Here is a 144,179-nt window from a genome sequence, read left to right on the forward strand (position 1 = left end):
CTGCAAACAAAGCAGCCTGGAGTGGAGATGGTTAACAAAAGAAAAGGTGCCTTGTCAACCCTGAGGTTATTTCCCCCTATCTGTCTCATCCCCAAGGCTGGCAAAGATAAACAGAGATGCTGCCTCATGTCCGCTGTAAACAACCTTCCTCCCAACTGCCCAGCGCCTGGATTTTCTTTTGTATTAACCCAAACCCCTAACCCCAAGTATCCTCGAGACCCCCTTTCCCTCACGTCCACAAGCTAATGTTCGCAGATTCACTGTCCTTATGTGCATGTCGATCGTTATGTTTGTAAGCCTTCTGATCCTAATAAAAATGGGGCAAGGCCCCTTATTCGGGGCTCTTGTCTTTTCCCGGACATTAGCCATCTCTCGCTTTCAATCCTGCATCCGCCCTTTTGCTGGCCAAAAGAGAACTTCAGACTTAAGAGTCTATGACCACAGCAGGTTAGGGAAAAGGAAATACAATACAATGAAATGGCCTAGAGGTAAGACAGTTCGGTATGTCAGACTCAAGTGCAAAAGCTCAGTGCCACTCAGCATTTTGCCTTGAAGCAGAAGAATAAACTGAACCAGAATGCTTAAGGAAGAAATGGTTGAGGATTAGTGAAGTAAGGAAAGGTGAAAGAAGAGGTCAAAAGGGATCACGGATGGGGGCCAGAGGCTGAAATGTCATTCTGCTGGAGTGGTATATGATATGTCAGTGACTCATTGCATGGTCTCAGCAGAAATGACAAGAGTAATCACATCAGAAAGTAGCAGCCCAGGGTCTGATTAGATCAGTTGTTGCCAATGCAGGAGCTTGGCTTCTAGTGTCTACAGACTGAAATGTCATTAAGATCCCCTCTCCAGGAGAATTTCCTGATGAATCTTGCTCAGCACTTAAAAAACAAACTAACAGGAAACAAACAACCACAAACCCAGCACCACATTGCACCTGGTGTGTACACAGTTCCTTAGATTCCAGAACATTCTAGACAATTTTCTTTGGATCACAAGGTTTAATCGATTGTTGAAATGAGAACATGTCCTTCTTAGTTTGGAGCCAGGGCTAAGATGGGAGTAAAGTGATCCTGACAGATTGTCCAGGAGACAAAATCCTAAAGGGTGTGTAGTGACAGAGGACTAGGTAATTGGGGACAAGCAGAATTGAAGTTTGAAAGAAAGCAGATGGGAGGGAGGAATGTTGGCAGAGGTATACTCGGTTTCCATAGAAAAACTAGAAGTGAAGTAGGGGACATCAGCCCACTGTAGTTCAGTGAAGTCTCATGACGTCCCTGACATCTTACGACATCGCATGATGTCACATCCAATGACATTGGTCACTGCTGTTGAGATGCCTCAGTAGGCCAAGTGACTTCAGGGCTGTGCGTGGAAAGGGACGAGGGAAGGAGGCTCAGTGAACATTCCTACTTGAGTAGTCCTCTTGGACGATGGTTTTATATTCTCTGGACATGAATGTCATGAAGACTGACTCTTATGGGGACACTTGTGGGGTTTTATTCAGAGACTTTCATACTGACCCTTTCTGACGTTGACTACCCCAACACAGGCAGTGCCTTCCTTGTGGATGCTCAATTTTTTAAAAACGATCTACTTATTTTTGAGAGGGGGGTGAGGGACAGAGAGAGAATCTGAAGTGGGCTTCCGCTGACAGCAGAGAGCCCGACGCAGGGCTCAAACTCATCAACTGCGAGATCACGACCTGAGCCGAAGTTGGACGCTTAGCCAAATGAGCCACCCAGGCGCCCCTGCGGATGGCCAATTTTGATACCTATTCAGCTTCTCATTTTTTGGCAGTCTCTGTGAGAGTCCCTTGCTCTCTGGTCAGAAGCACCTTGAGCAGAGCCCAGGGCTTTAGATTCCTCAGGGGTGTGTCAATCGCTCAGAGGAAACAAACCCCTCTCACTAGGCTTGGGATGAGAAGGTAGCACCCCTCTCCTTCCTCCTTGGGGTGCATTGGACTCACAGCATGGCAGCTCTCTGGAGAGATCTCTTCATTAATCTACCCCATTCACAAAAGGCCTCCCCACTCTTTTTATACCCTCAAAACTGATGAGTTTTAACGGAGAAGAAACTGTTTTTTACGGCTTTCACATTTCCCATTTTTGTCGATCTCAGGATTTACCTCGGTAACTGATAATTGACATGACTGGGCAATTGCAATATCGTGCGGTAAGTGTAGGACACAAGGTCTATGCATGTGGCATTGGGAGAACAAAGAAAAGGACTATCTGGCCCAAATGGAGGATCAATGGTCCAGAAGATTCCTGGAAAAGGTAACTCCTGATGTGATTCTTCCTGTGTTTTTTTTATTTTAATTTTTTACCATTTGTTTATTTGTTTATTTATTTACTTATTGAGAGCGTGCATGAGTGGGGGGAGAGGCAGAGAGAGGGAGAGAGAGGATCCCAAGTGGGCTCTGCGTTGACAGCAAGGAGCCCGATGCGAGGCTCGAACTCACAAACCGTGAGATCATGACCTGAGCTGAAGTCGGACGTTTAACCGACCGAGCCACCCAGGCACCCGTTCCGTTTTTTTTTTTTTTAAACAATTTATTTTTAAAAATTGATTTATTTCAGAAAAAGAGAGTGCACGTGCCCGAGTGGGAGAGGGGCAGAGGGGGGGAGAGAATCCCAAGCAGGCTTCGCGCTGTCAGCACAGAGCAGAACTCGGGGCTTGATCTCATGACTCTGGGATCATGAACTGAACCCAAATCAAGAGTCGGATGCTCAATCAGCTGAGCCACCCAGACGCCCCTGGTTCTTCTTTTTTAAAAATTCGGTAAACCTTTGTGCCCCGGTTACATTGAGATCTAACTGATATGCAGCACAGTGTAAGTTTAAAATGTACATCACAATGATGTGACATATATACTGTGAAATGATTACTACAATAAGGTTCATCGACATCATCATCTCATATAGATACCATTTTCTAAAGAAGGGAATGACAATGGTCATGTATGGATTTAAAATATACTGTGACAAGAACTGACCTTGGGAGTTGAGACGCATGAATATTTTGAAATGATGATATCCTATTCAAAAAGTAGTTTGAATAGGATTTAATGGACTCTGAAACTGTACTTTTAAATTAGTGAGTGTGCCTAGTAAAAAGCTTTGCACTGATAAGGAATATGAAACAGTCAACTGAAATATTATAATTATCTTAATAGTTAAAGCATCTTATTAATATGCCAATTACTTTGACAGGTTTTGGGGGGGGGTATGAAAGGAAGGAGTTCTCTTAGCATCCTTATCATATCATTATGGATCATTTACCAAGCGCTCACCTACACATCGCCCATGATGGGTCACGCAATCAAAATGCATGCATCATCTAGGCCTCAAGGAAATTTTGACCAAATACATTAAACCCACAGTTATGTGCCTAATACTGGGTCTTGATTTGATCGGTCAAAACCTTTAAAGTCACCACCCCCCAAAAGAAGACAACAGACATCTGGTCAATCAACTTTATTTTAGATTGCCTAAATGTGTGCTGACCTCTGTATCCAGACACGATGGAGGGTACAAAGGGAAGAAAAGGCAAGATTCTTATCCTCCAAGAAATTAACGTCAGCCGAAGACGCATTGCACGAGACAGTAAGACTTAAGGATACATGACGAGTAGCACTGCGTAGCACGTAACAACTCAGTACAGAGCAAACCCACACAAAGGAACGCCATCAGTGACCATGGCAGGGAGTGGAAGAGGGTGTCGGGGCACACATACTGAGGGGTGGGAAAGGCAACGGACCTGTGTTCTAGCCCCCCAGGTATCAGTGGCTTATTGTAGACCTGGGGCAATTCATTCAGCTCCGCCCCTCCTGGCCTTGGTTTGATCACCACTATAATAGAAGGTGAAGCCTGGGTGGTCTCTAAGGCCCAGCGATAACATTATGGGATTCTAAGGACAAAGGCAGAGAACTTGGACAAAGAGGACGTTATAAGTAAGAGAAGAGATGAGCACAAAGCCACAGAGGTGGGGAAAAAACTAGCTTTCTTGTGCATGGGCAAGGTGCATTGTGGGACAGCGAGGACCTCAAAGAGCCTGTTTAACTACTGTAAAGATTCTGGGGGAGGTAAAGTGGGACATGGGCAAGACAGAGCGCGAAGCCAGGTACGGGGGACCACATGTAGGGGCCAAACGGAAGAAGACATACTGTGTGTGTTGCGGTCGGAAGTCTGACTTGTCTTCGTGCTCCCCACCTCATTCTACAGTCTACACGTCTTCTTGGAACTTTATTGCAACCCCTTCCCCAAACCCACACACCCGGCAGAGTAAGGGGAAGGTGTAGTTACAGACGCCCCCTCCTTAGAACCGCACAAGTAGACCCCTCTTGTGGGCCAGGAAGCCGAGAGCGGTTGCCGAAAGGATGGTGGTCAATCCAAGCAGCCTCAGCAGGCCTGGCACAGAGGGCAAATGTCTCTCCAAGAAGGTCGCGGTAGTGGGCTGCGCGGGGACATCCTGGATTCGGAGAACATACACTGTCAGTTCGGGGCTTACGCGCTTTGCTCCAGAAATATTTCCTCCAGCTCTCTGAACATGACCCACTCTTGCCAACGGCTGGGCCGTTAAATGTAAAGTGCCCGCTGCTCATGACACGCATCCCCCAATCTCCGCTAGGCCCTTTACTTGGCTAATGCGGAGTCATGCTTCCAGTCTTAGTTCACAGGCTCCTGGGGGAGCCTTTCCTGTGTCCCCAGGCCAAGATGGCCCCTTCTTTTCACACTCCTGGCGTGTCTGGTTCATGAGCCTTGTGCCTTCTGGTTATCACCTGTTCTCCCCACATGTTGTCGCCCCGTGGAAGCAGTGGTAGGCCCTTAACATGGTGGCCGCGGCAGAGTAGCTACAAAGTCACTATTTGTTGAGGGGAATGAATTCGCGGTCCATTCAGCCCCCAGTCCCATCTCTGACAGAGGCCCTAAGACAGTGACGGGCACTGGCAGAGCTTTACTTTTCACCTTGATCAAGGAGTAACTCTGACCCTTTTGACCCTTGTCCTCTGCAATGCATTTCGCTCTATAGGAAAAGTTCCTGAGGTTTTATTAGAAAAGTAATAGGGCGTATACTGCAAATGCTGTTTTTAATCTAAATCTGCTCCATTTCATTCCGCTGCATCCCTTGGACCGTAGACAGGGGATGCTGACATATCTTCCTTTCGTTTCCTACCCCTTGTTGGGAATCACCAGGTTAGAGATATATTCAGCAGGCAATCATTGAGTTCTTAATATGTCCTAGAACTCTCTGGCCCCCCCAAAAAAAAAAAATCGTGGTTTTTTTCCCCCTGATAATCTGCAATGGATGTGGCAGCTACAAATTTATCAATTTCTTTTACATCTCTCTCACCTCTGCCCTCACTCATGGTTATCTATCTATCTATTTATTTTTCCTGAAAAACAGTGATTTTATTTTATTTACCTATTTATTTGTATTTATTTTTTATTTTTTTATTATTTATGTATTTTTTAAATACATAATTCATTGTCAAATTGGTTTCCATTTTTTTCTGAAAAACCGGGGATTTTATTTTATTTTGATTTTTTTTAATTTTAAAATTTTTTTTAATATGAAATTTATTGTCCAACTGGTCCCCATCATGGTTATCTTTTTAAGCATGCATGGGTTGAATCGCTTAGGGAAAGGCGTGGGACTATATACAAGCGGTTCTTTCTGCAAATAATTGTTTTTAGAGAAAGGAGATTTAAATTCATGAAACAAAATGCAACCTACCACTGACTCTGGTTCTGCCTGCCAGATTTCATCCTCTGGGATCTTCCCCATGGCATGCAGGATCTGAAAAGAAAGAGTATTTTCGCGAATAGTAAAAGTGACACCATCTTCCTGCGAATCTGCTCTTGGAAGGACTAACTGGGGGCGCCTGGGTGGCTCAGTCGGCTAATCGTCCAACTTTGGCTCAGGTCATGATTCTACGGTTTGTGAGTTCAAGCGCCCATGTCTGGCTCTGCGCTGATAGTGTGGAGCCTGCTTCGGATTCTGTGTCTCCCTCTCTCTCTACCCCTCCCCCCACTCGTGCTCTCTCTCTCTCTCTCTCTCTCTCTCAAAAATAAATAAACAGAAAAAAAATTTTTAAATAAAAAATAAAGGACTAACTGAACGTCTCTTGGGATATCCATCAAAACACCAGGGTAAAAGCCAATGTGGTCCATTCAACCTTTAAAAGGCTCTAAAATGTCTTTCATCTAGAACACAAGAGGCTCCAACTGTTAGGCTCACCAGAAATTTTAGTAGTTTTGAACATGAGATCATAGGGGTTGTCAGGAAATATATAAACGAATTCTGAGTCATAATAAAAATGTGTTTGGTTTTATATTAGACCTAGGTTATCTTTTAAGTATATCCATAGTGATCTTTTGCCCCATAGGGTCTTTTTACTTTGGGTTCCATGACAGATATTTTCATTATTGCTTCCGGATTCAGGTGTTCATTGTTCCTGAGAATACTGTTAAAATGGTGTTTCATGGGGCGCCTGGGTGGCTCAGTCGGTTAAGTGCCGGACTTCCGCTCAGGTCACGATCTCACGGTTCGTGGGTTCGAGCCCCGCGTCGGGCTCTGTGCTGGCAGCTCGGAGCCTGGAGCCTGCTTCAGTTTCGGTGTCTCCCTCTCTCTCTGCCCCTCCCCCGCTCGCCCTCTGTCGCTCTGTCTCTCAAAAGTAAATAAACATTAAAAAAATGTTTAAAAACGGTGTTTCATGGATCTTCAGGTGGAGGTTACTGGGGAGTTGGCCTCCAGGATCTCAGACATCTTCGACCTGTTTGTCAGACTCCTGCATTGCCTCCTTCCCCACAGCCCGTGACCCCGAGGCCTTACCTCTCTGGCTGCTCTCTCCCCGGCCTCCACAGCCCCCTCCATGTAGCCACTCCAGTGGGTGGCCGTCTCGGTGCCTGCAAAATAAATCCTGCCCACGGGCTGTCGTAGAACCCTGGAAACAAAAGCAAAGAGGTAAAAGTGGTCAGTCTCAGAGAGTCAGAGAAGAGCCTGCCCGCAAAGACCGAGTGTGGTCGGTTTCCTCCGATACTAAGCATCAGGAGCACACTGGAAATTCTGGAATAAGGTTCACAGCTTCCTCGAGCTATTGCATGGTCCTTGTTACAGACAAGCAACGCAAGCTGAAGTCCCCTCCTGCACCAAGAGCTCACAGGTAAAGGGACTGACATCAGGGGAGTATGTATTTACTGCATCTACGTGGAACTTGGGACTGTTTGAGCCAAGTCATGTATAGCTCCGTTTATGGCTCACCAGCTGTAAGCAAGGTGATACATGTCCCGGTTCCCTACCTGGCGATTCCAGCAATGAACTTGGCAAATCACTTCCTCTCGCCGAGCTCTTGGATTCCCCGTCTCTTAGTGAGCACGGTCCAATGAGTTCTAAGAAGTTTTCTACTGGTGACCGGTAACAAATCTGTGGGTCTGACGACGGCTACAAGACTACCACTCACTGAGCGCCTCCCTCTACCAGTGTTAAGAGTTTTACTGCATTCGGTAACAGTTAACATTTCTTGGGTGCCATTTCTTGGGTGATGCAATTTCTTAATTGCATCAATCCTCACCACAGCCCTGTGAGGTCGGTGCTGTTATCATCCCCATTTTGCAGATGAGACTATGGAGGTACAGAGACACATGTGTGTCATTGGGAAACACTGTCAAGACCCCCCGCCTCCCCTGGCAAGAATGAAGGATTTATTCCCAGCTACTGGCTGGGGGGTGGGGGGGGGTGCTTCCAGAATATGCCTTCTGATGTCAATCCTCTTTGGAGACTGCTGAAGAAAACTGTCTCATCTCAAGGTCATGCCTTCTCCCAGAAGTAGAAGCACTCAATGATCAATCATCATGGGGTGGTAAAGACCTAACCCCCTTGCTCCAACTTGGAACAACTCTCACGGGCCATCCTACCTCCAGAGCTCCCTAGGGGATCAGCTGGGGCCTTCACGAGACTACATCACGGTCCAATTTCTCCCTCTTCCTACTCTTGGTTCTTTCCTCTCACTTCCACAAGCATCGACACCAAGGGCTCTCTCTAATACATAGCTCATGTGCTACCTGTGCTTCAGAGTCTGCTTCCGGGGGAGTCTAACCAGCCACAAAGTCCTTCGCTCTAGGTAATGGCTAATAAGTGGCAGAGCTGGTATTTGAACCCAGGCCATTTGACTCCAGCACCCACAGTCTTAGCCACCTGGTTATATTTCTTCCCTCTACTGAATTACTTGATCCTTTTCAAGAACTCCACGGCATAGCTACTGTTATCATTCTCCCCTTTTTCACATGAAGAAACAGGCCTGAAGAAAGGTGCCAAGAGCCACACTGCTAGAAAATAGCAGAGCCAGGATTTGAACTAGGTCTCCCAGAGGTCCAGGTCTCTGTTTTTTATCCTCTATGCTTGGTCTCGTGTATCATCGTCACTAGTTAGGAAGGAGTGCCCATACGCTATACAACGGGACAAAATTGCGTTAGAACTTGGCTTCTAAGAGGGATGGTTTGTTGCTACCCTGACAAAAACACCATAAGGGGAGCACTGTTATGATGTCATTATTCATCCTATCTTAGGTTTCTTCTTCTTCTTTTTTTTTTTTTTTTTTTTTACAATTTTTTAATGTTTATTTATTTTTGAGAGAGAGAGAGAAAGAGCGAGCCCAAGTCGGGGAGGGGCAAAGAGAGAGGCAGACACAAAATTTGAAGCAGGTTCCAGGCTCTGAGCTGTCGGCCCAGGGCCGGACATGGGGCTCAAACCCACGAACCGTGAGATCACGACCTGAGCCAAAACCAAGAGTCGGATGCTTAACCAACTGAGTCACCCAGGCTCCCCATCAGGTTTCCATTATATCAAGTAAAGGATGTGGATGTCCAGAGCAAACAACCAAACTCTTATCTTGGTCAACCCTGTATACCACCAAGACTTTTATCAGCAAAAAAATGGGCATGCTTCAATTAGTGGGGTTTTCTTTCATTGGCCCTTACTGTTGCCAAGTAGGAAGTAGAAGACAAGATATTGTAGAATATTAAATACTGACTATAGTGCATGGAATAATCTGGAATGATCCATAGCCAGCATGGTCTGGAGAGCCTAAGGGTATTCAGGAAGGGCTCCCTGCCAGAGAAGGTAAATTTGCTTTCTCCAAGTTCATTAAACAATGTTGCTTTCACCACATGTTGGCTTTTTTCAGCTTGAGGGAACTAACCCCCAAATTGGAAACCCCAGGATGGAAGGCCTGGCCAAATCCTAGAGTGAAATATTAGAGGAGAGAAGAAAGGCTTAGAGAACTAGTCAGGCTAATACGTTGCCACATAAAAATGTAAAAACCAAGAATTAATGTCAAACAGAGAGATAGTTTTCCTCTACTTGCCATGTGCAAATCTTCGCTTGTGGGGGGAAAAAAAGTCCAACAGCTGGAGAAGAAATGTCTCTGCCTTTTTTACCGCAAGTGAGTGAGCAGATGGTATCTATTCACAAAAAAGGATATTTCCACGTATATTCCTCACGGCTTGCTGGAGTAAAATATTTCTTTATGTGTTTCACTGCTTCATCACTACCATTAGTTTTTCTGTCTACCCGGAAGTAAAACTCCTTAAGAACTACGTGTTCTTGGGGCACCTGGGTGGCTCAGTCGGTTATGCGTCCGACTTCGGCTCAGGTCGCGATCTCACGGCTCGTGAGTTCGAGCCCCACGTCAGGCTATGTGCTGACAGCTCGGAGCCTGGAGCCTGCTTGGGATTCTGTGCCTCCCTCTCTCTCTGCTCTTGCCCTGCTCACACTCTGTCTCTCAAAAAGTGAATCAACATTAAAAAATATTTAATTAAAATATTTGTTAAAAAACACATAAGTAAAACATGTGTTCTTTACTAAAGCACTGTCAATACTGCCCCCTGTCTTCATCTGGAAGCAGGATCTTTTCCGTGTACTTCCAGAGTCATGAAGATAACCCTCTCTGCAGTATCTCAAATGTCATAAACCTGAAGGGTCAAAGGAAGATATACTGAGCCTTAGTTTCTACCTTACGAATTGCAGCTAGCGATACGAAGGCTGACACACATCCTTGGGAAGAAATAAAGATGAAAAAAGGGCATTATCATGTCACCACCAATGCCCGACACGATGGGGTCTACATTGCTTCTGTCACGTGGCCAGGGTCACGCCAGTGTGGGTGAATCTCCTTTTCACTCCCCACCATCCCAATGCCAGAGAGACATTTTCTTGCAACACCTTATGGGATTGAGCATAAAACTTGCCAGTCCGTGGTCAGAGATCTAATCGAATCACGAAACCAAAACCAAAAGTGATGCTCTGATCGGCCGTTCTTTGTTGAAAGGGTAAGCTTTGTATTCTTGAATGTGTTCTATGAGGCAAAGGATCCTATTTGCTTTTCTGATTCTCTATTCCCTTTCCAATGTCACCCAGAGCCCAGTCATGCAGAACTCTCCCCAGACAACCCATGAACTTGAAGGACTCCAAGTGTTTGCTCATAATGGTCCATCTGCCCAGGATGCGTTCTCCAATATCTTTCCCCGCCTTCTATACTCCTCAGGTGGTATGTGTATTATGAAGGTTTCTTAGATTGCTCTCGGTCAGGCAAGCCGATCCCTCCCTGGGTCCCCCATGGTATCTGTACGCCCATCTGTTAGAGGACCTACCACAATGTCTGCTGTCCTCTCTTCTCTCAATCCCCACCGCAGCCCCCAACACTGTCAGCTCCTTCACGGCAGGGAGGAATTTTCTCAGTATCGAAGTTTCTAGCACGGTGTTTGGCAAATGGTTGGCACTTAGCCAATAAATCCCGAATGAAGCGATTACTATGGACGTATTCTATACTTAGCATATCCAAAAATGAACTTAATAACTTAATGATCCGGTAGCTAATCAGGTGGTGCTCGTTGGCCCCAGAATGTTCTCATACATGGTATTTTGCCATCTTCAGGAAGATAAGGAAAGTGTTCACCAAAGTCATTGTGTATCTTCTTACAAGTAGGTTTTAATCCTTTGATTGATTTTTATGGACAGACTGATAATCCATTTATATTTCCTCATACTTTCTTTTTTATTAACAATTTTTCTTAACGTTTTTATTTATTTTTGAGAGAAAGAGAGAGGGAGTGTGAGCGGGAGAGGGGCAGAGAGAGAGGGAGACACAGAATCCGAAGCAGGCTCCAGGCTCTGAACTGTCAGCACAGAGCCCGACGCGGGGCTCAAACTCATGAACTGAGAGATTATGACCTGAGCCAAAGTCGGACGCTTAACTGACTGAGCCACCCAGGCACCCTACCTCATACCTTCTTTTTATTGCATACTCCCAACAGGCTTTCCCTCACTACCTTACATTCCCTATTTTGTTTAGATTGAGCTCTTGGCATTAAATTATTGTTTGCTTTGGTATCCTATAATGGTCATAACCAACTGCTAGATCATTAATTCATACCTTGTTGCTGTCATAAAACACAATGATCTAAACACCAATGGGTCCTACTTGGACGCACAACACGTCAATGATAAAAGCTGTTGAATTGTGCACTTTGAGTGAACTGTATGTGGTGTGTGAATCATATCTCAGTAAAGACGTTTTTAAAAAAAACCCTCGGGTTGTCATTGACATACGGATTCTCATCCCTCGTACGCCATTTTCTGCTTTCTCATATACCTGCTAAGGAAAGCGAGGTGCAGAGAGAAGCGACCTGTCCAAGATGACAAAGTTGGTTACTGGGAGAATCAGGACTGTACCCAAGTCCCCACACTCCCAGTCTAGAATTCATATTGAAGAACCAATGTATGTCTGAAATGGAGCCTCATTATCCTGACGTTTCCAGAGATATGTCTTTGGGCAGGTCGGCGTCCTTGATGATAAACTTCGAAGCAATTCTGACTTGAGGATTGCTTTTATTCATGCTGTACCCATGCGGGCAGGTCTACGGTTCCACTTAAGGAGATCTTACTGAGCTCTAAACTCAGTATAAAGATAATTCTTCTGACAAGTGAGCCCTCTGACCATCTGAATTCCTGTTCTTATGCGGCAACCTTTGTTGGTTACATTGATTGGGCCCGCTCCTTCAGAGGGACTCAGAGGGCAAGGCACCAGCATGATGGAGAATTAGAATGACTTCACTCATGAGATTCACAAGATGCAAAGGAAACTGGGGATTTCTTGCTCCTTCTTGTCTTTTGTAAGAATTTACCAAAAAAGAAAAAAAAAGGGGGGGGGGAAGCCATCGGAACCCATTTAGAGTCTGGATTCAGACGCACGGAATTTCAGTGACAGCTTAGCGCGCTTTTGCTCTACCTTCCATATTGAGTCATGATCCCAGGGGGGAAGTAGGTGGTGTAACAGCCCCCGGAGTATTGCTCCTCGCACCAGTTCTTCTCTTCGTAGTGCACGGGCTGCAAGACAGAAGGACAAAAGCTCAGAGGAGACCCAGAGGAAGCCAGCTAGGCTGGAATAAATCAAACACAGTCTGGTAGGCTTCCTACTGAAGAACCAATATCTATCTGAAATAGAGCCTTCTTAGCCCGATATCGTTAGAGACATGTCTTCGGGAAGCTAAGTGCCCTTGCTAATAAACTCTGAAGAAATTCTGACCCGAGAAAAGTTCTCTCACTTGGTGGATGCATGTGTCAGGAACCGTTCGTCAACTGCAATTGTCTTGTTCCATTTTTAAATTGGTCTTACCTTTTATTTTGTTTTATGTATGTATTTACGTATATATTTTTTTATTTTTACTTTTTTTAAATATGTATTTTTGATAGAGAGAGAGACAGCGCGAGAGGAGGAGGGGCAGAGAGAGAGGGAGACACAGAATCCGAAGCAGGCTCTGGGCTCCGAGCTGTCAGCATAGAGCCCAATGCGGGGCTCGAACTCATGAACCGTGAGATCATGACCTAAGCTGAAGTCGGAGGCTTAACCAACTGAGCCACCCAGGTGCCCCTATTTTTCTTTTAGAGAGAGAGAGAGAGAGCAGGTGTGAGTGGGGTAGACAGGCAGAGAGAGGAGGAGAGAGAGAGAGAGAGAGGGAAGGAGAAAGAGAGAAAATCCCAAGCAGGCTCCGCACTGTCAACGCAGAGCCCGATGTAGAACTCGAACCCACAAAAGTGTGAGATCACGACCTGAGCCAAAATCGAGTCAGATGCTTAACTGACTGAGCCACCCAGGCACCCCATGACTGGTGTCTTCTGTTTAAAAATGCTGTTCAAGATGGGAATGTAAGCTGGTGCAGCCACTCTGGAAAACAGTATGGAGGTTCCTTAAAAAATTAAAAATAGAACTGCCCTGTGACCCAGCAATTGCACTACTAGGCATTTATCCAAGGGATACAAGTGTGCTGTTTTGAAGGGACACATGCACCCTAATGTTTATAACAGCGCTGTCGACAATAGCCAAAGTGTGGAAAGAGCCCAAATGTCCATCGATGGATGAATGGATAAAGAAGATGTGGTATAGGGGCGCCTGGGTGGCGCAGTCGGTTAAGCGTCCGACTTCAGCCAGGTCACGATCTCGCGGTCCGTGAGTTCGAGCCCCGCGTCGGGCTCTGGGCTGATGGCTCAGAGCCTGGAGCCTGTTTCCAATTCTGTGTCTCCCTCTCCCTCTGCCCCTCCCCCGTTCATGCTCTGTCTCTCTCTGTCGCAAAAATAAATAAATGTTGAAAAAAAAAATTAAAAAAAAAAAAAAAAATGTTTAAAAAAAAAAAGATGTGGTATAAATATACAATGGAGTATTACTCGGCAATGAAAAAGAATGAAATCTTGCCATTTGCAACTACATGGATGGAACTGGAGGGTATTATGCTGAGTGAAATTAGTCAGAGAAAGACAAAAATCATATGACTTTACTCATATGAGGACTTTAAAAGACAAAACAGATGAACATAATGGAAGGGAAATAAAAATAATATAAAAACAGGGAGGGGGACAAAGCATAAGAGACTCATAAATATGGAGAACAGACAGAGGGTTACTGGAGGGGTTGTGGGAGGGGGATGGGCTAAATGGGTAAGGGACACTAAGAAATCTACTCCTGAAATCATTGTTGCACTATATGTTAACTAATTTGGATGTAAATTAAAAAAGATAAAATTAAAAAAAAATAAATTAATTAAAATGCTGTTCAAGAGGGGCGCCCAGGTGGTTCAGTGAGTTAAAAAAATTCTTCTTAATCTTTATTTATTTTTGAGAGAGAGACAGAGTGTGAGCAGGGGAGGAGCTGAGGGGAGGGAGAATCCGAAGCAGGCTCCAGGCCCTGAGCTGTCAGCACAGAGCCCGATGCGGGGCCCGAACTCATGAACCGTGAGATCATGACCTGAACCGAAGTCGGATGCTTAAACGATTGAGCCACGCAGGCACCCCATACCAGCGAGTTAAGCATCTGACTTTTGATTTTGACTCCGGTCATGAGCTCCCGGTCGGTGAGTTCGAGCCCCACGTTGGGCTCTGTGCTGACAGCTTAGAGCCTGAAGCCTGCTTCGGATTCTGTCTCCCTCCCCCCGCTTGTGCTCTGTCTCTCTCTCTCAAGGATAAATAAACATTAAAAAAAAAAAAAAGAATGAACAAAAATGATAAACTGAAAAGCCAGAGCAGCCTGACTAGGAGGAAGCGAGCCACGGTGAAGTTGAGCAAGATAAGTGTGAAAGTAATAAGATTAAGCCATGTAGCTGCTCAACTAGGTCACGGTGTGCATTGGGGAGATTTGGATTTAAGAGGCTTAGCACGTTAAACATTCTTAGCCCCCTCATTAGATTTTTCTCATGCTCTAACTGCTCATATGTACATGGGTCCCCATTGTCTTCAAATGCTTCATGGATAACTGGATTTAATAATCGCTTTCAAAAGGTGATTTTAACCCATGTTCGAACGTTAAAGAGCCAGCAGTCCGGTGAATGTAACAAGAACATCAATTCATTGCTTTAAAGACGGAGCAGGGAGGTGGTTACGGCTACTGGTTATGGGCACACTGGGTCCTCTGACTGTCACCAAATGCCCTTACCACACTGCCTCTCTGTCCCGCCCCATCCTGCCTTTATCCACCTGGGTCGGTGGGGGGTTACTACTGGTTTATCTTGAAGAAAATCAAGAGCCAGGAAGAGCTCTGAACTCAGGGTCAAGTGTAGCATCGCCGGATACGCAACAGCGCTGAAGGGTTCTTGAGCTGCCAAGGGCACAGCAGAGATCCATCCTCTCTGGGACAACTTGCAAGCTGACCGGCCCCGTGCAGACCTTCCGAGAAGATTTCCGAGAAAACACGGGCTCTAGAACCCTACTTGCGTGAGCCCCTCCCCAGTAGTCCCTTGAGGACGCAGCCAGATCTCTCTCTCTCTCTCTCTCTCTCTCTGTCTCTCTCTCCCTCGGGAAAGAGATGAAACACAGCCTTACTTGCAAAGCTTCTTGGGAGCCCAGAACTTTTGCATAAAGTTCACAGAGTTTCTTCATCCTATGGAAGGGGGAGGGGGGGAGAAAAAGACAAAAGTGAAAACGAAGAACAAAAGAAAGTAAAAGACCCTGTGAGCTGTTGCTTCCACTAATCATTTCATTTTAATTTTTCCAAATAAGGCACTTTGTTCTTTTTTAAAAAAAATTTTTTTTTGATGTTTATTTTATTTTTGAGAGAGAGAGAGACAGAGTGGGAACGGGGAGGGGCAGAGGGAGAGGGAGACACAGAATCCGAAGCAGGCTCCAGGCTCCAAACTGTCAGCATAGAGCCCGATGCGGGTCTTGAACCCACGAACCGTGAGATCATGACCTGAGCCGAAGTCGGACGCTTTAACTGACTGAGCGACCCAGATGCCCCAACAAGGCACTTTGTATCTATTCCAAATGTCTTAAATCTATGAGGTCATAAACAGTATTAAGGGAGACAAAGTGATACGTGGCCTGCATTGCAGGGGGCATCCGGCAATTTGTTTATTCATTCAAGAAAACATTGTGTACTGGGGCGCCTGGGGGGCTCAGTCGGTTGAGCGTCAGATGTCAGCTGAGGTCACGAACTCACTGTTCGTGAGTTCAAGCCCTGCGTCAGGCTCTGCGCCGACAGGGTACAACCTGCTTTGGATCCTCTGTCTCCTTGTCTCTCTGGCCCTCCCCCACTGTCTCTCTCAAAAATAAATAAACATTTAAAAAAAAAGGAGAAAACAGTGTGTACCTCTGAAGTCGGTCAGTCTGCTAAGCGCTAAAGATTCTGGAGGGATCTGGACATGATCCTTACATCCCCCTTCCTGTCAGCCTCCGCCCCCCAACCAGGAAGTGGCCAGAGCGGAAAGAGGAAACAGCCAGAAAAGCTTTGCATGCTGCTTCTGCAGAACACTTAAATACTAGGAGATTTTGAGCAGGTTCCTTAAACTCTCTGAGCTTTAGTTTTATCAACAAACTGGCATGATTGTTTCCATTCCTGGTGTAAAACCGTGTGGCCCTCAGACCACCACCATCAGCAGGAGCATCACCCTGGGAACTTGTTAGAAATGCGAATTCTGAGGCCCCACCCCAGACCTGCTGGTTCAGGAACAACAGTGGCAGAGCTGGGTTTTCCCAAGCCTTTCAGGCGATTCTCAAGTTTGAGGACCACCGATGTGAAGCACATAAAGGTCCCGGCCCAGTAACTGGGACATAACAGGTGTTCAATAAATGGTGGCTCTTAAGGTTGATTTTATTTTTGAGAGAGAGACAGAGACACAGCCCGCGTGTGGGAGGGGCAGAGAGGCAGGGAGACACAGAAAAGAAGGCGGCTCCAGGTCTGAGCTGTCAGCACGGAGCCCGACGTGGGGCTCAAGCTCACGAACCGTGAGCTCGTGACCAGAGCCAAAGTCAGACGCTTAACCGACCTGAGCCACCCAGGCGCCCCAATAAATGGTAGCTCTTAAGAAATTTAGTTTCATGGGGGAATTGGACATTAGCCAACAGTTAGCATTAGTCAGTTAAGGAATGACATTATAGTTATTTCAAGTCTGATTTTTATAGAACGCTGAAGGGAATCTTACAAATGATTTAGAGTCAGGCAATGACTTTCAAACGTAGCATGACAACCTACGAGAAAGACAGATTATTCAATAAGATGGTACTGGGACAAAGAGCTACCCATGAATGAAACCAAGTTCAAGTCCCCTGCGACTTCTTACACCAAAATATATTTAGGAGGACGAAAGAGCTTCAACATAATAGATGAAAATGAAAAAGTAATTGGAAAACGAGCGATTTTTACTATAATCTTGGAATAGAAAAATCTTTTCTGGGGCACCTAGGTGGCTCAGTTGGTTAAGTGCCTGACTCTTGATTTTGGCTCAGGTCATGATCTCATGGTTTGTGAGTTCGAGCCCCACATCGGGCTTTATGCTGTCAATCCGTGCTTCGGATTCTCTCACTGCCCCTCCCCCAGGCGCCCTCTCTCCCTCTCTCAAAATAAATAAACATTTTTAAAAGAAGTTTTTTCTAGGGGCACCTGGGTGGCTCAGTTGGTTGAGCACCTGACTTTGGCTCAGGTCATGATCTCACGGTTCAGGAGTTCAAGCCCCAGGTCGGGCTCTGTGCTGACAGCTCAGAGCCAGGAGCCTGCTTTGGATTCTGTCTCCGTCTCTGTGCCCCTCCCCCGTTCACGCTCTGTCTCTCTCTCTATCTCTCTCAAAAGCAAACATTAAAAAATTTTAAAAAATCTTTTCAATGTATACAAGACCATTCAGAAGCAATGATTTTAAACATTGATAAATTGAACTTCATAGGAAGTTAAAATTTTATTATAGCATCAAACAAATAAACCATAAACATGGTCAAAAGATAAACTGGGAGGGGCGCCTGGGTGGCTCAGTCGGTTAAGCGTCCGACTTCGGCTCAGGTCACGATCTCGCAGTCCGTGAGTTCGAGCCCCGCGTCGGGCTCTGGGCTGATGGCTCAGAGCCTGGAGCCTGCTTCCGATTCTGGGTCTCCCTCTCTCTCTGCCTCTCCCCCGTTCATGCTGTGTCTCTCTCTGTCTCAAAAATAAATAAATGTTTAAGAAAAAAAAAAAAAGATAAACTGGGAAAAGAGTTGTTGGAGGCACTGTTCCAGGCACTGGAGATCCCGCAGTGAACGGGCCAGACAAAACCTCCTACCTTCTTGGATCTTAATATTCCAGTGGCAATTTTTTTTTAGGTGCGTGGCCCCATCAGACCTCCATACCCCCGGCCAAGCACAGTGGTGGCCATAGTCCCAGAGGATGGTGATAACAGGCGGGGAAGGAATGCAATTCAGAGGCTCTTAGTTGGGAAATCCGCATCAGTGGTGGTGTGGGAATAAATAATTGGCGGGGGTGAACACTAACCGCTGGAAGAAACTGCGGCCTCCAGAAAAACTCGTCCCTCTGTATCTCTCATCTGTAACTGTCACACATCACTCATGCAACGACACAGCAGACTGCCCTGCCATGCAGTCATTTAGTCTACCTGGTTGTCTCCTTCCCAAGTACATTTCCTGCCCCTGGGCTATGTCCATTTCTGTATTCAAGATAGCTCCTTGCATGGTATCTTATGTACAATAAACTCACCAAGTGATCATCTGACTACTTGGTTCTCAAAGACCCTCATATTTAACATAGCGCCCCCGTCGCATTGGCGGCACACATATTAATAGGTGGTCTTTAAGTTACAAAGTGTAGTAAAATGGAAAGGCAGGCGAGTAGGCGGAAAAGAAGGAAAGAAGAAAGGAAAGGAGGGAGGGAGGAGGAAGGGGGGGAGGGAAGAAAGAAAGAAGAGTGATTTTTTTTCTTACCTTTCATCTTTGGTAAGACGTGCCAGTTTCCTGGCTTTGTGGGCAAGGATAAATCTAAAACACACAAATAAGGGGGGAAATTAATGGCTGCTTTCATCCTGGCCTCATTTCTACAGCCACACACGTGCCTCGAGTACAATCGAAAAGTTGACCAGAAGAAACACATTCTATACTAATTTATCTTGTTCAATGTTTTACTATTTACGTGCTGCGTCCTTGACATTGACAAGCACCTTCTAGCGTCTGGGATGTGAGGGACTAAACACAGATGATGGCCATAATTTCTGCCTAAGAAAATGACTATGATTGACCCACCTCCCCCACGTGGCTGATGGCCAACAAGAATGAGCCCTTGGGTCTCAAATGCTCATCTAAGGTTGGAGCCTTTTCAACTTCATCCAGCCCTTGCTCTTTGATTCTGTCCCCATGATGGTGTCTCCCCAGTGCCCAGACTTGGAAAATCTGCCTCCATTTGTAGCTCTATAATCGCCTTCAACTTAACAACTGGCTTTGATTTCCCTGTTGTCGCTCGTGCTTCTCTTGGAAATAAATTTGTATATATCTTAGGGCCCATGTCAGTTTCGGCTGCTTCAGGTAATCACCAATCTGGACTGGTTCTGACCACTAAGACATCCCCAATCTGTGCCGCTTTTCCCTGCCAAGCAGAGGGCTGAGCCGGCCTTAGATCCTCTCTAGCAGGACTTGGAAAATCTCAGCATCCCACCTAAGTACCATGGATGCCCATACGGCATCCACAAGAAGCCCTTTTAGTAAAACACTCCACATCATCTTTATATTATGCTTTCATAAAAGATAGGCCACCAAAATATAGCTACTCCCCAGCACTAAATACGAAGCAGAAAATGGATACAACAAACTTTAAAATATTTTTAGTATTCTACTTCTTTTCTAAATATCTATCCATTGGAACGCATTATTATTTTTTTCTAAAGGCATTAAGAATTTTTCTACTGCCGGATTTGGAGAATAGTGCCATTGGGTAAAAAATTATTTAACAATGTTTGGGGCACATTTATGAAGAGCCTGGGAATGTTTTGGCAACACCGAATGGCATCCACACCACCATAAGCATGCCTTACCCCATTATGGCGGCATAGTTGCCATCAGGTTTGGTATCATCCAACGTGTAGGCAATTGGAGCTTCCTCTCCTTCAATAATCATGGTTCCACAGTAATCTTGGAGAAGCGCAAAATGGAAAAAGGTATTCATCACTCTATCAAACTACCCAGAACAGTTACTGCGAAGCATACATTTTCAACTTAAGAAGCCCAAAGAAGCCCAACTTAAGAAGCTCCGTTGGTTAAGCACCCGACCTGTTGGGTTTTGGCGAAGGTCATGATCTCACGGTTCGTGAGTTCGAGCCCTGCGTCCATTCTCTTTCCTTCTCTCTCTGCCCCATCCCCGCTTGCGCGCGCTCTCTCTCTCTCTCTCTCTCTCAAAATAAATGAATAAACTTAAAAACATTTTTGTAAATAAAAATAAAAAAATAAAAAAAGAAGCCCAAAGGCCAAATATGTTACACTCTCAATAACGAAGGCAGACCAAACTGATGTCAAAAGGAGGGGTAAGTAGCCAACATTTTGTGAAAAATCAAACTGTAGACACCTCTCTGCACAGAATAAAGCAATGTGATGCTATGAATGACTCCAGGCCACAATTCAGTAAAATCTTATTTTCATGCTAAGATTGGGTCCTGTCCCATTTCCTCTTTCATAAGAAATCAGATAAACCCAAAGATGTGTAAAAAAACCAAAACAAAACACTAGTCAATTGTTGTAAAATAGAAGGGACTGAATGTTCACATTTTAGGGGAAGCCACTTAGACTAAGCCAACTGTTCTTGATTTTCTGGAGACAGGGCACAGAGTCCCAAACCCTCATTTCCTACACGATCTGCAGAACAACTCGCGAAACGTCTGCTCATTCCGGGCAAAAGTGCTTCTCTCAGTCCCCTCCATCATTTCCTAGCAAATCGGAGGTTGTTTGAATGAACTTAAGGTGGATCTGAAACAAATGTTGTGCAGAAAATGCAATGAGAGGGTTTGAAAAGGAGAAAGAAAAAACAGAGAACGGACCTGAAGGCTTTTTTGTACCTACACCTGCTTCTCTCTCTCTCTCCTTCCACATTCCCCCAGCTGTGCACCCGTGAGAATCAATGTCTCAGTCAGCCACTGCACGGAGGAGTGCTTGCCTACCGCTCCAGGGTGCAGGGACAGGAAAAATGTTGAGAAAAGCTGAAGTATGGGAAGAAGAAATGTCTTAAGTCCATCCAAGAACTCCAGAAGATTTAAGGATCCAAGAGAAATAGCCAACGAATCCTCCATTATAAGACGACAAGAAAGAAAAGACAAACAGGACAGGATGTGATAAGAGAAAAGAAAGAGGGGCGCCCGGGTGGCTCAGTCAGTTAAGCGTCCAACTCTTGATTTCGACTCAGGTCAGGATCTCGCGGTTCGTGGGTTCCAGCCCTGAATCAGGCTCTGTGCTGACAGTGCAGAGCCTGCTCGGAATTCTCGCTCTCTCCCTCTCTCTCAAAATTAAAAAAAAAAAGAGAGAGCCAGAGAAAAGAAAGAGTGCACACTGATGGTGTGTGGGTCAGCTGGATTGGACAGAGAGCTTGTGAAGGACACCGGCTGTCCCGAATGGAGGCCCTGCTTTTTGGATGGAGTGGTTCCTTAGACACCTCTTCCCAGAGCAATGCTGGCCTCTGAGAGAGCCATGCAGGCACACTGGGCAGAAGCGAAGGAACAAGGGGCAGAGAGAAGAGTCCTGTATATGCCAGGACAAAGAAGGAACTCTTGGGGAAGAGAAGACAATGATTCAGCGAGTAGAAGACATCTCTCTGAAAGAGGTGTAACATTCTCAGGGAGAAAGGAGAAGATATTACAGTCATCGGAGGTGAAAAAGAGGAATATGCATGCGAAAATAATTTAATGGGATTTTTTGAGTGTGGGGGTGTGGAGGGACAAGTTTAGAGAAAACGATCACCTTCCTCTGAAAGAATAACTGAAGTTCACCAAAGACACAACTGAAGGAAAAATAAGGAAGAATGTCCTATCAGATGCCAAACATATTATAAAGCCACAGTCATTAAAACAGTACAGCACTGGGGTGCCTGGGTGGCTCAGTTGGTGAAGCCTCTGACTCTTGATTCTGGCTCAGGTCGTGATGCCACAGTGTGTGGGATCGCGGCCCGCGTTGGGCTCTGCAGCGATATCGCGGAGCCTGCTTGGGATTCTCTCTCTCCTTCTCTTTCTGCCCCACTGGATAATATAAATATGTGCTCTCCAAACTGGGATGTGCACACATAGATTGCGCGCCTAGATAGCGGAGGAAGTTGTTCGAAATTCTGGCTTTTTAATCCACCTTTCCAAAAAAGTCTACTTTTGTATATTTTATAATTATAACAATGCATTTTCCAGAGGTCCATGTCCATAACTTAGGAATAAACATATACACTGGTCATCAATGTTTACGTTTTTTTTATGCATTGGGCTACAAACAAAATCTGGAGCCCAGCAACAAAGACAGGGGAAAGGGTTAATCCAGAAAAGCCCCACGTATATATGGGAGTTCAGTAGGCTGAAACCATCATAAACAAATTTTATTTTTTAAAATTTTTTTTTTTCAACGTTTATTTATTTTTGGGACAGAGAGAGACAGAGCATGAACGGGGGAGGGGCAGAGAGAGAGGGAGACACAGTATCGGAAACAGGCTCCAGGCTCTGAGCCATCAGCCCAGAGCCCGACGCGGGGCTCGAACTCACGGACCGCGAGATCGTGACCTGGCTGAAGTCGGATGCTTAACCGACTGCGCCACCCAGGCGCCCCCATCATAAACAAATTTTAAAGACAATCTGCAACATATACAGAAAACAGCTGAATAGGGGCGCCTGGGTGGCTCAGTCGGCTAAGCATCCGACTTCGGCTCAGGTCATGATCTCGCGGTCTGGGAGTTCGAGCCCCGCATCAGGCTCTGTGCTGACAGCTCAGAGCCCAGAGCCTGTTTCAGATTCTGTGTCTCCCTCTATCTCTCTGACCCTCCCCCGTTCATGCTGTCTCTCCCTGTCTCAAAAATAAATAAACGTTAAAAAAAAATTTTTTTTAAAAAGAAAACAGCTGAACAGGCAAAGGATACATAGGTAATTTACAAAATAATTTAATATAGCCTCAACCTTCTTTACAATTTTTTTTAACATTTATTTATTTTTGAGAGACAGAGACAGAGCACGAGTGGGGGAGGGGCAGAGAGAGAGGGGGACACAGAATACGAAGCAGGTTCCAGGCTCCGAGCTGGCAGCATAGAGCCTGACACGGAGCTCGAAACCACAAGCCATGAGATCATGACCTGAGCCGAAGTCGGATGCTTAACCAACTGAGCCATCCAGGTAGTTACCCTAGCCTCAAGACCTTCTTAATGACTAAAACTTACAAATTCTAGGCTCTCTTTATGCCCATGGGTCCTGTCCCTGTGCTTTACTAAAATCACCTTTTTTTGCACCAAATAAATAAATAAATAAAACTTACAAATTCTAGATAAATGGGATATTTTCCTCTATTGATCACCAAAATGTTGAAAATGTGATTAGTGGGCAAGGACAGGAACCCTAACAAAATTTTCAAACATCTACCCATGTCAATCGACTTCAAAATGCCATTTTGACAAATTTATCAAAAGGAAGTGGTCCTATACAGATTTGCGGAGCTATCTGAAGAATGCATTTTACTGCAGCATAGTTGGGTAATAGCAAAAACTTGGAAACACTTGACATGCTTATCAAGAGCAGACCTATGCGGTAAATTCTGATGGAGCTGTACAATGAAACACTGTTTATTCAGTTGTTGAAATGAGGTAGATTGATTGCCTGATTTTTATTTTATTTTTTAATTTTAAATAGAATTTATTGTCAAGTTGCCTAACATACAGTGTAGACAGTGTGCTCTTGGCTTCGGGGGTAGAGTCCTGTGATTCATCACTTACATACAACACCCAGTGCTCATCCCAACAAGTGCCCTCCTCAATGCCCATCATCCATATTTCCCTCCCCCCCAACCCTGATCAACCCTCAGATTGTTCTCAAAATGAGGTAGATTTAAATGCACTGATGCGGAGAAATGTCTGTGCTGTATTGTTAACTGAAAAAAAGCAAATATCTTGCTTAGTATATATCCCGTTTTTAAAAGAAATGTTTTTGGGGGCACTTGGGTGGCTCAGTCAGTTAAGCGTCCAACTTCGGCTCAGGTCATGATCTCGTGGTCTGTGAGTTCGAGCCCTGCATCAGGCTCTGTGCTGACAGCTCAGAGCCTGGAACCTGCTTCGGATTCTGTGTCTCCCTCTCCCTCTGCCCCTCCCCTGCTCACGTTCTGACTCTCTCTGTCTTCAATAATAAATAAATGTTAAAAAAAAATTAAAAAAAATAAAAGAAATGTTTTTGGAAAAATATAGAACATGTTTATTTAAAATTATATTTCCATGTAAATGTTACATATTATTTAATATATATTTAAAGTATATATATACTTATTTATTTATGAAGTGTATATATATATATATTTTAATACATATATGTACACATACATTTAAAGTATTATCGGGGCGCCTGGGTGGCTCAGTCAGTTAAGCAGCCGACTTCGGCTCAGGTCATGATCCTGCCGTTCGAGAGTTCGAGCCCCACATCGGCCTCTGTGCTGACAGCTCAGAGCCTGGAGCCTGCTTCGGATTCTGTGTCTCCCTCTCTCTCTACCCCTCCGCTGCTCACACTCTGTGTCCTCTCTCTCAAAAATAAACATTAAAAAAAATTAAAGTATTACCTGTGCATATGCTACATTTCTAAAGATAAACAACTTAAAGTTTTAGTAGTTGTTCCTTACGGGAGGATATGCCAGGACACATACCATAGGAGAGGGACATTTTTATTGTTTTTGTAAATTTTACTTTTAAGTTTTACAGATTCACTTCTGTAATTTTTTATTTTTAAAAAATGCTTATTTATTTTGAGACAGAGGAGGGGAGAACGTGAATGAAGGAGGGGCAGAGAGAGAGGCAGACAGAATCTCAAGCAGGCTCCCTACTGTCAGGGCAGAGCCCGATGTGGGGCTCGATCTCACGAAGCACGAGATCATGGCCTGAGCCAAGTCAGACGCTCAAATTGCCTTAATTTAATATAGTAGAATCTCAACACAAGTGAGAGGCTGCCTGGAAATTTTCAGAATCTTATTTTGGTGAATGACTCTATACACTCATACTTTAAAAAACTGTATTAGAAAGTAATAACTACTTCTTTTCTTTTCTTTTTTATTTTAGAGAGACAGAGGGCATGGGGGAGAGGTGGCAGAGGGAGAGTGAGAATCCCAAGCAGGCTCCACGATCAGTATGGAGCCTGATGTGGGGCTCGATCCCATGACCCTGGGATCATGACTTGAGCTGAAATCGAAAGTCAGACGCTCAACTGACTGAGCCACCCAGGTGCCCCAGTAATAACTATTTTCACAAGATTCTGTGGCAGGATAAAGCAAAACTTTACATATTAAATTATAAGAAGAGTCATATTCCAAGGGACGTGAATTCCGTGAGTTTGCGCCAATATGTTTTATTTGATAGAATTGTACTCAGAACCTGGACTAATGTTTTATACCCAGCATTCTAATAAAACCAGTTACATGCAAATACATGTCTTTGCACCAGGTTTCCCGGACCTTCTCCTGATAATACTCACCCTTTTTCCTCCAGAAGGGCTCTTTATAATAAACTATGCATTTGATGACTGATCCCAAAGGCACGCGAGTGATCAGCTGGTTTCTCATCATGGGCAGAGGGGGATTGAAATGGATCTTCATGCCCAGAATAGGAGGAATAGCACTAATCACATACTTAGCCTGAAAGAAAAACGTGGTTAAACAGAGTTCGTGGGTTTTTTTTTTTCCTAATGTTTCTCCTTTATTTTACCCTTGGCCCCCTTTGAGTATCTTCTCTTTTTTTTCTCCCCAAAGGATTTAAGTAATCTCTACACCTGACATGGGGCTCGAACCCACAGCCCCGAGATCAAGAGTCGCACGCTCCACTGACTGAGCCAGTCAGGTGTCCCTCAAGTGTCTGCTTAACAGAAAAACTGGAAGAATCATGTTAAAACCAAAATTAGCCCTTATTGTTCTCTAGTTTGAACCTTCCAATGACTCTCCATCACACCTGGAGTCAAAGCCAAGTCCCCCACACTCACCTCCAAGGCCATGCATGAAATGAACTCCTGTTACAGCTCTGATCTCCTATTAATCTTCCCCTCACTCCTTTGATCCTGCCACTTGACCACTTGCTGTTCCTTCATCATGCCAGGCTCACTTCTACCTCAGGGCCTTTGCACTGGCTGTTCCGTCTACTTGGAACACTCTTTCCTCAGAGAGCCACATGGCTCAACCTCTCATTTTATATCACCTTATGACCTTATTTAAAATTGCATGACCAATCCCCTCACCCTACCTTCTGACACACCTTCTTCTCCTTGCTGATTGATTTTTTTGCCATAGTACTTACCACTATGTGCCATACTTTGTATCTTTTTTTTTTTAATTTTTTTAAACTTTTTAAATTTATTTTTGAGACAGAGAGAGACAGAGTATGAACGGGGGAGGGGCAGAGAGAGAGGGAGACACAGAATCGGAAGCAGGTTCCAGGCTCTGAGCCATCAGCCCAGAGCCCGACGCGGGGCTCGAACTCACCGACCGCGAGATCGTGACCTGAGCTGAAGTTTGACACTCAACCGACTGAGCCACCCAGGCGCCCCCATACTTTGTATCTTAACCACATATTTGATTATGCCCTTTCTTCTTCACTAGAATGTAAGCCACATGAGGGCAGAGAATTTTATTTTTGTTCCCTGTTCTGTTCCCAGTTCCTAGAAGAATGCCAGACACATAGAAGGCACTTGATATTTATTAAATAAATATTTTCTTTGGTATCTACTTACATAGGAGCCCAATACAGAGGGTTGAATATGATTTTGTAACTCTGCCCTCTCCTCCAATATTCTGGTTCTCTTTTCCCTTCTTTCACACCCTTTTGGCAAAGGGAATGTCTGTAAAGTCTGGAATATTCTTGGCTTTATTTAAGCTTTGGTTATCAATGGGACTCTGGCCACTTCCCATAGTTAAGGGCTCTTGGTTACCTCATACACCTCCTGGTTTAGGGTCTCCACGAGGACATTTTCTCCTGTCTGGTCAATGTGGGTCACAGGCCTCTCCAGCTTCACTTGGTCCCCAAGGAGGTCCATTATCCGCTCACTCACTTGACCAGATCCGCCCACAAATTTCCTCTCCTGCAGAGAAAAGGGGACTCAAGAGATGGGTAGGAAATATAGGAATGGGTTTCAATTATTAAGTTGCTAGATTTTCTCATACATCTCTATGCGACACACGAAAGGTTGCATTTTGCTGTTGCCAATAGTGTCTTCTTTAAACAATTTTTTTAAATGTTTATTTATTCTTGAGAGAGAGACAGAGAGAGAGGGAGAGAGAGCACACGCACGAGCAGGGGAGGGGCAGAGAGAGAGGGAGACACAGAATCAGAAGCAGGCTCCAACTCATGAACGTGGGGCTCCAACTCATGAACCGCGACATCATGACCTGAGCTGAAGTCTCATGAACCGCGACATCATGACCTGACACTCAACTGACTGAGCCACCCAGGCGCCCCCCGCCAACAGCGTCTTTGGTCATTGTTTTCTAACTAGTGATTGCTGGCTTTGGACAAAATTACAGGCCTTCTAACAAGGTGACTGTTTTTTGTGGATTCCCAGGCTTCACCCTCTGCTGAACATCCTCAGCCTGGCCCCCATGTACCCACCTGCCCGGCCGCTGCCCCTGCCTCATGTCCCACCTGCATCCTTCGGTTGGGTGGCCAGGTCTGGTGAAGTTCCAGTCGCAGCTGGGCCACTGCTTGCCTGAGCGCACCTAAGCCTGTTTTTCCCTTCCTTGCTTCTCAGGCTGAGAACCTCCCTGGCCCAGCTACCCCCAGGCCACCCGACTCTCTGTTGCAGGCTACCGATCTCATCCTGGGTCAGGTGCCTGTTGCTTCTGAATGTTCTGCGTGGCTGTGCGCACGGTTGAGCTGACTGCTTTCTCCTAAATTTTCAGTTCAGTCATTTGTTTAAAATTTTATCTAAATCCAAGTTAGTTAACATAGAGTGTAATAATGATCTCAGTCGGGAGTAGCATTGAGTGACTCATCACTGACATACAACACCCAGTGCTCATCCCAACAAGTGCCCTCCTCAATACCCCTCACCCATTTAGCCCATCCCCCCACCCACAGCCCCTCCAGCAACCCTCAGTTTGTTCTCTGCGTCTAAGAGTGTCTTATGGTTTGCGGTTCAGTTGAGTTTTTAAGAGATTATTTCAAATAGGTCTGAGACGAAGGAAAAGGAGAGGAACAAAGCGATAGAGGAAATGGACTCAGAGAAGAAAGAGGGGGAGGAGGGGAAGCGGCGGGGGGTGGGGGGAGAATGAGGAAGGGGAAAGAAGGAAATTGACCACCAAGCAGATTATGTAAGATCTCTAATTCACTTCCTACTGGGCCTAGCACAGGGCTTCACACAATGCTGGGGCTCAGGAAGCAAGGAATGAATGAATGAATGAATGAGTGAATGAATGAATTTTGTGTGGTATGTGTGTTTGAGATTGAAAGTGCATTTCTGACTGCAAAAACATGTAGAGAGGTAAGCCTAAACTTAAAACCACATTGGCTGCTGGGCTCTCACGCTGTATACTGAACAGGCTGTCCCTTAACCGAAGCCACTCGGAGCTGCCATCGTGAAGTTCCAACGTCCGCGAGCCTGCCTCCTGCTTCATCCATCGTGAATACCATCCATTCATGATACCAATCTTTTATTTAGGCGTGGTGGTTTTCTGCTGGAATGGTGGGGGAGTGGATGGGTACCTGCCCTCCATTGGTTGTTGAGATGATCCTGGTCGTGCCCCCACACTGCTTCACATACCACAGGAACCAGAGAGCAGAGACCTCGTGGGTCTCCGCAGTGACACACAGGTTCACAAAGAGAGTGGCAAGCTGCTTGGCAGATCTGCTCAGGAAGAAACAAGAGCACAATGAGCAAACGTGGGAGGGCATCTTCTTCATACTCTGGAAATTATTCAGGCAATAAACTTACTTGGCTAACTGTAGCACAGTTTGGCTGTATTGTCACTAGAAATCGTCACTAGAGTCCAGTATTATAAAACATGACATCAGAGAGCTTGGGGGAAGGAGGTTTATTTTCCCCTTACCCCAAACGGCTTACTGAGACTCAGCTTGTATTCCATTTGGGGTGCTATCATGATTTCTCTCCGTATACCAGCTCCTCTTCCTGTGGTCCCCATCTCAGGTGAAAGGCAACATCATTCACCCAACTGCTAAGGCCAACGCTCTAGAAATCAACCCTGATTTCTCTCTTTCCGTCACTCGCCCCCCAAGCCACTCAATCAGGAAGTCACGTTGTCTCTCGCTACACCACTCCACCTTCACCACTACCAATTTAGCATCCTCTCTTGCCAGGAGTACTGCAATTATTTCTTCTAGACTGGTCTCTCCGCCTCCACTCATCATTTCCTGGTGTCCATTCATGACACTCAAAGCCAGAAGCTTTTTACCCACTCCCCACTGTGGTGTTCCTTCTGTAGTGTAAATCAAGTCATGTCCTTCTCCTGTTTTAAACCCTTCAATGGCATCCTATCAAAACCAGGATAGAATGTGGATTTTTCCCCTTTGCCTGCAAAGCCCTAAGTGACCTAGCCCGGGCCTCCTTTTTCTACCTTGTTCTGTACCCTCTCTACTTCTTTTTTATTTTAACATTTGTTGAGAGACAGAGAGAGAGAGAGAGAATGAGAATCTTAAGCAGGTTCCACACTCAGTGAAGAGCTTGACTCGGGGGTTCAATCCCATGACCCTGGGATCACGACTTGGGCTGAAATCAAGAGTTGGATGCTCAACTGACTGAACCACTCATGTGTCCCCCCTCTCCACTTCTTCTAATGTCTCCTCAGAAAGATGAACTCTTCTGGGTCCATGAAGATGAACACCAGCTCCCACATACCCAGAACCCTGGCATTCTCTATCACTTTACCATTGTGTGGCGTCTTTAGAACCCTTTTTGCTGTCTTAAATCAAATTTCACTGTGTTCTATTGACATTATAATGTGTCCCCCATTATAATATCAATCGATGGGAAGAGGAATCTTAATAAAATAGTGTCTGGCGCATAGTAAGCACTCAACAATTACTTGTTGGATGACTGAATGCATGAACAGTTATCAGTTAAACATTATTTTAAAATTACCAAGAATGTGCAAAGGATATGCTAGGGTGCTGTCCCAACCACAGAAACAGTCGCGAATATTTATTCAGTTATTTTAGTGTCTCATGGAAGATAAGCTCAAAGGATGGATAAGGGGAAAAAAGCAATTAACAGAGCATAGAGAGGTGAACTTTTGCTTGGGGCTGGCAGTTCAATAGTGGAAGGTTATATCGTATCTGGAGGCATACCAGAAAGTGAAGGATCTCATGTAACTCCAACGACTCAGTTATGGCTAACACTTTCTTCTTTAAAAATTTTTTAAGTGTGTATTTATTTTTGAGAGAGAGAGAGAGACAGAGCATAAGCGAGGCGGGGGTGGGGAGGGGTGGAGGTGCAGAGAGAGAGGGAGACACAGAATCCGAAGCAAGGCTCCAGACTCTGAGCTGTGTCAGCACAGAGCCCGATGCGCGGCTCGAACTCGTGAACGGCGAGATCGTGACCTGAACTGAAGTCGGACTCTCAACCGACTGAGCCACTCAGGCGCCCCTATCTAACACTTCCTAAAATTCACTAGTACAGATGTGTACTCTGAGACATCTTTAATAAGAATCAATCCCCCTTTTGGCTTTGACAGAAAGCGTGCATGATGTTACTCTGCTTATATCTGAGGCAGAGCTTGGCACCTGGTAGCGTTGACAGTGGGTGGGACAGAGGGAGACAATCCCAAGAACCGATGTGAGGTTCAAACCCACGAACTGTGAGATCGTGACTTGAGCCGAATGCTCAACCGACCGAAGCCACCCAGGCACCCCCCTACTCCCTGGTTTTCAAACCTGTTGCACTGAAATGTCATAACAACTCTATAAGACAGCAATTTGCTCCCAGGTTACAAGCCTGAAAACCGCGTCTCAGAGAGGCTAGTAAATATGTCTTACAAGGTGCACCAAACGGTATGACTTCACACCAGATCGTACCTGCTTCAAACCTCATGCTTTTAAGGCCTCGAAATGCTTTATGATGAGCTGACAGTCCCATTAGCCTGAAACTAGTACAATAATCTATGTTGAAGCGGCTTAAAGTTAGTTTCCTAAGATTCCTCACGATAACCGAAGGGATGGCGATTGTTGACCCAGGCTTTCTTTGCAAAGGCAATTTGTGGCATGTGTGTAAAGCAAACACCCCGACATTAGTTTGAAATATTACTTGAGGAGCGCCTGAGTGGCTCAGTCGGTTGAGGGTCTGACTGTTGATTTCGGCTCAGGTCATGATCTCGCGGTTGGTGAGTTTGAGCCCCGCGTGGGGTTCTGCACTGGCAGGGCGGGGACTGCTTGGGATTTTCTCTCTCTCTGCCCCTCCCCAGCTCGTGCTCTCTGTCTCTGTCTCTCTCGAAATAAACAAATAAACTTAAAAAAAATATATTACTTCAAAGTGAAAACATTCTTTGCTGTCTCCCCATGTCCTATTTATTTTGTTCCTTGACTTGTAAGTGAACTTGGGGGGCATGAGGTAAGGGGAGTAATAAATAACTAAAATTTAGCAGTGGCCCAGCTAGACGGCCAAGATTAAACACAAAAACACTGCTGCGATTCTAGTTATTATTGTTGCCAACTGGGTGGGAGACAAATAATCCTGGTTTGAAATGGAGGGAGATCTAAAAGTAATTCTCTTTGGAGGGCCAGGCCATTCCTAATCCTTTATTTGATTTGCTCTGGGAGCTTTAGTGAGAAAAGAAATGAGAAGAACAGGTCAAGGAAGCTTGTGCAATAATATTTTCATGTTCTTTGCCCTGTTGACTTTTTAGAAGATAAATGTTATTATATTTTTCTACATGAAAAATACATACACATTATATAAAATTTGGAAAATTCATAAAATAAGAAGGTGAGGGAATGAGTATCTTCCATATTTCTGCCCCCCGAAAGGTAATCACTGGTTTCATTTTGGGGCTTTTTTTTAGTTTACAGGCTTTGGAAAGTGTATTTACATAACCTTGACCACATTGTAAATTTAACTTGTTTCTGAAAAGTACTTTTTTTTTTTTTGAAAAACACTTTTTAAATGGTAATAACTGGAAGACTGATCAACATTATTCTTGGAACATATAACTGTGCTTTAGTTTGAGTAACAATAGGTTGGATATTTTGGGGATTATCTCCTTTAAAACAAGAAAATGATACTACGTAGATCTTGCCTAGGAAAATTTAAAAATTACCTTGTGTTCATGTAATCTTAGTATCTCAGAGTGTTTTATTTTGTCAACCAACAACCTAGAATATTCACGAATGGGGGGTTTAGGCCAAGGCCTATGGTAGAAAAAGTCAGATCTCTATAATCCCAAAGAAATACAATGCGTGCCTTCTTCAAGGAGCTTCAAAGCTCTCTTGGAAAAGAAAAAACCTTACTGACTTTATGAAAAGCGTTTTGTAATGGAAGTTATAAAATAAATGCAGATAATTAAATCCTCACTATATTTTGAAAATCTAATGTATAGAATTTAAAATATTGAAATTGCACTACAATAAAAATAAGTTGTATTGCAAACTGCATTCTCAAAAAAACCTGGTAAATAGCTTAAGCGTTTAAAAAGATATCATTGGGGCACCTGAGTGGCTCAGTCAGTTGAGCGTCCGACTTCAGGTCAGGTCACGATCTCACGGTTTGTGAGTTCGAGCCCCACGTTGGGCTCTGTGCTGACAGCTCGGAGCCTGGAGCCTGCTTCGGATTCTGTGTCTCCCTCTCTCTCTGCCCCACCCCCACGTGTGCTCTGTCTCTGTCTCTCAAAAATAAATAAATGTAAAAAAAAATTTTTTTTAAAGATATCATTAATAATAGGCATTGATTTCATGATAATGAAAGGATTTTACTATTCCAGAATTGGTTGTTTTCAAAGGTTGAAAATATCGGAGAAGCACAAAGATGTTTCCAACAGAATATTATATAATAATAAAAATTATGAAAAACTGGAGGTGACCAAAATGTCCATCAGGAAGATAACGGATACATGCACGATAGCACCTGCTTTCCATGGAATATTCTGCAATCATAATATATGATAGTTAATGAGGCATTTTTAATGACATGGATCAATGTTTGCACTGTAGTATTAAGTATTAAAAACATTTTGATGGATGTCCATTGCTTTTGCATTACATATATAGTTTCCTCTTTAAAAATGAGATCATATACGTGTTTAATATTATAAAGTTTTTCCAAGCCGTTAAATATTTTTCCACGACATGATTAAAAAAAAATTTTTGTGTGCGTGCATGCGCGCAAGGGGGAGGGACAGAGGAGAGAGAGAATCCCAAGTGGACTCCACACCATCGGTGCAGAAGTGGACACAGGACACAAACCCACAGACTCCGAGATCATAACCTGAACTGAAATCAAGAGCTGGGACACTTAACCCACTGAGCCACCCAGGAGCCCCTACAACATGATTTTAAAAGACCAGAGTATTCTAGTTTTTGGGTGCCCCATTATTGATTTAACCAATCTTTTGTTTTGGGACACATACATTTTCCCTTTTAAAATTAAAGCTTTGAATCTCCTTCTTTTTCCCCTTCTCCCTGTATGCCTTTCTCCTGCTCTTCTTTTCTCTGTCCTTCTTTTTTTTTTTATTTTTTTTTAATGTTTTTATTTATTTTTGAGACAGAGAGAGACAGAGCATGAGTGGGGGTGGGGCAGAGAGAGAGGGAGACACAGAATCCGAAGCAGGCTCCAGGCTCTGAGCTGTCAGCACAGAGCCCGACTCGGGGCTTGAACTCACGGACTGTGATATCACGACCCGAGCTGAAGTCGGACGCTTAACCGACTGAGCCACCCAGGCGCCCCTCTCTGTCTTTTAAGCGAAACTCTACAAAGCTGAATTTCTCTATCAAGAAGCATATAAACGTTATGTCTCTTGCTTCCATATCTTAGATTCAGATATTCCTACAAACTTGTTCTTATTTTCAGTTATCAGTGTCCAGCTCCCCTCCCCAATGCCTACAAAGTGAAGACATCAGGGGTGCCTGGGTGGCTCATTCTTGAGCGTCTGACTTTTGGTTTCAGCAAGTTTGTGAGTTCAAGCCCCGCGTTGGGCTCTCTGCTGTCAGCACGGAGCCTGCTCGGGATCCTCTGTCTCGCTCTCTCTCTCCCCTTGCCCTGCTCACTCTCTCTCTCAAAAACAAATAAACATTAAAAAAAAAAAAAATGAAGACATCAACCCCAGAACCAAACATATTCTCAACTGATGCTGTTTAGCATGGGAGGACAGTCTCCCTGAACATGGCTTCTGTATCTCTTACTTTGTTTTTCACAAATTCACCATGTGCTTGGATCCTTAGAACCCCTTCCTTTTTTCCTGGGGTCGGAGAGCAGGGAGGCCTCTCCATGTTGCCTGTCTATATCGCCTCCACAATTTGTATCCAGTTCCCAGCTCTGCCAACCAGAATGGAAATGTCTGAGTCCTGAATACTTGCTTTCAATGCTACATGTTTTTCAATAAAGGGGGCTGGCGGCGGGGGGGGGGAGGGTTAGTCCAGGCCTGCATTGTTTTAAGTTTTTTAATTTTTTGGTGTTTATTTATTTTTGAGAGAAAGAACGGCAGAGCGTGAGTGGGGGAGGGGCAGAGAGAGGGAGACACAGAATCCGAAGCAGGCTCCAGGCTCTGAGCTGTCAGCACAGAGCCCGGTGCGGGGCTCGAACTCCTGAATGGTGAGATCTTGACATGAGCTGAAGTCGGGTGCTTAACCGACTAGAGCCACCCAGGCAAGGCACCCCTGTTCTTTTTTTTTTTTAAGTTTATTATTTATTTTGAGAGAGACAGGGATAGTGTGAGTAGGGGAAGGGCAGAGAGAGAGAGGGAGAGAGAGAATCCCAAGCAGGCACCGCACTGTCAGCACAGAGCCCGACGTGGGGCTCGAACCCACAAAACCGCCAGATCACGACCCGAGCCGAAACCAAGAGTCGGGCGCTCAACCGACTGAGCCACCCAGGCGCCCCATAAGTTGTTCTACATAAAGATGGTGGCACATTCTGGTCTGTTCTGAGGACTTTGGGGGGGTAATACCCCCTCTGTGATGCATAGCTATTCTAAAGATGTCTAGACATCTTTAGGACCGAAGCCACTTCCAAGATTTCTCAGCATTCCATGGGGCCGAATGGTGTGGTTTTAGACACAAAGCAGTTCCAGAGCCATTGAATGGTGCCGCTAAATAAACCTGAAAGATGATCGGAGTAAATGCCTGCGTGGGGAGTCTTACTCTGTCCAGCAGATCTTGTCTAGCAGCTCCTTCATGGTCATGTGGTCCCACTCCTCTGCAAGGGGTGCCTTCCACGGGGCATCACTGGGGATCTACACTCAGGTAAGGGTTCGGGGAGGGGGGAAGGAAACACAAACGTAACTTTCCATTTTAAATAGCTCTCTCAATAGTATTAAAAACTCTACCTTGAAGAAGGAAAACGTAAGCTTTCCAAATTCTCCCAGTAAGGATTTTTACTGCCCAACCGAAGCGGTTTGTGTAGCGTTCCTATTATCGGTCTACACCACCGGATCCATATTTAATTTCCTGTAACACTCCCCGCACAATCAGCGGAGGCTACGTTGAAATCGGGCCACTTGCAAAAGTCGATGACCAAGTTACTCCTTTAGAGGTGGCATTCATAAATTTAGCTCTTTAACCAGGACCAGACAGCCGTACTAAGTCACACCTAAATTGGAGTTGCAGGTCAAGCAAGCTCCGTGTGTGTCAAAAGACCTTAGGAGTCTTATTCTGCTATGTCCTGAGGACTTTCTAAATTAGAAACGTCCTGCCAGGAAGGCTGAGTGCTATATCGTCTTCTCCCCCCCTTACCGGTGATACACAGACAGCACTCTGGTGGACGTCTTACTCGTTTAGAGGGTAGAAACAGGTTCATTCGCCCATTTCGTAAATCTGCACGGAGATACCTTCTGTACGAAGCCATACGCTAGGCATTGCTGATACATAATCCCTTCCTTCTCTTAAGGACTAAGCTTATGAAAAATACAAATGCAGTCAAAGAAGCTTTAGTGAGCTTTACCTCTCGTCCCATGTCATCCATCGTCCTCCAAAGGTTGTTATGATCTAGGTACACAATTGGGTTCCACACAGGTGGGAAGGGGCCCCTGAAGGGGTATGATTTGCCCTGTGAGATATAAGGTATTTTTAAAAGGAAACATTCACTATAATGTAAAAATACTCAAATTCCTTGTCAATTTGTGACATACACTTAAGCGTTTTAATTCCTTGTGTCCTTAGAACCCTACTTAGCTTTTCAGCATAGAAATTTCCAGCTCAATTCTCTGTTACCTAAATAAATTTGGTGCCAACCCCTCCAAAAAAACAATAAAAGGGTTTCTCTCTGAAATTAGAACCCCTACCACGAAACATTTAAATGCCGGTACATTAGTGGGGTTACCAAAAGTTATCTCATTTGCCAGTGATACTTGCAAATACCTCAGAGTGATGGGACCCTATGGGTCTGGAGGATCAGAAAATCACAACTATAAATGTTACACAAGGTAGAAGAAGATGAAAAACCGATTGTAGGGATGTAAGCATATGTAGGAAGAGCCATAAGACACAGCCCAGCAAGCTTTTCCAAGCAATCATAGGTGCTAGGTCAACAAGGAGTTCCCGGAGGAATTTCAAGGTCAAAGCAGAAAGAAGAGACAATTCAGAGGCACCTGGGTGGTTGACTTGGTTAATCGTCCAATTCGTGATTTCGGCTCAGGTCATGATCTCGGGGTCATGGGATTGAGCCCCTTGTCAGGCTCCATGCTAAGTGTGGAGCCTGCTTAAGATTCTCTCTCTCTCTCTCTCTCTCTCTCTCTCTCTCTCTCTCCCCCTCCCTCCACCTGCTCCCCACCCCCTCTAAAATTAAAAAAAAAATAAAGAAGAGACAATTTCTTTTTTCTTTTAATGTTTATTTTTGAGACAGAGCATGAGTGGGGGAGGGGCAGAGAGAGAGGGAAACACAGAATCCGAAGCAGGCTCCAGGCTCTGAGCTGTCAGCGCAGAGCCTGATGCGGGCCTCGAACCCATGAACCGTGAGATCATGACCTGAGCCGAAGTTGGACGCTCAACCAACTGAGCCACCCAGGCGCCCCAAGAAGAGACAATTTCAAGCCTCTCTTGGGAACATATTTGTACTCCCTGGTTCTCCCAGCAGGGTAGGGACACCTCAACACAGAGTTAAAGGACACACATTTCTCCAAAGATTAGTGATAAGACAGCCTGTAAATCATCTCTGGGAAGTTTAACCCAATGGCAGTTGGGGACACGCACAAAAAGCACCTTGGGTTAACCTGAAAGCCTGAGTCAGAAGTCAGGCTGTGCTTCTGACATCATCTTTCACCCAACGTGGGATAACACAAGGTCCATGGTCAGCCAAAATGTCACCGTAACTCTGAGTCGGTCAGGAAAGACTCATCTCACACTGATTTTGTAGGCAGAGAAATGAGTTGAGAAATGAGTTGGGAAATGAGAAGACATTTCGTGCTCATTCTTGTATTCATTCTGTGGTCATGCTGGTCTTCTCTTTCGAACGAGGCTGTAAAGTTCTCAGGGAAGATTTATGATGCAGGCTTACTTTTCTTCTTGTGTTATGTAGAGTTCTCCAGAGAAACAGAACCAAGACCACTGTGTGTGTGTGTGTGTGTGTGTGTGTGTGTGTGTGTGGCAGGGTGTGGAGAAGGAGATTTATTTTAAAAAATTGGCTCACACAATTGTGGAGGCTTGTCAAGCCCAAAATCTGCAGGGGAGGCCAGCAGGTTGGAGAGCCAGAGAACTGCACTTCATGCCCAAAGGCTGTCTGCTGGCAGAATTTCCTCTTCCTTTCAGGACCGTGGTCTTTTTCTATTAAGGCCTTCGACTGATTAGACGAGGCCCACTCTCATTATGGAGGCTCATCTACTTTACTCAAAGTCTACTGATTTCTTTTTTTTTTAATTTTTTAATGTTTATGTGTGTGTGTGTGTGTGTGTGTGTATGAAAGAGAGAGAGAGAAAGAGAGAGAGAGAGAGCAGGGGAAGGGCAGAGACAGAGGGAGGCACAGAATCCCAAGCAGGCTCCAGGCTCTGAGCTGTCAGCACAGAGCCTGACGCGGGGATTGAACCCATAAACCATGAGATCATGACCTGAGCTGAAGAAGGACGCTTAACTGACTGGGACAGCCAGGCACAGCCCCCCCCCGCAAAGTCTACCGATTTCAATGTTAATCTCACCTAAAAATACCTCCATGGAAACATCTAGGATAGTGTTTGATCAAATATTGGTATTGTGGCCCAGCCAAGTTAACACATTAACCATCACACTTTTTAATTCACTTTATTAAGGTATAATTTACATACAATGCAACCATTTTAAATGTACAATTTGGGGAGTTTTGACACATGTATGCACCCGTGTCACTACCACCACGATCAAGATAGAAAACATTCCCATCACCCCATAGAAAGTTCTCCTTTGTCCCTTGCCAGTCAATTCCTGCCCCTCGCTTTCTTTATTGTCACACAAAACAAAATAGTAACTTTTTTTTTTTTAATTTTTAAAAAAAAATTTTTTTTCAACGTTTATTTGTTTTTGGGACAGAGAGAGCCAGAGCATGAACGGGCGAGGGGCAGAGAGAGAGGGAGACACAGAATCGGAAACAGGCTCCAGGCTCTGAGCCATCAGCCCAGAGCCTGACGCGGGGCTCGAACTCACGGACCGCGAGATCGTGACCTGGCTGAAGTCGGACGCTTAACCGACTGCGCCACCCAGGCGCCCCATAACTTTATTTTTTTTAATGCTTTGTTTATTTTTGAGGGAGAGAGAGAGAGAGAGAGAGAGATCACGAGTAGGGGAGGGGCAGGGAGAGAGGGAGACACAGAATCTGAGGCAGACTTCAACCTCTAATCTGTCAGCACAGAGCCTGACGCGGGGCTTGAACCCATGAACTGCGAGATCATGACCTGAGCCAAGTCGGAAGCTTAGCTGCCTGGGCCTCTGGAGGCGCCCCCAAAATAGTAACTTTAATTTGTGGTCACACAACCGTCACTTCTGGTTTGTTAAGTTTACATCTCTTCTTTCAGTTTTTAAATAATACTTATTTTTGAGAGAGAAAGAAAGAGAGAGGGGGGAGAGAGGCAGAGAGAGAGGATCTGAAGCGGGCTCTGAGTGGTCAGCCCAGAGCCCGACACGGGGCTCGAACTCCCAAACTGCAAGATCGTGACCCGAGCCGAAGTTGGATGCTTAACTGACTGAGCCACGCAGGTGCTCCTTCTTTCAGTTCTACTGAGATATAATTGACATATAACTCTGTGGAAGTTTAAAATGTACAGCCTTGGGGCGCCTGGGTGGCGCAGTCGGTTAAGCGTCCGACTTCAGCCAGGTCACGATCTCGCGGTCCGTGAGTTCGAGCCCCGCGTCAGGCTCTGGGCTGATGGCTCAGAGCCTGGAGCCTGTTTCCGAGATTCTGTGTCTCCCTCTCTCTCTGCCCCTCCCCCGTTCATGCTCTCTCTCTGTCCCAAAAATAAATAAACGTTGAAAAAAAAATTAAAAAAAAATGTACAGCCTCATGACTTGATTTACATATGCTATGAAGTGATTACATAGTTTACTTAACACCTATCGCCTTATATAAACACCAAAAAAAGACAAAACTGGGTTTTTCCTTGTGATGAGAACTACTCTCTTGCAAAGCGCCCTTCTCATCACCTCATTCAGAAGCACACGACTTACCACTGATGATACTAATCTTGATCCCTTGGTTAAGGGTGGCTCCTGTCCGCTTTCTCCACTGTAAACTTACCATTTTCCCCTTTCCGTGCTCTGTCCTTTGGAAGAGAGTCGCTAATTTCAGTCCAACCTCAAGAGGAGATGGGGGGGGGGGCGCGCCCGGGTGGCTCAGTCAGTTAAACGTCTGACATGGCTCAGGTCATGATCTCACGGCTCTTGAGTTCAAGCCCTGCGTCGGGCTCTGTGCTGACGGCTCGGAGCCTGGAGCCTGTTTCGGATTCTGTGTCTCCTTCTCTCTCTGCCTTTCCCCTGTTCATGCTCTGTCTCCCTCTGTCTCAAAAATAAGTAAACGCTAAAAAAAATTAAAATTCTTCTCTAAGGAAGATTTGCCTCTTTCCCCCTTGTTATTTATTTGTTCAATCACCTATTTGCATCACTATGGACTCATATATTTACTTCATACTCTGGATTGTAATCTAATACTGTATTATTTATTTTGTTGTTCAAATTGTTCCACTCGTGTCCACAGGGAGCTCATTCAGGCTGGCTCTTGTGTCCTTTGCAATGACCCCATCTTTTTGTTTCTTGAGCACTTCCTTGACTTCTGGCACTGGAAGATTCTCCGGCCTCTTCTATTAACTCTGCCTCAGCCCTACGATCTGCTGTTTTTTTCAAGCAGACTTCATTCCTTTTAGCAAAAGAATGATATTTAGAAGCAACTCCTGGGGGGTGCCTGAGTGGCTCAGTTGGGTGAGTGTCCAACTCTTGATTTTGGCTCAGGTCATCATTCCTGGGTCATGGGCTTGAGCCCTTCATAGGACTCATGCTGTGCGTGGAGCCTGCCTGGGTTTCTCTCTCTCTCTCTCTCTCTCTCTCTCTCTCTCTCTCCCTCTCCTTCTGCTCTCTCCCCTGCTCGTGCTCTCTCTCTCTCTAAAATAAAGTTAAAAATTAAAAAAAAAAAGTAGTGGGGTGCCCAGATGGCTCGGTCAGTTAAGTGTCCAACTTTGGCTCGGGTTACGATCTCGCGGTTTGTGAGTTCGAGCCCCACGTCAGGCTCTGTGCGGACGGTTCAGAGCCGGGAGCCTGCTTCAGATTCTGTGTCTCCCTCTTCTCCCTGTCCCTTCCCCGCTCATGCTCTGTCTCTCTCTCGCTCTCTCTAAAAAATAAGTAAACATTAAGAAAAATTAAAAAACAGGGGCGCCTGGGTGGCGCAGTCGGTTGAGCGTCCGACTTCAGCCAGGTCACGATCTCGCGGTCCGTGAGTTCGAGCCCCGAGTCGGGCTCTGGGCTGATGGCTCGGAGCCTGGAGCCTGTTTCCGATTCTGTGTCTCCCTCTCTCTCTGCCCCTCCCCCGTTCATGCTCTGGCTCTCTCTGTCCCAAAAATAAATAAACGTTGAAAAAAAAATTAAAAAACAAAAAGGAAGCAGCTTCTGGCTGCTCCAGGTATGCTGACTTAAAAAAAAAAAAAAAACAGCTTTATTGGGATATAATTCTTCTACCATATCATACAATTTACATGCTGACTTTTTAAAACCTCTCCTTATGCCTGTATCAGTGTTCAGCACACAGAACATAGTGGAGATCTGTGACCGACCCACGGGATCACGCTCCACAAAGGACGCCTGAGTCCCCATTCCGGCTTTGCCTTTTCCTGAGTTGATTGACACAGAGCAAGTGAGTTGCTTAATCTCCTTGGGCCCCAGATGGCAACCTTTCCAACTCAACATCTGTTGGCCGCATCACCTTCCTCCAGGAAGTATGCCCAGATTACCTTAAACGGCTGGGTTAGAGAGCCTTCTCAGTGTCCCAGAGCTCTCCGTTTACCATTCATCTGCCACTGTCTCCACTGCACCAGCTTCGTGTATTTCTCATTCTGTGTCACCCCCTGGGATCTCAGCTGTAAGAGCATGGGCTCTGCAGTTGGCCTACCTCGGTCAAGTGATGGGTCTGTCTGCCAGTCACCAGCTGTGTTAAGTTGCTTAGCCTCTCTGGGCCTCAGTCTAGCCGTGTGTAAAACGGAACGACAGCAGCTTCCTCACGGATGTGCTGGGACAATGAAGTGAGTTGAGCCACGTAAGTCACTTTGGACGGTGGCCGGCACGCGGGAGGTTCTCGATAAATGTTGTGTTGCTATTGCTGCAGCTGCTACTGTCGTGATCCTAACCTTCGCATGCCTGGGGACTGCTGCGATGGACAGGTGAGTTCATCTCAGCAGTATGACCTTGAACTGGTTATTTGCTCGACACCCAACGTCCTCAACTCCCACAATGATCATTTGTACTTAGGTTTTTTTTCTTAGTCCTTTTGAGCTGCCATAACAAAGTACCATAGATATTTCTCTCCCATGGTTCTGGAGGCTGGGAAGTCCAAGATCAAGGTGCTGGCAGCTTTAGTGTCTGGTGGGGGCCGCTTCACGGTTTATAGATGGCGGTCTTCTTGCTGTGTCCTCCCATGGCAGAAGAGACAAGGGATCTATCTCCTTGGGGTCTCATAATTTTATAAGGGCACTGAGCTCATTTGGGAGGGCTCCAGCCCAGGACCCAGCCACTCCCAAAGGCCCCATCTCTTCATGCTTTCGCATTGTGGGTCAGGATTTCAACATGTGAATTTGGGGGAGCCACATTCAGTGTAGAGCAGATTTCTTAACACTGTTATTAACTTCCTACTTTTTCTTTTAATTTTTTTTAGTGTTTGTTTTATTTTTGAGAGAGAGAGAGAGAGAGAGCAGAGGAGGGGCAGAGAGAGAAGGAGACACAGAATCTGAAGCAGGTTCCAGGCTCTGAATTGTCAGCACAGAGTCCGACGTGGGGCTCAAACCCACGAACCATGAGATCGTGACCTGAGCTGAAGTCGGACACTTAACCAACTGAGCCACCCAGGCGCCCCAACCTTCTTCTTTTCAAGTCTGCCACTGAGCCCAGACCTACTCTGGCCGTTGCCAATTCCTGCCAGGAGAGGGGTGCCAGCCTCTGACCCCCTTCCCACCATGCGCACAAGGTACTTAAAGAAAGAGGGTGAGGGACGGAACTTCAGTATTCAAGGAGCAAGTCAGGCTACCTACCAGGGGCAGAGTGCATCCAAGACTGGGAAACAAAGACATCTCCCTAGACTTCTCAGTGTGGCTGAAGGGGATCGGAAACTCTACCCTCACCCAAAAGGTGTTCTTCACCTTTCCCCAGGGCAAGCTCCATGAGTCTGAATAGAGTTCTCAGATTTTAAAAAAATATTTATTTTTGAGCACGTGAGCGGGGGACGGGCAGAAAGAGAGAAGGAGACCAAATCCTAAGCAGGCTCCAGGCTCTGAGCTGTCAGCACAGAGCCCGACACGGAGCTCAAACCCATGAACCGCAAGACTGTGACCTGAGCCGAAGTCGGACACCCAACCGACTGAGCCACCCAGGCGCCCCTGTTTATTTATTTTTTTTGACAGAGAAAGAGAGAGAGAGAACAAGCTGAGGAGGGCAGAGAGAAAGGGAGAGAGAACCCCAAGCAGGTTCCGCACTGTTAGCAGACAGCCCAACTCGGGGCTTGATCTCACGAACCATGAGATCGTGACCTGAGCTGAAATCAGCAGCTGGACGTTTAACCGACTGAGCCACCCAGGCGCTCCACCCCGTGATACAAATTAAGTAAGCATCGTAGCAAGCACCATGAGGAAGGATTTGAGACCAAGGCACGTTGTCTTACGGGCTTTCTAGAAGAAACAGTGGAGCGAAGTGAGCGGCAAACACATGGTACAGAGCAGTCCAAGCTCTTTGGGGGTCACTTCATGGAGGATGAGTGCTCGTGGAGAGACAGGGCTGAAAGGCATACATCTTGCTGGTGGGGGGAAGGTGAATCCCAGGAACCATGCTTGATGTGACACATCATAGGTATGTGTGTATGTGTGTGTGTTCTACTACAGGAATTTTAGATGACAAAGAAAATAAAGAAACAGTAGGTATTCCTGAAATCCCACCAAGCGGAAATCTATAGTGGGTATGAACATTTCAGCTATGTTTCTCGCATTCTTTCATGTATTTTCACAATTCTACCCTTGATGATTACGTAACATTCCACACCACGCAGAGACCAGGAGTTTCTCAAACTGTGATCCAAGGACCCCCTTAGGCTCCCTAAAGTACATTCAGAGAGTCTGTGAGGGGCTCCCTTTTCCAAGCACACGTGAAGGAAGACTTCATTTATTTCAACCCAAACAACACGCTGCAACGGACTGAATGCCAACACAGATACGAGAATCCAGCTCTCGGCTATTAAGCAGACGTGAAAAAGATATGCAGAATGTAAATCAATGCCACTCACGCGTTTTTTTTTTTTGTTTTAGAAACTATGCATTTCGTACAAATATGTTATATCAGACAGTAATCGGGTTATTGTTATTTTCGGTGAATTAATATTCAAACAATCCTCAATTTTAATTTCTAACATAGTAAAGATAGACAGAGTCACATGGGCAAAAGCTACTTGAAGTTCTTCATGTTTAGGAAGGTAAAAGTTTGGGAGCACCTGGGTGGCTCAGTCGGCTGGGCGTTCAACTCCGGCTCAGGTCATAATCTCGCAGTTTGTGGGTTCGAGCCCCACATCGGGCTCTGTGCTGACAGCTCGGAGCCCGGAGCCTGCTTCCGATTCTGTGCCTCCTTCTCTCTCTGCCCCTCCCCCACTCACCCTGTGTCTCTCTGTCTCTCAAAAATAAATAAACATTAAAAAAATTTTTTAAAGAATGTAAAAGTTTGAAGAGCAGCACTGCAAGGGACACAGGATGGCTTTTAAGAGGCCAACACAACTGACTTAAATGGACTCTTGAAACTTCATAGCTGTGTGACTACTAGTCGCTTGACATTTATGTTCTCTTAACTGTAGATTTGGAATAATGGCACCCATCTCACAGGGGCTTTATAGGCATTAAGTGAGTTTATACATAGCAAACAAAATGTGCTCATTAAACAGATGTTGCTGATGGCTTTGTGATCATGATAAATGTCCCGTCATTTACACAACCACCCACCTCTTACCCATACATCCACATCCATATTTTTGATTAACCTCCTTTGGATAAATTCTTAGAATCGAAAATTCTTGGCATGAAGACTTTTTACTTGGTTCTAAAAGATATATATAGGGACGCCTGGGTGGCGCAGTCGGTTAAGCGTCCGACTTCAGCCAGGTCACGATCTCGCGGTCCGTGAGTTCGAGCCCCGCGTCAGGCTCTGGGCTGATGGCTCGGAGCCTGGAGCCTGTTTCCGAGTCTGTGTCTCCCTCTCTCTCTGCCCCTCCCCTGTTCATGCTCTGTCTCTCTCTGTCCCAAAAATAAATAAACGTTGAAAAAAAAAATTAAAAAAAAAAATAAAAGATATATATATATATATGTATATATATAAAACATTCCACCCAAGAAAAATTGAAAACACATTTTCCTCAAGTACACACAGAAGAATCCCCCAGTTAAATCACATAAAAAGAGACATAACAAATATTATAAATTTAAGAAGACTGAAACCATACCAAGTACATTTTCCAACCACAAAAACTAAAGACCGACAATAAAACAGAGCTGGAAAATTGACAATGTAAATATTAAATATTTAATATGTAAATATTAAGCAGCACACTACTGCACAAGCAACAGGTCAAATAAGAAATCAAATGGTAAATCAAAATATGCCTCAAAACAAAAGAAAAAGAAAACACAATATTCCAAGCAGATGTTAAGTGAAATTTATGCCGTCAGTGCTTGTGTTAAGAAAAACAGTTCAGGGGCGCCTGGGTGGCTCAGTTGGTTAAGGGTCTGAGTCCTGATTTCGGCTCAGGTCATGATCTCACTGCTCCTGACTTTGAGCCCCGAGTCCGGCTCCGTGCTGATAGTGTAGAGCCTGCTTGGGATTCTCTTTCTCCCTTTCTCTGCCCCTCCCTTGCTCTCTCTCTCTCTCTCTCAAAATAAATAAATGAGCATTATAAAAAAAAAAAAAGCAACTGACTTAATGATCACGTGACCCTATTTTGTAGTCTGTGAGCCTCAGCCGACTCAGGAAAGACATCTGAAATCTACCTTCTGGATTCCCCACCTACCAAAGCAGGTGAGAAGCTCTCAGAAACAGGCTGGCTTAGCGACACCACATCACTAATATCACTCTCAATGCTCCAGATGTCCTGCTCTTGTTGTCTGGAGGCAAAGACCCTGCATCCTGATTTCTGTCCCATCAAGGAAGTCCCTCTGCCATTTTATTCCCAGCACTGACCTCAGTCTCAGCCAGTAGGAACAGGTGGCCTGGCTCTTCTTAGATCCAGCTCCTTGAGAGTGACCTTTTCCTCTCAGGGGGTTTTCTCTGCTGTTCATGGGAATCTTGCCCTCCTTCCCTGCGGGGAGCCAGAGAAGGCCACCCAGCCCTCCAGAACTCAGTCACTTTTATAGCTATCGGCAAGGACTATGCTTAGGCCATAAACAAATTTGGAGGACCAAGCTTTACTTTCAGTCTATACTTCCAGTTTGGAAGAAAAGGAACGGATTCTTGCCCATGGGGGAGAGAGGAAGGAAGTCCTATAAGCTTTACTTAGCAAATGGTTTTCTTCCTCTGTTCATGAGCTCACATTTCTTTTTTTTATGTTTATTTTTGAGGCGGGGGGTGGGGGGCAGAGAGAAAGGGAGACACAGAATCCGAAGCAGGCTCCAGGCTCCAAGCTGTCAACACAGAGCCCGAAGTGGGGCTCAAACTCACAGACCGCGAGATCATGACCTGAGCCGAAGTCGGACGCTTAACTGACTGAGCCACCCAGGTGCCCCTTTGAGTTCACATTTCTAAGCACCGTAAGCTGGCATTGACACTGTCTTCTGATTACATCACCACATGGGAAAGCTGGAGGGAGCGGGTAGACAATGGCAAGGTCTTTGGAACCAGCCAGCAGCACAATAGCATGCGAAAGGCCTGGAACCGTCCATGCAGGGAGAAATGGGGGTGGTGACAGCTAAGATATTAAGCAAAACCCTGCAGGAATAATGATAACAAACAGTAAGACAACAGCTAACATGGAGTGTGTACCCTGTTCAGGCCTTGTTCTCTTGGGCACTTTGCCTGTACTGACTCATTAATTTTCACAACAACCCTTTCAGAAGGAGAGGCTGAGGCAGATGAAATCATGACCATTTGCTCAAGGTCTCATAAGTAATAAGCAGCAGCAGGATATAAATTCAGACATTCAAAGTCCACTACTCTTGATCATGAAGCTTCCCAGCCTCTTAATTATAATTATTAAACACCACAGGGCTAACAGTTTTCATTAAAGTATTTAATTTAATGCTCACAACAACTCCGTGCATAAGCTGCTTATTGTAGGTTTCATTTTACAAATGAGTTCTGAAGCACAGAGAGGTTGAGTAATTTGTTCAAGGTCACACAGCTTGCATGCAGTGGGAACAGAATTTAACCTCGGGTTCGTGTAGTCAGGGCTCAAGCTCTTACTTAGGTCTCTGCTCTATGAGCCTCTGCTCAATTCACTTAAAGAAGGTCTCTGGAAGGCCAGTTCGATCCAGTAACCACTTGAGATTCTTTTCTTTTTTGATTAAAACTTTTTTTATTAAAAATTTTTTAATTTATTTTTATATTTTAACTTTTTGTTATTTACTTATTTTTATTTATTTTATTTTTTTATTTTTTAAATGCTTATTTATTTTTGAGAGACAGCACAGAGCCCAACGCGGGGCTGGAACCCAGGAACCGTGAGATCATGACCTGAGCTGAAGTCAGGCACTTAACCGACTGAGCCACACAGGTGCCCCTGATTGCAGTTTAATAAGGTGGTCAAGGAAGACCTCGCTGAGAAGGTGACATTTGCGGGAAAAGATAAAAGAGGACAGAGAACCGTGGGACTCTCTGGGAGGGCAGGGAACAGTGTCCTGAGATGGGCGTATTCCTCAACTTCAGAAGGGAAAGGAAGGAGGCCAGCTCCATTCCATCCCTGCTACTGGAATGCGCCCTTGCTCCCTGGAACAAATCCAGGCACCTGAGTCTGTTTCTGGAGGTGACTGCCGAGGAGATGGCCTCTGTGCTCTGGTCAGGGAGACAAGTTTCCCCGATCTTAGCAGCCCGTCGTCACCCCTGCGTTACTGCCGCTTCTTCCCTCGAAGATTCGTTGCTTTCTGATCTCCGTCGGTGCAAAGCTTAAACTACTTTCTATGCCCAGCACAAGACAGGTTCTTCTAGAAGCCTTCCAAAATTCACCTCACCCCCAATCAGTGCACTAAACATAAAGTTCACTCCATTTTGAGCCCCTACTGTGTTGGCCAGCACCTGTCCATTTTGTTATCCGGATAGCATTCTCTAGGTGTTCCGAGTGGGTATCTCTTCTCTTTCTGGTCCCTTCAGGAAAGGAATCAATCATCTGCATGCTCCCATAATGCTTAAGAGCGTTATATATTCAATCAGTGTTTGACAAGCTTTGGATGATTGGATAGAGGAACGGACGGATAGACGGGTGACTGGAAATTGAATGTTCGTGTCCTTCCCACACCGCTCGTATGTTGAAACCTAACCTCCCGTGTGACAGTTTTTAGGAGAGGGGCCCTGAGTGTTTTCTGAACACAATCAAAATTAATTTCTCCTGAAAAACATAAAGTGTGGGGCGCCTGGGTGGCTCAGTCGGTTAAGCGGCCGACTTCGGCTCAGGTCATGATCTCGCGGTCCGTGAGTTCGAGCCCCGCGTCGGGCTCTGGGCTGATGGCTCAGAGCCTGGAGCCTGTTTCCGATTCTGTGTCTCCCTCTCTCTCTGCCCCTTCCCCGTTCATGCTCTGTCTCTCTCTGTCCCAAAAATAAATAAACGTTGAAAAAAAAATTAAAAAAAAAAAATAATAAATAAATAAATAAATAAACGTTAAAAAAAAATTTTTTTTTTTAAAACATAAAGTGCTTTGGGGCGCCTGGGTGGCGCAGTCGGTTGAGCGTCTGACTTCAGCCAGGTCGCGATCTCGCGGCCCGTGAGTTCGAGCCCCGCGTCGGGCTCTGGGCTGATGGCTCCGAGCCTGGAGCCTGTTTCCGATTCTGTGTCTCCCTCTCTCTCTGCCCCTCCCCCGTTCATGCTCTGTCTCTCTCTGTCCCAAAAATAAATAAACGTTGAAAAAAAAATTAAAAAAAAAAAAAAAAACACATAAAGTGCTCCGAGTAGGAAGCTGTAAATTGTGACTCCTCCCCCCAAAGGCCTAATCAATATCTTTGTCCTCTTTATCTTCACAATCTGTTGTCAATACACCTGCCAATGGGGACAGACCCTGAGTTCCACAGGGGAGGGTCTCCAAAATTAGCTCATACGTTTACCTCAAAGAATAAGCATGCTGAGAAAGACGGAGAGTTTTTTTTTAATGTCTATTTATTTTTGAGAGAGAGAGCAAACAAGCATGGAAGGGGCAGAGACAGAGAGAGAGACAGACAGACAGACAATCCCAAGCAGGCTCCTCGTATCAGTGCAGAACCTGAAGTGGGGCTGGACCTCACAAACCTCAAGATCATGACCTGAGCGGAAATCAAGAGGTGGAGGCTTAAACCAATGAAGCCACTCAGGCTCCCCTAAAGATTTTGTTTCTTTTTTAACCAAAAAAAATTTTTTTTTTATTTTGAGAGAGAGAGATAGAGAGCAAGCAAGGGAGGGGCAGAGAGAGAGGGAGAGAGAGAATCGCAAGCAGGCTGTGCACTGTCAGCGTAGAGCCTGATGTGGGGTTTGAACTCACAGACCGGGAGATCATGGCCTGAGCCCAAGTCAAGAGTCGGGCGCTCAACCAACTGGGCCACCCAGCTGCCCTGGCCTAAAGATTTGATTTTTAAGTGACCTCGACACCCAACGTGGGGCTCGAACTCACAACTCTTGAGATCAAGAGTTGCACGCTCCACCGATCGAGTCAAGCATCCCTGGAAAGGCATGAAGCTTCGTGCCTTTAATCACGTGCTGCTTACATCAGCCACTTCCAGCTATATCACATTGCAAACCATCAAGGACACACCATTGAAGCCAAGAGGTTGTTTCCAAAGCAGAATTATGCCCGCAGCTAAGATCTGTTTTCCTGTGCCAATTTTTTTCAGTCTTTGAATTAGTAGACACATAAGCGTGTATTTGACCAAATAGCACAGGCATCTAAAATATCCCAATAAATACCATCCCTCTATTGAGGGCATATAATTTCTGAACGACGCATTACCCAACATGTGCCAGCACTAGCAAAGTTCCAGAATGCTCTGGCCGTGAATAATGTACTTTTCAAAATAGGATGACTACCCGGCAGCATTAGCTTTCCCGGGAGAAGTCCTGGCTCACACAAAATGCTGTGCCATCACAATGCCAGGGTTCTTGCCCTTCTCTGGGACGAGGGCCTCCCTGCAAATCTGTTGAAAACCATGGAATCTCTCCAGTCAAGGGCACGCATACAGGCCACCTTGCATAAAATCCTGAGTGTGCCTGGCACGCCCCCGTGGGTCCTTCGCCAAGAGTCCGGGAATTTGAGGTTATAAAAGTGTGATGACAGGGCGCCTGAGTGGCTCAGTCAGTTACGCGTCCGACCTCAGCTCAGGTCATGATCTCACGGTCCGTGGGTTCGAGCCTCTCACTGGGCTCTGAGCTGACGGTGCGAAGCCTGCTTGGGATTCTCTCTCTCTTGTCCCTCTCTCTCTCTCTCTTCCCCTTCCCGACACACGTGCTCTCTCTCTTTCAAAAAGAAATAAACATGAAACAAAATTTTGCAAATTACAAGTGTGATGACAGTATTACACCTGGATAATGGGACCGTAACATAGTCTAACCACTTGGCAAATCCGTTTGGCAATGTTTACTAAAGCTGAATGTTGTGCGTAGCTTACGGCCCATTTCTTGATGCCCAGGAAGATGTTCTCCAAACAACACACGAGAATGTTAAACGTCCTCGGATCGTAGTATGGATGACTAAATTGAATTATAGTCCCACAGTGGAACACCATAAAGCAACGGGAATGATCTACAATGACCCACGGTAACAAATATGAATTTCACGACATAAATGCACAAAAGAAGCCAGAGCCAAAGATGACAGGCTGGAAGATTCCGTTTGTATAAAGTTCTAGAACAGGCGAAATTAATCTCCCGAAGTAACAGAAGTCGTGATAGCGGTTATCCCTGGGGATAGGATAGTGTCAGCATGGGAGCGTGCGGAAGCTTCTGGGGGCTGATCATGTTCTGTTTCTTGGTCTGGGTGCTTCATGGCTGTGTTCGCTTTGGGGACATTCATCCAGGTGTACCTTTATGGAGGTCTCCTTTTCTGTAGACATGTTATCCACCAGTAAAAACTGACATACTCTGAATAGACTAAAAACCATTGAATTGTGCACTTTAAGCGGCATAACTGCATACTTTGTGAATTCTATTTTAATGAAGTGGCTTTAAAAAAACTGATGGAATTAAAAAAAAAAAGGGGGCGCCTGGGTGGCTCAGTCGGTTAGGTGGCCGACTTCGGCTCAGATCATGATCTCGCGGTCCGTGAGCTCGAGCCCCGAGTCGGTCTCTGTGCCGACAGCTCAGAGCCTGGAGCCTGTTTCCACTTCTGTGTCTCCCTCTCTCTGACCCTCCCCCGTTCATGCTCTGTCTCTCTCTGTCTCAAAAATGAATAAACGTTAAAAAAAAATTAAAAAAAAAAAAAAACCTGATGGTTGATGTAACTTCTGAACTCAAGGTGAGGAAGGTTAGCACCCAGAAAAGGAGCCCTAGAATGTCTTAAGAAGCATAGATTAGCTGACCCCATTAAGTACATTCACAGTGTTGTGCAACCATCGCCACTATCCATGTGCAGAATGCTTTCATCATCCCAAACAGAAACTTCATACCCACTGAATACTATCTCCTCATTTCCCCCTCCCATCACATCCTGGTAACCTCCACCCACCTTGCACCTGCCGAGCTGCTCCCCTTCAACTGTGGAGATCCTTCTGCCACGCCACAGAGTGATTTCCTGGGCGTTCTGAGTGATCTGACCTCAACAGAGCTGTGTTGGAGGGACGAGGAAAGTCCAGGGTTCCCCCTACTTCTCCGCCATCTTAACTCCTCTCCATTCCTGGTAACCTCCATTTTACTTTCTGTCTTTATGAATTTGCCTATTCTAAAAATTTTTTTTTAATGTTTTTATTTATTTTTGAGACAGAGAGAGACAGAGCATGAGCCGGGGAGGGGCAGAGAGAGAGGGAGACACAGAATCCGAAGCAGGCTCCGGGCTCTGAGCCGTCAGCACAGAGCCCGACGCGGGGCTCCAACTCACAGACCGTGAGATCATGACCTGAGCTGAAGTCAGTTGCTTAACCGACTGAGCCACCCAGGCGCCCTGAATTTGCCTATTCTAGATAACTCTTTAAGTGGATTTTGTATCTTATTTCACTTAGCATGTTTCCCAGTGTTGCAGCGTGTATCAGAATTTCATTCCTTTTTAAGGAATAATTTTTAAGCATCATAATTTTAAGTGCTGCTGACGCTGGGGCAATGTCTTCTTTCATTCAGCAAAAATGTATTAACCACAAGGTATGAAACAGCCACCATGTAATGCTCTGAAGATACAAAAATGAAGTAAGACACAGTCCCAGCCTCTCGGAGTTCCAAAGTCTAGTTGGGGAGAGGCAGGTTCACGGAAGCAGAGAATGACTGCACCACGGTTATAACGTCCCTTGATGAAACCAGGAGTCTTTGGAGGAAAGGGAGCTATTTCGCCGAGAGCGCGGTTAGCATCTATCTTATCTGAGACACTCCTACGCGTCTCTGCCCAGAGCCAACCCGTTAGCATGTGACAAGGTCTACGGAAGCCCCAAAAAGTAAAGACTGGCCTAGAATTCCTCAAGAGGAGAGGGGTCTACCCAGTGGTCAATGTGGCGGATGCTGTGATAAGCTTGCCCACATCCCCATTTGGAAGTAAGGGAGTTATTTCTTCGGCTGCTTACATTATTCCTGGCAGGCAGCCCTTGGTTCTTAGCCTCCTTCAGAGACTACCCCAGCTGCAAAAAACCCCACTTTGTCCAAGGTTAGGCCGCCTTCTCTGGGCAGCCCCACTCAGGACAGCTCTGAGGGGTCGCCCCATCTTCAGAATCCCTTGTGGGGTTGGCTGAGGCTTCCATTGAGACTGCGTCACAGTTTGACTTCTCCCTCTGCTGGCTCTTTCCCTCCTATCCACAGCTGTTGATTCCCAGAGCACCTCAGAAAAATATTATCCCCTCCTGCGTGCTAATCTCTGTCTCAGACCCTGCTTCCTGGGGAACTTCCTGCAACAGCCCTTCACTGGAAGGGGCACAAGAGACTGTAGCAAGGTCTAAAGAATCTCAGTCTCGGGGCTCTGGGGTGGCCTCAGACGCCTATCCTTCTCCTTAGCTCCTATAAGCTTCACGTTGCCTCAGTGTCTTTGGAATTTCCACTTCTGTGTCGAAGCACGCCTATTAGATGTGATTTTCTCCTGTTAATCTGTCTCGTGTCTCTTTGATTCCTGGTCCAGAGAGAAGGACCTTGAAGGTCGGAGGAAATTCTTCCTCCCCAACACACTTCTCTATAATGTGGACGTAAACAGAACCAATGTCACGGTGTCACTGCCAGTGATGAGTGAGATGATGTATATGCATCTCCACGAAGAGATTTCCACGCAGAGTAAGTGTGTCAATACTGACTAATATCATCGCTACCATCCCTACGCTCTTCCTTCCGTGAAAGGTATCACCAGATGTCATATCTTGAGCTTCCCACGAAGGGAGGTTCTCCAGGCCCTGCAGGGGAATCCCACTGTGTGAGCGACAGAAGACTTGGTGGGAGGAAACATGAAGCTTCTTGCTCTCACAGCATCCCTTGTCATGCTGGGATTTACCAGCAGAAAAACCAGTCTCCGACTGCTCACCCCAGCACCCTCTTGTCAGGGCAGGTGCTCATCAGTCACCTTCTCTATCAAGCCCTCTCTGAACCTCCAGGACCAGACACTGAACCCCAGCCTCAGAGAGCAGCTCAGCTAATCCCCAACAAATGCACCCCTTTCCTAGCTCAACTATAGCCTCCCTGGGGTCACAGGTGCCAGACGACAGGTGCATCCCTGGTCTTTCAAAGATATGATCCAAATGCTTTTGATGTCCCTAAACTGTGTAGAGTGATGAGATGATGAAAAAGCTCTTAGTAACCTGGGTATAGACACAGTACAATATAAAAGGAGAGAGAAACAGAGGGAGGTATGGAGACAGAAAGAGAGAGAGAGAGGTAGGAGAGAGAGGAAAGAAAGAAAAGAGAGAAGAAAAAAAAAAGAAAGCAAGGAGGGAAGAAAGGAAGGAAGGAGAAAGAAAGAAATAAGGACTTCTAAAAACAAAGGATTTTTCTCCAAATGAGTCATTCTTCAGATGTCAATTATCATCTTTGGGTTACCAGACTATCATTTTGAAATCTGAGGATCTGTGATGAGCGAAGTCTGGAAAAATTGCATCTAAACAGCAAATTACTGGGGCGCCTGGGTGGCTCAGGCAGCTAGGTGTCAAACTCTTGGTTTCAGCTCAGGTCACGATCTCACGGTTTGTGAGTTCCAGCCCTGCATCAGGCTCAGAGTTGATAGCGCAGAACCTGCTTGGGATTCTCTCTCTCCCCCCTCTCTCTGTCCCTCCCTTGCTTGCACTCCCTCTAAATAAACTTAAAAAAATAAAATAGCAAATTATCAAAAACAATTCCCTCCTAAAGACTTTCTCTACCATATAAGACACAAATCCAATGGTGAAAATACCTGATGTTTATAAAGTCATTACATATATTATCGTATTCACTTTTGATGACCACACTGGGAGGTAGAAACTAATAGTTCCATTTAATAGATAGGAATTGAACATTCTAGGAATCCGTAAATTACATGGCCACGATCCATAGTGAATCTACTGAAAGCCCAGGACTCTGACAGAGGTCTGTGACTCCGGACTTAGTCTGTATTTCTCTACAGAGAGGTTGTCACAAGATGGAAATTCAGATCCTCGATTGTACCCACAATTTGCTCTCTGTACACTCCGTTGAGTAACTCACTCAGTTCCAGAGTCAGGCTCTGTTCAATACTGGCAAAGATACCAACTTTTCACTCCATGAATTGTTTGAGGAACATGTTTACTTTCTCTAATGGTAGAAACCAAAATGATGATTTACTTCGCTGAGTCAGAAAATTCCCCCCAAAAGAAGCTCAATGCTTCGATATAAGAACTCTACTTTGAAATAAATCAAAAGAGACTTATGCATAGATAAAAGGGTTTCCTTGGCCCCCAAAGGAGCTTTGCTGCTATGAACATTAATCCCTTGTAGCGAAACTGTGTTGACTTAAGGGACGATCCCTTGTCGAGACAGTGAGAAGGGTGCTGGGCAGATCCCAGTTAGAGGAACATCTGGGGTCTAGTAAAGAAATGATGTGGCAGGAGAAATCTGGAGCGAGATTCAGATGAAGGAAGAGGCAAGTCTGGCAAAGAGGCGACTTGTGAATTTTACATGGATGACACCCTGGAGACACTTTAAGGAATTCAAACTTTATGAATTGCACTGAGATGAAAGGATTATCCCAGTTATTTGAGACAATTATTTTCAGGAAGAAAGAGTTTTCAAAGAGATTCACGCAAGTGGTACTTTTTTGGATTGACATCCATATTCTAAAAAAAAAAAAAGAAAAGCATTGCAAAGGAAAAGTCATGAGCTATAAGAAAATGGGTAAAAGAAATAAAGATGATGAGAGAAAGCATCATAATTACCATCACCACCACCGCCATCATCATGTCTAACACTCCCTTTTAAAAAATTTTTAAAATGTACTTATTTATTTTGAGAGAGAGACAGAGAGCGCAAGCGGGGGAGGGGCAGAGAGAGAGGGAGAGAGAAAATCCCAAGCAGGCTCTGAAATGTCAGCACAGAGACTGACGCAGGGCTCGAACTCATGAACCTTGAGATCATGAACTGAGCTGAAACCGTGAGTCGGACGCTTCACTGACTGAACCACCCAGGGGCCCCTATCATGGCTAACGCTGCCTGAACACTTGCTATGTGCTGGGGACTCTTTCAAGATTTTACAAATTTAATTCATCTCTCTCTCTCAACAACCATATGAAGAAGGGGTTATCGTTATCCTCATTTTTTTTTTTTTTTAGATTAAGAAACAAAGGTACAGCGTTTTTAAGACACTTGCCTCCAATCACACAGCTAAGCAGTGAGTCGGAAAATTGAATCCAGGCCTCTGGGTTCTAAGTCTATGATCTCAGTCTCTATGTTACCATGGATGGACTGGGTGTTTTATCTTTTGACTCCCCCCCCCAATACACTTGATTAAATAAATAAATAAATAAATAAATAAATATTTTAAAGTTTGGTAAGTTTGATATTTTAAGTTTAAAAGTTGATAACATATATGTGTGTGTGTGTGTATTTAAGTTTATTTATTTTGAGAGAGAGAGAGAGAAGCAGAGAGAGAGAGAGAGAGAGAGAGAGAGAGAGAATCCCAAGCAGGTTCTGTGCCGTCAGCACAGAGCCTGATGCAGGGCTCGATCCCATGAACCGTGAGATCATGGCCTGAGCTGAAATCCTGTCAGATGCTTAACCAACAGAGCCACTCAAGTGCCCCCATGACATATATATATGGCTAGAGGAGCTCTGATATGATAATTCCAACATACCTTGGAGCTGTTGGAAGATATTAGTAAAGACTACTGGAGCAAAGCCTATCTCTTTCATAGCTGGGAGAAATGCTTTTTAAGATATATTAGAATTCACGGCTTATGTTGAGTTTGTAAGCGTTTACCTCTTTCTCTTCCCTGAAATTCTTTTCAACTATCTCGCTTTTTCCACGCTCAAGCCTACGTATTTATGCTCAGGAAGTCTGTCGCCGTACAAGCATTTTGTCCTTCTCTCATCTGTGTCATTTAGACTCCCTCAAAATTAATCTACGGACCTAGAAAGTTCCTATAATACCTCCGACGCCATGCCTATGCATAACTTCAATTTTAGAATGCTGTTCAAGGATACTGTTTCGTATGATTACTTCACACTGCAAGGCAGGCCACAGGGTGACAGCCACCTTACGCTGACCTGCAGTTAGTTTAAACGATGGCCGTGGTAATCAGAAATGAAGGGTGGTCTAAACACACTTTCAAAATGTTCCTCTTCAAAATTACTGAATGTCTGCTGAAAACCCTTAAGTTTCCCAAGTATACATCCATCAGAGTAGAACTGAATAGAATAACATTCAATAGAACATTATGAGCTTCCGAGCAGGATCCCAAGGATCCTTTCACCACCAATTAATGAGATGAAATAATGGAACTAATTGGGATGACAACTTAAGCCTTCGCAACCTGTGCTGCACTTCACTTTTATGAGAAGCTCTAGGTCGAATAAGCCACGTATTCTTAAAAATCACGATGACACATGGCATTTGTATTTAAAAAATTTCTTGAAAATATTTTTCTTTTTGAGACAGAGAGAAACAGAGCATGAGCCGGGGAGGGGCAGGGAGAGAGGGAGACACAGAATCCGAAGCGGGTTCCAGGCTCCGAGCTGTCAGCACAGAGCCCGACGCGGGGCTCGAACTCACGGACCGCGAGATCGTGACCTGAGCCGAGGTCGGCCGCTTAACCGGCTGAGCCACCCAGGCGCCCCATGGCATTTTTATTTTAGAGGGTTCTTGGTTAAGGGCATGAATGAAGAAGAGAATCAACTCTTCACAGGGAAGGATGTATATTCATCTTTGGTATCTGCCCCTCAAAAAGAGCAGAACGGTGGCTGGAGTGAATTGACATCTGTGAAGAAGAAATACACACGTACCCTCGAGTTCATGTGGGTGCAAATGTGCATATACACACGCGCGCGCAGACACACACACATCCGGTCTTTATTTGCTCCTGAGCAAACTTAATACCTTCCAATGGCTTTTCATATCGCCTAGAGAATACGCCAATGTTCTCATAATTGTCTATACACCTCTCTGACCTTCCCGTGTCGTGCTGGTATCCACACATATCTGGCTCGGGAGAACTGACTGTCCTCATCTCCCAGCTCTTCGTTCAGTGACAAGTCGGTTGCTTACAATGAGAGTTAAGTTTTTGTTGAGATCTTACCTCCTCCCGAACTACTCTATTTGAAACAGGATCCCACTGTCTCACACCGCTCCCGAAGCCTCTCATTCTCCGTAGCACTCATGACCTTCTGATGACATATATAATTGAAAATCTGCCTATAGGGGCGCCTGGGTGGCGCAGTCGGTTAAGCGTCCGACTTCAGCCAGGTCACGATCTCGCGGTCCGTGAGTTCGAGCCCCGCGTCAGGCTCTGGGCTGATGGCTCAGAGCCTGGAGCCTGTTTCCGATTCTGTGTCTCCCTCTCTCTCTGCCCCTCCCCCGTTCCTGCTCTGTCTCTCTCTGTCCCAAAAATAAATAAACGTTGAAAAAAAAAAAAAATTAAAAAAAAAAAAAAAAGAAAATCTGCCTATAAATAACTTCCGACTCCAAAACTTAACTACTAATGGCCTACTGTCTACTGGAAGCCTTACAGGTCACATGAACAGTCGATTAACACATACTTTGTACATTTCATGTATCACACACCATATTTTTACGATAAAGTAAGCTAGGGAAAAGAAAATGTTAGTAAGAAATATCATAAGGAAGAGAAATACGTTTCCACGTATATAGGCAGACGCATGCAATTCAAACCCATGTTGTTCAAAGGTCAACTGTATGTATACTTTTTTCAAATGTGGCTGAGCGGATGTTTTATTACACATTGCTTTTTTTTTTTTTTTTACATTTATTTTTGAGAGACAGAGAGAGACAGCGTGAGCATGGGAGGGGCAGAGAGAGAGGGAGACACAGAATCCTAAGCAGGTTCCAGGTCCCGAGCTGTCAGCACGGAGCCTGACACGGGGCTCGAACTCACGGACCAAGAGATCATGACCTGAGCCGAAGTCGGACGCTTAACCGACTGAGCCACCCAGGCGCCCCGTGTTACACGTTGCTTTTAATGTATATGAGAGATTTAACAGATCTGGCTAAAAAGTTCAAACCCTTTGTCGAAATCATTCAATCTTAACATGGGAAAAGTAACAGATTTTAAAACCCCAAGCTTTTTGCATAATTCTGATTAACTGAATTTTAACTCTAAAACACATTTGAAAATCAGCTCACATACCTATTAGAATTGAGAGTGCAAAACTAAATTAACATTTTTTAACACTTAAAAAAAATGTTTATTTATCTTGAGAGAGATAGAGCACAGGCAGGGGTGGGGCAGAGAGACAGGGAGAAAGGATCCCAAGCTGGCTCTGTGATGCCAGTGCAGAGCCCAATGTGGGGCTCGAACTCACGAACCGTAAGATGGCCTGAGCCAAAATCAAGAGTCAGGTGGTTAATCGACTGAGCCATGCAGGCGCCCCAACAAAATTAACATTTTTAAAGTTTCAGACAAAGCAATACATGAATTTTTATACCTCTGAATTAACTTCATGCTAAGCAAATCGATCTTTTTTATTTTGCACTACACCGTATGTCTTAATTGGGCCGGTTAACTGAACGTGAAACACAACATAAAATCAAGCATGGCAAATTCGAATTCTATTTGAGGTATATCACTTGTTCCTTCTATATAGTTTGTTTGTTTATCGCCTGTCTTCCCCGGACAACACGTAAGCTCCACGGGGACAAAGATTTTTCTGTGTTGTTTGCCTCTGTGTTTGTAAGTTTTTGTGACTTGGCTGTGCGGCCAAAGAAAATAGTCTTCAGCTGTGGAATTTTGACGGGAGCTGGTGTTGAGATGTTAGGGCACTCGTCTTCCTATAGGACTACATTACTTGTGACTTAAATAGCTCCGTTTTGCCCGAAGCGCAATACAAATCAAGGTCTGCTCAACTGTGCTCTAAAATGGACAGGCTTGAGGCGCCTGGGTGGCTCAGTCTACTAAGCCTCCGTCTTCGGCTCAGGTCATGATCTCTTGGTCCGTGAGTTCGAGCCCTGTGTCAGGCTCTGTGCTGACAGCTCGGAGCCTGGAACCTGCTTCGGATTCTGTGTCTCCCTCTCTCTCTGCCCCTCCCCTGCTCACACTCTGTCTCTCTGTCTCAAAAATAATAAACATTAAAAACATTTTTTAAATAAATAAAAGGGACAGACTCGCAGAGGCACAAAGACCCTTTCTTTCAGTCATGCATGCAAAAAACATTTATCTAAAGCTTACTATGTGCTAGGTCCCAATCCGAGTGCTAGAGATATGGCAGTGGACAAAATAGAAAAAAAAAAAATTTCTGCCCAAATGGAGCTTACAAGTTACCAGGAGAAAGCAGATCAAAAACATATACATATATAATGCGATGTTAAGCATTTGTTTGTTTTTTGAAATTTTTAAACGTTTATTTATTTTGAGAGAGCAAGAGAGAGAGAGAGCAGGGAAGGGGCAGAGAGAGAGAGGGAAAAAGAGAGAATCCCAAGCAGGCTCAGCACTGTCAGTGCAGAGCCGGACGCAGGGCTTGAACCCACAAACTGTGAGATCATGACCTGAGCCGAAATCCAAAGTTGGATGCTCAAATGACTGAGCCACCCAGGCGCCCCGATGTTAAGCATTTGCAAGTGCTATGGGAAAACAATGAAGCAGAGAAGGGACAAATTAGGGATAGAGAATACCAGGTGGGGTGGGAGAGGCAATTCCTTAGGATAGAGTTATCGGGGAAGGCCTCTCTGAAGAGGAGGTGTTTGAGTTGAGAGAGGAGAAAAGGAATCCCCAGGGGAGGAAACAGCAGGTGTGTTTTGGTTATCCGTTGCTGCATAAAGAAGTAACCCCACGGCTTCAGGGCTTAAAACGTTAATCCAGTATTATCGCTCACGGGTCTGTGGGTTCACTGGGCTCAGCTGGGCGGTTCTTGCTTGAACTCACGCGTGGGGCTGCGTCAGACAGGACCAAGAGAGAACACCAGCTTCTTTAAGGCCTGAACGCCCAAACTGGAACAGCATCACTTCAGCCATATCTACTGGTCTAAGCAATGACAGAGCCCCCCCACTAAGATTCAAAGGGAGGGTGCACAGAACCCACCTCTGCCTCTCTATGGGAGGAGAGTCAGAGGATCTGTGACCATCTTTGGCCTGTCTTCAGGTGCAAATGCCCTACAGCAGGAATATACTTGACTTACTAGAATCCAGAGTGGGTGGTCTAGAGTGCACTGGGTCGGGATCGTGGTAAGCACATACCCTCCAGGTGCTTGTAGCCCACGCTGACAATTTAATTCTATTCATGTTTCGAATCGTTTTTTACTGCGTTTTTCTGCGCTGGGGTTCTACAGTCAAGAAACCGTGGCTCCAGCCTGGATACATAGACAAGGTGTCAGGAGAGATCTGGGAGAGATGCCTGGAACCAGTAAGGGAGAAATAATGAGGCTGCTAAAATAGCAGCAGTACAAGCATCCTGGCCTCAGAAAGAGCAGTAGCAGCTTAACACAACCTGTTGTTTTTAGATGGACTCTCATTCATTTTAATCCAAAGGGATCAATGTCATTGGGTATCATTATAATGATACCCCTTGACCGCCAAACATCTCCTGTACACAGGTCACCCTTAAATGTATAGTTTTATCTTCTCTGTTCTGCCTAAGGTTGAAGCCATTTCTATAAAGCAACGCTTCTTGTCACTTTATTGTGATTATACTTTGCGATGGAAAAGTGAAACGAGCCCCGGATGTGTGTGCGGCTGTCTACTCTCGTGTGTATTTCATGTGACACAGGGTTCCGGCAGGCTCCCCAGAATGAGCACCTTTCATATGCTTTAAGAGTTTTTGGATTAAGGGGCTCAGTTGGTTGAGTCCGACCCTTGGTGTCGGCTCAGGTCATGATCTTGCGATTTGTGAGATCGAGCCCTGCATCAGGCTCCGAGCTGACAGTGTGGATCCTGCTTGGGATTCTCTCTCCCTCCCTCTCTCTCCGCCCCTCGCACGTTCTCTCTCTCTCTCTCTCAACATAAATAAACATTAAAAAATATTTTTGGATTAGGAATGAAATAAGATGATCCCACTGTCTCCCAATAGCTCTTGATTTAACCAAACGGGGCAATTCATGTCAGTGGCCTCCACGAGCTCCTACTACCACTAGGAGATCAGGGACGTCCCAGAAGGTCAAATGAGGATTACACAAAAATCAGCAATGGGGTGTAAGACAGAAAAACACAGCAGGAGGCAGCAAGAACCTGATTAGAAAGACGAGGAGGGTTCGGTTCTCTGCACCCGTACCCTTTTCTCGTCTCTCTGGAGACTTCCCCGCCCTTATGCATGATTTCTGTGCGGGTCAGCACCTCGGCTCTCGAGCCAAGTACCCAAACTCTGGAGTGAGACCCCACTCCATCACTTACCAACTGGGGGATCTTGAGCAAATCACCCAGACGCTTTGGGTTTCCATGCCCTCGTTTGTAAATAAGGGATAATCATAACCGTCAGGCTTTTCTGAGTATTAGTGAGATAATGCGTATCAAATGCTTAGAATAGTGCTTGGTATATATCGAAATCTCAAAAGATGTTGGCTCTTGTCATAATTAAATTCGGTTTTGGCCTGAATCGCCAGGGGCCATGAGGCACATGTGTGTTGGGCTCAATGTGGGAGCCTAAACTATTGGTAATTATGAATTATGGATTTATTTTTCTTGGTTTGCACATGACCAGACACGGTCTGTGGCAGCTGCCCTTAACATTTGCCAACTTAAAAAAGGGGGAAACAGTAAATGTCAGCAATAAAAAGCTCCGGGCCACTCTGCAGCCCTTTTGCTGAGAGTTTTGCATGGAGGATGTGTGCTGAAAGATGAAATGAGTAAATAAATGAGTTAATGCAATGAACCACAGGCTTATCTTCTCTACAACTCAGTACTTGCGGGAATCTTCTCTCGCTGTGTTTTAAGACAATAATCATTTAGAGTACTTTGGGCCAGTTCTATGGTTCCCCCTGAGTTAGTCGTAGTCAGGGACAATTTGACAATTTTTGTAAGATAATGATGCTTGTATACAAAAAGTCTTTGCGCTCTCCATAAAGTGATCCCCGTAAATTTATTTAGCGATGTCCTTCGAGGTTTTGAGAAGTGCTCACAACATTGTCTATGGCAGTGTCTCTGACCACCTTGACCTCACATAGTTCCAATTTGCTCACTGTCTCATGCGTAAAGATAACAGACACACGGTACCTCCCTGTGCACCTAGGAGAGTTTTAAAATGTGATTCAAGGGGCGCCTGGGTGGCTCAGTCGGTTGAACATCCAGCTTCGGCTCAGGTCGTGATCTTGTGGTTTGTGAGTTCGAGCCCCGTGTCAGGCTCTGTGCTGACAGCTCAGAGCCTGGAGCCTGCTTTGCATTCTGTGTCTCCCTCTCTCTCTGCCTCACTCTCTCTCTCTCTCAAAAATAAATAAAATATTTTTAAAAATGTGATGCAAAGCTGGTTTGCCACAAGGAAGCAAAATACATAGGAGGAATTTCATTCTGTTTTACTTCCAAGTTCTTTGTGAGGCCAGATATTTGAAGATGCCAGAATACGTGAAGTGAATCTGGGCCATCGTGTAGCATTTATGTGATGGGATCTAGGTGTACGTTTTGTACAGGTTTCTACAAAATTGAAGATGTATGAGAAGTGTTTGCAAAAATACATGCGGTCTGCTAACCTTTGAGGTCTGTGCTATCCAGTACAGTAGCCACTAGCCTATGTGGTTACTGAGCATTTGGTATGTGGCTAGTCCAAAGTGAGATGTGCTAGAAGTATAAAATACACACCCAGAGGTCAAAGGCTTAGTACAAAAAAAAAAAAAAAAAAAAAGAACGCAAAATACCTTCTTGATCACATTTTATATTGACTACATGTTGAGACAATGCTCTTTTGAATATATTGGGTTAAATAAAACATACTATTAAAAGTTAGCCTCACCTATTCCTTGCTTTACTTTCCAATATGGTTTCTAGAAAATTTGAATGACACACGTGCACATCTATTTCTATCGGACAGTGCTGTTCTAAGCTATTTTACTGAGTATTCCCAGGTTTCATGCCTATGTCAAAAAAAGAAAAAAATAACGTGTTTTGATCCTCTGAACTTAGGTTATTTATAGATTCGTCAACTCTGACATGCCCACGGTCCCCTGAAAGTTCTAAAAGAACACCAGCATTGCTACTCAGTAAGCTGAAAGGAAGGTTGTCAAGGGGACATAATAACACTGTCCCATATGCTAGGGCTTAAAGAAATCAGAGGAGAGCTGAAGGAAACATAGAAGGCAAACAACCAGGAAAGGAGATTTTCTTCCCTCTCTTCTATTATCTATTTATTGTTTGTCTGGGCACGTGAGTTTAGTTGCAGCCAAATGCTGATGGCCTAGCCTATTAATAATATGGGATACAGGTAAAGAGGACGAGAAGGCTGGATTTAAAAGCAGGAAGAGTTATAGTTCAGTATATAAGGAGCCTATAAAAATATCTGCAGGATGAGTTTACTGGCCTGGTTCTCTTCTGCTAAGAATGTGTACAGTTTCATCCCAGCTGGCACCTGGCCATTCAAATACTTGGGAGTGAGAATCTGCACAGTGTGTTAGAAAAGTTTTTCTAAAGGAAAGTAAATAGACTCAAGCCTTCCTACCGAGACAGTCTTAGTATCTTCAGTGTATCGTACCCGCCTTGTTGGCGAGAATAATGTTAATCAGTGTCTTCTGTTAACATCTTGTCTCTTTAAAGGCTCAAGGCACTAGTCAGGACAGGTACAAATATTCTTTTTTTTGCAAATAGAGAAATTAAAGCACAAAGGGTCAACAATGAATGTGTGTGTGTGTGTGTGTGTGTGTGTGTGTGTGTGTATCAGACAGGGAAAATTCTGCAGCCCAGTAATACCAGGATAAGAGCCTTTGTGGTTCTGCATTCAAACAGCTGCTTTGGGATCTAGACCGTCTGAACTCAAAGGGTTGAAGCTCAGTCACTAAGCCCAGCTGGAAGCAGTTTGGTCATTGTTAATAGATATATAACCCGGGAGACCACTGCTGGGCAGATGAGAGTCACAGAGCCCAATTTCCTCTCATAGTCCATAAGCTCTCAAAAGTAGAGTCTGTGTCTAATTACATTTTTAAAAATAAAAACGAAAGGAGCTCTTTATAAAAAAGTTCCAGCAGTACTAAAAGATACAAAGAAGAAGGGAGCAAATGATCTCAAATCACACCATCCAGGTTAACAAAGTAGCTGTAACATTTGGTGCATGACATTCCAGACCCTTTTATAAGCATCTACAAGATAGAAAGATGGATGGATGGATGGATGGATGGATAGATGGATGTGTGGATAGATGGATGGGTGGTTGGATGGGTGGATGGATGGACGGACGGAAGTATGGATGGATGGGTGGATGGATGGATGGACGGAAGTATGGATCGATGGGTGGATGGATGGATGGATGGATGGATAAATGCACAAGTGGATGACTGACAGAGGGAGAAAGGAAACAAAAAGGGAAGGAAGGGAAGAAGGAAAGAAAAAGGGAGGAAGGAAAGGAGGAAGGGGCAAAGAAAGAAATGCAAATATTTGAGAATCAAATCATATTGTATTTTCCATTTTTAATGACCTAAATGTACTCAAATTTAATGGAAGAAACACAAACTGAAGTGAGCTGAAGGAAGTACTAAATTTCAAATAAATCTTGCATAACCCTAAGAAATAAGAGTTCCTGAAAGAGCCCTGTAGCAGAAAATGAAAAGATCATAAAAACCGTTAGGCGATTTGAGTCTGTGTTTCTTTATTGACTACAAGTTTAATTTTGGTACACACCGATTCCATGCTATGAACTAAGATGTCACTAGCACTCCGTTTGCTTATACTTCTTACCTTCTCACCTTCCCCACATTCTGATTCTATAGATTATATCATTTTTTATTATATAAAGTTTTTTTGAAAAATACAGTCTGTAGTACATTCTGTACTCTAACCACAATTCTCCTAATTCTTTAAATTTAAGTCTTTATTTAAGTGTATTTACTGTTTGGCAACAATTTCACCAAAGTTTACCCATTCCTGAGTTCTTTGGATCCCCATTTGATGATACCTTAAAGTGGAGTGTTCTTATGACTTTTTTTTTTAAATTATTGTTTATTTACTTTTCAGAGAGATGGAGACAGAATGTGAGTGGGTGGGGCAGAGAGAGAGAGGGAGACACAGAATCCGAAGCAGGCTCCAGGCTCCGAGCCGTCAGCACAGAGCCCGACGTGGGGCTCGAACCCACGAGCTGTGAGATCATGACCCGAGCCGAAGTTGGATGCTCAACCCACTGAGCCACCCAGGTGCCCCTGACTTTTTTTTTTTTTTAGAGAGAGGGAAAAAGAGAGAGAGCATGCATGTACACTCACATGAGTGGGGGAGGGGCAGAAAGAGAGAGGGAAGGCAGAATCTCAAGCAGGCTCCATGCCCAGTGAGGAGACCAATGGGGGGCTTGATCTCACGACCATGAGATCACGACCTGAGCCGAAATCAAGAGCTGGACCCTCAACCCATTAAGCCACGCAGGTGCCCCATGACCAAATTTCAAATATGGTGCCACTGGGTTAAATAGGTGATGGAAAGTAAGGAGTGCATTTGTCTGATGACACAAGGTGATGTACAGAACTGCCGAATCACTATATTGTACACCTGAAACTAATGTAATGCTGTAAGAGTATATTAACTGAGATTAAAATAAAAACTACCTACCTACCTATCTACCTACCTACCTACCTACCCACCTAGGGTGCCACTGGATTAAGAGGTAGAGAAAGTGGAAAGGCATTGGTAAAACTGTTGTCTGGATAATCTGAAAGGCAGACCAAGTACTTACCAGTCTTGGGGCTCTAAGGGAAATTGTTGAAGCGTTTGTGATCATTGGTTTTTACTTGTAATATGTACATTTTCAGCAACAGTTGAACTCTGGGATTCAGCAGCCAGGATTAGAAGCATTTCCTTTTACACTGACAGGGAAATCTTTGATCTCACCACTCTCACACTGACTGTAGCCCAAAGGGTCTCAAATTCAATTATTTAGCCCAGTGCCTCGCATGCTAGTAACGATTTGAATATAGATGCCTAATTAATTGTAACTGATTGGCACAATATCCACCATATTACAGAGTGTTCTTGCAACAGAATATTATGTATCTGTTTAAAATGGGATCTACAGGGGCGCCTGGGTGGCTCAGTTGGTTAAGCGTCCAACTGCAGCTCAGGTCTTGATCTCACGGTTTGTGAGATTGAGCCCCGTGTCAGGCTCTGTGCTGACAGCTTGGAGCCTGGAGCCTGCTTCGGATTCTGTGTCTCCCTCTCTCTCTGCCCCTGCCCCTCTCACAGTCTGTCTCTCTCTCAAAAATAAATAAACATTTTAAAAATTAAAAAAAAAATAAAATGGGATCTATAAAGAACTTTTTTTTAAACAAAGAACTTTTAACGACATTGGAGAGTATTTGTGAAATATTTACGAGTGAAAATGCAGACCTAAAAACTTTCCTTTTTAAAAAACTTTTTTAGTATTTATTTATTTTTGAAGGAGAGAGAGAGAGAGAGAGAGAGACAGAGCATGAGCAAAGGAAAGGCAGAGAGAGAGGGAGACACAGAATCCGAAGCAGGCTCCAGGCTCTGAGCTGTCAGCACAGGGCCCAATGTGGGGCTCGAACTCATGAACTGCAAGATCATGACCTGAGCCGAAGTCGGACGCTTAACCGACTGAGCAAGCCAGGTGCTCCAGACCTAAAAACTTTCTTAACGTGAAAGTATGAAAATAGGGATCCAAGAATGTTAAATATAAGCAAAATATGCTGTGTGTGTGTATGTATGTGTGTGTGTAATCTTGAAGCACAAATAATGGAACGCTATTCATCTTACTTTCCAACAGGGTTTGTGAGAAAGTATAATCAGGAAAGTGAGGAAGAAACAGGGCTTGGGAAGGAACCAGTGGAGTAACTGTAGTCAACTGCAGAAAATTTTAAGGAAAAGAAAATGTTGAATTGGATTTTTCTAAGATGCGAGAGTGTACATTTGGAAGGAAGGCAGGCGGGCAAGCCAGGGGCTGGGGCTCAGAAGGAAACCATGGAAAGCTTCTCATCCAGGGGACGGCAAACTCCTTATGGTGTATTTCTGGCACCCCAAGACCTTGGTTCATGCTCTGAACCCATCGCTTTCTGCCATATGCAATTAATCGCTTTAGCCTTTATGTTCTTACCCGTGAAATGGGGCCAAAACTTTGAGTTCACAACCAAATAACTTCTGGTTATTTGGGACTCACCAATTAGATGGCATGTGTAAAATCACGTACTTGGTAGGAGCCAGACGTCCATATCCCAGTAGTGTTACCATTGTTATTATTTGCTGGTTGTAGCAAAGGCCACGAGAAAGGCAAGTTTAGGCCATTTTGTACGTCCTGTCATTCCCTCGGTACGTGCAGGCTGCTAACGCTCTTTGACCTGTGACAAGGTTGCTCTTATTCGCCACCGTTCTTTGGCAAGATGCGACCCTTTCCTTGCATCTTCCTTGGGATTTTTTTTTAATTTTTTAAAATGTTTATTTTTAAGACAGAGAGACACAGAGCATGAAAGGGGGAGGGGCAGAGAGGGAGGGAGACACAGAATCGGAAACAGGCTCCAGGCTCTGAGCCATCAGCCCAGAGCCTGACGCGGGGCTCGAACTCACGGACCGCGAGATCGTGACCTGGCTGAAGTCGGACGCTTAACCGACTGCGCCACCCAGGCGCCCCAAGGTTTATTTATTTTTAAGACAGAGAGACACAGAGCATGAACGGGGAAGGGGCAGAGAGAGAGGGAGACACAGAATCGGAAACAGGCTCCGGGCTCTGAGCTGTTGGCACAGAGCCCGACGCGGGGCTTGAACTCACAGACTGACCGTGAAATCATGACCTGAGCCGAAGTTGGATGCTTAAGCGACTGAGCCACCCAGGCACCCCACTGTAACTGAATTCTATACATTCTCTGCCCTCCACCTTCAGCAGGTTAGGTCTAAAAGTAACTCTGTGCTACCCACAACTCTAGCCCCTCTTAAGTTTATCCGAATGTGCATATGTATATGTTTGTACGTAGAGAATACGCTTACTGATTTTATCATAAATTCAGTTCCAAATGGAAACCTTGAGGCCCTAGAATAAATTCATCTCCTATCTCAAAATAGTGCTCCAAACACAGCCATTGAAAGCATAATTTTCGGCGAATTATTACATGCCAAAAAGCCGCTGTATTTTCTTTTTTTTTATTTAAAAAATTTTTTTAATGTTTTATTTATTTATGAGAGAGAGACAGAGTATGAGCAGGGGAGGGGCAGAGAGAGAGGGAGACACAAAATCCAAAGCAGGCTCCAGGATCTGAGCTGTCAGCACAGTGCCCGATGCGGGGCTCAAACTCGTGAACCACAAGATCCTCACCTGAGCTGAAGTCGGACGCTTAACTGACTGAGCCACCCGGGCGCCCCCACCATATTTTCTAAATAACACAAATGAGCATTATGGTTTCTTGAACAACTTAAAAAAACTTCAGAATGATCACTAGACAAATGGGTTCCACTTGCTGAAGAGGAAATGACTATTCTCCACATTGAAAAAAAAATCTCCCACGATGATTAAGAGATATTTGTCTCCAGCAAAAAAAGAAATGTCTTGGCATATAGGTAGGAGGGGAAAAGAAGGTTCCCAAAGCCCATCTCGGCTAGGGCAGACTCTTGGAGCCAGTGAGCTCTGTGTGGCATGTGTGAAGTTCATGTGAAATGGGCAGCTGTTCCTGTGTGAAATACAAGAGTTTGTCTAACCTGTTCCTGGGGGCTTCTGTCATCATAAGAGAATCGAGTGCACTTTGGACTTTGTTCCAGGCTTCCCTGGATTAATAGGACTGGAGATAAAGGTGTGGAGAAGGGAATATTAAGAGCCTGAAGAAGACCCAACACTTCTGATTTGCTGATTTCTGAGAGATGCTGAGGTCCTGCACGACAGGATAGTTTCTGTTTGCCAAATGCAATGTTAATTTGAAAATTTTATTTCTCAGTATTTGGGCTCTCATTCTTTCTATTTATTAAAATTTTTTTTTCAATGTTTATTTATTTTTGACAGAGAGACAGAGAGAGAGACAGAGAGAATCAGTGGGCGAGGGGCAGAGAGAGAGACACACACACACAGAATCCAAAGCAGGCTCCCGGCTCCGGGCTGTCAGCACAGAGCCCGACGCAGGGCTCAAACTCACGGACTGTGAGATCATGACCTGAGCCGAAGTCGGACGCTCAACCGACTGAGCCACCCAGGCGCCCCTCATTCTTTTTTTAAAGTTGAGTTATTTATTTTGAGTGAGAGAGAGAAGAGAGGGAGGGAGGGAGGAGTGGGGGAGGGGCAGAGAGAGAAGACAGAGAATCCCAAGCAGGCTCTGCGCTGTCAGTGCAGAGCCCGGCATGGGTCTCGATCCCATGAACGGTGAGATCATGACCTGAGCCAATATCAAGAGTCAGAAGCTTAACCGACTGAGCCACCCAGGGGCCCCTGGGCTCTCCTTCCGTTGCTGTTCCTCAAAACGGATAGGCATTTCAGCACCTGTGATCTCTTTGGAGAAATTCACATAACAGGTCTTGTTGATAGAGATCCAGTCTCTGTTCTCTGTCTTTTATGTGCTTCTTGCGTGTGGTATTTTCCAGTGGGTTTCCGGGTTCCCAATAAACAGGTGCTGAGCCAAATGGTGCAATATATTTGAGAGGGGTCTCATTCGCAGGCCTCGAGCACTGAGGCTGACCCCAGACATACACACAAGGGACGTTAACAATGAGCTTGGCTTCTGCCTGCTGAGAAGCAGACTAAGACCAGAGGATCTTCCCCCCCGCCCACCTCAGTTTCTCCAGATGGCTGAGGTTTGGAAAGGATTATCAGTGTGGAGTTGGGCTAAAGCGGTTTCATGTTTGACTAGACTCTGGTTCCAAAGTTCAGACTTACAGAAGTTTCTGAAACAGAGAAACTGTATTTGCCGACAGCCTAAATTGTACGAGACTTTTCTCCACTTTCTTTAAGAGACGAGCCCAAGAGAACAAAAAGATGAAAGAGACCACCACACACGCACGCACGCAAACACACACACACACACACACACAATGAGAGAAAGGGGCATAAATCAAAATATCGTGAAGATCCTTCTTAAGTTTTTATTTTTTGTCTTTTTTTTTTAAATTATGAGATAGTCCCCAAAAGGGAACAAGTTTTACAAGTCGCTTTCAAGGTATCTAAACAGCTGCTTTCTAAACTATACTAGCAGACACTAGCATGACCAGGGGTGCCTGGGTGGCTCAGTCTAAGGTTAAGCGTCCGACTTCAGCTCAGGTCATGATCTCACGGTTCGTGAGTTCAAGCCCCGCGTTGGGCTCTGTGCTGGCAGGTCAGATCCTGGAGCCTGCTTCAGATTCTGTGTCTCCCTCTCTCTCTCTGCCCCTCCCCTGCTTGTGCTCTCTCTCTCTCTCTCTCTCTCTCTCTCAAAAATAAACACTAAAAAATATTTAAAAAATGAAATTAGCATGCAAAACAGATTAAAAATTTCAGTACTGTTAAGCACTAACCGCCACGTTACAGATTTTGGAAGTGAGGAAAACACTTTCTAAATTATAAAGACATGAGCTGAAGTGATCGCTTTTCCCACTGATAATTAAATCCCAACATAGCTTGAGATCACATCTTTTATTCACGAGCAAGGCTTTAGAAAACCACATTTTAGCCACGTAAGACAGATCTATTGTAGTACTAAAAGTGAATGCCGCTCAGTAGTAATAAACATTTCTGACAGATCGGAGGCAGACAGGACAGAGGCTGCATATCACAGCAAACCAAGAGCGTGTGGATGCTGGTTATGGGGCATGGCATGAACATACCCCATCTATCAGCAGACTATTTCTTCCACAGATGCCAGGGAACTGGTGATACTGGGAGTCATCATTTCTTGAGAAAGACACCCTTCCTTTGGAGAGCTAGCCCATTGGGAGATGCTGGACCCTCCTGCTTTTTTTTTTTTTAAGTTAATTTATTTATTTTGAGAGAGGACAGAGAGAAAGAAAGAGATAGAGAGAGAGAGAGAGAAAATGCAAGTGGGGGAGGGGAAGAGAGCGAGGGAGAGAGAGAGAATCCCAATCAGGCTCCATGCTGCCAGCGCAGAGCCTGATGCGGGGCTCTAACTCATGAACCATGAGATCATGACCCGCGCCAGTATCAAGAGTTGGACACTTAACCGACTGAGCCATCCAGGTGTCCCTGGACCCTCCTGCTTTTATGAGTAGCTCCATTTCACCAGTTTCTTTATGTTTGTTTGTTTCATTGATTGTTTGTTTTTGAGAAAGAGAGTGCGTGAGTGGGGAGAGGGAGAGAGAGAGAATCTTAAGCAGGTTCCATGCTTAGTTCGAAGTCCGACTCAAGGTTTGATCCCACGATCCTGGGATCATGATCTGAGCCGAAATCAAGAGGCAGACCCTCAACTGACTGAGCCACTCAGGTGTCCCTCGCCAGTTTCAATTTGAAACTGCTGGTTGCAACACAGTCAAATTCCTTAGCCGAATGGTATTAAAGCTGCCCATAAAACTGTCTTCCATTAACGTTCATGTAAAAAAATCTGAAAAGCAGATTCCTCGAGCAGGCGTATTTGAATAGCAGGATCTGACAATATGGTAAGTAGCATACTTAATACTCTCAGGCTTTGGGTTAAGAAACACACTAGGGTACGCTGATGAAACAAGGCACAAATGTACTATATATATGCGTGAACCATACTTTGCACTCGGGAACAGTAGTTATTGAAATAGGCAAGAGAGAGTAGCATCCAAACGCCTACAGTACTGCCTACCAGGACAGAGGAGACAAATTTCTGAACGATATTCTTTGGCATGTAGTAGGAGATAGAACACTAGAGTTGTTATCAGTGATTCCAGAAATGGATGTAGCCATCCAAAATGCTTTCACAGGTTAAAAATAAGAAAAATGAGGGGCGCTTGGGTGGCCCAGTCGATTGAGCATCCGACTTCGGCTCAGGTCATGATCTCGCGGTTGATGAGTTCGAGCCCCGCGTGGGGCTCTGTGCTGACAGCTCAGAGCCTGGAGCCTGTTTCGGATTCTGTGTCTCCCACTCTGTCTCTGTCCCTCCCCTGCTCATGCTCTGTCTCTCTCTGTCTTAAAAATAAATATAAACATTAAGCAAAAAAAAAAAAAAAAAAATGACATGCTAGCAGAGACATGGAGGTGGTGATGGTGGAGGACAAATATTTAGTTTTGGGAGGACTTCTTAGGTATCAGGTCTTTATCATTTATTATAATGCAGCTCCTCACTGGATATGACCACAGGAGGTCAAATTAGCACCTCTATCAACACTGAAAAAGACCTTCATGTAGCCTCATTAGCGTTTCAATTGTCCTGGCAGTGAGAATTAATTAGAGTAAGTCAGTATGTCAAATATATATACATATATGCATATGTATGCAATATTTTTAAGTGTACTGATATTTCTCATTTCTTCCAGTAGAGGTCAGAAAATAGCAATACAGGAATATGAAAATCTATGAACCAAAGAATACTTAGCATGATTTTCTCTAGATAGGATCATGGAAGGGTTTTTAAGTTGTTTTCCTTTACGCACCTTTTCTAATTATATTTGTACTTTTGTGATAATTAAAACGCAATGGCATTTATTTGAAATTTCATAAGGGGCACTGTCGGCATATGTATTTACCCTGTATCGAGTCAGGGATACTGATTAATTATTTGTATTTTTTTCTTAGCTGCACATAGATTATTTGAAATCGTCTAAGAGGGGCGCCTGGGTGGCGCAGTCGGTTAAGCGTCCGACTTCAGCCAGGTCACGATCTCGCGGTCCGTGAGTTCAAGCCCCGCGTCGGGCTCTGGGCTGACGGCTCAGAGCCTGGAGCCTGTTTCCGATTCTGTGTCTCCCTCTCTCTCTGCCCCTCCCGCGTTCATGCTCTGTCTCTCTCTGTCCCAAAAATAAATAAATGTTGAAAAAAAAAATTTTGAAATCGTCTAAGAAAGCAGCACGTCTGGCCATAGCCCTGAAAAATTATTTCACTGTAACATCGTTTCCTTTGTCTGGAAAAACCTAAAAGAGATCCTAGTGTTCTGGGAAGTCAAAGAAATCAGTCAGCATGACCTGCATTTAAAAGCAAGGAACCCGGGGCGCCTGGGCGGCTCAGTCAGTTGAGCGCCTGACTTTGGCTCGGGTCATGATCTCACAGTCCGTGAGTTCGAGCCCCGCATCGGGCTCTGTGCTCACAGCTCAGAGCCTGGAGCCTGCTTCGGATTCTGTGTTTCCCTCTCTCTCTGCCCCTCCCCTGCTCATGCTCTCTCTCTGTCTCAAAAATAAAAAACATTAAAAAAAAATAAAAATAAAAGCAAGGAACCCAATGAAAGATCTTTGCTAAGCTTGTGGATTGATGCTCAACAAATTGCACTATCACCGTGCTACATTTTCATTTCTAATTCATGTGTCCCTTCTTCCGCTAGACACAGATGGAAAGCAAGGCGAAAAGGCTTATAAAACAAAATCTGAAGGTCAACCAAACATTTATGTAAAAATTAAGGAAATCTTTTACTTGCATGTAGATGTTTATTTCCTCTTTTATTAAATGACTCATAACGTACAGTCTGTTATTTGTCCTTCTTGATATTATCACTCACAAAGAATATCAGGGTGTCAACATTGTGAATATAAATCAAAACTGCCTGCCGCTAGTTTCTTCTGTCTTCTAAAGGGAAGATTTCTACCACGGAGGAGTATGTCTCTGTATTCTCACTTCCACCTATAAAGGCAAGTATGGAAGAGAGGAAAAGCTGAAGTTCAAAACCTCTAACAGTTCTTCTATGGGACTCCAGGATGGGGCCCAGAACAGGTGACTCTGTTGGTCAGAGAACAACAGTGACTTTTTGGACAAAGACAATGATGCCGGGAAAACAAGGATCAGGGAGATATGAGAGGAGTCTGGAGACATCACCATGGTGGGTGACTTGGATGCACAGAGAAGTGTGGCCGGTAAGAAATCCTCAGGGGCTCACTGGTCTAATAGCTTATTAGAGTAAGAATGTCCAATATTTGATTCTTAGCTGTTTGTTTCTGCAATTAAACCTCCCAGCCCCAGAGCTCAAAACTTCAGTCAAGCGTGTCGCACACAAATGCTTGGGGTGGTCTGAAGAAAATCAAGATGAAGAGGTGAATTTGAACACAGGCTGGCATAAAGCGAAGGGAAGAGAAAGAGTCACAGGCCATAAGATGTGAATGAGCAGAGGCATCATGGAAGCAAGAACCATGAGCCACAAATGATCATGGGAATGGGAGACCCAGTCAACTCACAGAAACTTTGGGGAGATCGATGGAGGTTCCCCACAATAGATGGAATTTGGGACTTGAGCCACTTTTATGTAAATCTCCAAAGAAGAGTAACCTTTAATGATATGTAGAATACAATGACAAATTTTAAAATATTACGTTAGGCATACTACAAATACTCTTTACAACATGAAGTCTAGGGCAGCCTTTATAAAACTGTACTCAGGTTTTTGTATCACATGAAAGAACCCAGATATTTAGATAGAGGCACTTAATAAATCGACTGCATTTTTTTCTCTCTTGGTTTTGTGAAACTTTTTGCCAAATGGGCAATGCCGCTTTGTCAACAACCTTCCCAAATAGGTTAGAATTCTCATCTTAATTCTACTTTGGTGGCAGCGAAAACATTTTCACAATGGTTAAAATACACTTATAAAGTACACATACATCATTGAGGACTACAGTAGATTCTCTGAGTGAAGGATCTGGAATTCATATATGGAAAGACCCATAGAGAAGTCTTCAAACCTTTCAAAGGCTGGCCCAGGCCTACCTTTACATGGTGGATGAGATGTTCCACTTCATTCACTTTGTAGGTCTCCAATCCCAGCTCCTTGGCTAATCTTAAGATTCGATTCTGAGTTGGCCCAACATAAGATCCTCCGAGGTCCACGTATTTAACCTCTTGGTTCTGTTTTCCCAGGGAAAAAAAACCAGAAATAAATATTTGCGGAAATGTTCTTCCTAGATTAAAAAAAAAAAAGAGAGAGAGCTCTGAAATCAACAAATGGGTATTTCACAGACCTTGAGGTGTATCCGTGGAAAATGGGATTCTATTTTCAACTGTACTTCATTCATGTGACTTACCTGTCCTTAAACCATTCTGCAATTTAAAGCAAACTGGATTGAACTTTACTTTTTTTTTTTTTAAGGTTTATTTATTCTTGAGGGAGAGAGAGACAGAGTGTGAGTGGGGGAAGGGCAGAGAGAGAGAGAGAGAGGGAGAGAGAGAGAGAGAGAGAGAGAGAGAGAGAGAGACAAAGAATCCAAAGCAGGTTCCAGGCTCTGGGCTGGCAGCACGGAGCCCGACATGGGGCTCAAACTCATGAGCCGTGAGATTATGACCTGAGTCGAAGTCGGATGCTTAACCAACTGAGCCACCCAGGTGCCCCTGGATTGAATTTTAAATAGGCAGGAGACTTCTGAATGCCATCACTCACAATATATACCACCTCATGGTTTGTTTTCTAGTGCCTTGAATTTGTAAGCTATGAATCGTTGATGCATTTCTCTTTACTTGGTACTCCAGGCTAATTTTGAGCCACTTAATGCTAGAGAAAAACGAAGAAAGGAAATGATCACTTCTGTGGTTAATCCAGACATTTGAAAGATAGCATCAGGGAATATTTTGGCCATAATGTGAACCTTTGAAATTGCTCTCCTATGTTCATAAACAAGTTTTCCATATGGTTACAAATCAGCTTGGTTTCCAATGATGAAGGACCAATCTCTGAAGAAGTAACCACAAAAGCTCCCTATGTCTGAACATGTCCAGGCATAACCAGATACCTATCAGCCAGGACACCATAGAAGGTGTTTCTTGTTTTCTTTTGTTGTCTAGCTCCCCCTGTCCCCGAAGATAACATAACTTTCACAAAGGCGGGAATCTTTAGTTTATTTACTGATGTATTCTAAACACCTCCTTATTGGTGCAATAATTTATGGGGCATCGTGAGGTAAGAAAAGAGACAGAAGCACATGTGGAAAAGGTAGCAAATTGAGAGGCTGCGGAGAATGTTTCTTTTAGTAAGAGTCAAATGAAATTCAAGACTTCTAGAAAGGAAAAAAAAAGACACAGTAACTCCGCTTCCGTCCTACATTTCTCCATCCCATCCTTAATGTCTTACTTACCCTGATGGTGTAAGTCCTGCCTCCTACTCGGTCCCGGGCTTCCAGAACAACCACATTCAGGCCAGAGTCATGCAGAAGCTTGGCTGCCGCCATACCTGGGAGAAAATACAATCACCATCAAAGACCTCACAGGGATTCCGGGTAAGCGCCTCATGTTAACGTCGATGAGAAAAGCCCACGATGGCTCACACACATGGCCTACCGTTACGTGCACCTTACAGGTGGCTGGGGTTTCTCAACAGAGGCCCAGATTCCAAGAATGGGAAACCAACTGGTCTTTTCTAGCAAGAACAAAAGGGATTTCGTTTTTGGTAAATGTCTCAAATCTTAAAAACATCCTCGGTCACTGTATCAAAATGTCTATCTGACAGTACAAACGGAAACACAAGGCCACACTTAAATGCACAAGCCCCAGTCAACACCAGACCAAATGTAGCCGTTGACTTATTTCTTTTTTTTCTTTTAATTTTAATTTTAGAAAGAGAGAGACAGACAGACAGACAGCAAGTGGCGGAGAGGGGCAGAGGAAGAGAGAGAGAATCCGAAGCAGCCCCTCTGAGGGGCTCGATCCCATGACCCCGGGATCATGACCTGAGCCAAAATCAAGAGTCGGACACGCAACCGACTGAGCCACCCAGGCCTCCCTAGGTGTAGTTTTTGACCTCGGAGACCTTAAAATCGTGCATCTTTAAAACCACCTTACATAGCTCAGTAAGATCTTTCGCAGACAGGAGAGCTCTGGAGCCCTTACCATGATGACTGAATTTCCTCAGTTCTAATTACCTTAATCATTTGCTTTGTGAGAACAAACAAAATCGAGGAAATGCCAAGACGCTGTGCATTACAGAGAAATGAAACTGGCTTCTATCTTGTCTTTCAAAAATAATAGTTCTGGGATTTTTAGACCCCACTGGGTGCAAAGTAAAAGAGAGAGAGAGAGAGAGAGAGAGAGAAAGATTCCTATAAAAAGAGCTAATACTCATATCATACTCCCTACCACTTGAGACCCTGTTCTAAGTGTTTTTATATATTAATTCAGTGAATTCTCACAAAAACCCATTGAGAAAAGGCACTGTTGATCTTTCCATTTTATGGCCGAGGACACTGAAACACACAAGGTCTCACGTCGAGCCAGCAAAGCCAAGCCAGGCAGTTTCACTCCTGGGTCAGGATTCATAACCACACGCACTGTTTTCCACGGAGCCTCCCGGCCATTGTCTCCAGAGATGGCATCTTCCCATTTCTGCGCCGGGGGGAAATTACATTTCAAAAGATATTTTTTACTTTATTTGGATCAACACATTTTTAAAACACACTTGTATCTTGTGGTCCGATAAGAATCCATAAAACATAAAATATGAGCCCACCCGTAAAAGCCATAAAGAAAAGTCGGGGCTCTGTTCATTGTCTATCAGCTACCCTAAAAGAGGAAACCCATTTTTTTTTTTTTTTTTTTAGAAAAAAAGGCTGATCTGATCTGACATTTCATTATTGGAGTTAATCTGTCTTCCATGCCCTGTCCTTGGAGGCAGGAGGCTTTCAGCTGGTGGCAGAGTTAGGGTCCCAAAGTCCCCAACCACCCACGCAGTGCATACGGGATTGCACACCCTCATTTAGAAATATAAGGCTTGGATTTTTAACCCCAGTGCTAATTCGACCTCCATGAGGAAAAAAAAAGGAGAAAACATTTCTATTTAGATAGAACGCAATTTCAAAATTGCACACGATTCAATGCCATTTCTCTTATCAAGCATCAGTTCAGCAAATGAAATATGAAATAACACGCAGCCATAGTAACCGCTGTTATCAGGGAATTCAGACAGACCCGCTGAGCACGCCCGGGCTTAAACAAAAGGGTTCAGAATGAAATACAACATCGCTCACACATGCTAGCATTTTCTGTTCCACAAAAGGCACTGTCTTTTGGTCTGTGCAGTTACCCAACAGTATCTGATGCTAACCACGAACAGTTATTAAAACAAGCCAGGGTCTTATCAAACCATTCAATAGACAGTTCTCTGTGCTTGTGTGCCTTAAAAAGTCATACCCAGAAACTTACAAAAAATATCTGTAAACAGGGCAATACGAGGGTATGTGGTTGGAAATACCTCCCAATTTGCTTAATATTCACCGTGGGGGGAGTGCGGGGGTGTTCAATTGCTTGTCGGACATCAAGTGGCAAAAATGGATTTGGAAAATAATTGGTCCGATTATGGGTGGCTTAAAGAAGTCACTGTGGTTTAGGAGAAGGGAATTTCAGAAGACTTAAGAAACGGAGGATTTGGGAGTCTGGTCAGGAGGCGATTAAGACTAGGAAGCAGCTCTCCAGGGGGCGCCTGGGTGGCTCTCAGTCGGTTAAGCATCCCACTTTGGCTCAGGTCATGATCTCATGGTCTGCGAGTTTGAGCCCTGCGTCAGGCTCTGTGCTGACAGCTCAGAGCCTGGAACCTGCTTCGGATTCTGTGTCTCTCTCCGCCACTCCCCAGCTCACGCTCTGTCTTTCTCTCAATAAATAAATAAACGCTGAAAAAATTAAAAGTACAAAGCAATTATAAGCTCGCTCTTAAATGGGTTACAAAAGTTAAATATCCATGTATAAGAAAAACTGGCACTTTAAGATTCTTATATTTAGATGGAGAGCGGAATGCTTTAAGATATTTCATGTGACTCACTGTAATGCAGTTACTGTATTTTTCATTTTTCCTCTTTGGTTCAAGGATAGTAGTTAAGAGTTCAGGTTTGGGGCTGAACTCTGACGCTGCTGTTTACTGATTGTGTAATCAACGGCAAGTCAGTGAATGTCTTTAAACCTCCATTTTTTTCTTAAAAAAATTTTTTTTTCAGCACTGTGAAGATCAGATGAGCTTTGCTTATAAAGTGCCTCACACGGAATAAAACGAATGCTGTGTTTTATGACAGTGCCTGTTATTTTCTGTTTAAAAAGAAACTGCTGTAGTTTTTTAACGTGTCAGGAAATGATTGCTTACGTGTTTAAACAGCGCCCATGACACTGTCTGGTGTTTTAGGGCAAATATATTTCTGCTACTTTCTGATTTGGGCTTTTTTTTTTCTTTTTTGCCCCTAGTATTGCATTTTAAAATCCCCAGACCTCCCAGAGAATGCACCATCCCTCATATTTTTGTTCTACGGCAAAATGCGTTTCAAGTTCCCCCAAATCGGCAGAGACATGAACTCTTGAGAAAGAGTCCTGTCGTAGGCTGGACAGCTCTGTAGAGTTCATTGCTTGGCTTATTAATTCTTCCATCGGCTAAACTATCAGTCCTTTCCCCAGTCATCAGGGAGGAGTCCCTGGGAGTACTTCTTTTTTTTTTTTTTTTAATTTTTTTTAATGTTTATTTTTGAGAGAGAGAGAAAGAGAGAGCATGAGCCAGGGAGGGGAAGAGAGAGAGGGAGACACAAAATCCAAAGCAGGCTCCAGGCTCCGAGCTATCAGCGCAGAGCCCGACTCGGGGCTTGAACCCACGGACCGTGAGATCATGACCCCAGCCGAAGTCCGACGCTTAATCGGCTGAGCCACCCAGGCAGGCAACCCTGCTTTGTGCTTTTAAAAAGTTAATTAAACCAGAACTTAATGCGCAGTATCAATTAATATTTCACAAACGGATTATCGCTGGCATATTCACCAGCAGCTCCTCTGTGCCCTGCACAGGCTCCTGATAAGATCATCTCATTTGTAGACTCCAGATGGTGCAGAGTCCACGGTGTTTGGGCTCAAAGAGGCTTCCTTGGATGAATGACGAATAGCACAGCACAATGATGGACTGATGCCTAATTCCATGAAATTATAAAAACACTGTGTCTTTCTTCTCAGGTAGTTTACTTGGAAAAGGTTTCACCAAAGTGATGACTGCCTCCACCATTTTCATACTTCGGTTTGGATTAGGCGTGCAAATGATTTTAAATATCTAAATATCAGTGGTGTGCAGCATTATTAGCATTCAATGCTTCCAGGTTTTTTATGTGTCATGGAAAAACAACCCAGAAGTTGGATGATGCGAGGAGATGGTAAGATACGCAGTGCTGGTAACAGAAGGGGTGCTTCAAGGCGTTTTAGGAGCAGAGAAGGGGTTAGGATGCAGAGGGAAGAGAAAAATCACAATCACCTCTTGCCCCATGCTTTGCTTTGTCAATCTGGCTCACGTCCTTCGTATCAAAACCTGACACTTAACAAAGCTTTTTCAGAGTTTTAAAACACAATGTTAATTGGGGCGCCTGGGTGGCTTAGTTGGTTAAGCATCTGACTCTTGATTTCGGCTCAGGTCATGATCTCACGGTTCGTGAGTTCAAGCCCCCCATCAGGCTCTGTGCTGACAGTGCGGAGCCTGCTTGGGATTCTCTCTCTCCCTCTCTCTCTGCCCTCCCCCCTGCTCGTGTGCACGCTCTCTCTCTCGCTTTCAAAATAAGTAAGACATAAACATTTAAAAAATGTTTATTAATAAAATGCAAAGTTAATTGTTTTGAAAACATTATGAAACATCAATACTTCAATACCACGGGAGGACTTTTTCTCAGTTTAAAGGCACTCCCCCACCAAAAAAAGTATCACGCTAACCAAAACTGACAAAAAAATTCACTGTACCTCAAAGCATCTCTAACCTTATAACCTTGGTAAAAGATACAAGCATTTCCCCAGGAGGGATGAAAGGCAAAAATATGAAAATAGCCTTCAACACCTCTGTCACTTCCGACAAAGAAAAGGCTTTATGAGAAAATTCTGGAAACAACCAAGTGACCTTCGGATCAAAGAAGTGAGATTCTTTAATGTCTCTAAAGAGAATGCCTTTTAGCTATTTAACACAAATACACACACACACACACACACACACACACACACAAGGTCTGGGTTAAGGAGAAAAATATCCCCTTTGTGAAATAAATTCATTAAAGGAAAATGGTATTTGTAGGTGGAATTTAGTTGTTAATTGCTGAACTTTTCAACACAGAGACGCAGGTAAAGATACCACAAAACAGCCAACATTTTGAGCACTGAGTGTATGCCAGCTTCTACTCTAAGTGTTTTACACGTAAGAATTTGTTTATCCTCTCAACAACTCTATGAAGTGGGTAGATGTAGAAAGTGAAGCACAGAGAGGCCCAGTAACATGCCCGAGGTCTCACAGCTACCAAGGGACTGAGTCAACATTCAAACGCAGGCGCTCTGACTTCAGATAACAAACATGCCCAGCAGCCTTCCTCATACTAAACCGTGAAACACTGAAAGCCTTCCATTAAACATCACAGGCCACTGCCAGCACATTCCATGCCTTTGTGTAAATTACAAGAAGAGGCACGCGCCTGGCAGGTAAATTTCAAAATGGCGTCCTTCCTTTCGGGTGAAATGCAGCACCCACTGGTCCAAGTGGCTTGGGCCGGCAAAATGTGGGCTGGATCGCATCCCCTCTTTGACTGCATCAGCCGGGCGAGCTTGTGCAGGGCACTGCCTAAAGAGACTGCGCTGTGGCCTTGAAACTCAGAAAACTTATTTCCTGAATGATAAGAATTTAATTATCTGTTCTTTGTCTCCCCCGTGCCAGTACACGGTCGGCCCTTACGTGATTGTTGGATGGATTCATTTACTACCCTTCCACAAAGATGACATTTAATTACTTAGGCAATAAATAACTAAATAAATAAACAAATAAATGGCGGCGATGGCATCTGTGTAAACAGGGTGTATTTAATATGGTATAAGACACCAAAATATTCGCACACGCTGAAACTGATTTGCTCTGGTGACACGGGAAATGGTAAAAGACACCTTGGACTTTTTCAAAGGGAAGGAGCTGGAAAGAAAGCCAGCCAACTGATAATATTAACCACCTTACATTTGTACAGCATTGCAGATTTCTGTATTCACGCCCATTTAGTCCTTAACAATGACCTGTGAGGCCGGCATTATTGTTCCTATTTTTTGCTCAGCCTCATACAACCAGCTACGGCAGAGGTAGATCTAAAATCCAGTTCTGTTTCTCGGCCCGATGTATTTCTCACCAGTCCCACTACTTCCTATAACATACAGGGCCTATGTTTAAAAAATTCTGTTTTTTTTTTAACATGGCCTATGTTTAAAAATTTCTCTAGGGATGCCAAATTTTAAAATTAGAATCTATCTTTATTAGTTTTCTTGGAAAGGCTACATGGATAAAAATCACCTGCAGCTTGTCATGCCCAAAGCCCCGAGACCCTATCATTACAGGACGATCTGAAAGCTTCTTGATCAATGCAGTGCCCTCAAGGTCACCTCCACTGAACTATTCCTTAAGAAGTGCTTTGGCCAAATAGCTCCTTCTCCTTAAGTACAGACCGACTTGTCTTTCCTGACAATGCACCACTCGCCACTTTTTGTAAAAGAGAGACCAAGCTACCGAAAGTCACTAAGAAGCAAAGTCTAGATTTAAGCTATTCACGTCTTGCTCGCAAATGCGAAACAGATTCCAAGCTTTCTTGGAAGCCCTTTGCTCTGTTTTCCCTAAGACCGTCAAAACATATCAGAAAAACAAATGGCAATAGTTTATAAAATAAAAGAGACCTTTACCGAAGCCTCGGACCATAGGATGATTTATGCTCTTGAAAAGGATAAAAGACACCAAGCATTCCTGAGTTGCCATAGAAACCTTTCTCCAGATGATACTAGAATAAGATTGCTTCCAGGGCTTTTGAGAATATGTCTAAAGCCATAAAAATGGTTTCTTCATCATGCTTTATATATATATAAATGATTACAATTTCCTAAAATGTCAGCAATCACGGTAAGTCTTATTTCAGAACCAAGTTTTTGTTTTTACCCTTTGTTGTTGGAAAAGAGTGGGAGAGCTTTTGTAATATTGTAATTGGGGCAGACAAACTTTATTTTCACGTTACCTCAGTATGGAGTCCCATGAAAAAAACAATGCAAACCCAGAAGTTACAGCTTTGTCGCAGTTTCTTTAAATGAAGAATGTAACACACAAACTTGTTATAGAAAAATAAATGTTTCATTCACTGGCCTCAAATCCTTTTGGAAATTCCATGGAATGTGTATAAATAAGGAGACGAAGAGTACATTTATGTGATGAGCACCGAGTCATGTGCAGAATTGTTCAATCATGATAAAGTACATCTGAAACTAATAGAACCCCATATATTAATTATACTGGAATTCAAATCAATCGATCAATCAGTAGTACGCAGTCAATAATTATAGAATCTTTACTACGTTATAATAGTTGGTGGGGTATCTGGGTGGCTCAGTCAGTTAAGCGTCAGGCTCTTGATCTTGGCTCAGGTCATGATCTCACAGTTAGTGAGATCAAGCCCCGTGTCAGGCTCTATGCTGACAACACTGAGACTGCTTGGGATTCTCTCTCTCCCTCTCTCTTTGCCCCTCCCTGGCCCTCTCGCTCTCTCAAAATAAATAAATAAACTTTAAAAAATAGGTTATAATAACTGGGATCCCAACAATCATTATTACCAAGAACATAATTCTCAGATGAAGAAGACATTAGCAGAAAACAAAGAGTTAAATTTGCTTAGCCTCAAATGTTGAAAAGATTAGTGCTATAGAAATAATAATTACTACTAGAAATCCTAGACATCGGTCGAAGAGCAATTTTCCTGAGATACATCCAATCATTAGGAGAGAAATTAAATACTAAAAAACCCTGTTTTGGAAGTACTGTAGGATGGTAATCATAGGATGCCATGATAGTTTCCTCGACTGTACTTTGAGGATGAAATACCTCATTGCTGTGACACAGGCCCTCTTATGGAATCCCAGCATGAGTTTTAGAATCACAAACATTTTTTCAGGTAGGATATAAAATTGGAGTGCTATCATTCCCCCTTAGGCTCAGACACACCCTAGATCTTGGTCTCTGAAAGAGCTGGGTGTTACAAATGCCCTGAAGAGGGCCAGAGGCCTGCTGTAGATTGCCTTGAATATTTCTCCATGTAAACATCTTTTTTCACCAAAAATGAAATGACGAACTTTAGGAATTCTGGAAGGAGAGGATAAAATGTGGGCACAGCCAAGGAAAAGAAATCTGGGTGAGATGTAACGAGTAACCAGAAGAAATGAAATTACAAAGGACTCATTCATCTATGCCAAAGTCTGCCCCTCCCTCCATCTTCTGGGAGCCTAGTGTGGAGCTCAGCCCAGGAGCTTTACTTTGTCCTCCCCTGAAACACTTCTGTGAGCCAAAGCCCAAGGCAGTCAACAGTGTGCAATGACCAGAGTAGAAGGAAAATGTCGCCGGATTCAAGGACAAGGGCGGAACACCGCCATTTTGTGGAAAAAGCTCTATAGCTGATAGGCCACAGTCTGGCTATTTGACCTTGGAGGCCCTGACCTTCAGGGCCTCACTTTCTTCATCTGTGATTAATTTTGGCCCCTCCCATTCTGTGACAATCTAAATGAGACAGGACAATGCTTGTAAATAAAGCTGAGATTTCATAGCCCCCAAAGCATCTAGTCCAAAGACTGCCCCGTGCCACATGAAATTTGGGCGACATCAATAGGTGTTAGTAAAAGAACGCTGATTTTTGTGGGACAAGGAAGTGCTGATTGAAACGAAGCTGGCTTGTGCTCACTTTGGCAGGCACATATACTAACATGGGAATAATACAGAGAAGATTAGCAACGCCGCTGGGCAAATTTGTGAACAAAGCTGGTTAAGGATAGGTGTGCTGAGGTCTTTGGGACAAAAGGTCCTGATGCCTGTGACTTACTCTAAAATACATCAGAAAACATGAGGGACTGAGAGATGGACGAGAGATGGATAGATGGGTACAATGGAATAAAGCAAATGTAGCAAAAATGTTAATTACAGAATCTAGATGGTTGGTACACGAGTCTTAACTGTATAATTCTCTGAAATTTTTCGTAATCAGAAAATTCTGGAAAAAAAGTTAAAGTGAGTAGTCAAAAGGAGCAAACTTTCAGTCATAAAATAAATAAATAATGGGAATGTAATGTACAGCATAGTGATTCTAGTCACTAATACTGTATTAATAGTTGAAACTTGCTAAGAGAGTAGATCTTAAAAGTTCTCATCACAAGAACAAAGTTTTTGTATGGGGCACCTGGGTGGCGCAGTCGGTTAAGCGTCCGACTTCAGCCAGGTCACGATCTCGCGGTCCGTGAGTTCGAGCCCCGCGTCAGGCTCTGGGCTGATGGCTCAGAGCCTGGAGCCTGTTTCCGATTCTGTGTCTCCCTCTCTCTCTGCCCCTCCCCCATTCATGCTCTGTCTCTCTCTGTCCCAAAAATAAATAAACGTTGAAAAAAAAAATTAAAAAAAAAAAAGAACAAAGTTTTTGTAATTATATGTGATGGATGTTAACTACACTTGTGGTGATCATTTTGTAATACATACAAATAGTGAATCATTAGGTCATACACCTGAGGCTAATATATGTTAATGACATCTCAATTTTTTAAAAAAATTGTCCATGAAATCAAAATTATGGAGATGGTTATTTGTAATTTAAAATGTGTGGATTTTGGGGCGCCTGGGTGGCTCAGTCGGTTGAGCGGCCGACTTCGGCTCAGGTCATGATCTCACGGTTCATGAGTTCGAGGCCCGCATTGGGCTCTGGGCGGACAGCTCGGAGCCTGGAGCCTGCTTCGGATTCTGTGTCTCCCTCTCTCTCTGCCCCTCCCCTGCTCACACTCTGTCTCTCTCTCCGTCAAAAATAAACATTAAAAAAATTTGAAATGTGTGGATTTTCTTAGAATATGTATATATTATATAATTATATATATTAAAATATATATAATATATATTTTTTAGAGACAGTGCAAGTGGGGGAGGAGCAGAGGGGAAGGGAAGGAGGGAGAATCTTAAGCAGTCTCTATTCCCAGTGCAAGCTCGATGTGAGGCTCGATCTCACAACTGTGAGATCATGGCCTGAACTGAAATCAAGAGTTAGAGGCTTAAGTGACTGAACCACCCAGGCACTCCAGACCAATCGATCTATCTATCTATAGATATAGATATAGATATAGATATAGATAGATATATAGATACAGATATATAATGTTTATTTGGAGAGAGAGAGAGAGAGAGAGAGAGAGAGACCATGTGTATGAGTGAGAGGAGGAGCAGAGAGGGAGAGAGAGAGATTCCCAAGCCAACTCCACACTGTCAGCTCACAGCCCGATGCAGGGCTCGATCCCACCAGCTGTGAGATCATGACCGGAGCCGAAATCATGAGTCAGACACTCAACCAGCTGAGCCACCCAGGCGCCCTTATATTTTCAATTGCAAAATACCGAAGGTTTGCCCAACTTAAAGGTGAGTGAAATATTGTTCAAGTACAAATGTTGAAACGTTTGCTGACCTTTTGTATATCAATAATTGGTTGTTAGTAACAAGTAGTAATGGTTGTTAGTAATATGCTACCAAGCTGTTATAAAATAAAATAAAAATGAATACACACATGCACACACACAGACACACACACACACACACAAAGTTAAGCCAATTTCTGTTCAGCTGAACTTGTCAGAGACTTTAATGTACTACATGCTCATCTTTATAATTTATTGGGGAACGGGGTGGAAGGGATTTTCGAGAAGGGAAGAAATGTATCCTGACATATTTTGGGAAATATTACCTAAAGCAATTAGTTCACTCGGTCAGTGCGACCACAAGTGGTGGTAGTTTTGTCACAGAATCCTCCCCTCTTCCCTCAACAAATCAAACATTCTCAACCACACCACTGTCCTCCTTAGGCTGCATGTTATCAACGGGTTGATGTCTAAGCAGGACTTGCTTCTAGAAGAGAACGAAGCTTAACAAGAGAGGCACCATGGGGATGGGAGGACAGTGATTGTAATGGATCTGGCAAGAGGGCTTCCTTGGGAGGCAGGAAGTGTCCTTGGTTGAGCTGAGTTATTGAAAAGTGGAACATGGAGAAGGAAAAAGACAGCATCTTACCAAGAGAGGAGACAGAAGGTTCCTTCTTTCTTCTAGTCCTACATGTGGTGCAGTCGGACTGCCCAGGAGAAGGCAGGCCAAGGAGAGAAGGGAAGTCCAGGAATCTGGAAAGCCTGGGGGCAGCGCCACAGCTAGAGTGTCAGAAAATGGGGAAAGTGGGCGGCCACCTCTCTGGTGTTGTAAGTTAGCCAAGGGACAACCAGACGAGTGAATTTGGGTAGCATGGTGTTAGGGTTTTAAGTGTTATTTATTTTGAGAGAGAGAGAGTGTGCACGCAAGTGGGGGAGAGACAGAGAAAGAGAGAATCCCAAAGACATCTGCACTGTCGGCACAGGGCCCCCTGTGTGAGGCTCGATCTCACGAATAATGAGATCGTGACCTGAGCCGAAGTCAGACGCTTAACCGACTGAGCCACCCAGGCGCCCCTCAACTATTTTAATTTTCATTAAAGACCCTGTTGAAATCATAGTGTTTGAAAAACTCAAGTATAGCAGCTTTTACATGAAGCTTTGTGTTCTTTCACTGTATTTTCTCTTCTGTGTTCCATTTTACAAAAATGTTAATTATGTGGCGTTTCTTTCTTTTAAAATAGAAAGTAGTGGATCCAGAGCCTTCCCCTACCACCAGCACCCTGCCATCAGTATTGACTAGAAAGTGCCTTCCAGCATGTTGAAACAGGTTGCCCATTGTGTGACCATCTCAACACAAAATTGGAACTCTACACGCAGCTGATAGCCCAAAAACACTTTCCCCAAACGTGGCACCTCTCACTCTGGCATCTGCCTTCCGGAGTAAGAAAAAGTACTTGCTGATGTGGCTGCAAAGAATTTTCTTCCACATTCCTAGATGCTCTGGTAAACCACTTCTACCTCACACCTCGCGAGTGCTAGCCTCTGGAAGTTACATTGCCTGGGTTTGTTTCTCAGTTATGGATACTGAGGTTCTGGCAAGACCTTGCCTTTACTTTTCCTTCCAAGTCAGTGACTGAAAATCCAGAAACAATGGGGAGCAGGGGAGAGCAGGTAAAGGGTGTGAAGTGGGAAGGTGAAAAACAACGGCCAGGGCCGAGGGCTGTGGAGAGCCGAAGACTGTGGCTCGAATAAAAGCACTTACATTTTAAAAACCCTGGAGAGCCATCCCCAGATTGTGGAAGACTTGGCCTGCGGGCTACCAGTTTAGAACCTCTGCTGTAAGTTACTTTCTGGGCCTCGTCTCGTTAACAAGGATGGGGCTCCAGCACAGGGCGCCATTTTCCCGGGTCCTCACTGATACCTCAGCTCTTAGCATGGCTTCAAAGATGGCGGCTCTCCCTGTTCCAAAGCAGGCCTCTTCATCAACCCACTCAGAATATCTCTAGTTTTCATCATATTTAGCATGTAAGGAAAAATGACAAACCGGCAACCAATGAGTGATCAAATCCTAGCCATTTTCCCGGGGTTTTTTTCTGATTTATTACTTGGGCCCAGTCATCTACCGAGGAGTCCACTCTAAAACCGGGGCTCCTTCTGTGAGTTTTCCTGGTCCCTCATCCCGTCCTATCCTCAATGCCCCACAAGAGCCTTTTCCTGTTATTTGAAACCAACAGATCAGAGATAGGTTGAAATCTCTCCGGGTCTGGCCCAAACCCAGCTTGTGGCTTGATAAAAGATTTAACAGAAAGCCCGAATAAGCTGGCAATGTTTGTGTAGACAAGGCCTCAAATGGAACTCAGATGAAATTACTTCCATGTTTATTAGATTCAATTCTTCTCAGGGAAAATTATACTCGGAATTCCCGTGGGAAGTCCTGGATTCAATTGTCAAAGTTAGTATCAGAAGAGGGCCTGCCACACAGAAATTAACACTAGGGCAAACATTTGCAGAAAAACAAAATATCTATTGCTATTTGGGAAAATGATTTCAGACGCGTCCGTAGCCGGGATCCAGCTTCCCCACTGATTTTCGGACATCTGCTCAGTTACCCCAAATCAAAAACAAATTCAGGCACTTTGAGCCAGAATGTCCAGATTTCATGCTGTCTTGATTAATTCCTCATGTTAAATTGTTTTGTTATTACCCCAAAAAGGAAATTTTAACCTTTCTACAAAATTAAACCTGTCTCGTGGTCTGGGTCTGCTAGGAGTTAGGTGATCAAATTTACCCCCTTCTTCGAATCTCAACTTCCTAACGTGTAAAAGAGTAAAAATATTTATTCCTTAACTCACTGAGCAGTAGTGAAAGGTGATTCAGGCAAAATTTATAAGTGTTCAGTCAGCACATTGCCTGTTGCATGGTAAATACCCAACAGCATCTCTTCAATGAACGGATGAGTCCAACATCGTTAGAAGTATTTGGCTTTGAAATTGGAAGAATTAAGTTCCACCCCCTTGGTCTCTTAGGCACCGTACAGTCTTGGGCAAGGAACTTCTGAACTCCTCCCAACTCCGGTTTGTAAAACGGGGATGACACCTTGCAGGTGGAGTTGATGCAAAGATTATGTGCACAAAATTACTTGCATATACTGGGCCTGCTGTTACCTGGTGATAGGCAGGCTGGGCTTGGAAATTAATTCTGCCTCTACTTCTCCTTCACTTCCATCTCCCTACAAATACTGACAACCTCAAGATTTTTGTACCACCTCATCAAGTTTTGATTCAGTATAGATGATTTATGTATAGGCTATGTCTTTTAATTTTTTAATGTGTTACTTATTTTTTAAATTTTTTTTATGTTTATTTATTTTTGAGAGAGAGACAGATCGTGAGCAGGGGAGGGGCAGAGAGAGAGAGGAAGACGCAGAATCCAAAGCAGGCTCCAGGCTCTGAGCTGTCAGCACAGAGTCTGACGCGGGGCTTGAACCCACAGACTGAGAGACCGTGACGTGAGCCGAAGTCAGACGCGCAACCGACTGAGCCACCCAGGCGCCCCTTTTAAAAAAAAAATTTTTTTTAATGTTTATTTATTTTTGAGAGAGAGAGAGAGAGAGACAGATCGTGAGCAGGGGAGGGGCAGAGAGAATGTGTTACTTATTTTTGAGACGGAGCGTGAGCAGGGGAGGGGCAGAGAGAGAGGGAGACACAGAATCCGAAGCAGGCTCCAGGCTCTGAGCTGTCAGCACAGAGCCCAACGTGGGGCTCGAACTCACAAACTGTGAGATCATGACCTGAGTTGAAGCCAAACGCTCAACCGACTGAGTCACCCCGGAGCCCCTATCTATAAGGCCATATCTTTAAATATTAGCATAACCTCCTAGGTTTTAATATTTTTTCAAATTGTACATTGCACACCAAAAAAAAATTACGTGATATATTCCTAGTTTTATCTATTTATCTTGAGAGAGAGAGAGAGAGAGAGAGAGAGAGAGAGCATGAGCGGGGGCTGTAGAGAGAAAGAGAGAATCACAAGCAGGTTCCACACTGTTGGTGCAAAGTCCGATGTGTGGCTCGAACTCAGAAACCCTGAGATCATAACTCGAGCTGAAATCAGGAGTTGGATGCTAACTGACTGAGCCACCCAGGTGCCCCCCAAAATGACCCGGTTTTAAACTACTTTTTTTCCCACCTATAAAAAGGAATTGGATAAATTACATCATGAGCTACATGAATGCCCACCGACCATAGCAGAAAAGAGGTAAAGCAATTTTTTTCTCTGTTGATAACATTTCCATCACAGACTTGGAACAATCTAAGCAGTATCTTTTGATTGATCGTCACCAGAAATAATATTTTAACATCTCTTTGCTCACATTAAGACCAGGGTTTGATCTGCTCATCATGTACTTCTCTCCTGCATCACCAATTGCTGCCTCTCTCCCGGGTCAGGGTCATCAGTACGCAAACCTGCTCTGGGAGCTCTCATTTCCAAAAAACCTAAATGTGGCCCAACATCTTCTGCCTATAACCGCCCCTCCCCCTGCCGTGCATCCCTTTGTAACACTTCCTTTTCCGTTTTTTAAGGTTTTGTTTATTTATTTTGAGTGCAGAGGGAGAGGAAAAGCGAGAATCCCAAGCAGGCTCCTGGCTGTCCGTGCAGAGCCTGGCGTGGGGCTCGATCTCACAAACTGTCAGATCGTGACCTGAGCAGAAATCAAGAGTCCGACGCTTAACCGACTGGGCCACCCAGGCGCCCCCCAGTAACACTTCTTCAAAGAGTTATCTACACGCATTGCCTCTCTTTCTCCACCTTGCTCCAGGCAGGGTTTCATCCCTACCATTCTGCCTAGACGGTTCTTGTCAGGGACACCAGTGATTGTCACACTGCCAAATCCAACTGGTCAAGTCTTTGTCCTTAAACTACTTATTCTCTTAGCAGCTTTTGCTCTTGTCTTCCTGTCTTCACTCTGCTTCTGGGCCACACACTTCCTTGGGTTTCTCCCTCTCCGTCTCATTGTTCCTTCTCAGATGTTTTGCTGGATCCTTCTCCTCTTCCCAACCTCTACATGTTGGAGAGCCCCAGGACTCTGTTCTTGGACCTTTTTTTTTTTTTTTTACATCATTCCCAAGTGATCTCACCTAATCCCATAGCCTTGAAGCTCCAAGTCTGATATATACATTACCTACTCAATAGTGCCTTCTGCTATGTAATTATCATCTTGAACTTAACAGAGCTCTTGAGTCCCTTCCCCCAAAACAGTTCTTTTCCAGTATTTTCCATTTCGGTAATGGTACCACAAATGACCCAGTTGTTCAGGCCAAAATTCAGGAATCATGCTTGATTCTTTTTTTCCCCTGACCACCTCACCCTCCAGTCACTCCATCATTGGTCAATTCTACCTGAACACAACTGTTTCTTTGCACCACTCCTACCGCCACGTTGGTCTAAGATGACACCATTTCTCCTGTAATGTTTCCATTTACAAAGCACAGAATAATTTTTTTTAAGTTTATTTACTTATTTTGAGGGGGGGGGGCAGAGAAAAGGAGAGGATCCCAAGCAGGACTGGTACCATCAGCGTGGAGTCGACGTGGGGCTCGACCCCACGAACTGTGAGATCGAGACCTGAGCCGAAACCGAGCGTTGGACGCTCAACCAACTCAGCCACCCGGGCGCCCCCAGAATATCTTTTAAAACAAAATCAAATTCGTGGCACCTCCTTGTTTCAAATCCCCCAGTGACTTACATTGTAAAGAGGCGAGCCCACCATTACTTAATTTATAAGGCCCCATATGACCTCATTTTCCGCTTACCTATCTTGTCTTACTTCCCCTTGCTCATTCCAATCCAGCCATCGTGATTTGCTTCCTGTTTTTTGAACGTGTCAAACTCGTTCCTAACATACGGGCTTTGCACCAACTGTTCCCATCTCCAACAATACTCTTCCCCCTGATACTTACATGTTTAACATCATATATCTCAGCTTATACTTCATCTCTAAGGAAGAGGCATTCCGGGACTGTGCTCCATCACCCCATCTGTGTTATTCTTCATGGACTACTTACTACTGGAAGTACTTTGAATATATGTAGGTGAGTAGGTAGGTGTTTATTTGGTTGACTCATTGGTTATTTATTGTGTGTCCCTCCTCATTAGATTATTTCTTTTGTTCCCTGTTTTATCCCCAGCACCTGGCAGAATACTTGGCATGTAGATGTTCTCAATAAATATTTGTTGCTGGGGTGCCTGGGTGGCTCAGCCGGTTAAGCAACCAACTTGGGTTCATGCCATGATCTCAGGTTCATGCCATGATCTCGTGTTCATGAGTTCACGCCCCACATCGGGCTGTCTGCTGTCGGCTCGGAGCCACTTCAGGTCCTCCGTCTCCCTCTCTGTGCCCTCCCCTGCTTGTGCTCTCTCTCTGTCTCTCAAAAATAAATGAACATTTAAAAAAATAACTATTTATTGTTGGCATGAAAGAACTCAGATGAATCAATTAGCTCATCTGTGAAGGATGAAGAGGGGTTCATTTTGCAAAGAAATTCTGGTGGCTTCCTCAGAATGCATTTCTACACAAAAAGTGATGTATCACAAAACTTATTTCAATGTCCATGTGCTCATTTGATCACAGGTGTCCTTCAAATTTCTCGGCCCCCAATTTTCTGATCCAAATATCTTCCAAAACATTTTTCAATGTTTTTTTATGAGACAGAGAGAGAGAGAGAGAGAGAGAGAGAGAGAACAAGCAGGGGAGGGGCAGAGAGATAGGGAGATACAGAATCTGAGGCAGGCTGCAGGCTCTGAGCTGTCAGCACAGAGCCCAACGTGGGGCTCGAACCCATGAACCGTGAGATCATGACCTGAGCTGAAGTTGGACACTTAACGGACTGAGCCACCCAGGTGCCCTTAGTGACAGCATTTTAAATCTGGAAAATCATGCTGTCATGTCATGTCATGTTCTTCTGTGCCCCTTGGTCCCTCTGAGTTTCTGTTTGAATCCACGAGTCTTCACTTTTGGGACTCCTTTATTCTGTATATATCTTCGTGACAGTCTCCATGTACTTAAACAATTTTTTTTCTTAATGTTTATTCATTTATTTTGAGAGAGAGAGAGAGAGAGAGCACTCATGCGGGCAAGAGCAGGAGAGGGGCAGAGAGAGACAGAGAGAGGGAATCCCAAGCAGGCTCCCCGCTGTCAGCGCAGAGCCCGATGCGGGGCCTGAACCCACAAACCATGAGATCACGACCTGAGCCGAAGTCAAGAGTCGGACGCCTAAGCGACTGAGCCGCCCAGGCACCCCTCCATGCGCTTTCTTGGCTCTGGGTCTCACTATGTCCATCTGCGTCCCCCACCTCCCCAATTCCTCTTCTGTCTCTCAGCTGACCCAAATACAAAGCCAATAGTTAGTTCTTTATTTTCCCAAATGTTGACTGGGCCAAAAATACAGGGATTTGGATGTCACCTTAGTACAGGTGAGTTCTGAAACCGCTGAGCTCCCCTGGAGTTCTGTAAAAGTAGACTCGCAATACGAACTTTATGTAGAAGAATACCACAAGAAAAACACGTTCAAGGAAGTTTCCTTATTGGATTAGGCCATTTTAATTGCAGTATCAGAATCATCCTGTGGCAAACGGCCACACACCTGGGTGTGAAATCTGTGCACCAAAAGTGGCCGAGAGGCTCACGGAGGACTCCGTGCGTCGGAAAGGCATCACGGGTCTCCTAACAGAGCATTTCAACATCTTGGCTAAGATGTCTCTAGTATTAGCTGCCTATCGGTTCAGAAACAGAAACATACACACACCGGGTGATTCAGAAAGAAGAATGGATCCCACCCCCTATTCTGGCTGCAAGAAGAATGTTCAACTTGGCTAGTAATTAAAAATGAGAGACGACCATTTTCACTTCTCAGTTTGAGAAACTGAGAAATAGCATTTTTACTCTCAGTCTGAGAAAGATTGAAAAAAAAAAGAGAGAGAGAGAAAGAGAGGATATTAAATGCTGCCAGCAATGTGATGAAACAAATCTGGCTGAAATGTGCATTGTTAAAACATTTGAGAAAAACGCTGTGGCAGTATCTGGCAAAAACTTTCTATTGTCCATATTTTTAATTATTTTTTAATGTTTATTTATTTTGAGGGAGAGAGAGAGAGAGAGAGAGACAGAGGGCAAGTATGGGAGGGGCAGAGAGAGAGGGAGAGACAGAATCTGAAGAACTTTCCAGGCTCCGAGCTGTCAGCACAGAGCCCGCCCGACACAGGGCTCGAACTCAGGGACCGCGAGATCGTGACCTGAGTGGAAGTTGGAGGCTTAACTGACTGAGCCACCCAGGCGTCCCTCTACTGTCCATATCTTTATTTTTTTTAATTTTGTTTTAACGTTTATTTATTTTTGAGACAGACAGAGACAGAGCATGAACGGGGGAGGGGCAGAGAGAGAGGGAGACACAGAATCCGAAACGGGCTCCAGGATTCTAGCAGTCAGCACAGAGCCCGACGCGGGGCTCGAACTCACGGACTGCGAGATCATGACCCGAGCCGAAGTCGGCCGCCCAACCGACTGAGCCACCCAGGCGCCCCGTGTCCATATCTTTAAATCAGAAACGATTGGCAATCAGAAAGGATGCCAAATATGGAAAACTTATTATTCCTCAAGATTCAGGGCAGTGTCATTTATAATAGCACACATATCCATAATGTCCAATAATCTAGTATTAAGTAAGCTATAGCACAGCTATTTGATATTAATTAAATTATGTGCAGAAAGACTGCAATATTGTGAAAAATGCTTGTGTTTTAATATCAGGTGAAAGATATAAAATAGTGTCTACAATATAAACGTGTGGCACAGGTGTGCGCATGCACACACACACACACACACACACACTCAAAGAAAACAAATACACAAAAAAGTCTGGGAGAAAATATACCCAAATATTAACAGTGGTTGTTTTTGGACGGTAGGACTTAAAAATTAAATTTTAAAGATAATCCATCCAGAATTAGTATAAAAAAATAACTTATTTGGTCATGGTATCATGTGAGTCGTTTCACTTACTAGACTATTTCCAGGATTTGCTGTATAAATGACTGACTTTTGTTACAAGTTTATAAAATTTAGAGACCTAAAATTAAGCAGAGCCACATAACTGCATAAATTATCTATAAAGCACAGTCTATCTTCCTTCGTATCACCACTGACCTTTTTTTTTTTTTTTCAGAAAAAAAAATTCTAGGCAAGTTCACTGATAGAAATGCTTTCCGAGTAGTCAACTGTATATCGAATCAAATCAAAATGAAAGCAATTACGTGACATTTTATGAAATTTACTTCAGTTACGACCTAAGGATCACATTGGGGAAGGGAGAGAAAGATGTACGGTATTTTTTCAAGGCTTGGGAGCTGTTTCCCTTAATTGTTTTTTCTTTCAATACCACCAACATATCATTATTAGATTACCCTGTAAAATTTGGAACTTAATAACATTATTTATATGGTGCCTTCTAAACTGCTGTATACAGAGCAATTACTGTTCACCAGTTAAGAGACTGAATTTGGCATCACGAACTGAAACTCCAGGTTCATGGGCCAACTAACATGCCCCCTGAAATTCATGGGAAAGCTGCAGAAAGGAAAATACTTACTGTATGTTAAATGTAATACCTAAATGTACACACAGATCTATTCATGTAAATATCACACTTTATATATAAGCATATACTTAAATAAACAGGAAAGGATTTTCTTTGGCAGAGGTTTTCATGTTGGGGCATTTTTCCCAAAAGATCTGTTCCCATCCCAACCATCTGGGGAAAGCCAGGCCCCTCCTGTCTCCTTCCAGTCTTCTTGATTCATAAGTCAACGGCTCCTCTTTCCAGAAGGCAATACCAAATAATTACTTTCCAGGAGCACCCACACTAAGTGGTATCCAGAAAAAAAAAATCACTGAGGATCACATTTTAAAATTTTCAGATGATTCTCCAAAGGTCAAACACAGAGCAACCATATGACTCAGCAATTCCACTCCTAGGCATACACCCAAGAGAAGTGAAAACTTACGTCCACACAAAAAATTATACGCGAATGTTCAGAGTGGCATAATTCACAATAGCCAAAAAGTGGAAACAACCCAAATGCCTATCAACTAGTGAACAGATCAACAAAATGTGCTCTATCCATACAAGGGAATATTATTTTGCCATAAATAGGAATGAAGTACTGGTACGTGCTACAACATGCGTGAACCTTGGAAACATGCTGACTGAAAAGAAACCAGACACAAAAGGTCATATATGGTATGGTTCCATTTATATGAAATGTCCAGAACAGGCAAATATCTAGAGACACGGAGTATATTAGTGGTTGTCAGGGGTTGGAGCAGGGGGGTTTTGGCGGTGGTGGTGATGGTGTTGGGAAATAGTGAACGACTGCTAATGGGTGTGGAGTTTTCTTTTGGGGAGACAAAAATATTCGAAAGCTGCATTGGAGTCATGATTATACAACCTCGTGAATATGTTAAAAAGCATTAAATTGTATACTTTAAATGAATGTATGGTACGTGGAGTGTGTGTGTGTGTGTGTATGTGTGTGTGTATTTTTTAGAGCAGGGAAAGGGGCAGAGTGAGAGGGAGAGAGAGACGCCTAAGCAGGCTCCATGCCAGGCTCGATCTCACGACCTCAAGATCATGACCTGAGCCAAAATCAAGAGTCAGATGCTTAACTGACTGAGCCACCCAGGCACCCTGCAATAAAGCTGTTATTTGAAAAATTTAAAATGATAAACTAATAATGAAGCAACAGAAAGAGAAATTACGAAAGCAATCCTATGTACAATTGCACCAAAAATAATAAAATGTCCAGGAATAAATTTAACCAAAGAGGTGAAGGAACTGTACTTTGAAAGGTATAAAACACTGATGAAAGAAATTGAAGATGACATAAATGAGTGGAAATGTGTTCCATGACACAAACAAATAGAATGATAACCCATGCTCATGGATTGAAGAACAAATACTGTTAAAATGTCCATACTACCCAAAGCAATCTACAGATATAATGCAATCCCTCTCAGAATACCAACAGCATTTTTCACGGAACTAGAAAAAATCATCCTAAAATTTGTATAGAACCATAAAAGACTCCAAACAGCAAAAACACTCTTGAAAAAAAAGGCATGGAAAAATCTGGAAGCATCACATGGAAGCATCACAATTCCAGATTTTAGGTTATATTATAGAGCTGTAGTAATCAAAACAGTATGGTACTGGCACAAAACAGACACATAGATCAATGGAACAGGATAGAGAGCCCACAAAAAAAACCCCTATGATTATATGGTCACTTCATCTTTGACAAAAGAAGCAAAAATATACAATGGGGAGAAGACAGTCTCTTCAACTAATGAGCAAATGGTATTGGGAAAACTGGTCAACTACACGCAAAAGAATGAAACTGGACAACTTTCATACACCATATGCAAAAATACACTCAAAATGGATTAAGGACCTAAATGTGAGACCTGAAACCATAAAACTCCTAGAAGAGAGAACAGGCAGTAAATTCTCTGACATGGGCTGTAGCAACGTTTTTCTAATCATGTCTCCTGAGGCAAGGGAGACAAAAGCAAAACTAAACTATCGGGACTACATCAAGATAAAAAGCTTCTGCACGGTGAAGGAAACAATCAACAAAACTAAAAGGCAACCTATGGAATGGGAGAAGATATTTGCTGATGACATATCCGATAAAGGGTGAGTATCTAAAGTATATAAACAACTGATACAATTCAATACCCCCCAAACAAATAATCCAATTTAAAAAACGGGCAGAGGACATGAATAGACACTTCTCCAAAGAAGACATCCAGATGGCCAACAGGCACATGAAAAGATGCTCAACATCACTCCTCATCAGGGAAATGCACATCAAAACCACAATGAGACACCACCTCACGCCGGTCAGGGTGGCTACAATCACCACGAGGAATGAGTGTTGGTGAGGACGTGGAGAGAAAGGAACCCTCGTGCACTGTTGGTGGGAATGCACACTGGTACAGCCACTGTGGACAACAGTACGGAGGCTCCTCAAAAAGTTAAAAATAAAACTACCCTACAATACGGTAATTGCACAAAAACACGAATTCAAAGGGCTGTATGTACTCCTATGCTTATAGCAGCATCATTTACGATAGCTAAATTATGGGAGCAGCCCATGTGTCCATAGATAGATGGATAAAGAAGATGTGGTGTGTGTATCTATCTATCTACGTACCTAATGGAATATTATATATATGTATGTGTATATATATTCATATATATACACATACATATACATATATATATATAATGAAATATTATTCACCCATAAAAAAGAATGATATCTTGGGGTACTTGGGTCACTCAGTTGGTTAAGCATCCAACTCTTGGTTTCGGGTCAGGTCATGATCTCGTGGTTCCTGAGTTCAAGCCCCACATCGGGCTTTGAGCTGACAGTGTGGAGCTTACTTGGGATTCTCTCTCTATCTCTCTCTCTCTGCCCCTCTCTCACTCATTCTCTCATTCTCTATCTCAAAATAAATAAATGAAAACTTGAAAAAAAAAAGAATGAAATCTTACCATTTGCTCTGACGGATGGAGCTAGAGAGTATCATGCTAAGTGAAATCAGTCAGAGAAAGACAGATATCATATGATTTCACTCACGTGTGGAATTTAAGAAACAAAACAAATGAACAGAAGGGAAAGAGAGAGAGAGAGAGAGAGAGACAAACCAAGAAATAGACTCTTAAGTATAGAACAAACTGGTGGTTACCAGAGGGGAGGTGGGGGGCATGGGGGAAATAGGTGAAGGGGATTAGAGTACATTTTCCATGATGAACACTGAGTAATGCATACAACTGTGGAATCACTACATTGTACACCTGAAACTAACAGAACAGTGTAGGTAAACTACAATGCAATTAAAATAAGAAACTCAACAAAAAATTTAAGATGAAACTTCAGAACTCAATAAGGTCTATCATTCTTCTTATTTTGGTTTAACGTTTATTTTTGAGACAGAGAGAGACAGAGCATGAACAGGGGAGGGGCAGAGAGAGAGAGGAAGACACAGAATCGGAAGCAGGCTCCAGGCTCTGAGCCATCAGCCCAGAGCCCGACGCGGGGCTCGAACTCACGGACCGCGAGATCGTGACCTGAGCTGAAGTCGGACGCTTAACCGACTGAGCCACCCAGGCGTTATTTTGAGGTCTGATTTGTGTTTTTTTTTTTAATTCAACACTGACATTTTATTTTCTGAGCTTTATCATTTTTACAAAACAAAACAAAAAGCAGGTATCAAAACAGCAAAGAGGTTACAGAATTCCCCACCAGCTTATTTTGTTTTATTTTATTTTATTTTATTTTATTTTATTTTATTTTATTTTATTTTATTTCATTTCATTTCATTTTATTATTTTTAACCAGTTTTCATGTAAGGCAGCGATTATGAAACTGGTGTTCAATATAAATACTAAACACAGGCTGATTTCCCTCTGGGTCATATGCATTTTTTTAAATGCTTATTTATTTATTTATTTATTTTGAAGCTGGGGAGGGGCAGAGAGAGAGAGAGAGAGAGAGAGAATCCCAAACAGGCTCCGCACCATCCGTGTGGAGCCAGATGTGGGGCTTGACCTGAGCCGACATCAAGAGTCGGACGCTTAACTGACTGAGCCACCCAGGTGCCCCTATTTTGAGGTTTTAATGAAAGATGTTGCAAGAGGTGTTGTGGATGCCCCCCCCCCCCCCACATACCCTCTGCCTTCTCACAGACTTGAGCCAGTGACTGACTCTGTCCCACAGCTTGTTTCCAGCTTCTGTCGCCACTTAGAACGTTAGGTGCCCCAACTGCCTCACACCTCAGTGCGGGATAAACTGAACAGGAGCTTGCATTGTCTCTCCAAGGTCCCCAGGAGGACTGAGCTCTGGCCACCCACAGTGGAAACAGACCTGAACATCACCCTTTCCTGGCCTCCTTGCCCCCTCTACTCCTGCTTGCTGATGCTGAGATCACTTCCCAAATATATGACTTCCGCTCACATTCCGTGTCAGGGTCAGCTTCTAAGGGAAGCCAAGCCACAATACACATTACTCTCTCCTCCCTTCTCAACTAATATTCGTATCTTGCTCCCCTAGAAAGATCTGAAGTGATAATGGGTCAAGTCATTAGAAGAACATTTCTGTGGCTACGTTTCACCAACACAGAGAGCTAGCTTTAGAATTACATTTTGTTGACTCATGTTTACAAATAATGCGGAGTTTCCCTAAATTGCCATAATGGCTGTGGCCCATCTTAAGTACCAGGCTGCATGTGAAACGTGGTGGCCTCCGAAGCATCGGTCTCTGGAGCCACTGTCTCCCCTGGGGGCTCAGACCAGAGGATTCTGGGGCGTTACCCTACACGTGTAAAAAGAGCAGCTCCCAGCTCAGGGCTGCAGAAACGTCAACTGTGTCTCCGGCCCATGGAAACAGCAACAAGGGCTTCAGCAGAGCAGCTCAGGGACACCGGGGCTGTCAGAGACCAGCCCATGGAAGGTTCCAGAGTCAGGCAAGCTTTTTGGTGAGTAGGGAACCCTCCTTTTCCTCTGGGGTTGAGTTTATGTGATGTTCCTACTCTGAGGGGCAGAAAAGCAGATGTCATTGGAACGCTGCCATGAAAATTTCAAAAGCTTAAAACTGGGATACTATATTAACTCGTTGCTGAAAGTCTGGTGGGAACGGTTAGGTCTTTGTTGAGAACAATGAGCCACATGCATTAGCAAAAAACCAACAAACAAAAACCTCGTGATGAACGTAACAGTATACGCCCGTCTCATTTTAGGTATTGTATTTTTCAATGTATGCCCTCCTCTTAGTTTCTATTTTATTTTTTTACACATTTATTTTTGAGAGAGCACACGGACACGCGCAAAAGGGGAAGGGGCAGGGAGAGGGAGGCAGGGGATCCAAAGCGGGCTCCACGCTGAGAGCAGACAGCCCAACGCGGGGCTCAAACTCACGAAACATACGATCATGACCTGAGCCAAAGTCAGACGCTCAACCGACATGAGCCAGCCGGGTGCCCCCTCCTAGTTTCTATTTTAAAAGGCTTGCATGATTGGAAACCTTGGGAACTGAATGCATTGCAGAACTTCAATTACTTTCAGATTTTTAAAGGGACAAAACGGTATAGAGGCATGTATTATGTAACAGTCCTGTGCCAGCTGTCGCTGCCATCAAATGAGTGCTGAGGATGAGGGTGTCGGGCACGGGACAAGAAAACTCAGAAGAGGGGGACCACACAGAGAGGGACAAATGCAATATAGAACCAAGGCTCTTCATGAAGCTCTCAAAGAAAGATTCAGTAAACAAATTAATATCGACTGTGAAGTCCAGGAGGTACAGGCACCGTCCTAGGTGGTGAAGAAGACAGATGGGGTCCCTGCCCTCCCGGAGCTTCCGGAAGGGTGGACAGAAAAGGTGTAAAACCGAGTGCCCCGGGAGGGTAGAACGGGGGGTGGTGTGGGCAGCGCGTTGTGTGCAGAAGGTTGTCAGACACGGAGATCTAAGAAAAAAAAAAGGTTTAAAGTAAGTTCTGGGGGCAGCTGGGTGGCTCAGTCAATTAAGCAGCCGACTCTTGATTTCAGCTTGGGTCATGGTCTTGCGGTTCGTGGGTTTGAGCCCCAAGTCAGGCACCGAGTGGACAGTGCGGAGTCTGCTTGGGCTTTCTCTGTCCCTCCCCCACTGGTGCTTGCTCTCTCTCTCTCTCTCTCTCTCTCAAAAATTAATTAAAAAATAACAAACCAAATTCTGAAAGATGGTCAAGAGTCACCAAAGTGGCAAGGGAGCGGAGGGGGGGAGAAGAGCTAGAAAGAGTTTCCACATGGAGAAGTGCAAGTACTTCCTCTGGGGTTGAGTTTATGTGATGTTCCTACCCTGAGGGACAGAAAAGCAGATGTCACTGGAACGCTGCCGTGAAAATATCAAAAGCTTCAAACTGGGAAACTTTATCGAGACTCCCATATATTAACTTGTTGCTGAAAGTCTGGTGGCAACAGAAGGCCAGAGCCTGAGGTAGATTATTTGAGGATTCAACAGTCGGCCGGTGCACACACAGAGCAAAGACAGTGGTGGCCGATGTCCTTTCTGAGGTAGGCAGGGGTCAGATCTCCAGTGCGTCTGGGCCAGAGTCATCATTTTGGACTTAATCCTGATGTTAACGGAAGCCACTAAAGGGTCTGAAGCAGAGGGGTAACCTCATGACACTTACATTTTTGAAAGTTTGCCCCGCCGGGAGGACATTCTGGAAGGATACATGACAGGTTATTAACCGGGGTCACCTCAAGAGGGTCAGGATGGGGTGAAGGTCAACGGATAGTTAGCTTTGTCTCTGAACAACTTCATTTGCTTCACTTCTGACAGTAAACATCTTTCTGTGGCTTGAAAACATCAAAAACATCAAAGGTAAACCCTGAGGACGTTATGGTGAGTGAAATTAGCCGGACATGAAAGGACAAATAGTCAAATTCGTGGAGGCCGAAAGCAGAATGGGGGTTGCCAGGGGCCGGGGAGAGCAAGGAATGGGAGTGACTGTTAAATGGGGACAGAGTGTCAGTTTAGGACGATGGCAAAATTCTGGGTTGCACAACAGCGTGGATGTACTTAATGTGGCTGAACTGTACACTTAAAAATGGTCCCGGGGCACCTGGGTGGCTCAGTCGGTTACGTGTCCGGCTTTTGATTTCAGCTCAGGTCATGATCTCATGGTTCGTGAGTTCGCGCCCCTCATCGGGCTCTGCGCTCAGAGGGCGGAGCCTGCTTGGGATTCTCTATCACCCTCTAACTCTGACCCTCTCCTGCGTGCGTTCTCTCTCTCTCTCTCTCTCTCTCAAAATAAATAAATAAGTAAACATTAAAAAAAATTTTTTAAAAATAGTCCAAATGGTGCATTTTATGTTCTGTATATTTTATCATAAAAAAAAAAAAAAAGAAAAAGAAAGGAATAGACAGGGCTGGACCCTACAGCGGGATACAAATGAGCAGACTCTGGGAACTACAGTGGTCCACGTGAGGAAGCCCAGGTCAGGGGAGGGCACGGAGACGGTGAGGTGGACTGGTCTGAGCCATATTTTGAAACCGGAACTAACAGGGCTTTAGCAGTTAATAACGGGGAGTAGAGAAGAAAACCTCTAGCATCTAGTATCCAAAGGCAGACCTTGAAACAAGGCAGTTGGTTGCCAACAGCTGGTTTGGGAAGTGACCTCAAGAAGCCTCGTAGGCTCTGGGGAGGTGAGACAAGGAAGAGAGGGTAGGCAATAAGGGCTGCAGAGTTGAGCAGGACGCCACGGTGGCCAACTAGGGCTCCATCCCACTTGGGGGCCTCTGGGAGACCGTAAAGAACATGCCTCAGTGGTTCCAACTGACAGGTGAGGAATCCAGGCTACTGAGCAGGCCAGTCCTAGGAGCAGATGGCGGCCGGGGTGGGAGCCAAGGCGGGGTGGGGTGGGGTGGGGTAGGGGGCCCCAGTGGCCGGAGAAAGGCCTCGGGCAAAGACTTGGAGTTGCCAGAAGCCACAGGTCCCCGTGTATGGGAACGGGTGCTGAGGGGCAATGGTAGGACCCTTACAGCGTCTGCTCCAAATGTCAGGGGTCTTGGCTTAAAAACTGGTCCGAAGGCGGTTCTGTTTCCCGGAACAGCGAATACTGAAGGAGAAGCAGGTGGGAGTGGGCGAAGGAGTCTGAAGGAGCAGCTCGAAAGGTGGGAGGGCAGCGGGAAACTGGAAGGGAGGTGGAAAGAAGTGATGCTTTCAAAGGCCCGGCTAATACACAGCACGAGAAGCTGGAAAATCTTTTCTTGAATCGTGGGAACTTCTTCGGAAAACACTACTCGTTCAACGGCGGTTTACAGGGGCCGAAAACCCTATACCGCTCTGCACCACACAGCTAAAATGCCAAACATGCAGCAAACAGTATTCAACCAGGGGCGCCTGGATGGCTCCGTCGGTTAAGCGTCTGACTCCTGGTCTCAGGTCATGGTCTCGTGGTCCGTGAGTTCGGGCTCCGAGTTGGGCTCTGCACGGACACTGCAATTATTTTAACAGCAAGACTGAGTAAAGCTCGCACTTTGCAAATGACTTGCAGACGTCACTGTTCACTGGCACTGAAGCCTTCATCCGCTGTATTTGAAAAATACTGCAAAATGATGCCAAGAATTTATATAGAGAAAGCGTGGGTTTGAACACGGGTTTAAGTTCCAAGTGCCCCCATTTTTTTTTCTCTAAATCTCTATTGTCAAAGAAAACGTATTCCAACACCTCAGCGCGCACATGTACCTTCACTGGAAACGTAACATTCGCGAATGCTTTTCATTTTAAAGGTTGGTTTTTAAACTTACTCTCAAGCCATCTTTAAACCTGCAAATTCCTTTCAAAGGAATTCATCCATAGGGAAGGGAGCCAGATTTAGAAGAAGGGCTTCCTGAAACATACCTTGAAGACAACACAGGAGGAGGAAAGAACTGTTTTGTCATTTTCATCAGCTTTTCACGGGTTTTTGTTCACAAACTAAAACCCAGAAATGAAAGCATGCCTAAGTCCCAAATGGTTTTTCTTCTGCACACAAAACGGTTTTGCTTCCCTTCCTACCTCACAGTCATCTTAACCTCTTTGTACTTTTATTCCATTTCTCAGACCTGTCTGCTGGAAGCTCGATATTGTGGACCGGCAGACTGATTTATCTACAGAAAACTCATTTTCCCCTTGGACACACTCTCCATGATATCAGAGAGAAAGGAACAAGGGAGAGAAAAACAGATCACAGGCAGTGTATTTTGGATGTGCTGGCTTTTATCAGCTGGGACCATGTGATTTCCTTTCAGCCTCTGACCACTCTGGCATGCAGCCGATTTCCGACGGCATAAAAGGCATGTATGATATTTGACTTACCCCTCAAAAGGCCAGGAATATCACACCACCTATGAGTAAAGCCTGCAAAAGTTAGCAGATGACACAACACCTGGAAACCCAAACCCGAGTTGTCTCAGCATCTGTTCTGACTCGGTTCAGATGGGAGCCCTGTAAAGGTATACAGAGGCGGCTTTTACTTAAAAAAGTACATTTCTGTGTGTGCGTGAGCCAACAGTTAATAGGCACGGGAAATGTAATTTCACATCATTTCTTGTGTGTGTGCATGTGTCAAGCTGGAATTGTTTCTGGATTGTTCATTCCTGGCACCTAGCACGTAGAAGGCACTCACTTCTTGTTTTCTAAGTAAAAAACTAACCGCAGGCAGATGGAAAGAGATGGGCAGCCATCTAGCTCACAATTTCCTTTTACAGATATTTCTGTAAGTGATGTGCTAGGTCTTTTTCCAATCAGAGAACAGACCCCTCAAAGTGTTAATGTCCTTGTAATACTAATAGTCTAGCTCTGTAAGGTTTGGCTTGGTGGGGCATGGAAAGAACAGGATCTCTCTCTTTCTCTCCCCCCCCCCCACCCCAAATCAATTGTTGAATCACACAGAGGATCGTATCTCTGGGCATGCCGATTCAGAATGCTGCAACTCGTTTAAATGCTATCAGCGGTCATTTCCAAGAGGACAGTCTAAAGGTTACCTGTGAAAACTCCACAATGCACTCCTTCACGATCATGATCTAGCTTTTCTAGTTCCTTTGTCAATTCCCTCTAATATGAATGTCCTTGGACCAAAGACCCCCAACCTCTAACCTCTCCACTCAAACACCACCAACCAGCTCCCTTTTTGCCTTGCCCATCTTGGGTTGTGTCGTCCAATTTCTACAATCGCTACAATTCCTTGTGAGAAATGCCATAGGAGGCTGAATGAAATAGTAGTAGGATTATGGGAAGACTAGAGGCGCACACCAACAGAACTATTTTGCCAAGAACCCAGATCTGAGCTGGACCCAAAAAGGTAGCCTACGATAGATGGACAGTCCATGACCTTCTGTGTCCAGTCTTCACTGATTAGGGCTGTTTGTTTCATAATTCACTCCTTGGTTCCACTGCCACAAATGTTTCTAATTGTTTATAGCAATTCCAGATAAGAGGCTATGAATCTCAGCTCTAAATCAGCCCACAGAGTGGTAAGAGAATTAAATTCCCTGGAGCTTGTTTGGGCTGAGGTAGAGGTCAGCCTCCACCCTCCACCCTGTTCTGGAGGCTCAGCCCTCTCTCCAGGCGTCCACCTCCAAGTGACTAACGCTTCATGGTTAGAACATCTTGTGATGTACAGAACAAAAATACTGTTCAACTACTGTCTGTTTAGATTAAGGCTCATGGCCGGCAGCCTCTGAGACAGATTTGTACGTAGGAGCTTCATCGGGGTTCAACACGTGTCAAGGAGTAAGAGAGGCAGGAGTGGTCACAGGGAGGAGTTGAACAACAGAAGCTGAGAGGGCCTGTCAGAGTCGTCCTGATGTGAGGGTGTCCCCAAAGGAAGGGGCAAGCTCTTGGGTGAGTCGGCTCCCCTCAGCCAAGGGCAATCTCCAGAGAGGGACTCAGCAGTGCACCAGCAGGCGGCCAACCCTCTGAGCAGGTGAGGGAATCACTGCCCCGAAGGGGGCTCGAACAGCCAACCACAGCATCCCCTGTGCTGCCATTTTAGGCCCCTACAGTAGGAAGGGCGAAACTGCCATTTCAACGGCCTGTGTACATTAGAATGTAGATTGAAATCTCAACCACTTAAAGCTACAGTTTACGGAACAATATCTGAATTGGCCCATCAACTCTCCAGCAAATCCTGTCACTGAATGTTCCAGCAGGTTCCTTGAGGCCCTGAGGTGACGCCGTCATCCTTCTCTCCTCTGCGGCATCTGAACCAGATGCACTTCTCTTTCTCAGCACCCACGCCCCCTCAGAGCATTCACCTGTGTGTAGCTGTACGGGACGGAAACACGCATTAACCCATGTGTTCGCCCCCCACGCCAGCCCAATGCTTGGCAAATGGGGCATTCGATAAGCGTTTATTGAACGAGTGAGCGCATCGAGGAAATGAGCAAACGTGCCTTCTTTTTCTCCCCTGCAGAAACAACAAGATAGGGCACCACGTTCGATGAAAAGAGGGGCTCATTTGCGTGTACGCCTTTGTGCGCGCTTATCTTCAGTGCTTAACAAGGGCTGTTTGATTTTGACTAACTGGCATAGCACAAAAGGGCTATTCTGAGACCGTCAACTGCATCGGACAGGACTCCTAAATAAACTAAAATCTATAGCAGATGTGAAGGCAAACTAGAGAGGAAATTAAAATGTAAAACATGAAACAGCTGTTTGATCAGCCGTTAAAACAGACTGTGGACAAAGGCTATATTCATGTCTTATCTAGAGGGGTAAAAATAATTAATCATAGAAAGTGATTTGTCACCAGGCTGTTTGCTTTTCGGCACTGAAACACACCAGAATGATCTAACTGAGGATGGCAAACTTCTAGACGCAGCAGATAAATGGCACCCAAAGAATTTAGAGGTACTCTAAAAAAGGTATGTTCCTAGTAAATAATGGCGGGCATAAAGCTGTAATTGCAGAAACCAGTTGCAGAGAGCAAAATTTACTTGCCACCACTGAAATTTTACAAAACAGAAGAGGGTTGTGATTTTACAACTTCATTAAATTACAGCTATGAGCTCGTGAAGAACCATGGCTTTCTCGGTATTGTGCCAGAGTTGGGGGGGGGGGGTGGATGTCGGTTGAGGTAACCAAGAAGCCCATTATTACAATTCCACTCTAAAGTAAGTGTGAAATTCTCTTGGGAATGACGGTTTTGCAATAATTATTAAATGCCTTCAAAGGATTCCCAACATTTATTTCTAGAAGGTTCCAAAAGAAATCATCAGAATCATGCACAATGGTTTAGGTGTAATGATGTTTATAACAGCTTTCTTTCAGATAGCAGAAGTTTGGAAATGCAAATCTTCAGCAATAGGAGACTGGGTAAATAGATACAATCATATGGAGAAATATAAAGTTCTCAAGATCTTACGGGAAAAGAGCACTTAAGACACGATTAAATGGTCATGTTATTATTTATTTAAAAATAAACAAATAAAGGCACCTGGGTGGCTCAGTCGGTTAAATGTCCAACTCTTTTTTGTTTTTAAATTTTATTTATTTATATTTAGAGAGAGACAGTGCAAGTGGGGGAGGGGCAGAGAAAGAGGGAGAGAGAGAATCCCAAGTAGGCTCCACCTTGTCAGCTCAAACTCATGAAACTGTGAGATCACGGCCTGAGCCAAACTAAGACTCCAACGCTTAACTGACTAAGCCACCCAGGGGCCCCAACTGTCCAACTCTTGATTTCATCTCAGGTCATGATCGCAGGGTTTGTGAGATCACAGCTTGGAGCCTGCTTGGGATTCTCTCTCTGTTCCTCCCTTGCTTGTACATGCTCTCTCACTCTCTCTGTGTCTCTCAAAATAAACATTAAAAAAATAAAAACAAACACATAGATCCAACAGGTGGTTTACAAAAAGAAAATACAGGTGGCATTAGTAACAGTGGTTAGTTTTTTTTGTAGAAAACAATTATGGATGATTTTCATTTTCTTTTTGTCCTTTTCTGCAATTTACAGATTTTCATAATAAACAGGTATTATTTCTACAATTCAGGTTATTAAAAAATGTTCCATGTCTCCAAAAAAGTCCTTAAACTATAAATCACCAAGAAAAAAATGTGATTTCATCTTTCCTTTGTATCAGTGGCTTATCTTCTTAAAACTTAAAAAAAATTTTTTTAGATATTTATTTATTTTTGAGAGAGAGAGACAGAGAGAGAGAGACAGAGCACGACCAGGAGAGGGGCAGAGAGAGAGAGAGAGAGAGCTCCAGGCTCTGAGCTGTCAGCCCTGAGCCTAACACGGGGCTCAAACTCACAAACTGTGAGAGATCATGACCTGAGCCAAAGTCAGATGCTTAACCCACTGAGCCACCCAGGCACCCCTCTCCTTAAAACTTTTGGTGGGAATTTTGGTTAGTAATTAATTTGCCTCTTAATTATTTACTTTATCTTAAATTATCTGAAAAAGGGGCTCTGTTGGATAACAAAAGCTTTCCCAAAGAACTTGTTTTAATGTAGAAAACTGGGAAATAATCCACAGAAGTGAGATGGAATTAAAGACATAATTATAAAGACACAATTTAAGACAGAAACACAACTGGGATCACAAGAATAGAAAGTAGCTCGGGGCGCCTGGCTGGCTCAGTTGGTTGGGTGTCCGACTTCGGCTCAGGTCATGATCTCACAGTTTGTGAGTTCGAGCCCCGTGTCGGGCTCTGTGCCGACAACTCAGAGCCTGGAGCCTGATTCACATTCTGTGTCTCCCTCTCTCTCTGCCCCTTCCCTGCTCATGCTGTCTCTCTCGGTCTCAAAAATAAATTAAAAAACATAAAAGAAAGAAAGTAGCTCTAACTACAAAGCATGAGGTAGGAGTCAGAATTCAACATAAAAGGATCATTGGAGATATTTGAGAAATACACCCAAAGGGAGTGGTTATTCGGGCTGGAAGGAGAGCGAACCTTCCCTGTTGTCCAATTCTGATAAATGTTGAGAGGGAGGATGTGGCCAGAGTTAAAAAATGGCCTATGGAAGAGATGATTAACATCGGATCAAGAGCTTACCCTTCTGACATAAAGTGGAAGTTAACTGGAACATGCCATTTAAGATACCATTAAACAGAGGTTATGGTGACATTACTAACATTTGAAAGGTCATTCCTACCCGAAGGTACTTTCTGACTGTGCCCTCTCTCTCATAAAACAGTATGTTTCAATTTTCTTTTTAACATTTATTTATTTTTGAGAGAGAGAGAGAGAGAGAGCAAGCTCGATCGGGGGAGGGGCAGAGAGAGAGGAAGACACAGAATCCGAAGCAGGCTCCAGGCTCCAGGCTCCCAGCTGTCAGCACAGAGCCTGACATGGGGCTCGAACTCACGAACTTTGAGGTCATGACCTGAGCCGAAGTTGGACACTTAACTGACTGAGCCACCCAGGCGCCCCCCCCCCCTTTTTTTTTTTAATTTTTTTCCTTTTACGAAACCGTAGGTTTCAAGGACAACTTTGACATAACAAATAGGATGAACTCTTCACTTCGTGTTTCAGATTGCCCAAGATGTGTGTTTGTCACTTAGTAAGCTGGGTCAAAGCCCTGGGTAGAAAATCTCTTTGATTTAAAAAAAAAAAAAAAAAAAAAGGAAAAATGTAAATACAGTCATGTCCTTCGATTCTAGTTATAAAACTTCAGAGAGAAAACATGAATTACTTATTTTGTGATACTTCCTCTGGGTCAGCTCTCGGCAAAACAGAAGAAAGCCAAGGGCCCTCCAAGACCTCTTCCCTTCTTGCCTCCCCTCCCCCACTTTCTCTCACAACTAGCCTTGGGGGTCAGGATAACCCAATTCATTCTCAGCAGCTGGTCACCTTTCAACCTGTTCCAGAATTTCTACTCATTTCTTGGCTTCTCTGGCTCCTAGGGTTGCTGCCTTCCACGGGTCAGGCACATAACTGCCCCCTTTATCTTTATACACAAATTTTCAGTGGCTCCCTGTTTCCAATCGCAGAAAACCCTATCTATTCACTTGGCTTTTCTTTCTTTTTTTTTTTTTTTTAAGATTTTATTTATTTATTTATTTGAGAGAGAGAGAGAGAGAGAGACCACAAGAGTGCAAGCTGGGGAGAGGGGCAGAGGGAGGGAGGCAGAGAATCTTAAGCCGGTTCCACCCTCAGCCTGGAGCCTGACATGGGACTCGGTCCCACGACCCTGGGATCATGACGTGAGCGGAAATCAACAGTTGGAAGCTCAACTGACTGATTTACCCGGGCGCCCCTTTAAGATTTTATTTTTAAGTCATCTCTACACCCAACCTGGGGCTTGAACTCACAATCCTGAGATCCAGAGTTGCATGCTCTACTGCCTGAACCAGCCAGGTTCATCACTTGGCTTTTCAATGTCTCGTTGTTTGAGTCCCTCCTTCTACTAACTTTATTACCCACATGTCCCCATCCCTATTACTCTTGCCTTGCTGGGACTTCTACCTTCCTATAAATAGAAATATTAGCTGTTAACTGGAGCCCATGGCCCTATGATTCACCTTATTCCTGTTCTTCAGCACCTGTTCACATTCCATTTGCTTAATGGCACCTTCTCCAACCCCTTGGGTCTTCGATGATTCATTCCTTCTATCTAACTTAGCCCTTGGCTTACACAGTACAGAGCTCACTTACATATTATTTTTTAAAGTTTATTTATTTTGAAAGATAGAGAGAGCAGGGGAGGGGCAGAGAGCGAGAATCCCAAACAGGATCCATGCTCAGCACAGAGCCCAATTTGGGGCTCGAACTCACGAACCGTGAGATCATGACCTGAGCCGAAATCAAGAGTCAGACACTCAACCAACTGAGCCACCCAGGCGTCCCTTAGCTCAGGGCTTGATTTCAGGGTCGTGAGTTCAAGCCCCGCGTTGGGCTCCGGGCTGGGCATGAAGCCTACTTAAAATAAAATGATAAAACTAAATGATCTCTTCAAGTTCATAAGATAGATCTGACCAGAGGGGCCACCTGTGTGTTTATTATCAAAAGTGCAAGAAACCCTAAAGCGGCGAATTTTCTAAGCTGTAGTGTTTTAAAACACATTTTGATGGCACACATTAGCAGCCGCATCAGTAAAATCCTCTCAATGTGTGTGTGCCTTTGCACCTGTGTGAGTGTGAACAACTGATGTCAAAACAAACTCCAAGTTATTGTTACAGGGAAATGGCCCGCTCTGATGACGGGGAAAGGTTAACAGACTGGAACCAGCTGCTTCCCATGATGACATTTACACGGGAGTAGAAGACATCAAACAAGGAAACAAATGTGAAACTGAGTAACAGTGGGGGTGAGCCTAATATTAACATCTTCAGGGTACCAGGCGGGTTAGAAGTGTCCATATAGAAAGGTGTCCTGCGTTCAGAATTTCTCACGTATTTCTCTCACGTACATATTCAAAGTCATTAGAGTTTAAGCCTTTTGAATTTTGCTGCTTTCTTTTTTTTTTAATGTTTATTTTTTATTTTTTAGAGAGAGAGACAGAGTGCAAGCAGGGGAGGGGCAGAGAGAGGGGGAGACACAGAATCCGAAGCAGCCTCCAGGCTCCGAGTTGTCAGCACAGAGCCCGATACGGGGCTCGAACTCACGAACCTCAAGATCACGACTTGAGCCAAAGTCAGACGCTTAACCGACTGAGCCCCCCAGGAGCCCCGCTGCTGGCTTTCTTATATCATCTGTGTTATCATATCATATACAAGCCAAGAAAGTAGAGCTGCAAAGCAGCATCCCTATATAAGATAATAGTCCATGAATGTGTGTGTGTGTGTGTGTGTGCGCACGCGTGTTACTGCACGCACAGTCACTAACCATTTCCTCAACCCAAACTCTGACAGTGGAGTCAGCTGGCAAGGTGCCTGTTCAGACCCGCCTGCGGTTAGTGGCCATTTTGCCAGCCTGATGAAGAATAATAACCAGTATCTGCCGAGTGCTTGCCAGATGCTAAGCCCTTTGCATGCATTTTCTCTTGTAATCCTCTCAACCACTTTTTGAACTGGATACCATGATTATCCTTATCTTCCAGATGAGCAAACTAAGACGTGAAAGGGTCACCAATTTTGCTTAAGGTAGCACAGCTAGTTGGTGGAACCAGGATAGATGCGACGCTCTTAACACTATGCTCCGTGTGCCCTGTGTGACACGGAGCCTAGACCTCAACATCCAGCCAGAAGCCAAGGAAATTGCTGCCATGGAGAATGGCCAAGCCAAACCTTAAACCTGGAAGATACAGAAGGACTTAGAAGTTGTCATTCTAGTGGCCCCTGGCTCTGCCCACATGGCCAACCAAGCAGGCACCCCCCCATCAACGCACCCCAAGTATTAGGATCAAGCAGAAGGTACAGGGCTTTGTCATTTTCTTTTTTTTTTTTTTTTTCAACGTTTATTTATTTTTGGGACAGAGAGAGACAGAGCATGAACGGGGGAGGGGCAGAGAGAGAGGGAGACACAGAATCGGAAACAGGCTCCAGGCTCCGAGCCATCAGCCCAGAGCCCCACGCGGGGCTCGAACTCCCGGACCGCGAGATCGTGACCTGGCTGAAGTCGGACGCTTAACCGACTGCGCCACCCAGGCGCCCCAGGGCTTTGTTATTTTCAACCAGCACAGAGCTGCCGTGGAAAGTTAAGCTCCCAATGCCTTGCCCAGCCTGTGGACGGCCCTCGAAATGCTAACTCTTGTTACTATTTATTCTTCAGAAACAACTGATCCTGTTAAATAGATAAGATTTGCATTCATTATGAATGCACTTGTTATCATCACGAAGATGGGAGTGAGGTGGCTGGGAATGAGGACCTGGTCAGAATCTGAATAACAGCCGGGCTGGGGTGCAGCTGAAATGCAGATCTGGGGCCGCCAACATTTTTCCTGAACCCGAGGTGAGCCTGAGCTCCTGAGGCCCTTCGGTGCAGGGAGTAAAGAGATGGGGTGGGTCAGGATGGGGCTGCGACCAGACGGGTCCCAACGGATGCCTGCACATATACGTAGCCTTTGTAAGGGGTGAAGAGGACGAAGTGATTACTCAGAAATGCCTGCTTCTCCTCCCACAGACCGGAAAATCCTAGGGTCTAAACAAGGATATATTTTCCAAAACGTGTAAGCTGAAGCCATGTGACTGCCAATGTACATTCTTTCTAATCCTAGCAACAACCCCCTCTTGTCAATAAACGCATTAGGAGTCTCATTTAAAACGTGAGGTCGCTGGGGGCGCCTGGGTGGCTCAGACGGTTTGGCGTCCGACTCTTGGTTTCGGCTCAGGTCATGATCTCGAGGTTCGGGAGTTTGAGCCCCGAGTCAGACTCTGCGCTGCCATTGCAGAGCCTGGGTGGGATTCTCTCTCTCTCCCTCTCTCTCTCTGTTCCTCCCCCGCTCACATGCTCTGTCTCTGCCTCTCTCTCTCTCTCTCTCTGTGTCAAAATAAATAAAAAAACTTAAAAAAAAAAAAAAAAGATGAAGTTGCTGAAGAACAGGGAGGTGATGGAACTTTCATGGTAACACAGTAGGGTAAGTGTAGAATGAGTCTGTTTGATACCAAACTATATATATCATTTTAACATTGCCATACTGCCTCTCTATAGCCTCTCTTTGATGGGGATAGACAGCTTTCCAAGCAACTCCTACACAGTTATTATTTTTCAGAACATTCGGGTGGGTTCTAGATGAAGCTCTGCCATTAACACACAGGCCACATCTGCCGACTGTGTTCCAACTCAACTCATGATCCCTCCTGGGCCATCTGTGACACCACCCTGCCCAGACCGGGCCCACCAGCCCGTACCGGGCTTGCTCTCCTGGCCAGGTGTTGGTCACAACTTGGAAGGCTGGCTCCCAGCTCTGCGGGATCTCGGCTAAGTGCCCACTAACCCCAGACAGCTGACTCTCCTCTCTCAAGCCTGGCAAAAACACTGTCCTTTCTGCTTCGAATTTCCCTTTTTTGGTGTTTTTTCCTGAGGATTCAGCAAGAGCCAATCCAGATTTGCAAAAGATAGTTTCCATGGTTTCACCAACCCAAACACTGAAACCGAGACTCGGGACAGAAACAAAATGCTGCTGTCCAGCTCCATGTGGGAAATGCTGTTACTCTGTCAAAACTCCAGGGATCACCTGCTCCTTCAGGGGAGGAGATTTCAGTAAGTATGTATTCATATAGCGCACACATTTCTTAAAAATACTATTCTACAGCTGCCCTGGAAGTTTTCAAACATCAAAAAAGAAGGTTGTATATTAACCGGCTGACCCTCCCATTATCTGTGTTTATCCTAAAGGGAGTGATGAAAATTTGCTGACGGCTTTCAAAACGATTAGAGGATTAGCAGAACGCCCCAAGCTTAACAACTAACAAACTTTAAAAAGCAGAGTCAAATTCAGACACTTCTAAATGTAAACACTGGGTCGGTCACCTACTAATTCTAAAATTCCGATCTGACTGCTTCTCCTGCTGTCAGGGTGATTTGGCGGGAAATGCAAAAGATTGGTGGTTACAGTGGATGTGAGTTTCAAATCCAATCAGTTGCTACTTTGTTGGTGTAAAGTCCATTAAGCCAACAGCAAGTCCTCAGTGCTAACTGGGCCAGGCAGGGCTCTGGAGCTGGGGGCTGGGGGTTCTCTGCAGAGAAAAAGGGACACTTCCCCGGGCTCTGGAGGCTCACAGTCTAGTGGAGGGGAAAGTGAGCCATTAAAACCTCAGGAAGAAGGACCAGGTGGCAGGGGAGAATAAAACGGAGGCATCTAACCCAATCTGGGGGGATTTGGAAGGGCAGCCTTGGGAGATGATATCTCAGCTAAGCTGTGAGGTTAACTAAGTGTCTTCCGGTGTCTCGGTTTCCTCCTCTCGGTCCTCAGACAACAGAGAATGATGGACACACCTTCCTCTCCTCCGCCCTCTCGTCTAGTCTGTTCCAGACTTCCTCTCTCCTCTCTCTCGGCTTGGGTCATTTCATTTGCATCAGTGGCTTCAGCTCAAACTTCTCTCGCGTGCACGTATCTCTGAGCCCAACTTCCCTGAATTTACACCTGCCAGTCACCTCTCCCGTGGTCCTCCCAGCACCTCTGACTCCACATGCCCCATCCTTCTCCCAAACCTGCTCTTCCCCCTTCACCTCCCTCTTTTGGCTAGTACCATCCCTGTATTTCTGGGAATGAAAAATCCCCATCGGCGTTCACCGACCACAGAAAGAACGGCACCTTTTGCGGATGATGCGCAAGCCTCCCCAAAGTTCGTGCCGCCACACCCTCCCTCCCTCAACTCGCCACACGGAAGTTCTCAAGGTTTCCTAAGCCTGGCTACCGTGTTCCTTCACATGTTTGTGTTTTTATATAAGCGGTTCCTTAGCTCAAAATGCTTTCCTCATCTAGTCTCCCACTGAATTCATAGTCCTCCTTTCCCACCTACTTCAAATGTCACCTCCTCTGTGAAGTCTGCCCAGATTTTCTCAGCAGAGTTGGAGATTCTCTCCAATCACCTTCCCTAGGACTCTGTGCACGCACCACTAAAGCATCTATCACATGCACCACTGTCTGTCTTGTATTGTCTTTGTTTGGGTATCTCCTCTCCCCTCCTGGGTTGACACATCTTCAAAAGCAATGTGACCCAATTTTGCATCCCCTACCACAGCCTACTCTAATGCCTACTGTTTGAATAAATGAGTACAATTCTTGTAGGACCTCTTGTCATGTCAGCCTTTGCAAAGCTATTTTCACATGCATTGTTGCTCTTGCCCTTCACCGTGATGCTGTCATCATCTAGCTGTGACTAGTTGCTGTTATCCTCATGCAGCAGATAAAGCAGTTGAGTAAGGCCTTGGAACCCTGTTTTCTTGCTTTTTAGAACAACGACTGTTCCCTGTAATGTTCCTGAGAAGAAGGCAGATCTAGTCATCTGACCCCTGTCTTCAGAGTTTGAGGGTCAATATAAAAGTTCACCACTGCTTGTGGAAATAGCCAAACCCTTATCTACCCTTCCTGAACGAGTCTAACATGATTTATTTGAGTGATCTTGAAGGTTTGGAGTATGAATCACACAGGGCAAAATAAGGGGTGTGGGGGGGGAAGTAGAAAAATCTGAACCCATTAGACTTTGGGCAAAAACAGGACCTCGGGGGCCTGGCAAGAGAACTTCAGGTGCCCCTGAATAATATTTTCTACATATGCTTTGAAGTCCAAGCCCCCATAGGAGAAGAGATGTCAAAAATACCGAAAGCAAGCCAAATCAATCCAGCCTTGGCCCACCTTGGCGTGCCACTGTCTTATGCGTCTGTGTACCCTGCAGCACGGGACACAGGGCCTGGCCTGAGTGAGTCCAGGAGGGCCACGCGAACACAAACGGTAGCCTGAGACTCGACCCAAAGGTGAGGAGGGCTGCAGCGGAGGGAGCGGCACAAGACCAGGATCAGCCCCCAACATCCAAGGTCTTGGTTTCCTCACCAGGTACAGCAGTCGGGGCACCTCTGCCCTGCCCACTCCATGGAGAGCAAAGGCTAACCCTGCTCCTGAGACCTGGTTAGGGCCAAGGGTTGGGCAACACATCCGTGGATTTGGGAAGCATCCCAATTACTTCTCAGGAACCAGGAGGCCCCGGGATTGGGGCCAAAGTGTCCCCAGGGGGCTGTTAGGCCACTCTGGGAACACTGCTTATTCTCACTAACCCCCACCCATAGTATCCGCCTGACCCTCGTTAGAGGATGGGTTTCTCCACCCACTCCATCCCTCCCTCTGGCTTCTGTCTTTGCGCCCTGCTGCGCACACAGCCTCCCTGTGTCTGAGAGGGTAGTCTCCAACCTGCCAAACATAGGCTGGGCCAGAAAGTCAAGTTTCCCCACCCCAGCCCCACTGGACAGTTTGTTCATCCTGTTCTGGAAGCGGGTAGTGGTGAGAAGAGCTATTTGCTCAAAAGGCCCTGCAGCCCCAGGGAGAGACCCGTGACAATCACAGAACCACAGAGAATCAGGGTCAGGACGGTATTTGTCAATCAATCGCCCCAGGGTCCAACCCCTGTTTTCTGAACCAGGAGCTAACTGTTCAAGGTCGTTTCCCCTGCTGCCAGGGTTATAGTACGCTGTGGTGCACGCCTGCTTCAAGCTGGGGTGCCGAGCGCCCAGGGCAGGTTGGAGCAGATGACTGACCTTTGCTTGGAAAAAGTGACGGACCTTTGCGCCACCCCCTAACAGAAACCTCCCGCGCGCTAACCAGCCCCCTTTCTCCTCGCCTCGAAAATTCCCGCAAGCGCAGGCCCAGCAGCCTTCGGAGGGAGAAGTTCAAAGCCTGGCCCCGGCCGGTCCACAGACTTTCGTCCCTCCGCACCCCCCCCCCCCCCGCCTTCTGTCCAGGACCGCACCAAATCCTTCCCCTCGTGGGAGCTTCCGTGCGCGGCGCTCGGGGCCCGCGAGATCCCCGCCCGCGCACACGGACAGGCTCGAGGCTCCCGGGGTCGGCCCCCGCCCCCAAGGCCCTCGGCCGCCCGCGCCCCCCACCCCACCCCGGCGGCGGCCACCTGTTCGGACGCAGGAGAAAGAAGGAGGGCCGCGGCCGCGACTGACCTGAGATACCGCCCCCCACCACGATCACGTCGCATTTGTGGCTCATGGTGCTCGCCCCGCTCCGGGCCGCCCCGGTGCCCGCCGCTCCGCTGTCTGGGTCTCGGCCCCCGCCCGCCGCGCTGCCCCCGCGCACTGGTGCCGCCGCCCAGCCGCTATATCGCCCGCCTCGGGCCCCGCCGCCGAGCCCCGCCCCCCGCCCGGAGCTCCGCCGCCCAGACCTGGGGAGGGCGGGCGCGGGGGCGGAGAGATCACCTGGGGCCCCGCACGGGGAGCCTGGAGGGGAGGGGGGGACACCTCCCCTGGGCCTTCAGCGCGGCCTTTATTTCTCCATCAGCCTCCGTAGTGCGTTATTGAGCTTGGGGGGCGGGCGGTGGCCCCTTTGGGTGTCTGCCTCCAGCCGCCTGCAATTATTCCCCCAAATAGAGCAATGCAAAGAACACCAGACTTTTCGTTCGTTGAGCGTTTTCCAGGTCCCAAGCACCGCATTAAGCGCTTTGCCTGCATGATTCCGGTTAAGCCTTCTAACAACCCATTTCACAGATGAGAAAAGCGAGATAAAGTAGGTAAAAAGGCCAGCAAGGCTCCGAGACTCACTTTGCTCCACCACCCAGTATTGCCACTATCGGCATGTACTGGGGAGGCATTCTCCGCCCCTCTCGTCCTCCTTCCAAATACCCACCTCTCCCCCTCCCCCACTTCCTCTGCCCTTATGTCCGCAATTAGCTCCGGGAGACTAAAGCGGCAAGAGGAGTTATTTGTGGCCCTGGGATGTGGGTCTAGAGACCTTGGTTTTGCCAAACATGGTGGGGGGGGGAGTTGGATTCAACAATATTACAGGTGTTTAGCCACCTTTCCGAAAGTCAAAAGAAGCAATGTGGGATGGCTTTTCAAGAACTAATTGTGTCAAGGGCTTCGGTTCAGGGCAGGGGAGCTGCGGGTTTGGTGGGAGCAGGCTCCAGGCCTGGCGAATTGTTTGAAACAAGCCTCCACCTCATCGGCTGTCCGCACAGGGCCCGCTTCAGATCCTCTGTCCCCCTCTCACTGCCCTTCCCCCACTTGTGCTCTCCCGAAGATAAATAAATGCAAATATAATTAATTAATTAATTAATTAAATAGCCCCTGGGCCTGAACCTAGGTCCCCACTGCCCCATCCCGAAGAGAGCCCGGGCTGGCCTCCTCATCGCCAAGCCTTACCTGTCCACCTCTGTCCACAGGGCCCTGAAGCTTCGGGCTTCTTAGCTGTCGACACTCTGGCCCCTCACCTATCTTGCCAGTGAATCCCATGTCCAGTGGGGTGGGGTGAGATGGGTGGAGGGGATACTTGTAGGGTCTGCCTGGGATCTCTTTGGCGTGGGTCCAAAAATACGGAGTCAGCAGGAGGCCCCCGGGGCGTCTGAAGCTTTGAGTTCAAGGCAGGCTGACCAACTTATCCTTTCTCGATGTCCACCTGGCAACAAGGCCGGGAGAGGAACCGTGGCGTCTTTGGAGAAAACTTACCGGCAAACAGCATTTTCCCCAGGCGAAGGTAGTCAGTGAACCCTTGTGCTCCATGAGGTCAAAACCAGCTTGAGAACTCAGGAGCCTTCAGAGGATCTCTGAGGTCACCTTATCCCTGCATGCAAGGGGTCGTTCAGGCCTGCTCAGGGTCCGTCTCCTACAGGGGATACCTCCCAAGGTTCCTCTTCTCTCTCTGCACAAAGCCTCTAAGAGCAGTGCTTCTCAAACTTGAATGTGAGTATAAAGCACCCAGGTCTGGGGTGGGGCCTGAGAAGCTGCATTTCTAATAAGCAACAGGTGATGCTAGTGTTGCTGGTCCACAGGCCTTGGGCACATTCTCCTCTCCTCCAGGCCTCTACTCTCCCAACAGTTCCAGAACCAGCTCCACACTCCAGAGCCCCTGACCTGTCTCAAGGTGGTCCTAATGAGAAGCTGTCTGGTCGTTATACCTCTTCCATAAATGCTATGCTGAGCCCTGGGGAATTGATGGACAAGAACAGAGCTGCCCCTGCCCTCTGCCCTCTCGGGGTTCACACTGCATCAGAGAAGACATCTAGGAGGGGTAATCACCAGCGTAATTCTGAATGTTGCTCCGGGACACGTAGCAGGGCGAGAGAACCTAGCCCAGGCAATCGAGGAGGACCTCCAGGAGGAAATGACTTTTCCGCTGGGACTTGAAGGATGAACCGGGGTTAATCAACTATTGAGGATGACCACACCAGGCAGAGTACGAGGCTGGAGCATTGGGAGGACTGGACACAGTCCAGTGAACAAAGAACGTCTTTGACCACCTTTAAGACTTATTACCCGTACCGCAAAAACTAATAGTGCATAATAAGAATGGAATGGGGGAAAAATCAACAATGAATAAAACGATAGGAAGCACCATCTAACCTTGGGTGTGTCTGTGGTAACAGATTCCTGCAGAAAGGGATCATGCGTCCTCTTTCATTCATCCATCCAAGAATGATTTATTGAGCACCAACTCTGTGTCATGTACTCATCACTGGACATACGCCCTTATATACAAGAATCTTCCAAAAAAACAAGCATGAAAATGGACAATTACAGCAAACCTAACTCATGTTGCTGGGGAGCCGCGTTCAACACTTCTACCTAAGAAGCGCACAGAAATGCCGTTTGCCCCAAGCAGTGTTTCTTTGCCTTTCCAACTTCATGATATCCGTGCTTCGTCAATTAAAAGGAACTTACTTTCCTGTCATTTTTTATTAGAAGACTGCCAAGGTAATAAAAGGTCCTTATTACTTCTTTCTTGCTGTCCAGCTTTTCATGAATGGATATTTCAGCGAGTCTTTTATGATGCCACAAAAGGTTTCAATAAAGAGACAGGCTGTGCAGAACAGAGTTCACCAGATATTATCTATGTTGTGCATTTCACTGGTTTTGAACACTGGAGGTTTGACCGGGGCTGGAAAATTTGTTTCAAAATGAGATTTAGAGCCTACCGTGTTTTTTCCCCCAACTTCTTTGTTAATCTTTTGAAAAACGTACACTGAGGGATCGAATGATGAAAGGGTCAGTCACTGCAGCCAGGACAGTTCTTGAACAATGTTAAATTGGAATTTTAACAGTTTAACAATTGTTAGGTGTTCTAGGACCTCTGATTCTACCCAGTGAGGTATCCATCATCAGCTTGGATCCTAATCTGAGTGTCCAGATCCCCTCCTTGGGGACAACGAGGAGGCAATAGGTGACTTTTCAATGGGCCAAGACCTCGCTTTTGGCCTCAAGGACTTGTTTGGAGGGGAACCACATCCTCAAGCAGCCCAAGAGTTAGGGGACACCCAACTTCAATCGAAGCCAAAGCCCTTCACTGGACCTTGGGCTAGAAGCTGGAGATCCGAGTCAAAGTACAGAGACTGATTTAAGATGCCAAAGGAAAGACGTGTTCCAGGGCCAGGGTGCCGGTCAGGAACCAGCTTGAGTAGAGTTGGAAGGAACAAGCCAGGCGACAGGTGGGTGTTCGTGACTTGCCTTAACAGGCCAACAGCTGTGGGGATGTGCCAAGCTGGCTTATAGACACAAGGTTGAGATGGAAGAGAAATCTTCCCGCCCGTAGAACCGGAGTGGGGCTCTGTCCCCGGTGGCCTGATTTCCACAGCACGGGCAGGGCAGAGGCCAAGGGAGACAGACATAGGGAGTCAGGCAGAGACACCAAGCTCCAAGACTTCAAGAAGATAGAGGTCACACCTATAGACACGCGGCAAAGCATGTCAACAAAAACCAAACCTTATTTGCAAAGTAAGTGCTAAACCAACTGTCCCCAAAGTGATTTTTTTGCAGTGACTAGTGCCGCGACTAAGACTATCTCTCCAAATGGTAATATGGGCTCCTAATCACTTTATCATAAGGGCTGACCGACCACAACAGATGGTGTGACGGAGGCTGTATGGGACACATAGAGGAAGTGCAAACAGCCAACCGTTTGGCTCAGGAAGAAGAGGCTACCAGAACGGACATTGCCCAAGAATGCCGGCGTGAGGGTTTTCACAAATTCTGTGGGGAAGAGGAAATTAGAAATTATGATTACGGCCCCACTGGATACTAATTATGGGTTGTTGAACAGTATTACTTTCAATTAATTATTCTTACACGGATGATTCTAATTTCGTAGTGTGAGATCACCGACACAGAATCGATCCTTTGGTTATCTTTATGTAGTCCGGAGTGAAATCATCTCTCCGTGTTTTCTTATAAGTAGATATTTGTATCATGTACACTCCAGATGGTGATTGCAATCAAGAGCCTGGTGATTCTGGGAATCAGATGACAAGAGGGACCCCCTGACAAATGGCTGCCACTCAGGTCACATTCCCGGTGAGGACAGTTACACGGTACAAAATGATGCTAATAGCTGGGGCTTGAGTTGATTTGAGGTCTTTTCTTCAATAGAAATCCAGTTTATAGACATGATTCAAATGAAGGTGTTTAAGAACAAAATTTGTTGTGGGGCGCCTGGGTGGCTCAGTCAGTGAAGCATCCGACTTCAGCTCAGGTCATGATCTCACAGTTTGTGGGTTCGAGCCTCGCATTGGGCTCTGTGTGGACAGCTCAGAGTCTGGAGCCTGCTTTGGATTCTGTGTCTCCCTCTCTCTGCCTTCCCCCACTTGTACTCTGTCTCTCTCTCAAAAAAGTAAATAAATGTAAAAAAAAAAAAAAAAGAACAAAATTTGTTTTTCACTATGGATGTTGGGACTCATTAAAGGTTTCAACTAGGGACAGTTATAAAAAGAAGTGAAGTAAAAAGTGGGCCAGATGCTGCAAAAACCTGAAATGTATTCTAAAAGGTAGAAAACCTGAGCAGGTCTCTGAAATAAAATAATACTGGATATAATAATTCAAATACATAGTATGCCTGCATAGGAAACCCCTTCCTTCTGCAACCAACAGCACACATTTTTTTTTAATATTTCTTTTTGAGAGAGCGCAAGCCACAGAGGGACAGAGAGAGATGGGACAGAGGATCCGAAGTGTGCTCCGTGCTGACAGCAGAAAGTCCGACGCAGGGCTCGAACTCACGAACCATGAGATCATGACCTGAGCCGAAGTCAGACGCTCAACCAAGTGAGCCACCAAGGTGCCCCAACAGCGATTTTTGACAACCGAGATTAGAACGCAGGACTCCTGGTTATTAAAAAAAAAAAAAAAAAAAAAAAAAAAAAAAAAAAAAAAAAAAACACATGAAAAAGCTCATGTGTTTTCCAGTTGTCATGGCATTTTATGTGACTGGAGTCCCTGTTTGTATAATATTTGACTGGGCATGTAACATTTACTGACAAATTCCAGATAGCAGGGCATTTTCGGGCTCCAGAAAGGCAATACTTGGTGTTGGTGTTACAAACAGAAACTCTTACCCACTGGGATCAGAAAGAATGAATGCCATTTAGCAATAGCTGTTTATGCTTTCAGGAGCAGCTCAAAGTACATTCACACACAATGTCTACTGTAGAGAAACAGCATAATGTTCACTGATAGCAAAATGCTAGATGAAAAAGCAATACTATTGAGGGTTAAATTTCCATGGTTAGTTATCTCAGTAATTGAGACTGGAGACAAGTTAAAGTTATTTCCTGGCATTGTCAATATACCAACGCCCTGTGTGAACGTTCAGGACTAAAAGACAGACTCACCCACCGTCTCCTCCCCTGGGGGAAAAAACTTCCTTGGGTCCTGGATTCTCTCCTGTCCTGATTTGGTATTTAGAAGTTATATTTTAAACCCCACCATTTCCTGGAAGCCTGCCCTGCCTTCAGATCACAACTGATTTAACTATGCCAAGGGTGCTAGAAGAAGTCACTCACTGTCCCTACCTTGTGAGGAAGAATATTTTAACTTTCTGTCTACCTCAAAGTAATGAGACACCTGCTTGTATGAGTGCTTATTTGAGGACCAACTGTGCGTCCAGACCTCTCTCATATGTCCTTGGAGATGTAGGGAAAATATTAGAGAACCCTTGCCTGAAACAGGGCCGTCAGATTTAGCACATAAAAAATACAGGATGCCCAATTAGCATTTGAAGGTCAATGAATTGTCTTTTTTCATATAAATGTCTCCCCTGCAACATTTGCAACATACTCATACAAAAAAGATCATTCATTATTTATCTGCAATTCAAATTTAACTAGATGTCCCACACTTTATCTGGCAACCCTAGCCAGGAAAGATAGTATGCCCTGGTTCAGGAGGAGAAATCAACACAAACAGGTCAATTTGAGAGTAACACAGTCATCTACGAGCACGTATTAAATTGTGGAGTGCAGGGAAAGGGCAGGGTTAACAGAGATCAGAATTCTTCCAACAATGAGCTACTCAAGGAACTCCGTCTTTGGGGGGACTGTCTTCCTATGTCCTCAGCCCTTAGCATGGTGGTGGTGATGTTTAGTACAGTCTCAATGTGTGTAATGAATGAATAAATGAATATGTTAATCAGTTTGAGGGGAACTTGAGGTGGGTCTTGAAGGTCACGTCCTCCCAGCACACCTTTCAATAGCGGTGGTTCTCAAACTTTTTTGTGACCAAGAATGACTTCAGCAGAGCAAGAGATCCCACAGCTGCCGACTCTACTCGCTGCACTTTCCAGTAGAAAAAGAACTAGGGAAACAAAATTAAAGTCTACAGAATGGCATGTGATGCTTCTGGAAACACATTGGGAGGTCTGCCTACGACTCTCCAGGGGAACCCTGTCACCCATTGGTGACCCAAGGACTGTATTTTGAGCAATGTTCAACTAGAATGTAGGTGTGAAGTCTCTCGAGCTGGAAAAACGAAAAGTTGAGAGACTAAATCTTAGATTTTTAACATTTTGGTATGAAAGTGTTAAGAGCATATTCTCTGGCCTGGCAGACTTTGAATGCACTTTAAAAAGTCATTTAAAAGCATCTGAGCCCAAGAAGGAACAAGATTTGAACTCTAGAATTGCTTCAGGCTAGATCAGAGTTTCTCAATTTCTGCACAGTTGACATTTTGGACAGAAAAACTCTTCGTTATGGGGGCTGTTTTGTGCATTGTAGGATGCTTAGCAGTATTCCTGGTGTGATGGTCAATTTTGTGTATCAGCTTGACTGGCCACAGAATGCCCAGATTAAGCATCTCTGAGTATATCTGTGAGAGTCTTTCCTGATGAGATTCGCATTTGAATCTAAAGCAGGTTGCCCTCCCCAATGTGGGTGGGCATCATGCAATCCACTGGGGCCTGACATAGAACAAAAGATGGAGGAAAGAAGAATTTGCCCCTCTTGCTTCCTGACTGCCTGCTTGACTTGGGACATCTCCTCTCATCTTCTCTGGCCCTCAGACTAAAATAGGAACCATTGGCTCCTCTGGTTCTCAGGCTTTTGGAGTTGGACTGAATTATACCACTGGCTTTCCTGGGTCTCCAGCTTGCAGATGGCAGATCGTGGAACTTCTCAGCCTTCGCAAGTGTGCGAGCCAATTCTTCATTATATATCTCTCTATCTCTATCTCTATCTCTATCTCTATCTCTATCTCTATCTTTATCATCTCTCCATCCTACTGGTTCTGTTAGTTAGGAATTGGCTTGCACACTTGTGAAGGCTGAGAAGTTCCACGACCGCCCCCTTCCCCATTTGTTTGGGACAAACAAAAATGTCTCCAGACATGGTCAAGTATCCCCTGGGCGAGAAAAATTACCCCCCTGTTGAGAACCGTTAGTCTAGATGAAAGCCCACTGTACCAGTTGAACTGGATGTCTAAGAAGTCTCTAATGTAATTCTTTTCCTCTCCAAATGAGACAAATAAGGGACAATTTGTGCAAATAAAGCCTATGCATTTGAGAAGCTTGTCTCTAAGATGAATAAAAGTGCTGCCAGACATGAGTACTAGATGATGAAAAGGCAAATGATGAACTATATCCGTTGAGATCACATATGTTCACTTCAAAGGTCCTGACTTCAGTGATCCTGGGCCAGCCCCAGTCAGGTTCGCTCACTGAAATAGACAGACCTGACAATAAAAAGCAAGTCATTATTGGTTAATCACAGAGACGATTACCTTTAATAAATGCTTTTACATCCACAATTTGGGGCAGAAGAAAAATTGCCAGAGATAAAAGAAAAGGAGAGAGACCCTTGAAAATCTGGCATCTCCCAAGAATTGATTCCTATGGCAAAGAAAAGCAAGTGTATTTTTAAATCAGTGTATTTTTCGTGATTCAAAAAATTATTTTTTCCTATGGTGAAATTAGAAAAAAAAATCTTTCTGATAATTTATTAACTAAAGTTTAATATGGGGTTCAAAATAAGATAAAATGAATTTATATTTTGAATGTTCACTGTTTTAGGGAATTATTGATCAAATATTAGGAACAACTCTTCTCCTTGTTTTTGTTTTTAATGTAAAGCTTTGAGTGAAAGTTTGAAGCTTTGAAAGATAAATATCAGTTAAAAGGAATTTTTGAGGCACCTGGGTGGCTCAGTTGGTTAAGCACCCAGCTTTTGACTTCAGCTCGTGATCTCATGGTTTGTGGGTTCAAGCCCCACATCTGGATGTGAGTTGGCAATGCAGAGCCTGCTTGGGATTCTCTCTCTCCCTGTCTCTCTGCCTCTCCCCCACTTGTGTGCTCTGTCTCTCCGGTTCTCTCTCTCAAAAAAAAAAGGAATTTTCAATTTTAATTTCCCACTCATGGTACATGAGTTAATAATAACATTAAATAATAATCAGATATAGGACTTGTATTTCCAGAAACATAATATATATATACTAGATGTCCTGAAAATGCTCCTAATACAAAATAGCTAAAAACTCTACATAAACCATAACAAACATCACGTTGTATTAAATAAAAGAAGCCAGAGGCACCTGGGTGGCTCAACTGGTTAGGTGTCCGACTTTAGCTCAGGTGATGATCTTACAGTTCCTGAATTCGAGCCCTCATCGAACTCTCTGCTGTCGACCCAGAGCCTGCTTCAGATTCCCTATCCCCCTCTCTCTCTGCCCCTCCCTCGCTTGTGCTCGATCCCTCCCTCTCCCTCTCTCTCAAAAATAAACACTTAAAAATAAAGAAATAAATAAAAGAAGCCAGACACAAAAGTTTACATACTGTATGATACAATTTATATGAAATATCCAGAATAGGTAAATCTATAAAGACATAAAGCAGAACGATAGTTGCCAGGGGCTCGGGGGAGGGAGAAATGGGGAATTAACTGCTCATTGGGTAAAAGTTTCCCTCCTGGGGTGATGAAAATGTTTTGGAAGTCGACAGAGGTGCTGGTTGGACAACATGGTGAATGTGCTAAATGTCACTGGATCGTACATTTCAAAATGGTTCATTTCATGCTTTGTGAATGTCATCTCAGTAAAATGTATAGCGAGACATAACGAACATTGTTTTCAATGTATAGCCAAGTTAATAAGAAAGTGATAAAAATCACGAGGGACCAAAACTTAGGAGGCAGATGGAAATACAAGTGATTCTGTATAACTACAGCTACCCTGGGGTCTTTGATGACTTTCCTAACCCCAGGAATTGACCTTTAAAGGCAGCACAGGACAGGAGGCAGTGCTTTGGACTCACGCTGCATGAGATGTCAGAACTGAGACCCCTGAATGAAGCCCAAACACTAAAAAGAATGAGTCAATAAGAAGGCTCATTGGACACAAGCCACCTTCTTGAAAGGAAGAATAAAAAAGAACTTTGCTCGGCTTGGGATCTGGATGTGAAGAAAATAATAAAATAAAATAGCTGTTTCTTCCTGAAAAACCGTAACAGCAGTTTCTTCCTGAAAAACCATAACAGCAGGTTACGATGGATGGTAGAAATGACAGACAGGGAAGGGTAACGGTCAACGACTTAGAATTAAAGAGGATATTTATCATATTAAACTATTATGTCAAACCAAACAAGATGGTAAACATGTAAGGAGTTGAAATCAAAAGGGTTTGTTAGTGCAGTGGAAGGAAAAAGGGAAAACATAAAAACATATAAAGGTGATTGAAGACATAAAAGATCATATAAATTTTAGAGATAATCCAAGGGAAGAGTTTTTAAAAGCGCAAATCTTAGAAAGCCAAAGAGCAGAAAAGAAAAAAGAGTGCAAATGGTAGAAAAGTAATTTAAAACAGGCTAACCAGAGGAAGAGTGTTCAAAACCGACAGAACGCCAAGCTACGGATAAGTTTCAAGAGAACAGTCCCACCCCTCGTAACAGAATTATTAACAATTTCTAACAGGAATGGCCATGCCCCAGGGTGGGGCTTGGGCAGAGGCTGTCAATGTCAGAGGGGCAGGGCGGCAGAGTCCAAATTCCACAGGTTCTAGCCCTACCCTTTGGTTATTTACAAGATCACTTAAAACCCCAGTCACCCCTTTGGTAAAAACACACAGGTAAGGACATGTGACAGTATGAGGACACTGTGCCTACCAGGGTTGGGATTTTCCGGGACATCACATAACTGAAGAATGACGCGTAGCACAGGGAACAGATCTGGCTGGCAATACCAAGAGAGATGGGGGGAGGGGACACAGAGATCAAAGAAAAAGGGGGTGCAGGGACCAAAGAGTTTGAGAAGGGAGCAGCAGAGTGCACGTGGGAGCCCAGAGGTAACAGATAATGCCTGTGCTCACCATGTATTATCTACCCTCCCCAAAACGGGAAAGCTAAGAACACAGCAGTGAAATGTTCAGGAAACTAAGATTATGCTAATTTGGAGAACATCACCTAATGGGAGATTATATCCTTCTGGCTTTTTTGGGTGTTATCATGTCCTTTCTTTCTTTTTTTTTTTTTTTTAAACTTTTTTAGTGTTTATTATTGAGAGAGCGAGAGCAAGCGTGTGCGCTCAAGCAGGGGAGGGGCAGAGAGAGAGGGAGACAGAATCGGAAGCAGGCTCCAGGCACTGAACTGTCAGCACAGAGCCTGATGCGGGGCCTTGAACTCATGAGCTGTGAGATCATGACCTGAGCCGAAGCCGGACACTTCACCGACTGAGCCACCCAGGCGCCCCTCATGTCCTTTCTTTTATAAAATAATGTCAACAATAGATAGTCGCTAGAATACCTTTACTTGGTACAATTAAAATTTAACAGCCTCCCACCAGGCAACCAATTTATTATTACTGTTATAATCAGGGAACTTCTATCAGTCTGTGGAATGGCCAACTCTGAGTATTCTGAGTCTCAGAGGCAAAAACGGCAGATCTTAATAAAAGAGTGCCAGCAGCTGCCGTGCGTGTGTGTGAGGGTGCACGAAAGAGAAAGAGAAGGAGAGAAACGGGGAAGGCCGGTGTGGAATATGGGAGTTTTAGATAGGAGTTCTGGTAACGAGCAGGGGAGAGGCTAGGACAGGTGAGCCTGGAGAGCAGCGATGTCTCGTCTAGGCTTTGCATAAATATGGGGCTCTCCTTAGCCTGGGTTGCCATGGAAAGCACACCCTGGGACAGCTGTCGCGCAGACAGCTCATCTGGGGGTAGTGACTCCAGAGAATGGTATTGTGGGTTGGGAAAAGGGAAATAAGGAAGGAGGGACACAACATGGGCACCTGGGCTTCAGTCTCACTGGAACCTTCTGGGGAACTGTACGGAATGAGCCTCACAGTTGTCTGCCAGTGGTCCAGAAGAAGAGGGCATTTGTCCACTGACTCACATCCTCCACTGGCCAAGGGTTGCCCACGGGCTACTTCTCCCGCACTTGTAGCTTGTGCATCTACACGTGCTAAGAGGGTTTCTGCAGGAGTTTCATACAGTGGTGTCACAGGAACTCCGGGGACAGAAAGTGAGACGTTCAAGCTGCCGTTGAAACGAGGTGCTGTGAGTTTATACTTGTGTAGAACTGGTTGCCACTCCAACGGCCGGGGCAAAAAGGTGTGCTGGGAGGACGTGAGGCAATGCACCTGAAGGGTCTGCTACAATGTGTTTGTCCAGTAGAAGAATCCAGAAGCAGTTGCCGCATCGTAAGAAACAAGTTTTCAGGTGAAGTTCTCGTTGGATGCGACGCCCTTCCCATTAGCCATTCTGGTCTCATTCCTAGCGACAGCTTGGGTGGGAGGGCAGGTGTTCTAACACCTCAGGCACCTAAGCCCAGCTGAAACTACAGCTGATGTCTTAGGGCCCATCCCTTCCCAAGGTCCCTAATCTCCTCTTGGCATTTACACAATGGCTGCAGTGATCTCTTCTTTGCATAATCACTTAGTAATTCAATCTCAAGCGTTACTGCCGTGGGACTCCTTAAATTCTCCGCGACTTGGATTGGCTCCGTCCCAGCCTGGGACAGGTACGAACTGCCACGTTCGCAAGGCCCTGCTAAAATTACAGGACATTTTCGCGTGGCATTTCTTGTTTGACCTTCACACCAAACTCAGAAGAATGGGTTTCAAAAGGTAAAGCGGCAGCTATCTTCGAGAGGAGGCACAGCTCCCAAGCCATAAGAATGTTAGGATTTCTAGTGATGTTCTTTCCTCCGGGATGTTCTTTTTTTTTTTTTTTTAAGGTTTTGTTTTTTTTTTTTTTTTTTTTTTGAGAGAGAGAGAAAGAGAGACAGAGAGAGAGACAATGCAAGCGGAGGAGAGATGAAGAGAGAGGGAGCAAGAGAATCCCAAGAAGGCTCTGTGCTGTTATCGCAGAGCTCAACTCGGGGGCTTGATCTCACGAACCTTGAGATCATGACTTGAGCCAAATCAACAGTCAGACGCTCAACCAACTGAGCCACCCAGGCACCCCTGGATATTCTACTTCTTGTCCACAATAATTTGAAAACAGCTCTTAGGCCAAAAGGACTCTCTTCTTACAAACTAAAGCTGGGACACTGCAACGAGCAGCTTCTGGTATAGTTGTCAGTGTATTCCTAATGGACCACTTGATATTCTTGGTACTAAACAACTGAAATCAATTCTATCTTTAAAAAAATTTTTTTAAATGTTTATTTATTTGAGAGAGAGAGAGAGAGCGCGCGCGCGCGCGAGAGCGAGAGCAGGGGAGAGGCAGAAAGAGAGGGAGACACAAAATACTTAGCAGGCTCCAGGCTCCAAGCTGTCAGCACAGAGCCCAATGTAGGGCTCAAACCCACGAGCTGTGCGATCATGACCCAAGCTGAAGTCAGATGCTCAAGCGACTGAGCCACCCAGGTGCCCCTCAATTCTATGTTAAGAAGGAAAGAAGTTGTTGGAGAGATAGAGATCGGCTCGCAGAATCAGTGGGATTACTAAAGAACCAGGCTAAGAAATAAACAGAAACCCAAGTTAAAAGCCTGGCTAGGTTGTTCCAGCAACGTAAACCAATAAAGGCTTATTTCTTGCTCTAGCCACAGGTCCATCTTGGCTTGACAGAGTGCCTCTGCTCAACGTAGTCGCTTGGGGCCCCAAACTGATAAGGCAGCCACCATCTCAAACCTCGCCCTGCCAGAAAGAAAAGGGGACTCCGGAGGGTCTCAATTAAATTCTCAGCCCTGAGCTAGCAATGACTACTTCCGGGCCAATTCATTAGCCGTAACAGGTCTTATGGCTGCACTCAACCCCAGGGCCATCGGGAAATGAAATTGTACCATGTACCCCAAAGGAAAGAACTGGAGATACTTGGCAAACAGCCTTCAAGACTATCACAGTCACGCAGAGGGAAAATTCTCTGGCTAGAGTGCCACCATGGCGCAGCTGCCCGTAGGTTGTCCTTCACCATGTCATTGTGTGAATTCAATGGCAGATTCCCCAAGCGCAAGAAAGGAGTTTAGATCCTGGGTAGTCAAAAGGGAGAAAAGTGTCCCCTACGTGATAAACATCCAATATACTCAACTTGCAAAGGAAAATAGAAGAAAATATATAAACAGTCCTGTTCAAAGTGTCATTCCTATTTGTCCTCTGATTAGTGCGGGAAATCAGAGACACGTGGACCCATTCACTCCTATATATATATCCGTATATTCATTTAGGCAACAAATGTTCACAGAGATCTATATGCTTCAGGTACTTTGAACATACCAAGATGAATAAGGCATCATTTTCCAGATGCTTATGTTCTTTTTTTTTTTTAAGTTTATTTATGTATTTTGGGACAGAGACGGAGAGAGCGTGAGCAGGGGAGGGACAGAGAGAGAGGAAGACAGAGAATCCCAAGCAGGCTCTGTGCAGTCAGCGCACAGAGCGCTATGTGGGGCTCAAACTCATGAAACCGTGAGATCATGACCTGAGACAAAATCAGGAGTTGGACGCTTAACTGACTGAGCCACCCAGGTGCCCTTCCAGAAGCTTATGTTCTAATAGTAAGGGAGACACTACATAAATAATTGCCATACAGTATGATTAGTCTTTATGCAGAAATTAATGTTAAAGAGATGGTTTGGCACAAGGGGGAGAGTAATTAACTTAATGTGGACGGGGCGCACTAGTAAGCAATGGCTATTCTGGGAAGAAGCTATAGGAGGAAGGGGTGAGGCTCCCCAGAACCTGCCCTGGGGACAGATGAGTACTTTAGTATGTCAGGGGCATAAAAAGCAGATAGAGGCCGAAACTAGAGTCGCCGGAATTAACAAATCAAAATGCAGGACACCCACTTACATTTGAATTTCAGGTGAACAGTGACGACTTTTTTTGGTGTAATCGGGTCCAACACAGTATTTGGGACATGTTTATACCAAAAAAGATGCTAAAAATGGTTTATTATGTGAACTTCAGATGTAACTGTGGGTCCCATATTGTATCTAGCTACCCTAGCTGGGAATGCTGTCGTAGTCATTCTTTGGGACACATTTCAAGGGTCCTGTCCTCCAGGAAGCCTTCCCTAAAACCCTGGGTTGGCCTGAACGTCTTCTTCAGGGCCCTTGTGGGCCTAGGTGTGGCCTCCATCATAGACTATAGCACATTTTTGTGACGTTCTCTTTAGAAGCGGTGTTGTGTTGTGTGTATTCCCAGCATGAAACCCGTGTGAGAAATGTCCGTTGACATTAATCAGTATCTGTACGAGTAGATTTGCAGCCCTGCAAGGAAACACCCCAAAGGTACCAGCCCAAAGAGGCTTAAAAGAAAAGATTGTCAGGTGCCTGGGTGGCTCAGTCGATTAAGCATCTGACTTCAGCTCAGGTCATGATCTCACAGTCCCTGAGTTCGAGCCCCATGTCGGGCCCTCTGCTGTCAGCAAAGAGCCCTCTTTGGATCCTCTGTCCCCCTCTCTCTATGCCCCTCCCCTACTCATGCTTCTTCTCTCTCTCTCTCTCTCTCTCAAAAATAAATAAACTTAAAAAAGAAGAAGAAGAAAAGATTCTCATTACGTTCTCTGTGTCTCGGGCCATAAAAGAAACGCAAGACTCTGCGAGCTGAGCCCGCACCTCATCCCTGGTACTGAATGAATGTAAAGGGCGGTTGTAAAGTGTTCCAAGAGAGCAGATAGTACTCTCGGCAAAGCGTCAAAGTGCAAACAACATAGAAGTTTGACCTTTCAGTGTAAATATATGTTTGATAAGAAAGGTTAGAAACAAGACATTTTGCATTTTTCTGTCTCAGAGGATGGCTGAAATGACGAGAAAATGTGAAGGAATTGGTGCTTTAAGAGGAAAGCATTACTGCAAACCACGGAATAGCCTTAGCAGGGAAATCTAGCTCATTTCCTTGGCATGAGGTAGGGATCGGCTCAGCAAGATGAAAATCCAGCTAAGAACCCAAAGTGTCCTTTGGTAGTCCAAAGGCTGTCATTTTAAAGAAATTTGGAAGAAATTAGGACCCAGAGAGGCTAAGTAACTTGCCCAAAGTCATGGAACTCGTTAATAACTAAGCTTAAAAGTCTTCTGATCCCCAGCCTAGCACTGGTGTAATAGAAGATTTCCAAGATCATCAAGTAATCCAGTCAGGTGTTTATTAGAAGATCATTATTGTCAAAGGTTCCTTCTTTCCTTCCATCTTAACTGGGCAGAAGTCTTCCGTTTGGTTCGTCTTTCAATGAAAAGGAAAACTGAGCTTTATTCTTGTCAACCTGTGCTTTGTGTATATATATATACATTATATATATATATATATATATATACGTATATATATACATATGTATATATATGTGTATATATATATACATATATATGTATATATATACATATATATTTTTTTAATGTATATTTTTGCGAGATAGAGAGAGATAGAGCATGAGCAGGGGAGGGCAGAGAGAGAGGGAGACGCAGAATCTGAAGCAGGCTCCAGGCTCCGAACTGTCAGCACAGAGCCCGACATGGGGCCTGAACTCACAAAACTGTGGGATCATGACCTGAGCCGAAGTCCGACACTCAACTGACTGAGCCACCCAGGTGCCCCAGTGCTTTGTATATTTAAAGCAGTATTAAGGTGACCCATTAGCTCACCTCATTCTCAGGAAAAATAAAAACAGATTTTTAAAAATGTTTATGTATTTATTTTGAAAGAGAGAGGGATAGAGAGCAGGTGAAGGGCAGAGAGACAGAGGGAGAGAGAGAATCTCAAGCAGGCTCTGAATCGTGTCAGCACAGAGCCCCATGCAGGCTCAAACCCACAATCCGTGAGATCATGACCTGAGCCGAAACCAAGAGTTGGATGCTTAACCGACTGAGACACCCAGGTGCCCCAATAGAAACAGTTTTTGTTTTCAATGTTTATTTTTGAGAGAGAGAGAGAGAGAGAGAGAACAGGGGAGAGACTGAGACAGAGTCCAAAGCAGGTTCCAGGCTCTGAGCTGTCAGCACAAGGCCCTACGTGGGGCTCGAACTCACCAACCGCGAGATCGTGACCTGAGCCAAAGTTGGATGCCTAACTGACTGAGCCACCCAAGCGCCCCTAGAAACAGTTTTTTAATGGAGTTTGTTCTCCTGGGCAAAGTGACCCTCCTTTGATCTATTACCTGGGTCTTTAGCCCCTTCTACACTTTAGAAAGCAGAGAATGGATATGCCATTTTACTCTGGATCTACCCAGTTTGAGAATAAACAAAAAAACAACTTCCATCTGTGCATTTTCATGCATCCCTATACAGTTTGTGACCGCATTGCTTTCAAAGGGGGAAAAAAAAGGTGCAGAAAATGGCTTTCTATTACTGACTCATGATAATGCCATCCACTCAAATTGTGACATGGTTTTATTGCTATCACTAGAACGTGCACTAAGATCCCAACACCTCTGCCCCATATCTAGGCATTAATATCTCGTGTGTCCTACACCTTAAAGGGCTTCCTTGTCCAAAAACTTTGCTTAAATTCATTCTCTTTGCTATCTTTATGCTCTGCCTTAGGTGTAGTTTATTAAGAATGCAAAACCACAAGCATGCAGGCCATAAATCTTACCTAGGGCAAAGCGTATTAAATTTCAAAGAAGTTAAGTTTAGAGCTCCTTCTTGTCCAATTCTCACTCAATTTTCAATATCCATTTTACTTAATCTCCCTCTCGGTTTTGTTGTACGTATTGTCCTCATTTTTAATCTACAAAACCTGTAATTGCCCTGTAATAACACAAGCTTATCTTCTTAGTGAAATTTCCTTATAGGTTTATTTAATAATCTTTAAAGGTACATGATGCTTATATTTTAACTTAAAGTGGGTAAACACGAATATCTACTCATTAGATAGTAGTGGGGGATAGAATAAATATTAAATTCATCTTGTTTTGTTTGAACCTCTCCCTCTTAAAAAGTTTTTTTCGTGTTTATTTATTTACTTTGAGAGAGAGAGAGTAAGAGAGACAAAACACAAGCAGGGGAGGGGCAGACAGAGAAGGAGAGAGAGAATCCCAAGCAGTCTCTGCACTGTCAGCACAGAGCCCGATGCAGGGCTTGAACCCACAAACTGCGAGATCATGATCTGAGCCGAAACCAAGAGTCCGGGGCTTAACCGATTGAGACACCCAGGCATCCCTGAACCTCTCCCTCTTTCCTAAGAATGGCTGCCTCTCCTCCCGTAATGATCCAAATCCTCCCCATTCTTAAAGGTTTAGCTTAAAATCCCTCTCTTTCCTATGACACTTTGCCGACTAAAGCATGATTCCTAAACTCTTATAATTTAAATCATTTTCTACCTGGTTTTCTTTCTCACAACACCTGTACCTTTGCCTCACTGTACTAATACAATTTGCTATTGATATTTATTTGCTTGTTTACTTGGTATTATATGTCTCCCTTCCTCCTCCTTGGATGTCTGTCTCCACCCCCCCCATAGTGTATCCCCAACATCTTGCACAATGATTGGTATTTGTTGAATGAATGGATAAAAGCAACCTCATCATCCTAACCTGTAGTAAGCATTACTATCCACATTTCACCAAGGAAGAAGTTGATTTCCATAGCAGTTGAGTAATTTACCCATGATCGCATGGTGTTGGCTAATAGAACCTTCCTCCAGGAAGGTTTTCTGATTTACTAGTTGTGAGGCTTTGCACAAATTTCTTACCTTGCTGTGCTTCTATTACTCATTGTAAAAATACTATCTACTTCACAGGGTTGTTGTAGGGGTTAAACGAATAAAGCCAGGCTAAGTACAGAGCCCTGGAGTTCTCTCCTGCACACACCTGACTGGTATCACTTCGTTATCCTTTGGGCAAAACTGTTCAAATCGCTACTAATCTAAAATTTTTTTCTGCAAATACATAACTAAATGCCTTGTCAAGTACCCTGTTGAATTTAAATTCACTAGGCCTGCAAAATCCCTCAGTTACCAGTTTCATGAACACTATTAACAAAGAAACAAAACTTGACTTGTTTGTTGGTGATCTCATTCCAACACAGTGGCCATGCCTTCCATTTGTGTGCCCCAAACTATCTCTCTGATATCTGTTTGACAGTTTTGCTGAGCAATTCCATCAAGAACATTCCTCCCCGGGTTCCAGAACCCATTTGTCCTTGCTTTCTTTTTTTAAATTTTTTAAAAAAATGTTTATTTATTTTTGGGGCGCCTGGGTGGCTCAGTCGGTGAAGCGTCTGTCTTCGGCTCAGGGCATGATCTCATGGTTCGTGAGTTTGAGCCCCGCGCGGGGCTCTGTGCTGACAGCTCAGAGCCTGGAGCCTGCTTCAGATTCTGTGTCTCCCCCTCTCTCTCTTCCCCTCCCCTGCTCGTGCTCTGTCTCTCTCTCTTTGTGTCAAAAATAAAACAGGCTCCAGACTCTGAGCTGTCAGCACAGAGCCCGACACGGGGCTCGAACTCACAGACTGCGAGATCATGACCTGAGCCGAAGTCAGACGCTCAACTGACTGAGCCACCCAGGCACCCCTGTCTTTGCTTTTGAAAATGGAAATATCACCCTGACTCCAAAATAGATTCATTTAGTTTTATATTTTGTTGCCAAAGTATATGATAAAATACATTGCTCATTTTACTTTTGTGTATTACTTAATTCAGTATTGAATTCTTACAATGTCTTTGGAATTGAGTAGAATGTATCCAGAACCTTAGTTTTCTAATGATCCATTTTGATTTGTCTAATAAGATAACAACCAGTGTCTATTGCATGCCGATGGATGAACTAAGCCCTTTACAAGCATCATTTTCTTTAAATTTTGCAGCATTTCTATGAGTTAACTAGTATTCTTACCCATTTTACAGCTGAGAAACTGAGTCTTAGAGATTATCTTTCATGTTTCAAGGTAGCTAAAAGCATGGAAAGAGTAATTGGCAAAGAGGAAATGGGATAAATAAACAATGAAAAGTGAAAAGATGCCAGGATTCCTAGAGGGTTTTTTTCTTTTTTTTTTTTTTTTAATTTTTTTTTCAACGTTTATTTATTTTTGGGACAGAGAGAGACAGAGCATGAACGGGGGAGGGGCAGAGAGAGAGGGAGACACAGAATCGGAAACAGGCTCCAGGCTCCGAGCCATCAGCCCAGAGCCTGACGCGGGGCTCGAACTCACGGGCCGCGAGATCGTGACCTGGCTGAAGTCGGACGCCCAACCGACTGCGCCACCCAGGCGCCCCTAGAGGGTTTTTTTCTTAAGTTTATTTATTTATTTTGAAAGAGAGAGAAAGCATGACTCAGGGAGGGGCAGACACAGAGAGAGAGAGAAAATCCCAAGCAGGCTTCACGCTGTCCACACAGAGCCCAACACAGGGCTCGAACCCACAAACCGTGAGATCATGACCTGAGCCGAAGTTGGACGCTTAACTGACTGAGCCACCCAGGTGCCCCAGGACTCCTAGAGGTTTTAATGGCTTCTTAGTTCCTGTTTCTAGTCCCTTTCTTGACCCTTATAACCCACCCCCCAGCCTCTTAACCAAGCTCTAAGTGGTATCTTGAAAATGACTTGAAAGTTAAGTCCCAGCTGGGAAGGCTTTCTGGGGGATGTTATAGACAAAAATTCATTTTTGTAGAAAGTAGAAGTTTATGAGATGAAGGAGTGTTTTTGGAAAACTCAGTATTGTGTTGGAAGGGTATAGCAGCTCAATGGATGCAGCATAACATCCGAGATGTCTCAATGTTCACAAAAAGAAAAGAACCTGAGGGTGTGATAGAGGAGAAGGTGGAGAGACAGATGGGAGCATAATCATGTTGTATCTTGCATATTAAGGATAAGGAATTTGAAGCGCATCTGAAAAAAAAGGGAAATCACTGAATAATTTTAAGCTGGAAAAGGGCTTTGTATTTCAGACTGATCATGGTAACTTCAACAACCTAATGAGATCTGGGGTACTCTAGATTGTTAAGAGACTGGATTTATGAAAGGAACCGAGGAAGATGGCCACAGCATAGGAGGACCTTAAGCTCGCCTCGTCCCATGAGCACAACTAGATAACTATCAAATCATCCTAAATACCCCAGAAATTGGCCTGAAGACTGACAGAACAAACTCCACAACTAAAGGGAGAGAAGAGGGCACATCAAAGAAGGTAGGAAGTACAGAGATGCGGTTTAGGGGAGAAACACATCTTGGTTACTATGGAACGGAGGGAGCCGTGGTCTCAGACAAGGGTGAGAGAGCCAGAGGAGCACACGGGGGAACACACAAGGAGAATGTTTCCCCAGAGCCATTAGCTTGTAAAATGAGAAGGGCTGAGTTTTGCAAGTTCTTGCAATCAGCAGGGCTTAAGACCAGGAGTTTTTTTTTTTTTTTTTTTTTTTTTAATTTTTTTTTTTCCAACCTTTATTTATTTTTGGGACAGAGAGAGACAGAGCATGAACGGGGGAGGGGCAGAGAGAGAGGGAGACACAGAATCGGAAACAGGCTCCAGGCTCTGAGCCATCAGCCCAGAGCCTGACGCGGGGCTCGAACTCACGGACCGCGAGATCGTGACCTGGCTGAAGTCGGACGCTTAACCGACTGCGCCACCCAGGCGCCCCAAGACCAGGAGTTTTAAAGGTCAGCAGGCTTGGATGGGATAGATCCCAGAGGGCGTGGTCTTGCTTCTGGAGAGAAGGCAGGCAAACAACCTGGGGGCAGATGTAATGGAAAAAGCATCAGAAGAGGGCCTGGGGCACAAAGTGGGGAGATTACCTGCTCTTCTCAGAACTTGTCCCTGAGAGGCAGTGTTCATGGTAATACCTCTCTGGGAACAAAGGAGCTAGCCCGCACCATTTCCCTCCCCACCCCTCAGCATAAATGCCGAGCCACCTGTGGAAAGCAGTGCAGTGCTGACACAGGATGCCCAAGTTGTTTACACCAAGTCCCAACCCCATGTGCTCCAGTGGAACTGCCCTTCTCAGTCTCACTTGCCTCAGTCCCAGTGCAGTGGGCCCTTCCCCCAGAAGACCAGCACAAACCCCTGCCCACACCACATCTTCCAGCCAGAGACATTTGCAGAGCCTCTGTTATAGTGGAGGTGGTGACAGGAATCATTTCACAAGCAGACCAGAGCACCTTTGGTTAAAACTCACCACATTCAGGCCATTGACCAAACAGTGCCCACAGCAGGCGAGGATAGCTTCTGCAGACAACCGGCCTGAAGGATAGAGCACCAAAACACAACAGTAGAGCATACACAGCATACACTGGAGACACTCCCTGAAGCACCAGGCCCTGTGTACTACATGACTTCTTCTTCATAAGGCCCCTACTTCAGGAGCAGGAGACATAAATCGTTTTTCTAATACATAGAACAAGGCAGAGACTCAGACAAAGTTGGAAGACAGAAGAATTTATCCCAAATGAAAGAACAAGATGGCCAGAGGTCTAAATGAAATAACTATAAGTAACATGCCTGATGGAGAATTTAAAGAAATGATCATAAGGATAGTCACTGGGCTTCAGAAAAGAACAGAAAACATCAGTGAGAGCCTTACCACAGAGCTAAAAGAATTAAAAAAGGATCAATCAGCACACTTGGGCAGCTTAGTCAGTTAAGCAACTGACTTTGGCTCAGGTCATCATCTCTTGGTTTGTGGATCTGAACCCCGCATCAGGCCCTGCACTGCGTGGAGCCTGCTTGGGATTCTCTCTCCACCCCTCCTCCACCTACACTCTCTCTCTCAAAATAAATAAATAAGCTTCAAAAAAAATCAATTAGAAGTGAAGAAGGTAATAAATGAGATTGGAAACAGGCTTGATACAATGAACAAAAGGCTGGAAGAAGCAGAGGAACAAATTAGTGACCTAGAAGACAAAATAATGGAAATAATGAAGCTGAACAAAAAAAAGAAAGAATTCTGCAAAACAAGAATAGACTTAGGGAACTCAGTGACTTCATCAAAGATAATGACATTCATACTATAGGAGTCCCAGAAGAAGAAGAGAGAGAAAAGGGGGCAGAACATTTATCTGAAAAAATAATAGCTGAAAACTTCCCTAATCTGAGGAAGGAAAGAGACATCCAGATGCAGGAGGCACAGAGAAATCCCATCAAAATCCACAAAAGCAGGCCAACATGGAGACATATTGTATTTAAATTTGCAAAATACAGGTGATAAAGAAAAAGTCTTAAAAGAAGCAAGACAAAAGAAGTCGTTGGAGCGGCTGGGTAGCTCAGTAGGTTAAGTGTCTGACTCTTGATAACAGCTCAGGTCATGATATCACGATTCATGAGGTCGAGCCCTGACAGCATGGAGCCTGCTTGGGATTCTCTTTCTTCCTCTCTCTTTGCCACTCTGTTGCTCACACACTCTCTCTTTCTCTCTCAAAATAAATAAATAAACATTTAAAAATTATACATAAAAAAAGAAGTCCTTAATATACAAGGAAAGACCTAGCTGCAGATTTCTCAACAGACACTTGCCAAGCCACAAGGGAGTGGCATGATATATTCAAAGTTCTGAATGAGAAAAATATGCAGCCAAGAATATTCTATCCAGCAAGACTATCATTCAGAACGGGAGAGATAAAGAGTTTCCTAGACAAACAAAAACTAAAGGAGTTCATGGCCACTAAACCAGCCTTGCAAGAAATATTAAAAGGGACTCTTTGAGTGGAAAGAAGAGACTAAAAGCGAAAGTATAAAGGCAGAAAACCCAAAAGCAGTAAAAGTGAATATTTCTGTAAAAATCAGTCAAGGAACTCACCCCCACACACAAAGGATATAAGATATAATAACATATACCTAAAACATGAGGAGGAGTGAGGAAAAGAATGGGTTCAAATTTGAGTGACCATCAACTTAATACAGACTGCTAGATGCAGAGGAGTTTATATACAAACCTAATGGTAACCATATATCTAAAACCACTAATAAATATGCAAACAACAAAGAGAAAGAAATTCAAATATATAACTAAATAAAATCAGCAAAGCATGAAAGAGACAAAGACAAGAAAGGACCAGAGAAAATTTCCAGAAGCAACCATGAAACAAGTAATAAAATGGTAATAAATATATATGTACTCATAATTACTTTGAATGTAAATGAACTAAACCCTCCAATCAAAAGACACAGAATGTCAGAATGGATAAAAAACAAGTCCTATGTATGTGCTGCCTACAAGAGGCTCATTTCAGACCTAAAGACACATGCAGGTTAAAGGTGAGGGAGATGGAGAAACAGAGTAGCAATACTTCTATTGGACAAACTAGACTTTAAAGCGAAGACTGTAACAAGAGACAAAGAAGAGCATTTAAAAAATTTTTATATATATATTTTTAAATATTTATTTATTTTTGAGAGAGAGAGAGAGAGGGAGAGACAGAGTGTGAGCAGGGGAAGGGCAGAGACAGGGAGACATAGAATCCGAAGCAGACTCCAGGCTCTGAGCTGTCAGCCCAGAGCCTGACACAGGGCTCGAACTCATGAACCACGAGATTATGACCTGAGCCGAAGTCGGACGCTTAACTTACTGAGCCACCCAGGTGCCCCAAAGAAGGGCATTTTATAATAACAAAGGGGACAATCCAACAAGAAGATATAACAATTGTAAATATGTGTGCACCAATGTGGAAGCACCCAAATATATAAAAGAATAACAAACACAAAAGAACTAATTGATTATAGTACAATAATAGTAGGGAACTTTAACACTATACTTACATCAATGGACAGATCATCTAAAGAGAAGATCAACAAGGGAACAATGCCTTTGAATGACTCAATAGACCAGATAGACTTAACAGATATATTGAGAACATTCCATCGTAAAACAGCAGAATTTACATTCTTTTCAAGTGTACATGGAACATTCCCCAGAATAGATCACATATTAGGTCACAAAACATGCCTCAACAAATACAAAAAGATTGACATCATACTATGCAACTTTTCTGACCACAACACTATGAAACTAGAAGTTAATCACAAGAAAGAGTCTGGAAAGACCACAAATAAATGGAGATTAAATAACATGCTCCTAAACAATGAATGGATCAAACAGTAAGTCAAAGAAGAAATAAAAACATACATGGAAACAAATGAAAATGAAAACTCAACGGTCCAAAACCCTTGAGATGCACCAAAATGTACTCTGAGAGGGAAGTATGTAATAATGCAGGCCTACCT

General features: G+C 44.7%; 1 protein-coding gene across 1 annotated transcript; it reads right to left on the minus strand.

Annotated features, from left to right (window-relative positions):
• Window positions 1-3,464: 3,464 nt before the first annotated feature.
• On the minus strand, window positions 3,465-119,500 carry MAOB (monoamine oxidase B). Its single transcript, XM_030304906.1, has 15 exons — window positions 119,378-119,500; window positions 76,957-77,051; window positions 75,599-75,736; window positions 36,072-36,176; window positions 35,273-35,364; window positions 28,676-28,817; window positions 26,907-27,056; window positions 25,464-25,623; window positions 19,827-19,923; window positions 18,727-18,780; window positions 15,370-15,427; window positions 12,290-12,387; window positions 6,838-6,949; window positions 5,740-5,802; window positions 3,465-4,473 (listed from the first exon to the last, which is right to left on the minus strand). Exons 1-15 carry the CDS (start codon window positions 119,421-119,423, stop codon window positions 4,321-4,323), a joined length of 1,563 nt encoding a protein of 520 aa, XP_030160766.1. The 5' UTR covers window positions 119,424-119,500; the 3' UTR covers window positions 3,465-4,320.
• Between the last annotated feature and the right edge of the window lie 24,679 nt (window positions 119,501-144,179).

This window comes from Lynx canadensis, chromosome X, assembly GCF_007474595.2.
Source record: "Lynx canadensis isolate LIC74 chromosome X, mLynCan4.pri.v2, whole genome shotgun sequence".
Taxonomy (NCBI): Eukaryota; Metazoa; Chordata; class Mammalia; order Carnivora; family Felidae; genus Lynx; species Lynx canadensis.

Coding starts and splice junctions, on each gene's coding strand:
- MAOB (XM_030304906.1), bottom strand. CDS start 119,423: ATGAGCCACAAATGCGACGTGATCGTGGTGGGGGGCGGTATCTCAG. Junction 27,057..28,675: donor CAACAACCAATGGAGGGCAG/GTACCCATCCAC, acceptor TTTTCTCTGCAG/GAGAGGAAATTTGTGGGCGG. Junction 6,950..12,289: donor ATCATGACTCAATATGGAAG/GTAGAGCAAAAG, acceptor TTTTGTTTCCAG/GGTTCTACGACAGCCCGTGG.